This window comes from Lampetra planeri, chromosome 13, assembly GCF_965212315.1.
Source record: "Lampetra planeri chromosome 13, kcLamPlan1.2.h2, whole genome shotgun sequence".
Lineage (NCBI taxonomy): Eukaryota > Metazoa > Chordata > Hyperoartia > Petromyzontiformes > Petromyzontidae > Lampetra > Lampetra planeri.
Window position 1 is genome coordinate 7,362,340 of NC_136119.1, and position 144,179 is coordinate 7,506,518.

The 144,179-nt window shown below is 43.3% G+C and overlaps 2 protein-coding genes across 2 annotated transcripts; one reads left to right on the forward strand and one right to left on the reverse strand.

Moving 5' to 3' along the window:
- Window positions 1-1,323: 1,323 nt before the first annotated feature.
- On the reverse strand, window positions 1,324-72,870 carry NTRK2 (neurotrophic receptor tyrosine kinase 2). Its single transcript, XM_078600327.1, is given in 21 exon segments — window positions 1,324-1,525; window positions 11,239-11,397; window positions 24,469-24,709; window positions 26,555-26,727; window positions 32,836-32,966; window positions 36,421-36,612; window positions 48,616-48,715; window positions 50,534-50,589; window positions 51,117-51,149; window positions 54,376-54,669; window positions 56,774-56,909; window positions 58,645-58,784; window positions 62,746-62,903; window positions 63,698-63,766; window positions 65,387-65,458; window positions 65,748-65,822; window positions 70,228-70,497; window positions 71,504-71,666; window positions 71,669-71,741; window positions 71,743-71,812; window positions 72,866-72,870. Coding segments are annotated over 21 exon segments (2,796 nt in total). The 3' UTR covers window positions 1,324-1,339.
- Window positions 72,871-87,253: 14,383 nt separating this feature from the next.
- Window positions 87,254-111,242, forward strand: SLC28A3 (solute carrier family 28 member 3). The gene is made up of 17 exons (XM_078600076.1): window positions 87,254-87,473; window positions 88,871-88,941; window positions 89,769-89,860; window positions 92,727-92,916; window positions 95,154-95,298; window positions 96,892-97,005; window positions 97,796-97,873; window positions 98,701-98,781; window positions 100,041-100,121; window positions 100,231-100,356; window positions 102,816-102,946; window positions 103,883-104,051; window positions 105,946-106,143; window positions 107,011-107,092; window positions 107,175-107,273; window positions 107,392-107,509; window positions 110,426-111,242. The coding sequence occupies exons 1-17, from the start codon at window positions 87,330-87,332 to the stop codon at window positions 110,541-110,543; spliced, it is 2,037 nt and encodes a 678-aa protein (XP_078456202.1). The 5' UTR covers window positions 87,254-87,329; the 3' UTR covers window positions 110,544-111,242.
- The last annotated feature ends 32,937 nt before the right edge of the window (window positions 111,243-144,179 follow it).

The following is a 144,179-nucleotide window of genomic DNA, read 5'->3' on the forward strand; positions in this document are numbered from 1 at the left end:
TCGATAAATATATGCAGGGCTTGCCATCCTCCCACCACCACATCCCCCCCCTCCACCGCCGCCCATTGATCTGTATGCATCGGCGAGCGAGGTGCAGTCGATTTGGCTGGCTGGCTGGCGCGCACGCTAAACGGGGTTCTCGTGTTTGTCACGAGGGTGGCACGGGGAGCGAGGGCCTCCCCCACGCTCGACCATGACCGAGGGGGCAGCCGCTTGCTTTGTAGAACATCTCTACGAATGCTTTGCCGTTCCCGCTTGGTGAACGAGGTCACCCGGGAGAGGTTTTTTTGTATCGACTTTAGATACTCATGGATGATGACGGCGACGATGATGATGACTATGCCCAAGAGAATCGGACTGATTATGCGTGATGACACTGATATTCTCAACGCATAACTTGTCTCTTAACAAATATACACGAGAATATTTTTTGTTATCTTTTGTGCATTCATATCGATATATCCAATCTGAAAATGAAGTTTGCAATCCTACACCCACCCAAACACACCTAGTTTGATCATTTGCTCGCCTCAAATTAGTTGTTCTGATGAAAGTGGAGATATAACGATGCTCAAAGTTCGATGACAATGACCTTTTGCACCGATGTAGATAATGTGTGCAGGAAATTAAGCCTGATGGTCCAAACTCTGGCGAAGTCATTTACCATCGAGGATGGTCACTGTCGACAAACAGTGACTGCTTAAATACTGACGGCAGCAAGTTTGAGCAGAGAGGCTTGCAAAGAGAATTCACGCTGTCAAGTTCCGTGCAGTGTGGTGCCTGCAATGGAAATTTAAATTTGAAATTAAATCCGAAACACTGCGTGTAGCAAAGGTATTTTGCTCTAACGTAACATTGGAGCAAATACCAAACCTTTTAAATAAAGTCATATAAGGCTCGTGAAAATGAGCCTAAAATCTGCCCAAACTTGTCTCCTGCAAATTATGTAACCGTAATGTACTTGAACATTTTAAAGATTTTTTAAAAGGAGGGGAATTTGAAATGTGATGACAGCATTAATATCTCATGCATCGTGCCTCAACGTGTGACCATTCATAGCTTCTCCCAAGAAGCCCGTTCCCCTTTTTTGGGAAATACATTTTAGGGTTACGTGTAAGATGATCGTAATATGTACTTTCTTTTACCACATTCAATTCTAATTCTCTTACTCTCTCACCCTGGACACGACGAATGTGATTACCGATTCCGCACAACAACAGACTTTACATCCCTTCACAATCAACAGAGGGAACCCATTTAAAAAAAGAAACAAACCCCCCCCCCCCCCACCAATAAATACAAAAAAACACATTGCGAAGCGAAGGCGAGAGGGCACTGGTCACCCCAAGATATCGAGATAAACGGGGGACATCTTGGCCAGGCTCTCGAGACGAGCCAAGATGTCCTTGATGCCCAGGCGGTGCTGGGGCTCCCGGTGCCAACAGCCCAACATCAGCTCGTACACCTCCATGGGACAGCTGCGTGGCCGCTCCAGAACGCGGCCCTGGCAGATGCAGTCAATGACCTGTGTGGCGCGCGGGGAGAGATGCGCGCACAGCACAGCGCACCTCCGATTAGCACAGTTGGCTACGTACGGTGCGAAAGAAGTTCAACATACAATACATGAGACTATCCTGGTCTCTTGAGTTCTCATCTGATGAAACTAATTAAAATTGACGAAGTGGGAAAACTTTTAGGCATTATCTCTGTACGTCCGTATGTCCATGATCGTGGGGGGGCGGGGGGGGGGGAGTGGCAGGATGGGGAGCGGGAGGACCCAAATTATTGTAATTTGATAACGAGTTTCTTTAGAACTGCTTTTTGTGTTTATTTTGTTGTCCTCCTGCATCCTCGATTAGCGCGGTTGGCTACGTACGGTGTGAAAGAAGTTCACCATACATACATAATTGTGATCCAATACGAATGCATTTTTAGAAGGTTGTGTTTCTGTTAGCGATATACCCAATTGAAAACCGGCCAACTTGATGAAGGTGTTGACAAAACCTTGGATACGCAAATCAGAGTAAAAATAACTGCTGTATTTGCAAATACAAAAACACGATTTTTTTCCGTGCCAGCTAGCCATCAGATTCCATGCCGTAGATTAAATACTTCCAAGCACAAACGCGTTTGCGTGATTTATCCAAACTCGTTTTGACTCGACCAGTGACCACTGCTCTGACCAGCAGGGGCAGAGGCTTTGATGTGTTTTGTTATGTTAACCACAAAGCCACCTTCAGGTCACTTCATTACAAACGTATCCCACCGCACACGACAAATTACAATAATTGCAATGCAATACTCGAACAAGTTCGACCAAGACATTTGAACAGCGTGGAAGAGTAGGCCAAAAAAACCTCGTAGAGGAGCTCTCCACCCTCTAGCGGAGGCCCTTCTTCCAACGGAGGCGTGGGCCAAAAATTACAGAGCTGCGCCTTTTCCATTTTTGCCCTTTGACGATGACAGTAGCTCAGTGCGTACGTTCTCTTGACTAGCCCCTTCATTTTCCAGTTGGCGATGAGACGGCTGTCTGCGAAGCTGCCCTCTGCCTTCGGGTGTCACCTGGAACGCTGATCAAACGCTGAATCAGCCCCATTGATCCGAGCATCGGAAAGGCTGGATTAGACAGGCCTGATGCGAGCGGGTCAGAGGCCCAGGGTGGGCTTGACGGGGATGGCTCGCTCAGCAATACGGACACGCTGCAATCGTTGCTCCAAGCTTTCAGTCTTAATCAAAAGACTTGTGCCATTTTTGCCTACAATTTCGGAGATTTTATGGATTCTCTCCGTCATTGCACAAGATGTAATGGCAACGACAGCAGATATTGAAAAAAGGCTTCTTTTCCAGGTATTGGCAGCATTAAAAGTGAATTTTCATGAAGTGTTGTTGGTACGAATCGGCGTGTGTAAGAGTCTTTGGGCTGTGCACAATTGTGTTTGATTACAGCTAAAATGGAGCTATTGTAGCAACTTGAATTGAAGATCATGAAGTAACAGGCCTTGCTGGACCAATATGGACTAATGAGCATAGCAAATGTATCATGCAGTTACTCTAATAACTGGGTATATTGCTATTTAATGCAAACGTAATTGCCAAATAAGGCACAGTTTTTTCACACGCATATTTAACATATCAAGAAGCTGTATGTAAACTCATGGGCAATGCAGCGGTGCAGTGGTTAGCACACTATGGTGGCTAACATACGTAGCGAGTGAGATCTGAGCCCGTCCTGGTCTCACCCCTTAACCTACACGCATTGACTAGCATGGTGAAGTATGGTCAAACATACCTATGACCGAAAAGCATTGGGAAGCTGTTATCCAGTAGTGGATTGAAAAAGCGCTGTAAATTACGACCATTATTCCGTCTAGAAAAATCTCCCTGCCAATGAACGCATTCTGTACCGATCAAAACATTTAGTTTCCCTTTTGCATCTCAGGTTATTGTGTTTACATGACGTCATGACATCTCCATGATAATTAATAAGGTAGCGTAAAGAATACCCAGCGCCGGGCATCTTGACAAAAGCTCTGATGCTCTAAAAGCATGTGGAGCCAATTCAGTGTAAAGTGTCAAACAGAGATGAGGCAGCTTCATTATTTATGACATTTGGCTACCGTTTTTCCTCCGCGTCGCCTTGGCATGAATTCCCCTGCACCATGTGGTGTTTTTAGACTCCTGCAAATGCATCAAGAGGACCCAGGGTCTGGTTACCATCACTCTATCGGTCGTTTTAAGAGAAGCCGGCACTTTTGCTGATGGATTAAGGAAGCCCAAATTCTAGATTTTGTGGTCGAACTACTGGACCAGTAACAGCTGATTTTCCAAGGCTTAAATAGCTCAGGACAAATAAGACGAAGACTGCCATGTAGCCTCAACATACTTTTGGGACAAGTGCTGTTTGCGAGCACCTATGAAGGCCGGCACGGTACACGAGGGGGTGGGTGACCAACACAACACCCGGCCACATTTGTCTCCCGAGTGGCAATATTTACACACTGCACCAGGTACTCATTTGAGGCTGAGTCGACCTAGGGGATGCCCATGACCCGTTCAGAAAATCGCCACTGATGTCGGCCATAAGCGGGAATCGAACCCGGGTCACTGGATTCGTAGTGCAGCGCGCTAACCAACACACTTCCACTCCCTACACACACACACACACCAATAGGCTATGACTAAATCACCTGTAATCTGCCTGATTCCATCCTGAATTTGACAGCTCAGCAAACTTGAGCCTGGATAGTTCTCGGATGGGCAACCACTATGCGTGAAACAGGTGCTGTTGGCTGCTGCAGGGCTACGTTGTCAGCAGATGGCAGTGCAGCAAACTCCACTGTTGTACTCTACTGTGCTCTGATGTCTACGCTCCCCACCTTCACCAACCGGCACCGATGAAGTGTGGTGAAGCACGGTGAAAACCCCCCAACGACCCAGGCGGCCGTGGGGCGGCCCTCATCCAGCAGCGGACTGGCAGAGAGGCTGCGCGAGGCGCAGTCCGTGCAGAGCGTGCGGGCAGTGAGCGGTGCATAAGCAGGTGGTGGCGAATGATGCACGCGCCACCAAGGGCGAACGAAATCCCGAGGTGGAATCCCGTCAGCGAGGTGTCAGCCAATGGGCGCATGGCATTGGAAATTTGGTCAAGGAATGACTTTTGCATGTGCTTTGTTATCTTCTTAATTTATTGCTGACTCAAATGCTATTCATATGCAGTTCAAATTAGGTTGCAAAAAAAACTAGATATCACGTGCACTGAATTTGAAGGCATTTGCAGGGCTACACGTTTTCATAAATAGGTGGTGCAATGTAAACCTTAGCAATAACATTGGATTGTATGTAACTTTAAAATGATTACATAAGCCTCATGCACACAACAACCCAACAAAACCAATGTCGGCTCCATTGCATAACGATAACATTGATGAATAGCTGGGCGTGATTGTGTTTCCGTAGTGCTGCTTTATGATCCCAAACCAATGTATTCCATGTCATATTTACTGTAGAGCTGCATATCATATCGGCCGCACGTGTTGGCTAATGAACTCTCCAACGTGCACAGTTAGCACGGTCCTGCGTTGTGTCCGTGCGTGTGACTCGGCAGGCGTGGTGGTGTAGCGCTTAGCGTGTTGCGCAACAACCCGAATTCGATTCCTGCTCATGGCCAACACCAGTGACGATTATCTGAACCGGTTATAGGCATCCTCTAGCTTGACTCAGCCTCAAATGAGTACAAGGTGCAGTGTGTAAACATCGCCACTGGAGAGACAAAGGCGGCTGGGGGTGATGTTGGCCACCCGCCCCCTCGTGTGCCGTACCGTCCTTCATAGGTGCGCTCACTAACAGCATTCGCCCCAACAATCTGTTAAGATTATACAGGGGATCTTTGTCTGACTCGGGGTGACCTGGCTGTGGACATCAAGGTGACTCGCCCTGCCATGTCTACCGAGAGCCCAGCTCCACTCCCCCGGGGTACGGTGCTCCCACGCGGGTTACGGTAATTATTACCGACTGCTACAAGAATTCCATCCATTACACCAGGAGCCCTTTCTTTCCTGTGACCTCGACAGGAAATAATACCGCTTCTTACATTGCTACACCAGATACGAGTCCGAAAAGCCTGGTTATTGGGGGGAAAATAAATGACGTTCAAATTTATTTTAACACAGGAAAATATTTTCCCTCCTGCAATGCCCATAGCTAGACTTGAGTAGATTTAACAAAATACACACAGGTACTGTATATGTGTGACCGTTATCGGATAACGCAATGGAAAAAAAAAACTAAATTCATAGAAATATATATTTAAAATCTCTTTCTGAGCCTCACAAATTAACATTGCTGCATGGATGTGGGTAGTAGGTACGGGGGTTTTCTCGGGCTGCTCGTGTGGTTATTGGAGCCCTCCCCAGTGTGTTATACGATTTGACAGCATTAGTGGATAGTGATGTTTGACAGGGGTTTATGGAGGGATTGGCCAGAATTTCTGGACATTCATTCCCTTGCAATTAATGACGACAGCACATCTGTGGGAATCACTCTCCCCTCCCCCCTGTAAGTGAGTGTTGGAGGCAAGGGGTCTCGTCCCTGATTGATGTTCTAGAATTTTAATGATCAAGTTATTAGTCATACAAGTCAGACCACAATTACCCTTGCCAATATGAGATAACGGCAATCCCCGTCCCCCTTCTTTATTGCAAGTCTTTGCGTATGCATTTCCCCGGAGGTGCTCTATAATCCTGATCAGAGAGAGTTTAAAAATATACCTGCAGTGCAGGTAACAGACTGCATAATAATCGGGGTTTTAATATTAATCACGTCTGCTTTTGTCAAGTTGCCTCTCTGCAGTAGCGAGGGAGCGCTTTGCTAATGGGTGGCAAATGGTCAAAGGTATCCAGGGTGTTCGTCGAATGATGCAGATGGAAAATCCCACGACTGCCAAGCGAGTCCCTCCAGCTCTACTGCCATAGCCATCAACCTTAATCTACCACACATTTAGAATGCAGCATTTTAAAATATCCTCATTGCCGTATCAACCAATATGGCACTCTGTTTGGTGACATATGGCTACATATTAAAAAGGTAATTATACTGCCCTGCAAATTGCTTGCTTATGTCACTGCTGGCAGATGGGCCTACACTAGAGAAACCTTTCTATTTGATCCACTTTTTTCCACGTTGACCGGACTTATTGGAAGAGGTGGGCATACCCACACTTCACCCCACCACACGCAATCTACTGATCGACTAATTTTAGTGTACGCGTACATCGCGATGGACAGAGGTGGGGGGAATTTGAGAAACCCCGGCCCATTGTTTTTTTTTCAACTGTCATGCCAGGAGATGAGATCGAACTGCCGAGCTCTGGATTGCAAGTGCAGTGTGCTGGATTTGAAGATTTCGTGACTACAAGGATTCATACTCTTAGGTTTTTTTCGGTAAAGTCACGTAGGTAAAATTTTGTAAAAAAAAAATTACTGAAAGTAATAATAGAAATAAAATAAAATAATAAATCACGACGTTTCGGAGGCAACACAAGTCTCCGTCATCAGGTGGGACCGTCACAGCTAGATTAGCTGTATCAATGATACATTTTTTTACCTACGTGACTTTACCGAAAAAACCTAGGAGTATGCAGTGTGCTGCTATCCATTACGCCATGGCAGCTCACTTTCTACATATTGTTGCACGCTTAATTGTGCCATTTTGAAAGCTTTAAGTGAAACTTTGGCTAAGGGCGGGTACACCCATCAGAGCATGACTAATACGGCCAAGGCGACGTTACGTTTTCCACGTGTGTGCTGGCTGCACTCTACATTGGCCGTGGCCTGCATTGTTGTGTTGTCTGTTTGTGTTGGAAAATGACGTGTTCTCAGCTTCAAATTGTAACTTTAATTTTGTTCGCACCGTACGTAGCCAACCATGCTAATCGGAGGTGCGGGGGAAAGACAACAAGCAACAGCAACAACAAAAACTTCTTCCCCACTGTACATATTTTCAAATTGTAGTTTATAGCTCTCGGCTTCTGGTTATATAAATGTGTCCCATGACATTACGGAGTGGAGCCGCGGGCGCGGTGGCTTGCGCGCTGTGGGATGAACTCGGCGACCTGAGCTCTAATTCCGGCCACAGCTGACACCAGTAGCGGGCTGGAGGGTGCCAGGTGCCCTCGCGGTAAATCGCTGTCACATATTGCTGGCTGCTGAAGCTGCTTGAAGGGGGGGGGGGGGGGATCTGCCAGGAACATCTCGGATGGATTAGCACAATTAAAGTCTCTGCAATTATTTTTTTGAAGAGTTGTTATTTTGTGATTTGCTTGTGGCGTACACAAGAACAATTATCACCTTTTAACGGCCGTGTCTCCCATGGGACGAATCAAAGACTGTGGCCACCTGGCCTCAGTTCCATTAGGCGCTCTGGTCCAGATTGCCGATGACGATGCTGATGATTATAATCGTGGCAATGAAGGTGCTGTGCGTGTACAGCCCTTTTGACTATCCACTGCTGGGTGAGGGTTTTATCACTTTTTGTGGTCATGGGGGGTTATTTGACCATACTTCACCACGCTGGTCAGTACGGGCTGGTGAAGGCGGGCAACAGAATTGCTTTATTCTTTAGAACTGCTTTTGTGTTTAGTGTTGTGTCCTTCCCCCGCACCTCCGATTAACATGGTTGGCTATGTACGGTGCGAAAGAAGTTCAACATACATACGTATGTATATAACACTATATTATAACTGCATTATGACAGGGTAGTCGTGTGTGTGTTATGTAAACACGTCCGTATGGGTAATTACAAAACTCGTCACAATGCACAATGTTTCACATTGTATGTACTGTATACTATAATGTAGTCTGAATGCAGAACTAACTAACTATACTGCCAAAGACTCATTTAGGGATTTGGCCAAACATTGCAACACACCGCCTACTGAAAAAACATTGGTTTAAGTCGCAGTGAGTTCAACATACATACATTACATACAATGGATGTTACTGCCACTGCCCTTTGCTGCCGACAACATAACCAATGGCTAATTTAGCACTGTAATGAAGGTGTTATGACAATAATGAGGAAGGAATGATGGTTGTCGCAGCAGTCCATTCGGCCTTTCTTTCATCTGGAGTTCATACAATAGGTATGTGGGACGTTAACAGTTGTTGTCCTGTTTATAAATTCACCCCTGCCAGCGGAAGTTGAATTTCCAGCACTATTAACGTGAGATTAAACCTGACACTTGCTTGATTGTGCAACACAATACTGTGACGGTATACGTGTAAAATAACCAAGTTGCAAATACATTGCTTAGTTTAGAAAATGTAAGAATATATTTCGAAATATTGTATCGCATATATCATCGACACCACGTTGTAAAAGGAAATTATACCAGGTTGACATTTCGGATTAGAATGGTCATTAACTGAAAATTAAGTATGTTTTATATATGTATTTTGATCATATTCGAGGTGGGCTTTTTTATCTAAGAAATATATATTTTGACCAATTTTATTCCAATCGTGCGATGGTGCCACGTCATAAGATGAAGTCATTTTCATTTTGAGCAGAGCATCATCCTGTCAGGGAATGGCTTTGGAAGATGACATCAATGAACTTCTGTACTTGTATAGCCCCTTCATTAGACCTCTTTATTCACACGAGAGACACACCTTTTAATGTCTTGCAGAGTGTCACGTGTGGATTAAACAGATTTTTGTAAGCCTCAGAGCAGGGATAAGCCAAATAAAGTGAAACGCTATTTTATGCAGTTTTACTTTTTGTGAAGTCAGTGGTAACCAGGTTGATACTCCGTCCACTCACTACAATTGAGAACCCAGTTTAATTGTGGGGAGTTGCCCAGATTTGCTCCAGGCCCTTAGTGATCCTGGATTGGTATTCTGACCTTTGAGCCACCCAGCCACCTTCAGGGTGATGAAACAATACATTTTTTAAAGAATTTTATGAATTTTGTTGTTGTTCAATCAATGGTAATCAATGGTGAGCACAATGCACTACAAATCTAGCCACCTGAGTTCAATTCCTGACCGCAGCTAATAATAATGGCGAGAAATATCTGAACTAACCCGCACTGACAAACGTGGTCGCATATGGTCATGAAACTGCCGCGACCTGCATGGTGAGGTGAGGCCTTCACCCAGCAGTAGATTAAAAAAGGCCTATAAATTACAGTCAAACTCCGTTTATCCAGGATAAACATGGGAGACAGGAGCTCCGATTCCCAATATGCCGAATATCTCTGTTCATCCGTGGCCCCGGACCCTGGATATTTGGAAGAGCCCTGTCTACGCGTGACACGTGACAAAAACGTCACTGAATGGGGCATGGACCAGCAGGCAAAGGCGTGGGGACACCTCGAGGGCTTTCTGTGACGAAGATTTACTATCACGGGAGGAGGTCGCCATCATCATAAGGCGCTTGCCCCTCAGGCACCAGACCTACGGGGTATAGCCTACCATGAGATGGGTAGGTATAGGAAGGGGGCTTGCTTGCTTTTGTGTTTGGAGAGACGCCCCAGGGCTAACACTTCAACAATGCAGTGCAGAAAGCGCCGTATCGACATTTGCACCCTAACTTGATTTGGTGTTCACCCACTTTTCTCTGGATAACGACGGATATTTGGAATTATTTGCCAAATAACCTCCTTTAGCCGTGGTCTGGACCTCGGATATATGTATGGCCACATCCCCCAAATATTTGGAAGAGAGAACCGGGTTTTGCTGGTCCCGGATAAAGTAATTCACGCATAATCAGTTTAACTATACTCTAGTGTTGTGTGTTTGTTATAGTTGTATTCCCACGTGTCCAATATGTGAAACTTTTGTATTTTAAACGAGTCATGTTTATTTGAAATGTAAATGATCACCTCGGAAAGTAACTGGAAATTAAACTGAGGGAAGTTGCGACAAATTACCTTCAGTTAGAGGAAACTTTTTGCAATATTTCAACCCAATATTTAAAGAGCCATTACGTACAAATAAATACACGTGATTATTTTTATTATTTTTCTATCTACGTGGCTTGACCGAAAGACCCATAGAATATAATACACATACAGTATGTTCCAACAACATGTTTGTTTAATAATTATTTTAATAATAGTAACGATGATCAGATCACCTGTAATTCGTCCGATCTCAGAGGCTAAGCCAGCTTGAGCACGTATAGTGTTTGGATGGGCGACCACCATGCATACAAAAATTATGTGTTAGGCTGCCGCAGGACTAAAATGCATTAAAATCCATCGTTGTACTGTACTTCTATGCTCCCACGTCTATGCTCCATGCTTTCGACATCCAGTAACGACCAGCATTGGTGAAGTAGGATCAAAGAACCGCTACGGCCTGCATGACGCGGTGGGAGGGGGTGAGAGTACTCCACAGAGACCAGGACAGTCCCATTTGCAAGAGTGACTGCAGAGACGAATTTGCTGCGAGAGTGGTGACGGTTGTGGGAAGTCTTCTTGGTTCTTTCGGTGAAGTCACGTAGAAGGGAAATAATAAAATAAAACATAATAAAATAATTCTCACGACGTTTTGGCTGCTTGCATTGTGGCCGAAACGTCGTGAGAATTATTTTATTATGTTTAATTTTTATTATTTTATTATTTCCCTTCTACGTGACTTCACCGAAAGAACCAAGAAGATGAATCCCTGCAGTCACGAAAGGTTGTGGGAAGGTTACAGTGGCGCAGATACGCGCAGGCCAGTCGGCCGGCGAGCTCACCTCCGTGTTGGAGAGCTGGTACCAGGGCTGCTTGCCGTAGGTGAAGATCTCCCACAGCACGACGCCCAGGCTCCACACGTCGCTGTCCGCCGTGAACTTGCGGTACATGATGCTCTCCGGGGGCATCCAGCGGATGGGCAGCATCGTGTGGCCGCCCACCTGCGCATCCCACGGACGGCGCAAGGTGTTCGGATTCACGTTGACAAACGATCGCCCGAATAAGTTTGCCACCTGTCCTGGTTTTCCCCACGATCATCTTCTCTTTGGAGGTAGCTTTCCTGGGAAATCGGTAAGTCTTCGCTGGACATTAAACATGAAGTCAGTGTTTGTCGGTCGCATGGAGGTAGTTATCCCCTCTTCTGGGATTGTGAAATATCCGATAACATGTCCTGCTTTTGGACCTGAGAGGTGGCAACTCTAACCCAGAATTTGACCCAGGTGTGTTTTGGCATCATAGAAAAGGCTGGCGCGGTGAGGACTGCATGTGGCGCGAAGCAGAGGCGGGGAATGCGAGTGGGCAATGGCAGAGCAGCGAACATCAGACAAGTAATGAAATGCTGAGATGCAGCCAAGAGCGCCACCAGATACACCACTGATTCATATTCACAAGTTAACATGCAGAAAAGACAAAGTTGCCCTGTATCACTGTATAGACCACAGAGGCAAGTGCTGTTAGCAAGCACATATTAGGTGCGGGCATGGCACACAAGGGGATTGTGGTGCGGTGAACACCGCGCCCGGCAATCTTTGTCACCCCCAGTGCTGATGTTTGCACGCTGCACAGGTGAAGTCGGCCTAGGGGAGGCCGAGGACAAAGATTTTTGCCACGCTCGAAAACTGAACTGTACAACCGCTTCCCACACGAATACGCACAGAGACAAATGCATGGCACAAACACGGGCTTCGCTGGAATGTGCGTGGCCTCGGTCCTGTGAATCAGGTGTTCTACAACACAAACGTTTACAATGAGACTCGATAACTTTTTGACAACACGTGCGTGGGTTGTAAGGCGCGAGCAGTGGAGAGTGCAGAGACTGTGACTCATGTGATGAGTCACCAGAGTGAAGGGGAAGGCATCACGAGGTCAAGTGCGAGGAATTGCCGATGATCATTGGCATGAGACGTGACTTAATAGTGCGCTCATTGCTCCGTAATGCGGTGTGCTCCAGTGCTCCCTGCGGTGTTACGGCAGATGTATGAAGCGGTTTAGCAGCGATGGGTCCTGCGGTGTGCGATGCGTGTTGGGATAGTGGCACCACTGGGTTCTTTTGTGCGTGATTTATGAAGTGTTTTAACGCCTATGGGTTCTGTGGTGGCTGACGCGTAATAAAGTGATTGAGCGTCGTGTGGTTCGAGTGGTGTGAGGTGGCCGAGTGCCAAAACCAACGGTCGCATTTTTTTTTTCACAGCGGCCACTGTGGCCATCAACTCCGAGATGAAGCAGCTTGTCTTGACTGCACGCAGACATTTGGGGCTTGTAAAGAACAACATCAGAAACATTCCAGATGCACTCCATGCAAGACTGTAACTATTACCGTCAACGTGATTTGTGCAAAAGTGTACAGCTTGGCTGAGTGGTGCCATGGGACAGTATTTTACGTACATTTCGAAAGTTGGTAATTCAAATCCTGGTTTAGCTCAACTCAGTCGAATATTCCTCTGGGGTTATAATTTTTTTGTTAAATCTTATTATAAGATTAACTTTTTTCGTTTACCTAATCCATACTGGTATTATTATTATTATTGGCACTAATCATTATCATAATCATCATCATAAGCTTGCGGGTTTAATTTTTGGAGAAGATCTTCTGCCGCGAAGATGGAGCAAGTAAATCAGCTCGCGCGCAGAATCCCGACGGATTTCTGCATCACCCAGCAGTGGAGAGACGCATCGAGGCTGTTGATGGGTGATGATCACGGAGAACATTTAAACCGTAAACAATGCACTTCCTACGAAAGTCATATATATTATTTTATTATGTTATATTTTTATTATTTTATTATTTCCATTCTACGTGACTTTACCGAAAGAACCAAGAAGATGAATCCCTGCAGTCACGAAAGCTTTAAATGGAAATTTAAAGTCACTCCACTTGTTGCTGACGATGCAGGAGGAATAGATGAAGGATGAATAACAGTCGCGAGCAATGCGGGGTGAGCGAGCCCACGTGGCCGCCAGCGAGCCGCACGCCACTGGCGCCGAGCAGGGGCGACGGCGCGGCCTCGTGCTCGCTGCTGCTGCTGCGTCAGAGGTCGCAAACGGGTTTTAATTCCTTACCCGTACCCGGCCGCACCAGGGTCGCAAATGGGTACCCGTACCCGTACCTGGCCGGGTACGGGTAGCCGGGTATCGGGTAGGGTACCCGTTCCCTACCCGTACCCTACCCGAAATGAGTGACAAACGGTTACTCACCAGTGACTCACGGCCTACCCGTACCCGGCCTCACCAGGGTCGCAAACGGGTACCCGTACCTGGCCGGGTACGGGTAGCCGGGTATCGGGTAGGGTACGGGTATCGGGTACCCGGTTGCGACCTCTGTGCTGCGTTGGCTGCCACCACGTGCGAGCGTGGGGGACAGCCAGCACCGCACGCAGAGCGCCGTGGGAACAGCAGCAGTAGCTGGGGGGGGGGGGGGCAATGCTGCGGAGTGGCGTGGAAGGTTGACGCGCCGCGCCACGAAATCCGGCCACCAGGGTTCCATTCCTGCTCATGGCCACCAACCAGTGGCGATTATATTCTTAGGTTTTTTTGGTAAAGTCACGTAAAAAAAAAATTAATAAAAGTAAAATAAAAATAAAATAAAAGTCTTCACAGCACGATAGCTGTATCACTTGATACAGCTATCGTGCTGTGACGGTTCCACCTGAAGACGGAAGCTTGTGTTGCCTCCGAAACGTCGTGATTTTTATTTTATTTTTTATTTTACTTTTATTAATTTAATTTTTTTTTACCTACGTGACTTTACCGAAAAAACCTAAGAATATGAATCCTTGCAGTCACGAAAGCTTCAAATCTAGAATCAGTGGCGATTATTTTCACCGGTCCTGGGACTCCCCTAGATTGACTCGACCTCAAATGAGTACTTGGCGCGGTGTGTAAACATCGCCACTGGGGAGACAAAGGCGGCCGGGCGTGGTTGTTGGCCACCCACCCCTTCGTGTGCCGTTGCCGCCCTTCAAAGGTGCTACTCGCTAACAGCACTTGCCCCAACAGTATGTTAAGGCTATACGGGGGATCTTTGTCTTTGTTGTTGGAATGGTGGCGATGGGCGAGGAATTTGCAAATAACGGGGCAACAACATCCGTCCGCAAACCCCAACGAGGCCTCTCTCGTTTGAACAATTCACCGCGTTCTTCATGAACGTTCTCTCATCAAAACGAATGCATGTTCGGTTGAAAGTTGGGGCAAAGGTCCTTTATTCATAGAAGGACTGACTCTCGCTGGATATTTCACTTAAAACTGTGGTGCTCCATCAAAACATGGCACGTTTTAAAAACGTTTACGAATAAACAGTTATTTTCTTGTTGTCATGAGCAGGTTTCTCTTAGGAGATGCTGCTAATTAATCAAATTAACCTTTAGAAAAGTAAAATTACATGTGCAGACTGCATATACATTAAAATGATCGAGCGTGAATGTAGAACTGCATTGTGGTAAAGCAAGTTCCTGGGGCCGGGCCCGTCAAGATGTTAAATCAGCTGCTTCCGCGCAAAGTTCGACGTCACTGCACATCATCGGCTGCGAAACGAACCAGTCGGTCTTCATAATTCCGTGAGATTTACCAGTTTATGACGTTTATAAAGGCTGAACAATTTTTCTTTCCATGTAGCTGAGCGTTTGCTCCACATTTTTATTTCTTTCCGCGAAACAAAATGTACTTCAGCGAGGAAAAACAAAAACCTATCTCGAGTGTCTGTTGGGAAACTCACCAACTTTGTGCGGAGCACCGCGGGTCATCCGATGAAACCGCCTGACATTGCAGGTGGTTGTTTGAGATTGAGTGCTCTGAAGAAGACCCACTGGCCAGCAATTAGCAGCAAAGACTGATATGGATATTCATAACGGCTGAATTTGTTACAATCTGATGGGCGGCGCAATACGAGTGCAGGTTGCATGGAGCGATGCATTATACAAATGTCACACACCCATGGAGCAGGTCAAGAACGTCATATTTCAATCGTTATCAGTGGACGTTTCGTGTCTTTTATGTTATGCACATTGAAAATCGCATCACTTCAATGCATCTCCATGCCTTCTCCGTAAACATACTAATTTTGTGTTGTTTGTTCAGATATAGGTTAGAAAAAAAAATCTAATTTTTTCGTGAAATGAGTTAATGTGGAAGAAGGCTTTGGCTAATTAAAAATTTACCAGTTTACTCAGACTCACACAGCTGCCTATGAGACTCACTTCTCTCCATTTCTTGGCCGTCAAATATTAATGAAGCCCATCTCTGAGACGGCCTTGAGAGCGCACCGTGGAAAATGGTTTCCTGCTGCTTCATTATTAATGAGGGCGACCGAGCGCTGCGCCTTACATGACTGTCTGACCCTTAAAAACGCACAGGACCAGGATGATCCATATTGTGCATGTTGCATGAAAAAAAAATCTACTCTGTATCACATTACACCACAAAAGGGGTGGTCAGGTTGAAAGACGGCTCTGAAATGATTCTCTAATTCATGGCAAAACTTCACTAGAACTGAACTTTAGTTAGTTTTTTTTTGATCATGGTATTATTAAACCTATACAAAGGCCTTATTTTAGCTTGTATGAAACATGACTTTTATTAAAAAGGTAGTTTTTTTAAACATATGGTTTAGGTCTGTTTGTGTTTCAAAAAAAATTGATTTATGCTTGAAAGAGTCACTGAAATGCAACTACCTCTTTTAATGGGGACATCCAGCTAACATTTACAGAGGGGGAATTGATTTTGTTTGAATACAGCAGGTATGGGGGTGGGGGGATGTTGCCACGACAGGAACTGTAAGTGGATAATATTGCACATTTTGTAATGCGAGATTTGTTGTTTTTGGCCTTCTGGATATTCCATTGTTAATTCGCGTAGCAGTTGGCACATATATAACCCACTTCTCTGGTTTGCCCAAAAAAATTAAAATAAACATCCAATACACGGCGACAATTGTACCAGATCATGACGAGCAACCCCTTAACTATGACAAATAAACATTTAGGAGAGACTAGAGTTGCCACGAGTTGGTGATACTCCAATAAATCAAAGGGTATAAGATCCACGATAATCCCATCGTCCATTTTGAACAATTCCACCATATTGTAAAATGTAACATAGTATCATATCTTATCATGAAAAATGATGCTACAACCCGGTTAGGATACCACATGGAATGCACCACAATTTGAAATGTCTTTGTCTGCGTTCAGCATACGAATTCACCTTCAAACACACGTACCATCATATGTTTCACCCATACATCGGAATGTATAGTTCATTGTAATTTGATGGAACTCACTTTCAGGTAGATCTTGTCATCTGTCTAGCAAATGATCCAAGGTGATGTATCCACCTTAGATGGATGCTGCGTTTCTCTCTCATTATTTGTCATAACAACATCGCGCAATGGATGCTAGACTTTTCAAAACATGCCTCATGTTTTCGATACTGCTATTAGCACTGAATCAGCTCGTATTTATGTGTCAGGCAGAATATTACATTGCAGCATCATTAGAGATGGCAGTGGCTTGCCGATGTTTTCATCAGCAGTGGATTAATCACGGCTGATGATGATAAATATCCCTAATCCCAGCTCTTTGTAAAAATCTCAACACATTCGTCGGAATGTTCGCTAATATGATAAGGCTAATTCAAGGATGCGAAATGCTCGGTCGTCGGTAGAAATGTATTCTCTCCTTTTTTACTTGAATCTGTCGGCTGTGCTATGTAGCCCTGTGCTTTGTGGTTTGTTACCTGTACTGGGAAACCATTAAATATGATAAAATAAGCAAAAAAGCACATAAATCATCACGCCCTGGCATACAAATGCATCGCAGTTTAACACGTAGGCTTTCGCGAGCAACATAATCCATAATAGAGTTATTTGTGGGTTAGATCGCGTAAATATATAAATGTGTCGTTAAAACCCACCACCACCCGACACAGCCAACTAGTAAGGGTTGTCACGTGAACAGAACATGACAATTCGTCACGAGTACAGCACGCCGGTTGTGTGTTGGAGAGCCAAGCCACAACAGCCAAATTTGACTGTCGCCTGATGAAGCTGGTTGTAATTACTGGCGAAACGTCGTACTCAGATTGCAAATGTATCACGCAATAATTATTTGTACCTACGTCGTGCTTGCTATAATGAATTTGCAAATCTTTCGAGCCGTCCTTCTGCAGGTTAGTTGTGAGTCCTCAAATAGTCTGGCGTTGCGATGTCCCCAGGCAAATCTGAAATTGTCAACCCAATGGTGAAATAAAGTTCACGAAAGTAATTTTGCAACTGTAATTCTATGCCATGGAGCAAAGGAGGTGGCTGCAGTGACCCAGAACTATGGTCCTCATGACCATTTCTCAATCGAGCATATGAAAATGTAAATAACTATGCAATAAAAGAAAATCTAAATGTACAAATATTGTCGAGTACGGGTACTACTGGGTGTTAGAGTGGATTAAACATTCTTTGATGTGTAAATGTTGTATTTAGACTGTATTCATGCACACTGACTCAGAGTGGAATGGTGGTGCGGGAGGATAGAAAACTGCACGACGGACCGAGTAAGCCGAGTTTAATTCCAGGCAATGACTCTCCCCAGTGATGATTGATGTATTTAACTCGTTATGGGCTTCCTTTTCGATTTAAAGCTTTCGTGACTGCAAGGATTCATCTTCTTGGTTCTTTCGGTAAAGTCACGTAGAAGGGAAATAATAAAATAATACAAATAAAACATAATAAAATAATTCTCACGACGTTTCGGCCACAACGACGTTTCGGCCACAACGCAAAACGTCGTGAGAATTATTTTATTATGTTTTATTTTTATTATTTTATTATTTCCCTTCTACGTGACTTTACCGAAAGAACCAAGAAGATCGTTATGGGCTTCCGCTACTTTCACCTACCCACTTCGACCAGCATGGTGTAGTATGGGCAAATAACCTCTGTGATTGAAATGCACGGGACGGCCTTTAGCCAGCAGTGGATTGACAATAGGGCTCTGTATTATAATTGTTTAACTAAACTTAACGGAAGTTAACAGAGCTGAATTGTATAAAATATACGTATTCTGATATGTAATGGTAAATATAGTAACGAATGAAAAATCATGTAATTAATAGATTCATATTGCTACGGTGAATACCTCTTTTAGTGTTGCATTTTCTCTTTAACATAAACCCAATTAACACCTGCCTGGTGTTCCCAGCCACCCTAGGGTTATCATTCTACATATATCAGAAAAAAGAAAATACATTTCCCACATTGATCATTAATGTGTAGTTGTCTTTAGGTAAAAAAAAAATATCTTCAAAATTGATAACTGTAAAAATTTACTTTCAAATAATAATTTTGTCGCTAGGGTTTTAGATGTATCCTTTTACTATTTTCTCATTTCCTTTTTGTTTTGTATTATTATATTTTTAATTGCCTTTGTAAGATGACTGATCCAGTCACCCAGAGTGTGCATACACGTGTGTTTCTATATATGTCCTTGTGCCTTTTTGGGGGATATTTTTTCTCCTATGCCTGCTTGTAAATGATTTCTTTTGATGCAGTAAACATTGATAATAATAGTGTGCTGGCACTGGGTGGAATGTTGCATCACGGAATCAGGAGAGGTGGTGTCAGCTTGAGGAGGTGTTTATCCAGCAGCGGATTGATCATGGCTTAATGGTGAATGATAACACTGATCAACACACTTTTTCTGGCATAAGGTATTCTAACGGGTTTAATGTAATTTTGGGGTGCTGATTCCAAATCTGGCATCAGTTTTTGTCTATCACATCAGGTATTTGAGATATCAAATATTGCATTTTCAATAAGAACTGCAGAAGAAAAATATTAAATATATGTGGATATCTACATACAATGATATTATAAACACACTATCCTAAAAATACAGCACCATATTTTAACACTAAAGCAGTCACTGACTCGCAACAACTTGCAATCATAAGTGACGGAGTTAATTTCGGGTAAAATCAATGAAAATGGGGTATGCCGATAGCATAAAAATGAGATGTGATAGAGCAAATCTGAGGTCAGATTTGGAATTAGCACCCTGAAATTAGTCTAAAACAGCTGCAAAAGTCCAGGCCAGAAACAAATGTATTCTTTGTTGTTGACCAGTGTAATTTGTCAAGAAACAGCCTCATTAAGTTGCAAAAACTCCACTTCAGCCGGGAGGGGGGGGTGCTGCATTTGGATATGTCACACATAACTATGCTCAATGTGTTGTGTCCATATTGTTGCTCTCGAAATGTTATTCAGCGTCAGATTTCTAGTTTATTGATTTGTTTTAAGGAGTCGACGCATTGCACGGCTACCACTCCCCCATTGAAATGGATTTAAAATCTACCTTATACATCATCGCCATTGAGATTTTAACAGCACTAAGGTGGCAAAGATCGCCAGGTATGATGCCATAACGGATGAAACGTGCCCGAATTATCCCGTTGTTTTCTCCGATTAACATGGTTGGCTACGTACGTTGCAAAATAAGTTCAACATACATAGACATATACGTTTAAAGATTGAGAGGACATCATGACCAATGCCATCGCTTCCTTCAGTTAGATCCCGTAGTTGTAACACGCCTGTTTAAAAAAGGAGGATGTTATTTGGATGTGTTATCAATATTATCAAAATCGATGCCGTGCAAGAAGCATCGTCATTATTATCGTCGGTATGTGACGTATCCACTGCTGGATGAATGCCTCGCCAAAATTCTTGCCATCCTTCACCGTCTTGTGATGCAACACTCCATCGAGCTCGTGCGCATGAGCCACTCTCATCGCTCATCTACGCAGTCGCTGTCTCCTCGAAGGTGAAGAACCCTCCCGAGGCTGCAACTTCATCTTCACCAGCCATTGTGCCTCCTAGCGACGTGTCCTGCCCAAGCCGTCTTACTTATCTGACCAGTCAACACGATGTCTCTAATTTGCGTTTGCTCTCATCATCATCCCACGTGCTCCTCTCCCCCGTCTCCCGGTGCAATCCCGAGCGTGCGCCGGCCCCATGCTGCTTTGGGCAATTTTCAGGTTGTCTCCCCGTTGTCAGCGTCCAACATTTCAGGTCCAGGTGTCGTTGCCTCTGATGTGCGCCGATTGACTAACATCTGCAAATTATCACGGTTCCTGTTGCAGACGCGTGCGGCGGTGCTACGTTCACGCGTCTGTCTGTCTGCCCGCGTTAGGAGCTGCCAGCCGAAAAGTATAAATAACGTAGGTGTCAGCAATCCACCCCACACAGCGGAATGACAGGGGTCAACGATCGTCCGCCGAGGTGCCCGTGCTCTGGAACGTAATTGTCCTTCTTTCGGAAGCAATTATACAAATCAAAGCGCTGGCCACCGCAAGATTTGAACCGATCTAAATGCTGTCAAGTGGAGGCGGTGGTGCATGCGTGTGAGTGACTGAGCGGGGTTAATGTCACGTCGGCAAACTGAGCTGTCAGTCTGGACGTCTGGGGTGAAAACCTTGCGGCAGTGATAAACACGGCACTCTCTGCCTTGAATGCTTTGTGTGTGCGGTGAATCTGATGGTGTCAGCGAAGTTTTCTGTTGGATGTGTGAGACAATAACTACTTTTAAACCTGACGCTGGCTTTTGATTTGGCGGAAATAGCTTTTGAGCATCGTGAAATGTCCACAGCGCAGACCTCTGCCGAGCCCAGTGAAAGCTTCAGTCTGGCTGCACGGATCAGGAGTATTACCAGTGCAATCTATTGGTGTTGCCCTATTCTCAAGATTGTATGATGCACTTTTTTAAAATGACCTCAAAGTTTGGGGGTGCATTGTATGGTCTAGAACATCTTGTAATCTGGAGAATATGGTACATGCGTGTGAAATGTATGTATGCGTATGCATATATGTATGTTAAATTTCTTTCGCACCCTACGTAGCCAACCATGTTAATTGGATGTGCGGGGGAAGGACAACAAACTAAACATAAAAAGCAGTTTGCAGAAATAATTTTTCTATCGAGATTTGAAAGTGGCTTACTAGGAAGAGGGATCCAGACCGCCCTTGTGAGGATGACCGGAGTTTGCGTGATGGTTTATGGTCCTTGACGAAATCAGCAAGGTGTTGTGTCATGAGAATTGTATCCTTGCCGTGATATTTTTAAAAAATAAAATGAATAAGCAAACTTTTTTTTACATCCGTCCATGTAAATATGAAATTATGTTTTAGTCAATTCGGAATTCAGTCTTCCAGACTACGGTGAACCAGCAGCATTTGGTTCAGCGAGTAAACTCTGGACTGGTTTCAACCTCCCGGTCTTATCTTGCTAATTGCTACTGTGTTGTAAGCTGTAATATATTTTGTTAACAATCAATAAACAGACCTTCATTCAACAGCGGATTTACAAAGGAGCTGTAAATTACCATAATGCTCTGCAACAGGGCATAATGCGTTTTTCATACAACATCCTTATTTGACATTATTTGTTTGGAACAGGTTTCTCTTGCGATGTTATATTCACGAGTCCTGCGTTTTTTTTTAGACCGGGGGTACTATTCATCAACATTAATTAATGCAACGATGATGCAAAAATCACGCAGAGATCTTTAGCGTCCAGCAGTCATGGGGATGAGACAGTTGGCGAGGCATTGGTAACTTTTATACCTAAAGGAGAAGAGTTTTTTTTTAAATCAAAGCATTAGGGCGTGCATCATAAATTCGACATGCTAATCTGCAGCCCTACATGCGCATGACTGCACAGTCGAGTCACAGACTCAAATATGACGCTCAATATATATGGTAATTGATAAACGCAGGGAAATGTTAGCGCAGTGTTGAAAACGCTGCACAATAATCGAGTGACTTAAGTTCGATTCCCAGCCAAGGCAAACATCAGTGGCGAGTGGCATTTCCATCCAGCAAACGGCCTGGTAACATCCTCCACTGTCCAAACCCGTACTGCCCAGGATGGTGAAGTATGGTCCGCAATCCTCATAACTGCCATGGCATGTGGAGGCCTTCATTTGGCAGTGTATTCATGAAGGGCCTGTACATGACGATTGTCATCAATGTCTATACATGCATGCGTGGTTGTCAAGCTCACTAAAGTGCCAACACTGACGTCAAGTTTGATTTAATGCTCCATCTTTCAATGATAAAAAAGATATAATATAACAACCACATTCACGTTGTATATTATTCTACTGAAATGTAAAGTATTAAATAAGAGACCACGTGTACAGTACTTTAATATCCGTTCTGGGAAAAAAAAGAGATAATTCTATATATATTAAAATAACTATCCTCGTGCATTTCTTGAGAAATGACAGCTGGGAATTATATGTAGTCCCAGGATTAAGGTTGGATCAGGGGTCAAAACGGACGGATTCAAGCTGTTGGAGAGCATTACACCAGAGCTTGCTGTGTGTGGACTTGGTGTGTTATTGAGATCGCCTGCCCCAAATGAGTCCATTCACCCACAACCAGTTTCCCCTGCACCTGCTTTGTACATCCGCTCGCTGTTCTGCATTTGGCTTTTTTGAAAACCCCCGTCAGGATATGGCGTTCCGATAAAATCAAAATAATAAACCCAACATGACCGCCAGCATTATGAGTGGGAAAACAAAATGTATTCGTTTTTTATGATGGATTCGCTTTTGAATGTGCTCTGTTTTGTAAGCGAAAGATAACGCTTCTTTTGTGCGAGTGTATCCACTGCAGGTTTGACATTTGTGCAAAGGTAGTTAGTTTATCTCGTTTAACCAGGCGAGAACGCAGAAGATCGGGATAGCGTCATTTGACCCGGGTCACCGAAAAGACAAAGAGAGAATAAAACAAAATACAGCAAAGGAAATGAAACAAATCAGAGAAGAACAACCGTATTAAAAATGAGAAAGAAAAATACTGCGCATATATATCAATATCAAATGAAATAACATTGCCTAGAATATAAGTTGACTGTAAAATTATTTCCAAAGCATTCATAGTAATGCAATTCTGCAAAGCTACCTGGGCATATATGATATGTTAGCTCATGACCAATCAATACTCTATTGCAATATAAAGCCCATATAGTGCAATTGCGTTTCCTTTTTATTTCAAATGTTTCGTCTGATGTACCCGTTTCACTAAAGTAACCAGAACCAAACTGCTACTAAGATATTATGTTTAATATTTACTGTATTTGTGAAACAATCCTTTTCATAACTTAAAGGCTGTTCTAAATATCAGAGTAAATCAAAACAAAGCAGACTTCAAACACATAACCAGACAGCCGCCGTCTGTTTATCCACATACAAATGCAGGTGTTTACAGACACATCTGTTTCATCAGACAACACTAAGGCGCACTTGTAAAGGGAAGAGCAAATAAGATAGAGATGTTTTTTTTCCACGCGGTGTGGTGTAAGTGGGTCTTCAGTGTGCATCGCGTAAGGGTTCCAGCACGTCACAATCAGAATCTTAATCCAGAATCAGAATCCTGATTTATCCTGGAGGATTCCGATAAACGACGAAGCTCTTTTTTCACCGATGTCCAGTGCGTAATTGTGCGGCGCGTGATTGAGCGCTCTGCAAGCATAGAGCGCACGCACCTGCGGCGTGCAGGGGCGCAGCACGTAAGGCTGCTGTGTCACTGGGTAAGCGCGCCTCGTGTGTCGGAGCACGTAACTGTGCAGCACCCAAGTGTGCAGCACACACAACCGCAGCGCGTACTGTGTAAGTATACGCATGTCGCACCCTGCGTGCAGTACTTAGTGTGCAGCACACACAACCGCAGCACGTACTGTGTTAGACACACACGTGCAGCACTTAGTGTGCAGCACACATCAACTGCAGCGTGTACTGTGTTAGACACACACGTGCAGCACTTAGTGTGCAGCACACATCAACTGCAGCGTGTACTGTGTTAGACACACACGTGCAGCACTTAGTGTGCAGCACACATCAACTGCGGCGCGTACTGTGTTAGACACCCTGCGTGCAGCACTTAGTCTGCGCCACACATCAACCGCGGCGCGCACTGAGTAAGCACACCAGAGTAAGCGTGCGTCTCTTCTCCCCCGCTCGCTCACCCTGTAGTAGTCGGTGCTGTAGACGTCGCGGGACATGCCGAAGTCCCCGATCTTGACCACAAGCCCCGCGCCCACGAGGCAATTGCGCGTCGCGAGGTCTCGGTGCACGAAGTGCTGCGACGCCAGGTACGCCATGCCCGCTGCGATCTGGCTGCCCATGTTCAGCATCTGGGCCTGGCCGAGCAGCCGCGGCTCGGCCTGCGGGGCGTCCCCCATGAACACCGCGTCCGGGCCACGCAGCCTGGGATGGAAAAAAATCAACCCGTAAAAACAAAGTTTTTCACTATAAATCCTTTATATGCGTGGCATCGGTTTTATTTTATTATTCATTTCTGTTTTTCTTGAGTAAGAGTTTCATTTTTATCACATTGGTATTTGAAATTAAATATGAAAATTTTTTTTCCCTAAAAAGTGGAAAATTTTGTAAAAAAATTTTCACGAAAATAAATTGTCACGCACAACGAGTCTGTGTGCAAAATGTCAGCTCGATTGGATCACGGGAAGTGGGTTAAAAAACGACCGAAAGATTTGCACGGTCGTAAGCGCGCAAGCAAGCAAGCAAGTGAACTTAATATAAAGGATTTAAAAACCCCAGGGTTAGGGGCATTCGCCGTTCGTTGCAGAGGTTCCGCCGTTCAAATTGCCACGGTGGCGAGATGTTAACTACCTCGCCCGGTATACAAGAGGTCTTGGCTTTGATCCCGAGGCTGACGCATGCTGTATATTTGGAGTTTGCGTGTCTCTCTCTCTCCGCGTGGTTGCGTGGATTTTTCTGCAGGTACTCAGGGTTTTTCCCTCCACATTTAGAATCAACGTCATGCGTTTAGAGTATTTGGCTGCTATACATCTACACACGCCTTGGAGTATACATTAGGTGCAAATGCAATATGTACTGTGCTATTGCCTCAATTTAAACGAGCATCTTGCCAAGACTGTTTGTGTTGTTATCCCACCATTGCTATGTTTAGTAACTTGCGCAACTGTTTTTGGTGACAAGAAGGTAACAAAGGCATGGCGTGGTTTGGCTCCTGTAATAATACTCTTTTTTTGCCCATGTTGTATGGGGAGTGGCGGTATAGTGGTAAAGACACCGTGTTATGAACCTGGTGATGGGAATTGAATTCCCAGCCATGCAAAACATCGGCAGTGAATGGTATGAACACCAATTCTGGACGCCTTCACCAACCCACAATGACCAGTGTGGTGAAGTATGGTCAAACGATCCTCATGAGCGACATGCCACGTGGAAGCCTCCATCTATCAGTGGATTGACAAAGGGCTGTGAAAGCTGGCCCATGAAAACCTCACAAAGCTCAATTCCGGGAAGATTCTGCTTGGATCTGAATCCAATTTCCCGATTGAGAATGTTTCCCTTTTGTGTGCATTAATGGAATTATTAAATCCATCGTTCACCTACTATATATACAATCGGAGTCAAATACGCTTCTGAACATAAGACGAATGTGTTTTTTTAAATCTTGTAGCATGATTGTTCTGCTCTGACTTTTGTCTATTTCCCTGCCGGATTTCGTTTTTACTCATTTTTTTCTCTCATATTGGTGACCCAGGTCACTCTTGCAAACGAGACTCACGTCCTGGTCTCTTGAGTTGTCACCTGGCTAGAAAAAAGAGTTAACTGCTGTCCACTGAAACGAAAAGCCACGCAGGTTTAGGCCTTATACGGCCAAATGGAAGTTTCAAAAGCTGCCCGCATTGTCGGGGCGTTGGGGGGGGTGTTGTTGGAACGTGCATTTGGATCGTTCAGATGATTTGGCTGCTATAAATGTCCACGTGATGATGAGTCACGACGCTGAGCTATGATTTGTCACCAGGTCGCTGCTGAAAAAGAGACTAATAGCTCAGTGGGCTTTACCTGCTAAAAAAAAGATATATACTGCATAGCGATGTGCATACCTTTCCTATACTTCGCACACCTATCGTGTTTTCCCATCGTTGTAACTTTCTGACCCGCCCCCCCCCCAGACTGGGCATCTGTGAAAAAAGAGCTTTATCGCTCATCGGATTCCTCCGGTAATCAATGAACATTCCGATTCTGTCGCGTCACGTTCGTCGAGAAGGTTCGCACCTGAGGAACTTGTTGAGGTCGCCGTTCTTCATGTACTCGAACACCATGATCAGGGGTTCCCCCTCCACGCAGACGCCGTAGAATCGCACGATGTGCTCGTGCTGCAGGTTCGTGAGAAGCTCCGCCTCGCGGTAAAAGTCCTTCCGGGCCCCCTCGCTCAGGTCTTTCAGAGTCTGCCCAGCGGCAAGAGTTTTGTTTTTCTTTAGTCGCGACAAAAACAACACATTGAACGACGGCGAAGACAACAACAGACCTCCGATTTCCCCGCATGCACGTACGTATGTTGAACTTCTTTCGCACCGCACGCAGCCGACCGCGCTAACCGGAGGCGCTAATCGGAGGTGCGCACCTTTTGACTGGCACAGTTGGATACGTACGGTACGAAAGAAGTTCAACGTGCATACATATTGAACGCGGCAATAAACAACAGCAAGCGAACAACATTATGAATGACAAAAACATCAACAGGAACAAACTACCACAGTGGACATAGCGTCAAAACGTCTTAGGATGCTTTATGAAAGTACAACAGTGAAGTACGTGAAGGGTAGAAGAAGAGTTGGGGAGTCGGGGCAGGAGAACCAACTCTAAATTATATTTCATGACTTTCATTGAACTGACCAAGATTCCAATGGAATTAGGATTTTTTTATCACACAGTGAGATGTCGACAGATGCGTGTAGATCGTAAATACAGTTTTTTTTCGCCTTTAAATTATTTTCCAACATTTTCATCAATTGGGATTTAAGCTGTGGCACACTAACACAACACTAGCTTCGAAAAAGATAGAATTGCCAGTGTCTCTTTTCTATTTATACGGGACAGATTAGCAATCCAAGGGGGTTTTCGGGTTGTTCGGCGTCGGATGTTTCACTCCACGTTCTGGGGGGCCTTTTTCGCGAACTGAATATTTCATTCGTGCCGAACCACACGCAGTCTACAACCAGTAAACACATCGGCGATCTCATCCAGCACAACCACCGACACACCGCGCAATGGACTCGACGATTCCAAGTTTAAATCACTGCTCACTTCCAGGAACCGAATTGTTTGACGCCGTCCGAAATTGGAGGCTGAACGTTCCACACGTCGCAACGGCGGCAAGTCTCGTGATTCCGGGCACGTGTTTGTAATTACCCGCGAAGAACGATGCGTTTTAATGGGAAGACTGTCATTACATCTGCCATTGGGGTTTGACTTTATCCAAAGCCTGGCCATTGTTCAGTCCTGGCTGATGCAAGTGAGTATTGTTACTGCCAGCAAGCTCCTGGCTGCTGCTTTTAGCACTCGTTTCTTTGGTCGCCTGCCGTGGAAACAAGACGTTGTCTCGGCGCGCCTTGCAAATGCCAATTGTGGAATGCAACATTGTCGAATCTAACATCGTCGAATCTAAAAACCGGAATTTCTGATGCCTCCTATGGGATTTTCTTTAACTACAGTGTTAATATAGTCAGCGTTTTCATTGTATTTTAGTCATAGTCTAAATCTAGTTAATAACAAGCTGTGGATGTTTATTTGAGTCTTTGTCTGTGGATATCATTCAGTCGTTCTCTTAATCCAGTCAACATTTAGCCAAACACTCTTAGTAAAAAAATGTTGGTGTGAGGGGAATGTAATTTGCCCCCTCCAATATAATCAGGAGACAGCTGTCATTTCCATGCTCTTGTCACGATTGTGTAATCAAAGCACCCAAACTAATCTCGGTTTAAAGTAATAAAATGTCAAGGTAATGCATTGTGAGTTTTTATTTTAATATCATCTAGAATTTAAAGAATATTTTGGCGAAATAATTACATTAACAGGAACATAAATCAAAAAGTTATAGCAACCGTGTTCGCGTACTGTTCGATGTTGCAAATTATTACACGTCTTCCGGACGTCTTCCACCGTTTAAAGTAAATCCAATGTTTATTTGTTACACGGACAATCCCGTGTAGTCAGTTACCCAACTAGTTGTTTCGGTGGCAACGGCCCCGCAGCCACTAACAACAGAGTTATTGTTGAGGAGCCCAGCCAGCAGCCAGCCAGGAAACTCGAGGCATAGAATATATAATTTTTTTTATCATAGTGTGAGAGATATATCTATCCTATTACCAGTGTTGGTCTTTCTTAGGGCAGTGCAGCATCCAATAACGTTACTAATGTATCTTCATTCCTACCACTGTAGTAACTTCTCGTCGTGCTCAGCCACGCTTAGTTCTTAGGTGGCGGTCGCAGTCCTTATCACGACCCCGCAACTTCCCTTCGCTTGCAGTCGTCGTTGGCTAAAAGAAAATAACAAAAAAGGCTAGATTTGAAGCTTTCGTGACTGCAAGGATTCATATTCTTAGTCACAAACCGTACCTCTCCATAACAAAGGCACAGCCTCTTAAGCCTCACCTTACCATATTAATAATAAAAAGTGTGCCGTACTTGGCCCTTCCCCCTCTTTACTTGATACAGCTGTCGTGGCTGTGACGGTTCCACCTGAAGGCGGAAGCTTGTGTTGCCTCCGAAACGTCGTGATTTTTATTTTATTTTACTTTTATTAATTTTAATGTTTTACCTACGTGACTTTACCGAAAAAACCTAAGAATATAAAAAATGGCCTTCACTGAAGATTATTTTCGTCACTATTTCTGTTCGCAAGATTAACACTGCCGCGATGCGATTGTGCACGGAGTGCGTTGAGACGATTGAGCGATTCTCTGTGAACACGTGGCTTGTGGTCTGTTGGTGGTCTGCGATGTTGTGGAAAAGTAGTCATTGGCGCTGTTCCATGTAAAATACTTTTGTTCCAATGTTTTCGCTCGTACATGTTAATTTTACTATTGTAGTGGGCCTGCTAATGTGTGCATCCGCTCATCGGGTTTCAGTTTCATACATGGACCCTTGTATATATGTACCATCCTTATCAAAGCTACACATGATATTGTTAATCCACGAATACGCTTTTAGATAATAAACTATATATGTGATTGTCAGGAAATGTAGTTCTTAGCAAACATATTGTAATTGGCTGCATATATCGCGCATTTGTGTTAATCCACGGGTCGATGGAGTTCTCCCCCGCGCCGTACGACTTTACCACGCTGGTCAATACGGTGAAGGAGCAGTAGAATCACAGCACAACAACATTGCACCACCCTTCTACTTGCCCGAAATGTAGCCCAGCCTCGAAACTACCTATGGCAACCTGGCACGCACGCTGGTTGTCCATCCAAGCATTATCCAAGCTCAAACCTGCTTAGCTTCGGAGATATGACCGAGATTGGGCGCATGCCCTGTGATTTGGTCAACCTTGTTGGTCATATTTCAGAAATGACGTTTGTTAAAAGCACAAGGTGCTCGTGTTTTATAGTACAGTGCTGTAAAGGAGACTTGATTAGAACGAGGTTGGAGCGACGCTGCCGGGTATGACTGCTGCTGTGGTTATAACTCTTCCCTGCCCTGGGATCGTAGCACGGGGTACCAGAGGTGTGGACTCGAGTCATGTGACTTGGACTCGAGTCAGACTCGAGTCATGAATTTGATGACTTGCGACTCGACTTGGACTTGCATAACAATGACTTTGTCCCACCTATGAGATGTGGACTCGAGTCATGTGACTTGGACTCGAGTCAGACTCGAGTCATGAATTTGATGACTTGCGACTCGACTTGGACTTGCATAACAATGACTTTGTCCCACCTCTGCGGGGTACTCCGTGCCACTACTGTTTGTTCGCTGTTCGCGAGCAGCTGCAGACGGGAGGAGCCGACGGTGTCTCTACTCTGCCAATTAGGGGGGGGGGGGGGTTGCAGGCTTGGCTGGAGCAGTGAAAGCATCTCGCTGGTTGATGGACGCGTTGCGATGTTGTGGGCCGTGGTTACGGGATTGCACCTGTGGCAGCGCTGCAAACGGGCAACACAAGTTCCAAAATCCTTTGACACGATCTTTCGATTCACCATCGTTACTCAAATAAACAGAGCCAAAACGTGCGTGTGTTTTCACTCCAATCGGAAAAGGAGACGTAATCCAAAAATAAGAGACCGCCATTACGTAAATGAAACATTCTACTAAATATGCCGAATGTTGTTCAGAATTCTCGCCAGCGTCCGAACGGGGCACGCGGTAGATCTTGCTTACTGCCCCGGGTTCGAGAGCGTGCGTACATCATGCTGGCTATTTTACATTCAGTCCTCTTTATTGTTTTCATTAAAAGGGTTCATGTGGTGGCTTTCAGATGCCTCAAATGGTCTTTTAAGTAGGGGTAATCAGATTTGTATTGGCTTTTTTTGTATCAATGCCACAGTAAGTGTATTGGGTATATCATATCGCTATAATTAAAATGTTTGTTTTGTCAGACTTCTGTTGACAGATGTTGTTTGTCTGCGGTGCTCTATTTTTTTGACAAAGTTCACAGAGTGAATTGCATTGTTATAGTTTGATTCCCAGACACGGATAACATTCGTACTATCCAGCGCAGTGAGGTATGGTCAAACAATCCCCACGAACAAAACAGCACGGGTAGGCCTTTATTCAGCAGTGTATTGACAAAAGGCTGTAAAATGTTACATTTGTCATCATAATCAAGCCAAGTGTATTTGCTTAACCAGAGTAAACTGGGTAAGGTATGGCAAAGTGGTATGCCGATTTGTCCCATCTTTAGTATTTCCCACTAATCGTGTTTATTTGAAATGTCAGTGGAAATGATCACCTGGCAATGTGACCGGGAATTAAACTGTTGCGGAAAAATGTCAAATGCCTTCAGTTGGAGCAAATATTTTCGTTAACGGGAACAGTCACATGCAGTGTCTCAACCAAATAAACCCATCATTTGTAAAAATACACACAGTATGTCCAAGAACATGCTGTTTGTTTAACAGTGACTTTGTTGTGTTGTCATCAGTTTTGTTAGGGGGAGAACGTTCAGGATGACGAAGCGGCCGGTCGGTTAAATATTGGATCGCAAGAATGCTAACGCTTATCATGCCTTGCTTTTGTTTGCGAAGCAGTGCTCTGAAGTCTGACATATATCCAAAATGGATGTTGACTTGCTAGTCACATCGTCTGGAATAACAACAAAGGAGAGGGTGGTGGGAAAGATACTCCCACAGAAAACCAAATAAATAAATGGATTCCATTTAGTTTAGAAAAAAATAAGATCAGACGGAGAAAATGCAAATGTGAAAAAATGTATCATATATCTCTCCAACATTAATATGCAGGCCTGTGAGTACACATCCATGTTTATCTGTTGTATGTGTATTATTGTATCCTGTGTTTTTATTTGTGCTCCGCAAAAAGTGGTAAAATGTATTACCCACCATGACATTCTAAATATTTAGAACAGCACACTTATCAATTTGAGCACATGGTGTCGATGTATTTACATTAATTCTCAGCTCGTATGATCATATGAACCCTCTGTTAGAATAATACACCACTTCTCAGGGATCCAAGAGCAGAGGTCAGAGGTTGTGCATGGAATTGGACCTGTTCATAAAAGTTTTTCTTGATGGATCATGTGCTGGGCTCCTGCGCCAAGTGTGCTTCGTCTCAGAGTATTCGAGATACCTTTAGAGAATTGTGCCAATGATGAGTACTTAGTGTATTGCATCCGAATAGGAAGTTCTGAGTGTGTGTTTGTCCTCGTATGTAGTTTATGACGAATTGTCACATTGTTTGGATTCCTCAAGCAATGAAAACCCCAGAGCAGCATGAGAATAAATTATGATTTAGAATTGTTTTATGATTATACTTGTTCACCCAGTTATCCAGGAAAGCCTCACTAAGTCTCAATACTATTTTTCAGGAGGGCCCTGCAAAAATTTCAGGAGGACCCTCCTGCTATGTGCCATCACAATTGAGTAATTTATCGGTAATTCTTCAGCATTGGGATGTTTAGCCAATACCAATTACATTGTATGTTTCAGCTTATGGGAGGAAACTGGAAAATCTGGAGGAAAATCGCGCAGAACCGGGGGAAAACGTACAAAACTCCACGCAGAAAGGCGCTTGAGTTGTCCATCAAACCCAAGCCCTTCTTGCTGTGAGGCACAAATGTTACCACTGCGCCACCCTACCGATGAACGATCGATTAGTCAGTAGTAACAAGTTGTGTGTGAAGCAGACTCCCTCCATTCAAAGTGTTCGTGCCAAGCGCCATTCTGGGCACGCATGTCGGCACGTGTGCTTGCGTTAACCGCGGTGACGGTAGCCCATTGTAGCGAAGGCAGGAGGAGCGCGCGGTGCCTCCACGCGGCTCGTTGTGGTGGGAGAAAACTGGCAACGTAGCACCCCTCCGGCGGTGGGCTCACCTTTGCGGCGACGAGCATCGGCTCCTGGCCGACGTCCAGGCTGGAGCACTCGGCCAAGTACACCTTGCCGAAGGCACCCTCCCCCAGCTCGCACATCAACGCGATGTCCTGCCGCTTGATGTGCGGCACAACTGTGGCGGGCAGGGAGGAGAATGGAGGCGAATGAACAGACATACGTAGACAATAGTGAACACAAGCTCATACGGTCGTGTGTGTGTGCGTGTGTATATATATTGTATGTGAAAATAAGGACGATTAATAGCTCTGCAATATTCATGACATGCGATTCTGCTCTGGACTAATTGTCACCCTGCCAAGTTTATTGAAATGCTAAATGCAGCTTCGCTTGAACATCGATAATTGGCACCACAACACACGGAGCTTGGCTTGCAAGGCGTGCATCCACAGTAGTTACAATGGCCGTAGTCAACGTGTGCACAAGATGGACTGCTTTTTGCATGACGTATTGCCTTTTGTGGTAAACCAGGCTAAACCATTAGCTCTCGTTAAGTAACCTCACAATAGTGCTGTAATTCCCACCAGCGTAAAAAAAGAATCGAGTGGAGGTCGAGTTACGTCGTAAAGTTTGCGTGCTGTCTGTGCGTTGCTTGTGGGTTGACAGGTTGTGTGGGGAATACAAAAAAAAGAATGGCTTGATCTCACGGACCTCACGAGTGGGATTGCTGTGGCCACGGTGTAATTGTGCGAGTTAAGGGAAAGGCCCCCCTGTAGGTCTCACCCAGGCTGAACCCATGCAGCTTCAGCAGTCTGGCCCCAATGCCCTTTCCCCCAAGCCCAAAGCCCCCAAAGCCTCAACCCTTAATCAATGGCTGTGGGCCCGTTAAACCACATCCCTGGGCTCTCCAGTCTGTACCTGCCACAGTTGCTCAAGGTTGTGGGGCATATACGCGTTATGTGTCACCACTTGATTCTCAGCAAAAAGGAGCTGCGGCATGAATTGCAGTTTTGGGGAAAAAGCGCACTTTAAAAAAAAAGTTGGATTTGTAAATCCAAATCTGGACGATCGCCTCCCCATACTATGTTGTCCTGGAAGATTGACCATACTTCAACAAACTGATCAGTAGTAAAAATATTGATTTGCGTTAGATTGCGTAAGCATGAACGTGTCGTTAAACCCGCCACCAATTAGCCAGGTTTGTCACGTAAACAAAACGACACATTTATATTCACGCGATCTAACCCAACACCCCTCCCCCCACCCCCTTTTATTATTTACATATATTGGTCACGAAAGCTTACGACGCGTTGAACGGACGGCTCGATTGCAGGTTGCTGGCGTTGGTGGCCAGTGGCTAGGACCACTCGCCGCTGATGTTCATTGCAACCAGGAAATGAAAGTCGTCGTGTCGTTTGCTTTTAGAGTGCATCCAAAAAAAGACGCCGTGGACTTTCTTGTTAATATGTTTGATTGTTAATAATCCTGTAAATTGTGAGTCAGTGTGGACTTTCACATCTCAAACTCATTTTGACCTTCCGGCATACGTGTGCAGTGTATTAAAAAAGCAATTGTAGCGCCTCCGTCTGAAGCCTAATTAAAAATAAAAGCTTTTGCCTTGCAAAAAAATACTCAAAACTCAACAGTCATTAGTCTCAACGCTGGCTCATAATGTGTTAATTAGAGATGCGGAGCTTGTTACCACAGATACCGCAAGCACGGTGCCATGCAGTCTGACGCGTGCGCTATTGTGAGGTTGGTGTTAAGTGCCAGGCTGTCGGAGATGTTTAATCACGACTGTATCAGCTTCCAGCGCGAGAGAGGCGCGCGTGCGCCGATATAAAATAAATGACGTCTCAAACCTGTTGGTTTCTTTTGCCTTGCGATATAACCCGGGTTGACAATAAAGCCATCGCCTTCATTGTTGTGAACGCAAAAAGCACACTCGAGGGTTTGCTGACCAGTTATTTTGAATCACCGTTGTTGATTGATAGTTGTTATTACTGAAAACCTATTTTTTTTGGGATAGATTTTCTCGATAAAGCGTTCAATATCCACTTAAAAAGAGTTCACTTTAAAAGCACCGCCACCTTTTAAGCACTCACGTTCAACCAAACTCCAAAAACTTACAACCACTTTTTAAAAAAATGCGATGTCCTACTTGATCCATGCCACAATCACACCGACATGTAGATATTGTTTGGATTAATTTCACATTCTGTTGCACATTCCTAAGGATCATTAAGTAAACCCGTGGGTTATTAATAACGATTCCTCTCCACCCGCATCCATTATCACAAGAAATATCAGAATCTTTATCAGAATCCTCGACTGCAGGAGGAATCCGATGAGCTATGAAGCTTTTTTTTTTCACAGATGCCCAGTATGGGCGCGTCAGCAAGTTACACAAATGGAGAAAAGGGCAAGCAAGTCACTAAATGTAAAAAAAAAAGATTAAATTATATAAGTCCGATTTATCAAGCTTGGGGAAGGCAGCAAAACAACAGAACAGTCCCTGGCCACACCAAGATAACACGAAACATTTATGCACGTGGAATACGAGATACCTCTTGAACGTTCAGCAAAGTCGATGCAATCGTGCGTGTTCGGGCGCGCTTGTGCCTGCGCGTCCCTGTGAAGCTGGGCGTGCGTCGGCTTTTTCACTTGTGCAACGTGAACGTCACTTAAATGTAATTTGTAAAAATACATTCACTCCGCAGCAGAAAATCTTGATGCAAAAGGGTCCCATGGCGTGTGACAATTAAAAAAAAAATTATTTATGAATTAAAAAAAACTTGAGAGCCCTTGGGTCTGCTCCCTCTGCCCTCTGATTGACTTGGCAGTCTGCTAAACACATCATATGCATTTGTAAATTAAAATTATGGCACTAAGTTTGAGCGTTGCCTGTGTATCTGCCCGATGCAAAGCCCTTGACGCAATTCTGTCTTTTACGTTACGTTAATTTCTATCAGGAATTTCGGCATGAATCTCTCCTTCGGGTGCACGTCACCTCCTTATTACTCTTCTCACGCTACTACCGCGGTTACCGTTCCCGTGAACTTCACTCAGCGGTCGCACTGTTTAGCCACCACAGTTGCGGCTCAGCACCGCACTCACTCTTCGCACAGCAGCCCACAACACACACCTTTCCGCTTCTTCCCATGCATTGCACGAATTCGCCCTCCCATAATCTCCTATCACCGAGTTTGTACAACATTACTAAAATTCAGCAAACGTATCAATTATACTCTTTGGTTCTTTCGGTAAAGTCACGTAGGTAGAAAAATAATAGATCACGACGTTTCGATCGCAACACAAGCAATCGTCATCAGGTGATCTATTATTTTTCTACCTACGTGACTTTACCGAAAGAACCAAAGCGTATGGATTCATGCAGTCACGAAAGCTTCAAATCAAGATTGAAACGTATCAACTGTTTCACCTAAAGACGGCTGCTTGCGTTGTGGCCGAAACGTCGTGAGAATTATTTTATTATGTTTTATTATTATTTTATTATTTTCCTTCTACGTGACTTTACCGAAAGGACCAAGAAGATGAACTGTTTCAATCTTACACCTTCGACGGCTCCCGCTTGTTGCGCGCGTGCACGCGTTCGACAAACAACTCACACATGTGCGCGTCCTTGCCGGGGCCCAGCGAGTCGCTGAAGTACTGCGGGTTCTCGATGACGGGGATGCGCGTCATGCCGATGAGCACCGTGTCAGAGCCGCCGTCTCCGGACGACACGGAGCCGCCGCTGCCGTGAGCCACGTGGTGCAGGGGACTCGCGGAGTCCTCCTCGCCCACCACCATGCTGGAGCCTGGGCGGGCGAGCCGGGGTTTGGGACGGCGGGGAAGGGGACAAACGCGCACCCGGGGGGAACAGGGTTGGAGGGGTAGGACCGGGGAAGCGAGGGGTGATGGAAGGGGAGCGGTTTGGGGCAGGGGCAAGCCACTGGGTGTGTCGCCAGGTGGATGTGAAGGTGCAACCGTGGCGGCAGAAGATGCGGGAGCCTTTATCGGTCATCTCCTCCCAGGGTGACGTGATTCCACTTTACAGGCGGGTTTCACGCGCAGTTGCTGCATCGGCAGTTGATTATAGTCAAAATGTGCCTTCATGACGTGATTGGGAACAGTTTAGAGATGGTAGGGAATGCAGTGATTCAGTTCTGATAGGCTAGGCATGGACTAAAACATGAGAATGCTCTCGAAGCACAGCATTAATGTATTCCTTAAATCACTGGACATCTGTGAAAGCATTGGACATCTGTGAAAAAGAGCTTCATAGCTCATCGAATTTCTCCAGGATAATTAAAGATTCTGTTTCTGGTACTTCTAGAGGACTTTGCATTCATGCTAATTTCAAAGCCGCAATTAGATGAAAGGGAGGCAACGTCAATTGCTAATGACCGAGGCCATGGCTATTCAGCACTAATGTTGGCCTCCTGTTACTCTTACTCTCTCTATGGTTATTAGTACTTATTATCATTAGCCATGGCTAGGTGGTCCAGAGGTTTAACCTGATCAAATACAAATTCCCTTGGCAAAACCTCTGAGCATCATACTATATTAGAATAAAGTTTTATGGCTGGCTTCCTGCCTGGATTCCTGGCTGCGTTGCGTGCATGCTGACATCACACTCTCCCCCCCCACACACCCTCCCTCACAGCCGTAGCACTCGCGCAAATGCGACAGAGATAGAGGAGAGAGGTGAGGGATGGAGATGCATAATGGAGTTGAGGGAGTGAAATACAGGAGGAAGAAAGAGAGGGAGAGCAGAGGGGTAAGGAGAGTGAAAGGCCACGAAAGGAGAGGAAAGATAGAGGGAGATGTAGAGGAGGGGACAGATCAATCGATAAACAAATAGATAAACAAATCGATAAACAAATATATAAACAAATAGATAAACAAATGTAAATAGACATAGCCAGAAAGTTAGATAAATTGGGATATACAGTACAGAGAAGGTAAGAAAGAGGTGGAGAGAGATAGGCCTTTATATAATATTCAAAGTTTTGCTGGCTGGCTCGGAGGGACGGTCACGTCCAAAGGACATGGAGGTTGCTAGTCTGGCAAAATATTTCACCCTCCGCTTGCTGGGCAATGTTAAATACTATACGTTCTGAATACATCGTGGGATATTTCATCCCAACATTATGAACATACTTTTCTCCTTAGAGGAACAGGACCTAATAACTCAACGCAACGGGGGAATTTATATGAGAGATATAAAATCCCACCAAGTTTAATTTACCCACCACCTAAAAAGTTAATAAATTAGTTGTATTTGTGACATGGCTTGTTGTTGTTGTTCTGGTGTTGCTTTGTGCCGGATGACAGAAACAATTGTCTCTTTGTGCCGGCATCGTCTCCTTGCGATCGAAGAGAACATCTCATCAGGAGTTTGGCATTAGCGCTAAGCTCTTGGGGGACGATGCTGTCTGTGCAGCAAGGGGACGGATTCCTCCCAGGAAGGCCGTGGGAACCGTTGACGAGCGGGGGGGGAAGGGGGGGCCCCGTGGCTCAAGTGGATCGGCGGGCTGTGGCGGCGAGGGTTAGTGGGAGGTGATGTCTACGGGTGACGGGGGTCAACCCCTGTTTCCCGTCACCGTCCCATTCAGCAACAGAATGGTGTTGGCAGTTGCACAAGGATGTGTGTGTGTGGGAGGGCTCACCAAACGACGGAGCACAGAGTCTCCTTGTCTTTGTCGGAACTACGGAAGCTTTCAAAGAAGAGCTGCGCCCCAAATACTAATCAACCTTTCCACAAGGCTGCGACAAAACCTCGCTTTTATACCGTGTTGAGAAATTGACCTTTGGATCCCTAATTCTGTTTTCTTCCAAAATACTTGTTTTTATTATTATTATTTGTTTTAGCAATTTCATTCAACAGCGTGTTAGAGCCTCTGAATTCTAATGCAAGTTCTGGGGGGAAATGTTTTATTCTGTCCGTTTTCACCGCGAGTCTCGTTTAATGATATACAGCGATGTGAAAGAGGAGGGCACTTCAATAGGTACAGACACTTAATAGTGTTGTAACCTGTCAGTGTGATTTCAGTAAAAATTGCATCGTGAATGGGGCTTGACCCTCGTGCTGAACTGCAATATTATTCTTTGAAATGTCCAGGATATGTGATAGAAGATGATGACGACACCCAAACGCAACTTGCACGAGGTGTTATTTTTCGCATCTCCTGACGGTGGAAGTGCGAGTCAAAGCGATCACGGAATGAAGCTGCAATCTGGTGACACCTAGGCAACGTTTATAAATGGGTGTTTTTGTTGCTGTTGCATGTGAGAATGTTTGTGAAGATGACAGAGTGGGGAGCGGTGGCGGAGTGGGCTGTGAACCTGACGACTCTCGAGCCGATTCCCGCTCAAGACCAATAACAGTGGCAAATATTTGAACCAGTACCTGGGCATCCTCTAGGTCGACTCGGCCTCAAACGAGTATATCGTGCGGTGTGTAATCACCAGCACTGGGGAGACAAAGGCCGCCGGGCATGGTGTTGGCCACCCACCCCCTCGTGTGCCGCGCCGGCCTTCGTAGGTGTTCGCTCAACAGTCTCTTAAAGGGTATACGAGGGATCTTTGTCTTTGAGGATGACAAAAGTGGCAGGCAAAGCTGATGCTTTAAACATCGCATTCGGGTAGAGTCATTTGTATTCTTGGCCCGCGCTCAGCGACGTTGGGAAACGTTTGAGAATTATTTTGAAAAGGGCAGCGACCGTGTGGATCGGCTGGGCAGCTGGGTTTGAAGCTCTCCTGTTTGGGAGAGCAAGGTGGCACGGCCCTTAACATCTGACACGAGCAGAGGCTGCCGAAAGCCGTTTCACTCTGGCGGCTCCAGGAGGATTTATTCATGCGTTACGTTCGACGGCCAACGCGTCTTTCACCCACGCGGGCACTGCATTCCCGTGACACAAAGCCATCGCTTCAATGTAACGCAGATAATTTGCTACAAATCCGCAGCTGGGAAGGGTTTTATAAATAAACAATGAAGGCAAAAAAGGGAAAAGGGATGGCTTCAATTAAGCGGTCCCGCTGACCTCCGAATGAAGTTACAATGAAAAGCTTTTGGTGCAAAAGTACTGAGCTGGAAACGTGATGCAGTTTCTTCCCTCGGACAATATTATGTTAGTGGCCATGGAATAGTTGTTCGCTGCGTCAGTGCTTTCATAGTGCATATCAATAAATATGTAAAACAATGTTGTTGCGATGTACAGGGTTGCTGATCAAGGCAAATTATCGAAGGCTGCCTGGCAATTTATATTTGTTCCCTGCCAAAACAGTCACGATTTGCTGTCAGCCTGGCTAAATGTAATGGAGTCATTTTCCTTTGTGCAGCTCCGATATTATATAAGCGTGTTCGTTGCTAATGCATTGTTGTGTTGTTCATTAATGCAATGTTTTCTGGATTGTAGTATTTTTATTTTATTTTATAATAGGTATGTTGCCAAATGGTACCCATGTAATGGACGATCATTTTTCTGGGATTTCTCTGCACAAGAACAACGCAATCAGTGTTCGACTGCCAGCATTGGTTGCAATGCAAAACGTGAAAACGTTTGTACTGTTATTAGTGCGCACACCACAACTGGCTTTTCTGTTACGCTTTCGAAGTGATTGTTGAATGGCTTCATTTCACCTATGCATACCAATATGCACGGGTAGTACACATTGAAGCCTGGGGAGGGAAAGTATCCAGTTTCTTCCACGCATAATGAAGCCATATTTATGGTAACTCAACATTTTGAATGGATTCGTTATTTTGATTGTGTTCAACTAATAATTAATTATGATGACCTTTTACAAGGACATCAATGCCTTTAAATGTGCCATGATTATACACTCGATCCTGTTTACAGATTGTACAGATTTTTACTGCATAATTTTACCAGCACGTTCCTCCAAATCAGCAAAGGTCATTGGTGCTGCAACCACATTGAAAACGTGGGGACCGACTAAGTGTCTAGGTGGATTTTCTTACCGTCTCGTAGTTTGCAATTCGCAAAAGCCAGGAACGTTGAACTTAGTTCATAGCAATTTTTGTTTAAATACATTAGGATACTCTATAGCCCTTTGCCAATTCACTGCGGGACGAGGGTCTCTCCGTCCTATGTGGGTTATTTGACCATACTTCACCGTGTTGGTCAGTGCTGGTTGGTAAAGGGGGTGTGCTCATGAGCGTTTCAGATATCACTCGACACCGACATAAGCCATGACCACGAATGGCACTCAGGTGCCCAGGATTAAAGTGCTATTGCACTAACCACTGTGCCAAGGCAATGTAATATTGAGCAGGAAAACAATATCTACCAATATGACGTTCATAGCAGTCTACCATAAATCTCCGCACGATAACAGCGTGTCACGTCAGTGACTAACTAAATCTTACACAAGCTGAATGTTAATATAAATATCATGATTCACTTTGCATTTGTGTTCTTTGCACAGTCATCTTGCCATACCATTAGCTACAGTTAAACCTTTGCGCGCAGTGTCAAGCATGTATCGTCTCATCCTACTGTAACCATTAACCATTCCTGGTGCATATTTAAGTCATTACCGCGTATTGATTGACACCCTCCTCCGATTTGAGCGTAAATATTTTTTCCGCAGATTGTCACTCTCATTAACTCCTGTTTATGTTCGAGGGAAATTAACCTCTTGGCCCACAATCACGAAGCGATTGCAGAGAAACGATCTCCACGGCCACTCCACCCTCCCCCTCCCCCTTCCGATGCTGCCCCTCCGTTTAACCTTGATGGGGCTGCCGAGTGGCTGTCGTTGCTGACTCTCAGAAATTCAAGCCCCCGGCAGTGGTTGAGCCTCTGCCTTACGGCCGACATGTCCGATAATTCTTGTTTGCATCATCCACTCTCATCGCTCTCCGCCCCCGGAATTTTGCCGTGCGGGCATATTTTCTGTGTCACTTTTACAAAGAGGCCGGGCACTCGGCTGCCGACAATGTCAAAAGGACTCCAATGTCGCCACTGCCTTTTTGCATATCCCATCCGTATCGATCGTGGTGGCGGAGGTGAATACTTTTTTCAAAGTGGATGGAATGGAATGGGTAAAGTCTGGACGGCACCGATGTCTGACATCAGTGCGGCATCGTAGCGCAAGTCCGGAACGATTTTTTTTATGAGAATTAATTCTGTGCACTGATCTGTGCCGTTAATATTTTTTCACAATTTATTTTCAAGTACCCAATTTTATATGTTCACACTAAATTGATGTATATCTGTAAATTTTGGGGAAATAGACCCAGCAATTAACTGTTTATTTTGGACAGTGAATGGCTGTGCAATATTGCATTTTCTGCTAGTTGCAGAGGTTCGTGGATCGAGATCAGCGGCTGCCCTAGTTAATACTGCGGGTGTATTAACCAAACATTTGAGACATCTGCTTCAGAGTAGATGTTAGAGATTGCGTGACATTAAAAAAAAGTAGTCGCCCATCTGTGCCAACGTCATGATCCACATAATAAAAAAATATCATTATTACATTGGGTAACACCATATAGCAACATTGCCTCTTATTGGCATAACTTACTCATCTCTCAAACATAGTGCCGTTGTGATAGCCTGTGTGCAATAAGAATGGTGCAAATGATCCTTATGGTGGTACCCTGGGGTACCAAATAATACAAAATGTCCGAGGTAATTAAATATTTTATTTCTGGGACACTTTTTTCCAGGGGTGTACTTAACTCCGCGACTGGGGTACCAATCAATCCGAAATCAGTGCCACTCCGCGATGTCGAAACGCAGCGATGAAACCCTGAACGCTCGCGGTACGCACCATAGTGGTGCATCGTGTACAGCTCGTCGAGATGAGTCGATTGCCAAATCGCCGACCATCAACAGACTAAAAATTACTGCATCACGGACATTATGTGAGAGCCGGGGTACTATGGTACCCCGGGGTACCGCCATAAGGTTCAAATACCAAATGTACAATGTTTCTTTTATATTTTTTTGTTCGGAAAAATTGTTTTAGAATTTTAAATCTGGCAATGTGGATAGCTGTCTTTCCACTTTTAAATTAATCGCTTGAAATGTAAAATTAATATGCAGCTTTATTGAACACAAACAAAATATTGTACATATTTCGGTGTTACAAAGACCATAAACAATAATGCACTATTTTTCAATTCCACAGTTATGGGCTGAAGAAGCCGCTCGTGTTTTAAAATGGCAGAATAAAATAGACACAATTTGGCAATCATTCAGAGACTGAGAGTGTTAAGAATATACATAGCTAATGCTCCATCAAGGTTAATAATGATTTTTCCATCGATTTTCACCTCCTACCTTCCATTTGCTCCCCGTACCTTCAGAAGGCACTGCGATCAGAGATGCCCAATAAAGTGCAAATATCAGCTGTTGTTTTAAGGAAAGTGCCCCAGCTAATGCCAAAACTCACATTTCTCCTAAATATCAGAAAACTAGCCTCGAAAAAATACCACTTCTTATTACACGTGTATTATTACATCTGATTGGAAGTGCAGTTAGTAGAACCTGTTCTTGATTTACTAGAAGTGTTTGAATGGGTACTGATTGAGTCTCTGTACTTTGTGCCCCAATTAATTAATTTGAAATTACCAAGTTTTGCATCCGTCGTTGTAAATCTGTAACTTTTTATCGTGGTAAACCTACATAAACGTGACCTTATTAAGCAAATACACGACTGATTTATGAGCATAGTTTTCGCGAACATACCAAACTGGAATATAATTCCAGTGATAACCTTGGAAATCCAATGCGTGTGCTTACTTTGAGATTTGCATGCGTGCACGCATTAATCCAGGCTCGAGAATCCGAGTTAAATTGTGAAATTAATGCATTCATGATGCTGCACATTTAATAATATCACATTTTATTATGCTAATACTATCAGAATAACAAATGTAAAAAACACATTTTGCCTACTTTTTTGAAAGGGCTCATTATTTTCTTTTCATTACAGATGGGTTTTTTTCTTATACTAGAAGAAACCACATTACATGCCTCAGTTGTTCGCCTTTGGAAGTGAATGATACAAAAATCACTGCTGATATGTGTGGCATTCTGCAGTCCTAATTAAGACTCCATCAGCTGATATGTCAAGCAAGTCCCATTGTCTCATTTTTCAGCGTCATTTTAATTTCTTGGCATTTTTGCCATTTCACGCCGAAAGCTGCTGCAACAGCCAGGGATAAAATGTGGGCGCGTGCAGTGCACTACAAAAGAAGGCACAGAAATCCCATCACAATCTCACTGTGCAGTCCATCGTGGTTCGTGCAATGAGTGAACATGCTGAGGTGGGGGGGGGGGGAACGGTGTGAAGATTAGATTTATTGCCTTCAGAATTCGTGTGATTTGTGAAAATTCCTTAAAATTGCCTTCCAAAGTGTGGAGCCCTGGTGAGACAATAGTGCTGCTTGTTTTTACCCAGCCGACTGCTCTGAGTTTATGCTTGCCTCTAATGCCACATTGGTCAGATTGAGTGATCCGGAAGGATTTGTTTAGATAGTGTAAATTCTTTTTTTTCCATCATAAAAGCTCATCGTCCGAATTTGTTGGGCAATTATAAGTTTCGTGCTTCACTTATTAACCTCCAGCCGATACATCGCACCCATGAATTAAGTATACGGCAGATTCACGTTAAACTGGTTGAAATGCTTCAAGGCATTTGGGCTGGCTTGTCCGTGCCTGTCCTGAGCGTCTCACGAGCCTCTGAGCGTTATTCATCGTTTTGTTTACGACAACTGTGACTAATGTGCGCCTACAAAGAGACGGGGGGGGGGGGGCTGGCTGGGGGGGGGGGTACACGCACCCTACAGTTGAAGCTCGCCCGTTATGAATCCTCAGGGGCTTGTAGAGGGTGTTGCCTTCATTAGCAAGAGAGATGTTTTGTGAAGATGCACCAATAACGTTGCACTCCCAGCCGTGGCTGTGAATCATTTCCCCTGTTGGCTGTTTCACCGTAACGCGCCGTTGAGTTTGGTCTCTTTAGGTAATGAAAATCTAACGCGCACGGGAACCGGCAGGTCCTTTTTGTGCATTTAATTACAGCTTCAGGCTTCATTAATTTACTTGTAGAATGAAACACCGGTGAAGAATGGCTCAGGGTAATTCGTTTTTTTTTAAAATAAATGTATCAAAATGGAAAATAATAAAACTACAGCACAAAATTTTAGTTGTCATGCAAATAATGTACATTTTAAGACTTTTTTTTTTATAGCACATTTGATTTGCATGGTTGATTTTGTTTAAATTTACTCTGTAGGTAAACTAGGGAAATGCATGCTGGTGTCAATTTAGTTGCATCGCTTTTTCAAACATCTTTCAAATTTGCCTTGTGGTCGAGGGTTCATTTTCTATAAGTTATTTTAATTAGTTGGCCATTTAATGTTTATATTGCTGCAGCGTTAGCAAACACGAACAAAAAGCAAAGCAATTTAAATATTGACTTAAAGCTTTCGTAACTGCAGGAATTCATATTCTTTGGGTCTTTCGGTAAAGTCACATAAATAGGTTCAAAGAAACAATGAATGTTTGTTATTTGTTTGTTATTGTCTTTGAACATATCTACGTGACTTTACCGAAATACCCAAAGAATACAAAGCAATTTGTTGTATTTTCTTTCACATCTTAGGTCAACCTTGCCCTCCATAAATCAAAGCTTCAATTATTGCTCCGGGTTTAATTCTGTTAAGTGAATAGCCAAAGACATATGGCTACCTGCGACACAGATAAGTTGAAAGCATTTTGGCCACGCAAATCCAATTTTGTACAGGGCCAATTTAGCTCTCCTGGCTCCTGAGCTGAAATCCGCTCGCCTCGCATCCCTCCCTCACCGAAGCCCTCCGCTCTGCATTTAAAATCCCTGGGCTAACGCCGCTGCCTGCCGCGGGCAAAAGTGGAGATGCCGGCACCAATGTAATGCCTGAATCATTTAAATCCTCCGGTTGATTGGCACCGTTGGAAGCCAATGATAGGATGTCTCCCAGTTGGGAAGGGGGAATATTTGAGGGGAAATGTTTAACGGCAGTTCTAGTAGCCTCAATGAGAAACAGACGCCACAAGTAACTAAACATATTTAACTCTATTTGGGTAATTATTATGCTTCCAAGAAGCTTGTGTTTCATTAGCTGTATAAATATCTTGGGGATTATTGATCAAATTTGCAGTAAAAACGACTTGGAATTACTGTATGTGCCTCCAACTCAGAACATCAAGTGATACTTTATTAATAATCAGCTCATGTGGTAGTGGTAAATGCAGTGTAGTGAGATCATTAAATATTCCACAGGTTTAGTCTTTATCTCAGGATAAACAATACAATACCACTTTTATTTATATAGCATTTAAATGCAACTGCATCTCAAGATGCTGTACCAAAAAACACTTATCTGTAACAGTATAGTTTGGAATGTTCGGGACAAACTATATTTTAAAATTTATACAAACCATTTCCCCCAAAATTGTAAAGTTATTTGTTACAGAACGCTTGTTGAAATTCTGTAAGATGATGGCTGTTGTTAAGAATTAATATGTTAATATTGGATATTTCCAACTGCCTCACAGCTCAGATCGTTTTCATAAATGATTATATTGGCAGTGATGGATACAAAAATTAAATTGCATGTCAATCACACTGTATAACCTGACGCGCCTAATTGACAGTTATTTGGTCTCATATGAGTTTATGCATTTGCATTGGTTTATAATAATCTACAAATTCGATCTTTTAAATTAACATTCTAAATTATAAAAAAAATATCTGGACAAATAAAATAAAAATCAAATCGTGATAAAAAAAAGTCTTTATTTTATTCAACTTATTAGATGGAAATCAAAAATAAAACAAACATCTACAATTCGTAAACATCAAATACAGTTTTTATCAAATATATATGAAACTTATTGGGCAAAATAGGTCAGACAAATTAAATATGAGACATATAAAATTAGTTCTTGTTATATATTATATAAGTATGCATAAACACCATGTGTGCGTTTAGCTATACAACCCAAAATATGTTCAATTACAAGCTGGATAATACATGGTGCATACACAGGAGGAAGATGGGCATTGCAATCATCATGGCAGCCTAATACATCTCAGCGTTTATAGATGATTTGACACATTCTCAATGTGAGTACCGTACAGCACGATATAGGTCACAGCTACGCTCCGGTGCAAATCGCCACGTTATTTTGATGAGCCTCTTAATTGCTGTTTGACAATAATAATTAAGAATTTGCGTGGTATTTTTGACGTAACATCAACTTTTTTTGTAAATTCTTGTCCTTGTTTAAAATGTTACGTGCGAATGTTTACGCAGGAAAAAAAACCACGGATAATTGGGCACACAATGATACTGAGTTAACGTATTTTGTTCAGGGTATTATACACACGTGGACAAATTAGACGTAAATATGCACCGTCTACACTGAGTGCAAACCCATAGCCTCTCATATGCATTCACCACAACATTAAATGACTGATGCGCTATGCAGTCCACACAGCCTGGTATTCGTATTAGTCTCTATACATCATTGCATTGGTCATGAATTGACAAACACACAACTTTAAAAAAAAACTTTTGTAATGAAGATGCAAACAGTAACCATATGCAAAAGGACGGTTTAAACTGTTGAGCGAAGGTAAATGCATTGTACCAGCTTGCGATATCACAAACGTCTGTTGTAATGAAAATCTTGATAACCTGCATGCTATGTTATTGGATAAGGCACTCCGACATTTAATACATATATTACTGAGATAATGTGTCTTTAAATTATAGTATATCCATTCACTTTAGGTCTGGTGTGTATTTGTGAACAATGTCTGATCAGGCGTTACCTTTATGTGTTTGTATGACTTTTGTTATATATTTACACACACACACATATGCGAAGACGAAGTTTAAATATATACAATTGTCTTAATCCTAAAGATTGGTACATTGTAACTTTTCTAATACTTAAAAATGTAGTACTGTACATTATTTTAGAAAAAATATTTATATTAATTTCAGCACCCTGGTCAGCAACACTATGTAAAAGCCACCTCCTGCTATTCAATGTAAATTAGCTAATACATTGTATTAATATCACACTATTCTTATCACACAATATAGCACGTATATTTCACAAAAATACGAATGATTAGACGTGCACTCAAGATAAGCTGATGTTTTAAGCGCCTATAGTAGAGTACATGCATTTACGTGTAAACATTAGACACGTATAGATGATTACTTTAGTTTGGGTGTTTTAAAAATATTGTAATTTGTGGGACGCAACATGTTGTAGAATATGGTAGACTGTATGAACTTTTTTTATTTTAGTATTTTTTAAAAATGTAGATCTATACTATTACAGTTTAAAAGTAATGAGACTTGTTAAAAAGACCTACAATAATACACACAAAACAATATTCCTCCAGAAAACCGACATCTATAACGCCACCTCTCATGACATAAATGACATCTCTCACACAAGCCCAGAGCTGCGTTGTCCCTTCGAGACTTTCAACACTGCAAAAAGCAACACATTTTCCTCCACATTTTCCTCAGAAAAGTTCCTTTAGCATGGGGACAAAAAGGAAAATAAAACAGCAACGAGTGTTGGTGAGTAAGCCCTCTCGTGTGCCTAAACCGCACTAGTTGAATTTTTTGTGCCATCACAGTCGGGACAACCACACGATTCGACCTGCTCTGGTTTCTACGGAGAGCAATTATGTCCCGCACTACTCTGCACAAGACGTGTCTTGGGCACCCGCGCCCTTGGCAAAACATGCGTGCATGAATGTCTGAAAATTGGTACCTTTCATGTTGAATTTGGAACGTCCGTACTTGTTGATTAGGACGATCATTCCAGCGAGTACGATGCAAGCAAATGCCGCAATGCTCACTGCCAAGTAAACCTGCGTTGACAAATGCACAGTTAAATTTCGATTGAAAGCTTTCGTGACTGCAGGGATTCATCTTCTTGGTTCTTTCGGTAAAGTCACGTAGAATGGAAATAATAAAATAATAAAAATAAAACATAATAAAATAATATGAGTCACGTAGAATGGAAATAATAAAATAAATAAAAATGCACCACAATAAATTTATTATATTATTTTATTATGGTTTATTTTTTTATTAAATAATATTACTATTTTATTATGTTGTATTTTTATTATTTTATTATTTCCATTCTACGTGACTTTACCGAAAGAACCAAGAAGTTAATAGCACAGTTCTTGATTCAATACAAGTTATGAGTACAGTACTGTACCACAGCATTAGTCATTTCAGATCAAGTTTAAGCTCAAGTGTCTCCATACACGGCAAAATAAATTAAGTGGGCACTTATAAAGTTAATCTGATGTCAGCGATGTAAATTGTTCCTTCCCATGGAAGGGACCAGTCTTCTTCACACTGAGGCTGCTTTTGACTTCCCGCAAAGCAGTACCAATGTTATTGACTCCACGGGCATGAGAGGTTGAGTCAGTCACTCATCGGTAACTAATTGACAAGCTTTCAGCTGGCGAGCTTTGGAGGGTCGATTGAGTTCAATCAGCGGCACCACCTAGCCATATCGTAGTTACAGCTGAAAACCCGTCAAAAAATTAACTGCAATATTTTGGTGTGGAAGATAATTGCAATGTATATTTTTTTAGAAATAGTTTCGCAATTTTATTCTTTGAAAAATAACTAATTTCCTTCATACCTTTTTTTTACAACAATTGCTATGATTGCTGCTATCATAATCATAATAAAAAAGCCCCAATCAATATTATTACAAATGACACCCGCTTAAAATGAGAACATTAACCAGTCTACTGAATGACAATGTTGCAATTACAAACTGTTTACATGTTACTCTTGTCTGGTTTTGGTTAAAGAGCCCAGCCAATGAATGCATATCAAGCACCCTGAGTGGATGAATGTCACGCAGTCAATTTATAGGAAGTGATCCTGTCCACACTGCATGTCAGATGTTGAGTGCCAGACTTGCAGATTAATTTGATGCTTGGGGTTTCAAAACATTGCGCATGGCAGTAAGACCACATTTGTATTTCATCATGCAAAGTGCACGCCGTACACATTCTTCAGAAGTGATATAATATGAACAAGTTATCTTCCAGTTTAGTGCAATTTTTTACAATGAAAACAGTTATTGTCCCAAACATGCAATGGAGACATCAGCGTGTATTTGCTAACATTGGTCGAACAGTATCATTTGGCAAACACTGTACATCAAACCTTATCTTTAAATGCGATAAAGTCATAATTGCTGTCGTGATCACCATCTTAATCGTTACAGTCGAAGCGTTCGTACAACGCCCTCACTTACCACTATTTAGCATTTGCATCGAGATGAAATCTGGAGAAAATGTGCATTTTAAGCACAATTACGTTTAAACAACTTTTAATTGCACCTTTCTTTTCACAGCCACCACCAAAATAGCCTGACGCCGCTGTTCATGCGCGCGCTGCTCGGTTCGTGCGCTGCGTGGTACGCGCCAGCGTTAATTAAAACTGCTCAGCTGGCCACATGGCCTCATGTTATCGGTCTCGTGCAGGCACTGCCCCGTGATCAAACCACCCCACCCCCCTGCCAGCGATTCTTTTTTTTGTTGTTGCAACCAAAAACCCCGACAGCTTTGTCGACTCTGCACGCCTTGCGGAGAAGCTGAATTATTCACAGAATCCAAAGGGGCCGTGATGCTAAGCAGTGGCAACTCACTCACCCCGTATGCCTCGCCCTCTGGCTCCTCCCGTGTCGCGTTCGGTGAGATTGGCCCGTCTGTGAAATTCGTAATAAAATAAAGAGTGCACGGTGTCACAAAGTCACAAGGCTCCAAAATAACATGTATAGTTTAGTTCTCTTTAAACAAAAAAAATCGTTACCCTCCTGTCTAAAAAGGGCTTGCGTTAAATTGTGTACAGGATTCACTTTAGGTTTGGTCACCGTGTAAGCACTTTTGTTACATCTTTTGTGAAGTATAGTTTTATTTGTGAATAAGGATCTTACAACGCTTTAATTTTGTATACGTGGGGGATGGTTTTAAGGTTATCAAGGTCCTCAGTCGGGGCCCCAAGCAACTGCACACACGAAATATTTTTAATAGTTGCTGCTTCAGTAACTCTCATAAATAAATAAAAAGCTTGTAAATTAATTGCCTATTTGGTTAATCCGTAGCTGTGCATCAATCTGGGACCCCCTTCAGCCACACGGCTCCCTGCAGCTTAAACGTTTAGTTGATGGATGAGATTGCCATTATGAATTTGTGTAAAAAAATGACTAAGTTACAAAAATATATTAAGCATTACCGCTTTTGATGACGACTTCCTCCGAAAGGAAACCTATAAATTGAAAATGCAAATAATTAGACTCAGTTTTCTACATGTCGCTGATGCTGTAAATTAATACGTTTATGTGCATGTGCATGCCTGTGTTAGCATATGGTTATCTTGTCCTGTTCCTAAGACATATACAATTATAGGTAAGCATTTAGAAATATATATCTGCAATACCCTAAAATGTTGTGTAGATCAAAGGAAATAAATTACCTTAACCGACATTAAAATATGCAGGATTGGTGCTTGCCATAACTCTGGTTTTATTTTGCTATATTTTTCTGAAAACTATTGACAAGCTATCATATATATGAGACGCAATGTTTAAATAACCCTTGAATTTGGTAGAACTGAGATGGTGTCTAAGCAAGAGATGTTTCGCAGGTGTGCCTATTGATATTCTTCAACGTGTTTCTAATGCAAAAGGCGGTATGGTGGCCAAAAATGCATGAAAACCAGTGTTGATTTCCCAGTGGTTGATTGCTCAATTGATGGAATCCCAACATTAATACCATGGGAACAGGCTGAGGTTTAATTGAATGTGTGGCACTGCACAATATACATTTGTTGGAATAGGAATACAAAAAATCACGTATATATATAGAATGCTATCTTTGACAATTATATTCCAAGTGTGTTGTTTGCACGTTTTAAATTAAAAAGCTCCATTTGGAACTCGCACAGAGAGATTTGGGCACCATACTGTGCTACACAATGGCTCACAACGACTTTTGAAGTGAGCTGTATAGGTCTCATTATCCACAACAGGAATAATTATTTTATATGTCCTGAAAACACTGTTGATCGTACGTTTAATGATCAGAGCTGGAACCATCCAAATTTAGTAAAAAATAAAAATGTCTGATAGTGGCTATTTGTGGCTTCATACAGGTGACTGGGCTGCGACCATTAATGTGTAACAAGAAAAACCCAGTTTAATGACAGGGACCTGAGATTTTGCATTAGCCTCTGGAGTCACCCACCCACCTCAGGATATGCACACTTCGCATGCAAATACACTTTTGTAAACTAAAGCCCTGTCGTATCTCACACTATGCATTGCGTTGATAGAGTGGACATTTTCCCAAGGTTTTTCATAAAAAAAAAATCTGATAAAGTGGCATGAAAGTGATAACATTTACACTGACTCTCAGCACAAGGAAGTAATGTCCACAATTAACACTGAAATTCAATTAAAAATATAATATTATTTGCAGTGTGATTTAGGTGATTTTTTAAAAATTATTGCTCGAATTCCCAACGAGGCATTTTTAGCACAGTGTAATTTTAGATGCGGCTCACGTGTTACAAATGAACAACTACACTGGGGTTGATAATTTGCACGGTTTTAAAATATATATATGCATGGCAAATATTTATAAGATATGAAAAGTTGGGAACTTTCTCACTTATTTATGAATATATATGAAAAGAAAAAAAAGTCACGTAAGGGAGAGTTAATTATGAGAAGCTCGTGCTATAATGGCATTCATGCGGGACGTTTGCAGCCAATTGCCTATGCGCGTGCCACACCATGCAGTGTGGCACGATTAACACATTTATCTCACCAACATTAACTGTCAATACATTTCGATTTAAAGCTTTCGTGACTGCAGGGGTTCATCTTCTTGGTTCTTTCGGTAAAGTCACGTAGAATGGAAATAATAAAATAATAAAAATAAAATACAATAATTCTCACGACGTTTCGGCCACAACGCAAGCAGCCGTCCTCAGGTGGAGAACAGGTCTGTCGGGAAGACAGAGTCTGAATGCTGCCCTCAAACACCTCTGTCTTCTCGACAGACCTGTTCTCCACCTGAGGACGGCTGCTTGCGTTGTGGCCGAAACGTCGTGAGAATTATTTTATCAAGTTTTTATTTTTTTATTATTTCCATTCTACGTGACTTTACCGAAAGAACCAAGAAGATGTCAATAGGTTATTTCTATACGGATGTCTGCTCACCTCGCCAGTGGGGCACGGCAGCAGCTGCCTGTTCGCAAATAGACGGAGATGGGACTTTTTTTGCATGGTCTCTGAGCTCGCTTTTTGGGGGGGGGGCGGGGCGGGGGGACCGTCGTGATGAATGTCGTGACCATGACAACATAGTCCAAGTGTGGCTCTGTGGAGCGCACGGGCAGAATAGTAAATCGGCTGCTTGGAATATGGGTGGCAGGAGCTCCGGCGAGATGTTTGAGGGCAGCGTGCACAGCGCAGGCCTCCCTCCAGAGCGATTCATGTAGCATAAGTGACTAGGTGTGCGCGTGTCAACGTGTGTTTTACCCCCTTGAGTTTTGCCCATCAACAAATATGCTAACCGCTCACAAATGCATTGTTGGTGTGCAGTAAATTACTATCAAAACAGTAATTGTGCCTAACATAAAGCTTGGCAATACGCTGCCAAGGAACACTTAAGATAATTTACAATTTATTGGCACTACACTAAATAAGGCCCCGTAGATACATAAACAGCCTCAGGGTGATATTAAATAGGATCTGACACTTATTATCACCTTGTGAATATAAATATAACTCGAGCATAAGATTTAGTGAACACAGCGAGAGATTCAATTATACCCAACATCTGACACCCATATTTTTCGCATGACATTGAGTGCAGTTTCTGGTTTCTACCAATGCGTTGTGTAACAGTGCTGCCATCAGATCTGTTACTCAAACAAACCTAGACACTAAACAATTAATGAAATTTCTATTCTTTATTTGAAATATGCAAATAGTGGTACCTTGAAAATCTAAATATGCCTCCTCACTGAAATTATTTTCTATAGAGTTACAGATAATTTTCCCCATTTCAGATTTGAGGATTGACACCGTGCACACAATTGTCCACTCTTGAACAATATCCTTTTGAAAAATGATACCACAGACTACTATTAAACAGCCAACGGTCAGTTTTGTCTAATCTTCTGCAGAAATTACTTAACTGCTTGAAATGAACTCCGACTTTCATGCACACTGCCTTGGGTGACGAAGTCGCTGACGACCAGCTTGCGTTTGCATCGAGCTGAATACAATCAATGCGTTTGATCGCAAGTGTGAATTATCATCATCGCCATTCGATCGCCATTGGCGCTGGCTGTCAATGCGCATCGCATCTCACCCAGCTTTCCCTTTTCGACCAAACGCTCCTCGGGTTCGCCGCTATCCGACGTGCGCCTCGAATGCTCCCCACGATTTGCCCGTTCATCCTCCGCTCATTTCGCGTGGCCTCACCGGAGCTGTTCATGAAGTGGCAGTAGACGGTGCGCGACACAGTGCCCAAGCTGTTGCTCGCAACCAGGGTGTAGTTTCCGTTATTGTGATGGGTGGCCAAGTCCATGTCCAAGCAGCCCTCCATGCCGTCCTGCCCCAGCGGGTGCACGATCAGCGAGACGAAGCGGCTCTCGTTGAGGTCCACGCCCTTGTACAGCCAGCTGAGCGTGGGCAGCGGGTTCCCGCGCACCATAAACGGGATGCACCACACGTGGTACTTCTCTGCCTTGTTCAGGTAGATGATCTTCGGAATGTCTGTGGCAGTTGCGGGGTGAGAATGCGAGACGGCGCGGTTGCCCAATGAGAACGCACACCGTGCAGCGGCGCGTTTCTTTAACAGTCACGTGACAAACGGGCAGGTTGGCACATGGTCACGTGTCAATCTGGAGATAACGCTACCGGGGTGTTGGGATGCTCGGCCTTTATGGATTTACCAAAACTCAATGTCTGTAATTAGGAAATCACTGAACAATATATTGTCCGGTATAGCATGCATTTGTTTAGCCCCTTGAGATTGATTGCTAGCCTTGGCTAACATCAGTAGCGAGTTATATCTGAATTGCTCCTGAGCATCTCTCCTTTAACTTGAACACCCTCAAAATTGTGAAGTATGGTCAAACAACCGCTATGACCATTGCAGTATGGGGGAGGCCTTCGTCCAGTAGGGGATTTGCCAAAGTGCTGTCAACTTATTTTTTTCCAATCAAGTGCAATCTGACAATTGCACATTGCCTTCGACCATACAGCTTGAGATCATCTGCTGCTGCAGCAGCAGTAATGGAGCTGTTCGTGTGTAATTGGAAGAGTGTTCAGGAATGCCAAACTTAGTTTCACAAAAAATATTTTTTTTACTCAAATTTGGCAGTGGTGTGAAGGAAATGGCCAGAGGCTAAAAATTGGTTGGCAGAATAAAAAGAAAACTGTCATAAGACACTTTATTGTCCTGAGAGTGAGTGACGTTTGGTTAAAGGGAGGCATTGCTTCTCAAAATGGCACCGCTCTCTGCTCATTGTCCAAGTAGGTTTGGGCACAGACGTGATTTTATTGTGTGTCTTTCGTGATAAAGACCATCATTCATTTCTAACTTTGCTTCCTCAGCATATGTACAAATTTCGCCGGTCAAATATAATAATATATTCTACATATGCAGTAACAATGACAAGTGCATTGATATGTTCATATAACTTGGATTCAAATTAGAATGTTAATATCATTAATTTAACTAAAAAAAACAGAATTCATTATTGTGTATATTCTATGACGACTCATTACCCTTAAAAACTAAATAATTAAGCAACGTTGAGGTTTGTTGGTCCATAATATAGTTGGAGAAATGGTGAGGGTAATGGTTTAGTCAAAAAATGTGAATTTGTGGTTAATTTAAATAAGCAAAGTTGTCTTTAATAACATTCACGGCAAAGTAGGCATAGATGCTCTCTTGGAGGGTAAGGCACCATTTTTTGATAAATCGCACATAAATTGGGAAATAGTATAAAAAAGTTGCTGACATCAATAATGCATAGGGCTTGCACTACATAGCAGTACGTGTGCGTATGTATGTTTAACTTCTTTTGCGCCATATGTAGCCAACTGTGATAATCGGAGGTGATTGTCATTTTATTTTTCGTTCGCCACGTTTTCAAATTTTATTTCAAAGCTATTTTCAAATGTGCAGTAAATATATCAAAAGGACATTAAAAAGAGCCTTTCGAGTTTATTGATGCCTTATTTACAGCCCGTAATGGAGTGTGTTCCATACAAATTATTGGCTTATAATAAATGCCCTTTAATGACATAAGGCCAGGGCCACGCCACTCCCGTTGCTCTAAAATGACAGTGGAATTGCAATATGTGAATTGCAGCTGCGTGCTGTACTGCGCCATTAGGCTTTGAGACATTATGAATGCAAGCCGTGTGGAGAAACATTGCATGCCCTCATAATTCATTGCAACATCCTATTTTCATGTAGACACATTACGACGCACTAGCAGCAACAATGCAGAATATGCGAAGGGAATGCTGTACGAGTGGAAAAACTCAGCAGCAGGGTAGAAAAAAACCCTCCCAAAGAAAATATTCTTAAAAGTGACGAAATTGCTTCATCTAAAACGAGAGAGCACGATTGCATTGCTGCTATGTACGTATGGGCCGCTGTCTGATTATTATTCATTCTGAAGAGGAACATATTAGCTGAAACTAATAAAGGGGCCTCACAAGTCATATCTAGTAAGCGGTGTTAAGATTACGGGCATAAGATTGCACGATTGCACAAGTATTAGACACCAGAGATGCCTGTTCGGAAAAAAAACCAATAATCGTGCTTCAAAGGTCTAATGGAGTCAGGGCAAGGCGCTCTTACATTGGACGGTGATTTGCACCGAGACGTTTGCCATTCCCACCGCATTTTCGGCTGCGCAGGTGATGTTTTTGTTGTTGTCCTCGTACGAGATGTTAAATATGCGCAAGGACACCGCCGAGCCCAGCTGACTCTCCTCCTGGGAATGAAACCGCCAGAGCAACGGGGTTAGCGCACAGTTTGTGAGTGCAACACATGGCCGCGTACACTGTAAATATACTCACACAAGATTAGACGGCACTTATAATCTGCAATACAATAAGTCTATAGCACATATATCATTCATCGGTATGAACGTGCACTGCTGTTTAGGATGGTGTTCAACTGGCAAAGGTGATAATTGTGTAGACTCACTAATGAATGGGCAAAACATTTGATTGTTAGATTGATTGAAACAGCCACTGCACGTTAAAAAGCAATTAACTTCAATTCCAATTGGCTTAAAGAAAGTAAAGAACACGGATGGATTTCATCTTGGGAGAACTTGCTTATTGCACTCATGTCCTCGGCATTCCCATCGGCTCCCTCCCTCTCTCTCTCCACCATGCTACGAAGCAGCACATAGTAGCACGGGCTACTTTCGGCTTCCCAGTTTAAAAGCCAAACAATGGACAATAATATTCCCGATGCATCAACGGCGAATTAGTGAGGGTATCAAAATAATGTAAATCAAAATAATGTAATTCATCCATTTGCCAACAGACGTCTCTCGCAAGCAATCACAACCGACAAGTTGTCCTATTTAAATATTGTCCATGCCCTCCAGGTCAGGTCGTGGCCTCTGATGATTGTTGTTGTATTGCTCACCCTTGTACAATTTTTGGTTTTCAAGTGAAAAGCAAAACAACAAGCATCTCTCACTAAATCAACAGGAACGTGATTATTTTGGTCAGGCGCACAGTGAACGGTGTCACTGTGAATACAGCATCATCGTAAACACGATCATTGTGAATGTATTGGATGGCGGCGGGGGGGGGGCAGGGGACAGCCTGGAGACCCCTGCGATGGAGGGGAGGTGGAAGTCGCCCCATCGCGTCCGTGGGAGCTGGAGGGCCCCTCCCCCTGTTGAAGGCTCAGCCCCCACTTTCGAAATTATTGGAGCGAAGTCATTTCATATGCAAACGGTCTGCAGTAGTTGGAAGGGGCTGTACAAAATGAAAAAAAGTACAATTCAGCAACTATGAGAGTTGAAAGCAGAATGAAGAATAGGCAAAAAAGCATATTGTATCGTTACTCATTCTGTTCAGAGTTTAACATTTGTTAAACGTTTGTTTAACAGTGACTGTGTTGATGCCCCCTGCGAGCTTTTGTATGCTCCCAATGTTTTTTTACTTTTTGCTTTTGCCAACACCGCAGGACTCAGTCGGCAAAAACGTGCGAAAAACAGCCGTGAACCCCAGCCGCGAACCCCAGCCATGAACCCCAGCCGTGTACCCCAGCCGTGTACCCCAGCCGTGTACCCCAGCCGTGTACCCCAACAGCGTACCAGACCACGAGCGAGAAGGGGGGGAGGGGCAGCGGAGGCAGGGGGGGTCCGGCTGAATTCACACAATTGGGGAAAGGATCGGATCACATGCGAATCAAGAAACGGGCTACCAGCATAGGCGGAGTTTGACTTCTATATTTAGGAATGCGTATTATTTTTATTTTCATTGAAAACTATTGAAAATAAATGAATAAAGGTGTCCAGTTTGGGTGGGGGGGGGGGACATTGACCCCTCCGTGCCCCCCCCCCCATGGGTACCGAGTCTTCCTATACCCTGCCAGTGATTTCTGCAACGGAGACCTTCCCACCCTCCCCCCCCCGCTGTTCCAAAGTGGATACTCCTCGCGTGCAAAGTCGCGGCAATCCGCGGGTCAGTAGGAGATCTCACCTGCGGCTCACACGCGGAGCTCAGGTTTGCGAACTCCCACCGCAGCAGCGGAATGATGCCCGTGGCGCTGCACGTCACCATGTCGTCCTCCCCCTCGAACAGCGAGATGTTGCTTTTGCTCACGCGCACCTCCGGAGCGTCTGCAGCACCGCCGCCGCCGTCGGAGAAAGGCAAGAGGACGTGGACTCATGACGCGGCGGGGCCAGCGCTGCACTCACACACTGAACTTTGAAGCTCTCGTACATTTGGTGGCTGTTTCCGAATATATTAATCGATCAATCGACCGATGATAATTGGTTTTTTACCGTTCTATCTGGCAACAAAACTGACACCTTTTTACAAGGAGTCATGTTTGCATAGACCGCAATACCTGCAGTCATAATGCAAACAAAAGACATAACTCTGATAATGTGCACTGTCCTTGAAGTTGATTGGTCCACACCCGAGACAGCTTTCCTTGTAAAAAAAGGTGTCAGTTTTGTTGCCAGATAGAAGGGTAAAAAAACAATGATCATATTTTTACTGGCAAATGATGTTCCAATCGACCGATGTTTATTTGTTACACGGAAAGTCCCGTTTAGCCGGCTACCCAGACAGTTTGCAAGGGAGAGCCATGGTGCAGCATCAGGAAAGAACAACAACGTAAAGTTGATGCGTGCCGAGGATTAGGCAGCAACGGAACAAAACGCGTAGCAGGTGCAGGCAAAAGTAGTGCTGAACACAATTTTTTTTACAATGTGAACAATATAAAACGGGTATATTGCATGCAGTCGAAGTAAATTCACTGGGAGGCAACACCAATAATAATACATTTTAAAGAGGTTCCATATTTCTCCGTCAGTGATAATACATTGATGGATGGGCTCCGCCCCTGTGACCAAAACCCGCGAAGACCGTATCGCGAATGTCATTTTATTCCTCTGTTACACGGCACACTTCTGATGAGAGGTGAAAAAAAGGGTGAGCCTTGCCTGTGGTGGTGGGAGGGGGGTTCGTGCTGGCCACAGATTTTTTTAATGTCTCTCTTTAACAATGTTTTGCATTTATATGACTCCCTCGTTCATCTCGAATGGCCTTCCCGCCAATAGCGGAGCACATTTAATTAGTGCCACTCCTGAACTTCTCAAACCAATTCATGTTACATTTCCTTTGAAACATTCAATATATTCTTGAAAGGATACTGATATTCATTGCTGCCCTCCCCACAACCTCATCTTCAGAGATGCTCTATATTTTCACTTTGTGCAGAGGACAGTTTGCTTCTAATGTCAATCAAACACTTTCTTTTGTCACCCCAATTCCCGTCTTCACTCCAGCTCCATGGCCAAACATTTAATCAACACATGCCACTGCCTAACTTGTATAAAGCAGCATCCCCATCTATAATCTCATCACACACGGCCTTTTATTGCCCATTTTTATATTTTCCTTATCCCTTGCATCATGAATTTATCAAATAGCACCATCCCCTTCCCACTCCAAATTTGTATATACAGCTCATGATCTCATCCCTTCGCAGTTGTTTACAGAGCACGCATTTATATCCATTTCTGAACGTGGCCACGTCTTGATAGGACGCAAAGACAAATATCCTCCCCATTGCCTTAACAGTATGGCAAGTGCTGTTAGCGATCACCTATGAAGGCTGGCACAGCACAGGAGGGGGTGGGTGACCAGCACCATGCCCGGTCGCCTTTGTCTCCCAAATGGCGATATTTACACACCGCATTAGATACTCATTTGGGGCTGAGTCGAACCAGAGGAGGCCCAGGACCGGTTCAAATAATCGTCCCTGGTGTTGGCCTGGAGCGGAAATCGAATTGGGGTCGCCGGGTTCGTCGCGCAGCGCGCTAACCACTACACTACCGCTCCCCGCGGTTTATATCAATTTCTGATGGTGGCCATGTCTTGCTACAGCACACACACACGCGCAGTTATTTTTGTGCTGTAAACACTGCATGTTGACCCTGCGAAAAATGTGTATCTGTAGCTTGGAAATGTCTCTTATACAGCACTGCACAATCTCGCAGAGAAAAAAAACAACGGTAGCTTATGCACATCACTCTCGTGATCCGCGAAGCTTTATTGTGCTGTTGTTGTTGCATTGTATACGGCATGGAAGCTTTCACGATTTCTTAGTTAATTTAGTGGTGCGTTTTAAAGCCAAACCACAAAGCAACCATTGGGCTCCAATGTATTTCGTTGCACGTAGTTTGGAGTGGTATACTCTCGACTGCCTCTAAACAACAATTTTTTGACCACCACCCCTGCATTCTAATTATCTTCTAATTCTTATATATATACAGTTTACATTTTCATGAATTTCTTACTTTGTGCAGTGGGATCACCACAAGTGTCAACATACAATAATCCAACAATATGGATGCAATATGAAACTTTGGTTTAACATGAATTATTTTATTCTGGTTTGGTAAAGTCCTTTTCAATCAACAAACAAATATAATTTAATTTATAAATTACAGCCATCTGTCTATCTTCTGCTGAATGGAGGCCTCTCCATGTTGTGTCAGTTATGGAGGTTGTTTGAGCGTAACAAAACACGCTGGTCAGTTTGGTTTGGTAGGGGGGGAGGCAGAGACCCAGGACAAGTTACTTCATATATCACCGTTGTCAGCCCTTGGCTGGGAATCAAACTTAGGTCACTGGGTTCATAGCTGAGTGTGCGAACCACTGCGACACTGTTACACGAAAATAATTTGAGCAGGAACAAAAGAGCACAAGCATCGTCAGTTTACTAAAAATGTTCGCATGCCGTATGAAGGGTACAATAAGCGTCACCTTAGAGAGTCACTGCCTCAATTCAGCTCTCTGTTGATTTCCGATTTTACTCCCTAATATTTTAACTCAAATAATCGATTGCAAGTTTTCCACTGTAGATAGTTTACATTGCATAAAAATGTTAAATCAGTATTATTCAAGCGCATGTACATATATAAGTATAAGGCAAAAAAAATTCTGTCAGCGAACTTTTTAAAGTTAATTAAATATAATAACAGGTTTTTGTTAACCATCAGTTTAAATGATGAAGGCCAGTGCGCCAAAACATCAAGATCTTCCTTGCCTGTCAGTGACAGTTTAATTAATACGTTGTTTCACATGCTTCCTCAACACACACATCAACACACAAAGCACATCTCTGTTCGTACAATTTTAAATTAATGGCAGATGGAGGCTAAACAAAGGGAAATACAGTATTAAAAACAGGTATGGCAGTGTTGTAGATCCATAGATATACATCATTATAATTTCACATTATTTTTAACTCCCTGTAAACGAATACTATGCTCCTGCTATAAATCTGCCTCCAATGCAAGTAACACATAAACTGCTGTGCGCGTGTGAGGCGTAGGCTGACAACGTTTCTACGGCAAGGCATGGTTCAAAAGTCAACCAAACCTGACACTTAAGCCCAATCGTTGTACTGCTTAGGCGCGAGTACACGCATACACACAAACTAAATAGATACGAACGATTGCATCATTTACTATTGGGCGGCTGATTGCTTTCGTGGGTTTGAATTGTATTGACTCATAGGCATGAAAGAAACAATAGGAAGAGGAATGTAACTCATTGTCAACAATGCTGCATTCAAGAGAATCACACAATTGATTATGGTGATCGAGTGAGATGGATGACACTTATATAAGCGTGACTTGCCCGGGGTCACTAATAAGCCATGCGCTTCTTTGCCCAACCGCATTATTTGCATTATTTTCTGCAGTGCAGAAATAAACGTTGCGCAATATATTTTTGTTTTACAGAATTACACATTGTGCATGTAGTTTGAATTGGAGTTGAACAAGCATTCACAATGGCATGCGATTATTGAAAGTGCCCTGCACCTCCGATTCGCATGGTTGGCTCCGTACAACGCGAAAGAAGTTCAACATACATACATCTACGGGAAATGCTCTTCCAGGTTTTGCCATTTTTTTTATATTTCCTTATTTTTTGTATACGCTTGTAATGGTGCCGACTATTCCTGTCCTCCGGTTACCCATGGAGCTATTATTTATGGGCCTGTCACAATCCGGCTCCACCCACACCCCCCCCCCCGTATCACACTGGGGTAGCGCTCACCACAGCCCGGGGCAGCCCAGCTCGAGAGAGGAATGACTCTGTCGGTCTCCGCTAATCTGCAGCTGGGTTGGCCCCCAAGAGTGCCCGGGTTTCTCTTCAGCCAGAGCTGCAGCCACCAAATGCCACAAGAGCACACTAAGGGATTCCCGGACAAATTCCTGCGTGGATACAAAAAGAATAGGTCTGACATTGCAGCGATGCAGCAGTGGACGCATGCAACACACGATTAGCGCTTCAGTAGTCAGTAGCGGCCGGTTGGTATCGAGCAGCCTGTTCAATGATAATCTCACCAGGCGCACAGTTTTCAAAGTTTTATCGAAGCATCTGCTTCTAAAGTTGGAATAGATTCAACCAATTACTCTGTTGCTGCACGCCCAATTACGCATCGGCATTGCTGCCAGACTGCTGCCGCTCTGCAGCCACGGTGACTCGTAAACAAGAGTACCTGGTGCCTTCATATCATTATCTCACACAAAACAGCCTTGAATGACAGCTGCGATGGGTGAGCAGCAAATGAGCCACTTATGTGTCCTGCACGTCAGCGTCTCCCGTTCCCAGCAGAGTTGCTCTCGGGAGATGTGCACGAGGCAACGCAGCAGCAACAGCAGCAGCAGTATTTTTATTTTTGGGCCACGGCAGATCGTGAAAGATGTTCAATGCCAATGACGGAGTTTTGTGAAGAGCACGCAATTGTCGCGTAGACGATACATGGCTCTTAAACCAGCTCGTTTTATATTGACCAAGATCAAAGAATAGTCTTAGAACGTGTAGACTCCTTCATATGCCAGTACCTTGGTCACATTAACCACTCTTTTACACTATTGAAAAACATGATATTGTTAATCACAGCAAAGGCTATGAAATCAAGGCGTCGAGTGGATACATGTACCTATTATTAATGGTTTGATGAATGTGATTTATATGTATTAATTAAATTACTTTTGGAACTTACAGTTGGTTGAGCTGAAGCCCTTGGAGCACCTTCCATGAGATGCGAGTCAATTTGTTGTTAGCCAGATTTCTGCGAGGACAACAACAAAAAATAACGTCAATGTTCTCCAGTTAAACCTGTACCCCGGGTTACCGTAGTACCCCGGCTCTCGTATAATGTCCGTGATGCAGTAATGTTTAGTCTTCATAATCAACGATTTTTGGGTTTAGATCGCGTTATTTATAAATGTGTCGTAAATAACGCGATCTAAACCCAAAAATCGTTGATTATGAATAACATTGGTCGCGAAAGCCTACGTGTTAAAATGTTTAGTCTGTTGATGGTCGGCGATGCGGCAGTCGACTCATCTCGACGAGCTGTGCACGATGCAGCACCACTACGGTGCGTACGAGCGTTCAGGGTTTCGGCACAATCGTCCTCGCTGCGTTTCGACGTCGCGGAGTAGCACTGATTTCGGATTGATTGGTACCCCAGTCGCGGAGTTAAGTACACCCCTGGAGAAAAAAATATTGTCCCAGAAATAAAATATTTAATTGCCTCGGCCATTTTGTATTATTTGGCAACCTCAGGGTACCACCATAAGGATCAGTTGATGAAAGTTCTCTCCGTGTTGCAACGCATTCTAGAGCATTTTTTCATGGCAGCTGGGAGCTGTAGAGGTCTTTAAGAAAGTGGTCACCACGGTGCACTTCTGGCACAAAGCCTCCAAGGCGGAGAAGAAATATATAACTGCGTTGGGCTGCATCGAAATATTTGTTCCTGCTTTGTGTATGAACACACTACATTTTTATATTGAATCCAGCTGATGGTTGGATGGCACAGAATGAAAATGTATTGTCGAGATCTGTGTTTGTTCAAATATGTGATCGCATGCACCAACAAGGTCAAATGTTCGACCCATCATAATTGCAGATAGACTGTCTAAATATAAAATAGAGCATCTCTGTAAAGAAATTTTCTGTAGCTCACCAAAAAAAGCTTATAAACGCAGATGAATATATGGGCTCAGCCGCAAATGGTATGCATTCAGTGTGCTAGTATGGATACATGCCATACATACAAACTATCCATGCTAACAAATTACATTGATGCATTTTTTTGTATTTATAATTCTCCATAACGATTGTGTTTAAACAATGCTGGCAATAATTTGTCGTTTATTAAAATCCAGATACATACAATTGGAATTAAAGTTGAGCAGAATCCTGTGGGATTTAAGGATAATTATTTAACCTTTTTTTTCTTACACAAATGGAAAGCTTCCCCTCTCTCTAGCTGTCACACACTTCAATGTCTGAAAAAAAGAGCCACTTTCAACATCACCCTTTTACCGACAAACACGCTATATACGGGACCTTTGAAGGCATCTCAGACAGCTATTCATTTCAAGCTGATATTTCAACATTCACAAATGACGATGCTTCAAATGGCTCCAGATCTGTGCATACCATCCACCCATACATGGCAGCCAAGGAGATTTGATGTTGTTGAAATATGCATGCGCACATATTTCACCGTGTAACTGGTAGCTCATCAATTGTAAGGATGCTCCTATAGTGGCATAATTATATGACTCCCAACTGTGAATATTTTAATGGACGTATTTAGGTGCCTCTAATTACGAAACACACACGCACAAATGCATACACACGTTTGGTGAAAAGGAATAAGGAAAGCAAGTAGACTTACATATATTTTAGACGATTGTTGTTTCGGAATGCATCTTGTGAAATACTCATGAGCCCGGTATTGGTTATGGTGCTGTAATAATAAAAATAAAAGGCAGCAATATATGCAATTACACAGGGAAAAGAAGTGACAAACACAACTGTCAGTTTGCAAGATTATCGCGACCGTGTCTGTCGTCGTTGCCAGCGTTGGTCACCGTCATTGTCGTCATCGTCTGAATAATTGCGGTTTAATGATTAGTCTCCGTCAGCAGGGATGAGTGCATGCCAAGGACTTTAGCGTAAAGCATGGGTGGTGCGGTGAGAGCGAGTGACAGTCCCATTAGGTCAGGTAATGCAATCAGTGCGAGGCCCACACTCACAGGTTTTGCAAAACGGTGTATTGCTCAAAATCACTTTGGTTGACGCTTGTTAATCTGGGTTGGTTCTTTATAATTCTGCAAAGGAGCGACAGCAAAAAAACACATCAGCACGGTCATTAATGTGTTAGATGCAGACAGGGCTTAATTTCTCGCTCGATATTTTCTGCAATGCTGCTAGGCCGGTTTGGAGTTACGGATTATCAGCGTAAGGCACTACCACGAGAGTGCAAGGTACACCTATCCATGATAATCCAATATTATTGTACCCTGTAATCTTATGGAAAGGTTTATAGAAACAAAAAATAGATGCATGGACTCATAATAGTTGTAAGTTTGGCTTTTGTTCATGAAAAAGGTGAGATAAATGTGGCGTGCCAAAATCATTCCCAGAACAGTTTTCCGGGATTTTCCACCGGATGTAGATGACATATGTGAACTGGTTCATAAATAGTAATTATAATAACAAATCCCTTTATTTACTCAGCAAAGGCCTCCTAAGTCTCAAGACAGTTTGCCAACCAAAATGACTCTTTCGATTGTGAGTTTAGAGTTTGTTCTGTTGTTGTCGTGATAAGCAGAACTCCACTATAGACGAGCTTAGCTCGAAAAGAAACTCTGCTCTTCTTGAACGCTTAACATGGATTCATTTTCCTCGTTTTTTTTCTTCTTCCCTTGGACACGTTCGCATTTAGATGCAGGAGCAAGAGGCGTCCCACGTTGCGACAGGCGCCCACGGTATTGGTGAGAAAGCGTTCCCGCTGTGTTCATGGCACACCTGCAGCACGTTTATAATTGTTTGCCTAATTTCCAGGCAGGGGAGCAACGCCTCTTAAACAGCAGCACCGCTTGCTTTGATGCCTTTCGTTCCCCACTCTGGGTTTGGGTTTCTTTTCCCGTCCTCGATTTAACAACCATTCCTCCCCCCCCCTTGCTTAGAAACACCCTGGAAGTGCTTATTCAGCCACACAACTGTCTCTCGTGAAAATGAGTGTCCTGCTTTTTTTTAAACAAAGCGGGTAATATTCGCGTGGGGAGACAAAGGTGGCCGGGCGTGCTGCTGGCTACCCACTCCCTCGTGTATCGTGTCGGCCTTCATAGGTGCTCGCTAACAGCACTTGCACCAACAGTCTGCCGAGTCTATACGGGGGGTCTTTTAATACTGCAAATGGATTAGTCAACATGTTTTGAGAATGGGATATTGAAAGTATGCACAGCACCAACATTATTACGAATATCTTAATAAACTGTATTGTGTAAATATATATTTTTTTAAATTTGTGATGGTATGTTAACAGTATGTATTAGTATGTGGCTTGTGCACGTGAAATTAGGTTGGTAGGACATTTCATGTATCATATTATCAAACATATTTGTAGTTCATCGTTTAGTATATAAAGTGAGCCCTCTGGCCATTCAATGAATATATACAAAGGCAAAGACGCAACCATTTAACTTATTCAGTACTAACAATGTAACACTCGGTACTCACAACGTAAATGAACATTAGACACCCTGCACAATTTGCACTTTGATTTCGTGGCATATGAGAATCTCCTTAAGGGTGGCCAATTATGTGCATTTGTCAGCGGTGCATTTAATTAAATGTATCTCATTTCCCCAAACGTACAGCAGAGCCCTTCAAATTGTTCCCACCCCATTGATGTCACCAGGACTGTAATTGTACATGCTCAAACGGGGATAATTTCATGCCTGCACACTCTATGGCTAATGCTTGGAAAACTAAGCCAAAATTAATTTTAGCACGGGGTAATGTGGGTATGAAAAGGTGATACTCCCATTTTGCGCAATAATGAGCATTGCACTGTTGACCCTCCTTAAACTGTCATTGGTCATATGTGCTTACCACTAACGAACGCTAATTTTGCATGGAAAATGCGTTTTTTCCTCCCATGCCATGTTATTTAAACGCACCGGGAGACAATTATTAACGAGTGTACCGAAACAATTATCACGACCATTGTTCTAAAAAAAAACATTAGAATATCAGGTCCAACGGGAAATCGGCTTTTAAGGATAATATATCCGCGCAAGTGCAACCAGCACTTTCAAGTAAGCCACTCGCATGATGCCCCGCGTTCTGATTTCACGTACGGCGGGCGGCATGAAAATAAGCGTGAGGACACTGGTCTGGCAAGGCCATCAGGATCGGGCTCACAGGATGCACAGGAGGTATGCACCGGAATGCTGTAAAAGCGGTCCATTATGCGTGGATTTACTCGCCTGATACACACGCCGGTAGCAAGCATGACGACGCGCAGGTGTGCATGCGTACACATCTGCTCAGCACATTGACGGGGAGTTGTTTTTTTTCTCTCTCTCTCTCCCTCTGCTATGTCATTATCTTGCTTACGACATGCCGCCGCATTGCCATTGTGTGCACGTATCGTATTGCAAACTTTATGATTGCTGATTAAAATTCAATTATCTCCGTGTCAGTCTGAGATATTTTCGCGATGCTAATTCAAGGCTCCTTGTTGACGACGAGGGTGATCAAATCTTAAGCCCAAACAGGGTGATCAAATCTTAAGCCCAAACATTATGCAACTTGTGTTGAGTGGTGTTTGTTCCGTGTTGTTATTTTTGCAATGTCCTCCACCGAGTCAAGCGCTGTGTTTTACGTAACGACACTGCAATCGGCTGCAAGCCACTCGCGTGTGCAAAATTTCTCAAAAGTTCCGCGCAACAACAGAAGCGATCTGGTGTTGCAACTAATGAGAGCGAATGTGATTAAAGCCGGGCGCAAGACTCGTGCGTAGAACGTGCGTAAGAAACCCCCACTGTCCGCGCGCATGCCGAACGCTTTCATTTTTTGAGTAACTGAGCATGCGTTCCCGCATATTGCGTGACCTTTAAAAGGCGAAGGGAATATGATCGGGAAAATGGCCTTGCGGGTCACGCCGAGGTTGAAGAAGCCAGATTCAGACGAGCGCAAAGGACCGCGCGCGCGCCGTCTGTCTCGTCAGTCACACGTGACGGACTTCATAATACACGCACGCCAAAACACGACGACAAAATAAAAAAAAAATTACCCGTAAAAACAAAGTTTTTCACTATAAATCCTTTATATGCGTGTTCAATGGGCCACAACCCAGCCCACATTGGTCTTTGAAACGGACGGCTAGAGTCCTCTCGTCCTCTGGCTTGAGATGGCTGCCACCTATGGGTCAGATGATTGCCTGCCACCATTAAGCAATTGGTAATTAAATATAATTTGTTTTTACCTAAAAAGTATCAAATTTAGGAAAAAAATTTTCACGAAAATAAATTGTCACGCACAACGCGTCTGTGTGCAAAATGTTAGCTCGATTTGATCACGGGAAGTGGGTTCAAAAACGACCGAAAGATTTGCACGGTCGTAAGCGCGCAAGCAAGCAAGCCGGTGAACTTAATATGAAGGATTTTAAAAATAGAAACATACCCCGTGTAGTCACAGCGGGCTGTTGGGGGCAAGTGCTGTTAGCAAACACCTCTTGTGGCCGGAATGGCTCACGAGGGGGTCGGGTGGCCAAGTACCACTTGCGGCCGCCTTTGTCTCCCCAGTGCTGTTGTTTACGCACCGCACCGGGTAACTAATGAAGACCGAGTCGTCGGGTTCGTAGCCGACTGCGCTGATCTCATCATTGTCGCTCCCCGCCACGGGTGACGGACTTAAATAAGTAAAGTAATGCACGGACATTACACACTTGCGCGCGCACGCACGCGTGAACGAATTCACTCGCAAACGTGCCACTTTGAATCTACTGTGTACAGCATTGCGAATTGCAAATTGCCCAGCCTAGCGACGTTTAATTCAGTACTGCGTTATATAAGGTTTCCGTATAAAAAAATCTTTGCGGGTGTTAATTACATAACGAGCATTGGCAACCCGTGCGTCCGTCATCAGCGAAGCGGCTCACGCACGCGCGCGTGTGTGTTGTGTGTGTGTTGTGTGTGTTGTGTGTGTGTTGTGTGCCCTGTGCGGCTGGGAAGCGCAGCAATCAATTAGCGCGCCTTTGAGAGGCAACAGAGCAGGTGCCGTGTGTTGTCATCGGGCATTTAGATGCGTTTATATCCAGTCAGATGCGCGCGCCAGGGTGGAATTGCCTGCGCTGGAATGTGCTTAGGCAGCTGCCAATTCATTAACATTTGCATATATATATCAGCTGCGCAGGCGCATATTTATAAAAAGAGACAACAACAAAAAACAGCCAATGCAATCGTGCCTCCGATTGAAATTGAAGGTGACAGCAGATTATAAGCAAGCGTTACATCTAATTTAAGGACGCTTTGAAGCTCCGTTTCGCGCGCGCGCACGAGGTGTGTGCCTGCGCGCGCGTACGTGCGTGTGATTGCCGTGGTGTGAATTCCACCCAGTCACAGACAGTCTGTACTAAACACTGTCCGTGGCAAAGCCGCGGCCGCATACAGCTGATGGAGCTCGCATGCGTGTGCCCGGCGCTGGCGAGCAGCGTGCACTCACATCTCGAGCAGGTTGGCCCGATGGCTCACGGCGGTGGCGCTCGGGAATGCCGAGAAGCGATCCTTGCGGCTGCAGGCGAGGCGGCTGAGCGTGCAGGCGCACGCCTCGGGGCACGACCCAGGCGCTGCCCGGGGTGCTGCCACCAGTGCGCCGGCCGCGCTGCCCAGCGCCAGGGCGAGGATGAGCAGCGGCTGGGGCCGGCGGCGCCGTCTCTTGGCCAGAGTCCCCGGCATCCCGCGTGCGGCGCGACTCGGAACGCTCCCGCACGCCCTGCAGCAGCAGCAGCGGCCGGCAAGAGAGGGGGAGAGCGAGCGAGAGAGAGAGAGAGAAGGATAGAGGCGAGAGGGCAGATTGGGATTGAGCGAGGTAGAGCTATAGAGATAGCTGCAGGCACAAGGGGCTGAGAAATCTCGTCGCTGCCGCTGTGTCTCGCGCTTCCACCACCTACTCCTCCTCCTCCTCGTGATTCTGTTCCTCCTCCTCCTCCACCCTCCTCTACCCCCAACCTTCCCCACCTCCAATCTCCACTTCACTCCCCCGTGCCGACAGCGGTGTAGATTTGCAGTAACGGAACGAGCAAAAATTGGAATGCGCGAGCGATTCTGAAAGCGACGCGAATCGTGCACACACACTCGCCTGGACCTCGCAGGAGCCGCTGCTCTTCTCGAGCCTCTTGCGCGAGCGAGGCGCTGAACGTGATGAGTCTTAATTCACTGCTCCCAGACCGTGACGCACATGCGCATCAGCAGTGGCGCTTCGCCTTTCTGCCGTCAGTCGCTCGAAATGAAATCACGTCACGGACGTTCTGACGGCGTTTAAGGTGTGCGCGTGCGTGCGATAACAGCACTTGCCCCAAGAGTCTGTTAAGGCTATAGATGGGATCTTTGTCTGTGCGCGTGTGGGTGTCTTGGGTGCGCGTGCGTGCGTGCGCGCGCGTGCGCGTGTATGTCGCCCACCGCCCTCGTACGGACACTCACTCACCGGGGGTGGGGGGTGGTGGTGCAATTAATTTGTGAAAACCAGGCGAGCGCTTGGAAGCCTTTGCAATACCAGCAGCAGCGAAACTCCTACGGTGGAGACTGCAGAGCTATCCCGTGCTGAAAGTTGCAGGGCTGGCTCAAACGCAGCGAATCAAGGAGACGGTGGTGGTGGGGGGGGTCGGAATTGGGGAGTACGTGGTAAAGCGAGCGGCTAAAAATCGCGTTATGCAGACAAATGGAAGCTGTGTGAAACCCCGAGAGGCGATATTGATCCCGTGCGCGCTCTCTCGCGGCACCTCTCTGCGAGGCCATCCGAGCTCTTGGGAAGGAAAAGACGCCGCCAATGATTTAATCGTTTGCCATTAATTGTCACCAGAGCCCCGATGCTGCTGCATCCCGTCCAGCGCAGCTCCAAGGCTCCGTAGCAGTCGGCGCACGCGCGCGCGTGATTTTCTTGCACTCTTCGCTAGTGGGTTGGCGTGGCCGGGCCCGCTTTAATTGGAGTGGGAAACCAACAAAACCCAGTGAACGGCCCCCAACATTGGGCCAACGTCGGCACGTGGTCGGAACCGTTGGACCAGCGTTGGGCCCACGTCACATATTTGCTGGGAAGTAACCGTTTTCGTGTGATAAAACTCGCCTCTCGCGGATCTTTAACAATTCTTTAAAAACTCAGACATTTTCGACTCGGTGGATGCAATGAAATATGTATTAACTTCAACAATCATGAAGTTCCTCCGGGAAGACATATCTTGGTAATGCATTATCGCTAACGTAATAAATACAGACGATCGTTACTGAGTGACTGATGTAAATTGTAACGATGTTCTAGAAGGGCGAGAAAACCGACATTTTCCATGAATATAGATGGTAAGATGCTTACCAACTAGAAACATCCTCATAACTAGAAAATCAACATTTCCGATTTGAATCCACAAAAATTATGCGAATATTTATTGGTTTCACTCATAGGGCAGGGGAAGCCTACATTTTAGTTCTACATTGCTCTACTTCTTGTGATAAACACCTACATATATGCGTGCCCATTCATTGTGTTTATTACGATTGTTTAAGCAGGAAAGCCTCGCAGTAGGGGGCGATGTTGCTGCTGCGTGTAATCCCAATTGAGTAATTTGCAGGTACATTTTGAGCATAGGAATTTGGCCAGGACCAGTTACATTGTGTGTGTTTTTTTTAGCTATGGGGGGGGGGAAGCTGGGATTCGGAGGGAAGCCATGCAAAACAGGGGGAGAACATAAAACCCACACGTAAAGGCGCCTGAGTCAAGGATCAAACCCAGACGCTTCTTGCTGTGAAACACAACTGTTACTGTTACCGTCGCCTTGCTGCCAATAATCGGTCATCCTCATAATTTGCCTTCTGTGGAGTGTGGCGTTTAAGCCCCGAGTAGAGTATACTGCCATCATTTTCCAGCTGGTGTAGAAATGCAGTTATGAAGCGGTGGCACATGGTAAAGTGTGGTCAAACTACCCATATTCATAATTGGATTTACAAAGTGGATTGACGGAGTAGACATGTCAAACAAGAAACCTACAAAATCGCCCTACAAAGATATGCCTGTTCCAAAAAAAGCCATGATTTGGAAACCCTGCATAAACACGAATACTGGATGAGGATTCGCTCGTGATGACCATTACCACATTGTACGCATTATAAGACGCACTCTTCCCCCGTTGTATCTTAAAGCAAACGGCGGAGGTGCGTCTTAGAATCCGGTGTGTGTGTGTGACCAGATCATTTTTTTAATTTTTCTGACAATGTTTGGAGCCTCGCTCTCGGGAGTGTCTTCTAATCGGGGGAATACGGTAACGGTGGGGCGAACGACTCTCAGTGACTTTTTCCTGCGCCAGAACATCACCTTCATACGCTGCCCCTCCACCTTTCACAATCCGCTATTGTGCAACTGCATACATAGCATAAATGAGTGAAAAATACATTAGTTACCGCACTTACTTACTTTGCTCTCGGCTGTTTTGTCAACACTGCAGGGCTGAGTGATTTGATTGCTATGAATGTTTGATCGTGTTTGCTACAGTAATGGCTCTATTTTTAATTGTATTTGCTTATGGTGCTGCTTTTCCATGTATCCACAGACGTGGATTCATGTTTGGGTGTAATGCCGGTGTAAACATTGAGGATTCAGTTTCGCGTCGTTTATTACAATCATTTTTACATTTTAAATGATCGAGTCTGGTGTTGACTAACACGACCATCGTCACAATATATCAAACAGCAAGCAGCTTCAACGGTTGAAGGGGTAGCAGATTAAGAAACAATGTAATTAACTGCTTTAACAAATATTTCGTAGTACTGTAATAAAGTCACACTGAGGGCCCATCTATAACCATAATAAGTGACGCCTCATGATCATCGTTGTAATTGTATATTTTGTAATTAAGCATCCTCATCATCATTATCACCATTGTCCGTGACTCATCCACTGCGAGATGAAGGCATCCACAACCCATCGCATCCCTCTCGGTGTCAATACAACAATCCCTCGATAGTGCCTGCACGCAACCTGATTTCGTTGCTCCATCTCCACGCTAGGCCTGTGTCCTTCTTTGGCTGCCAGTCAGTCATTAGTCTTGACCGTGGGCAATGTGTGGCGTGCCCAAGCACCCTTAACATAACTGAGGACATATCAAAAAGCAGGACCGGATTTCGGGGACTAGAATACCATGCCGACTCACTAAATGTTTACACAAAGGAATTACCTCGGTCGTGGAGTGACGACTCAATGACGTGTATATCTAAGAACGGTGAAAAACTGACTTGAAGAAGTATACACACACATGCACGAGCCCCTCATCAGATGCACACACATTGTTCGTGAAGATCACTGGGAACAGGACAAACACATCCAGCTGTTCATCAACCACGTGAGCAAAGTGGATTTAGGAAGGAGTTCTCTGCCATGCACACTTTCAATCTGATTCTGAAGGAGACCAATGAAATATCATACGATTATGATTTGCTTTGTAAAGGACAAAACGGCATTTTATTAAGTGGTAAGTGATGCAGTCATCCAGGCTTTAACAAAAACAAAGCCACAACTGAAAAATTATTTAGAAATTCGAAACATTGTTGAAAAGAGTTTAAAAGCTACACTGAGATTGATATTAATGAATATTGTATTTTATTCATCATCATCATCACAATATGTTGTCTGTAATGATCTTGTCATCATAATTATCATTGTAATGATATGTTTTGGATTAATCACAACCTAATAATGAAAGACAATAATGGTACATTTTTTATAATAATTGTCTTGTAATTCACCAACACCATCATCATTTCACCTCCAATTATTACGGTTGGCTATGTACGGTGCAAAATAAATTAAACATACATACACCATTGCCAATCTTTTAATTCTAGTCATCACTCGGCTTCAGTATTAAGTGGCCCTTCAGGTAGTATCCATGCGGATAATTGTATGACTTCATGCTTCACTTATCCAGTGCTCATCAGCTGAGCCGTATGCTTGTTCCCACTCCGAACATATTCAGTAAGCATGTGTTTTTTTTATTTGTATGCAGTTTCCTCTTATTCTTTACTTTAAAGTGTCTTAATCACTGCCATAGCAATACCTATGTACAGGATAGCATGCTATTGTAATATACTCGACAGCTATGAATCAATATATTCGAATGATACATTTTTAATTTTGGGATCCCTATGATTGGCTGCAAACATTTTTTTGATAACATAGATTTTAATAATATTCTATAAGGTCCGTAGAGCAAATCATTGGTATGAACATAATGTAACTAAAAATATCCGAAAGCCACCATTTCGTAATTTTCCTTCCACCATAAAAAAAAAACTATTTTTGAGAGCAAACATTTAAGAAAAATATTTAACACAGATTTTCACAGCCAATGTTAGAAACATAATTGATTTTTGGGTTTGGCCAGTAACGATCTGGCCACACGTATGTCATTAAGAACTCCACCATCCGACACAGCCAAACACACTAAATTGTCACGTGGTGTACAAGCGTTTAACGTACCAATTATTGTTTCAGCTCACAGTTGAACTACAATCCCCACAGGCCAATGTAGCAATTAGATACACATTTAGCTTTGTATTGTTTGACCTAGGCCTATGAATGGGGGGGGGGGAGGGGGTGTAAAAAAATATATTTTATGTTTTGGAATCAAAGTTGAGCAAAACTATCACTGGTTACGTCATCACCTTTTTCTACAAGGGTGCCAAATACAAATATGAAATTTCGGATTTTAAGTACAAAATCCAAATGGTCTATTTTGGTTCCCCTCTTTTCTCATATATGACTACATTCTTATTTAACCTCTGAAAGTTTTCGTCTGGAGGATTTTAATTTATGCTGACACCAAATATGTCATGTTATATTTCCATAACTAAAATGTTGGGTACTTTTTGTAACAATCTCAGAATAAAGCTGACCACGGACAAATCCTGCCGCCAGTTCCGAGTTTTAAACTAAAATCTATCGCAGCCGAAGGCATTATTTGTAATGCCGTCGAGGGGTCAAAAATAATACATCATATAAATGGTCGAAACTCCAATAGTTGAGGCGCGGAGATTGGAAAAATTTAATAATTTGATCATTCATATTAAAGTGACACTGGAACACACCTGTGGCCATGACGCGTGGCGCGAATACATCCAACAACGGGCGGAAAGGTGACCCCATATTTCACCCGTTATGAATCAATGAGATCGAAGGCTGGGATTTCAATCCGTGAAATTTATCACAATTTTAAAATCGCTCTACCGAATGCATTGAACAAGCCCACGATTGCGGTGGAAGGTGGAAATCAGGCGGTCATTCTCGCAAACGTTACCCAGCTTCGATTCCTGTGACTGTCGAGGAATCGGATGACAATGTCACTTAGCCTCAGTGTGCCTCAAGGCAATTGTTTTACCCGGAGGCTCCTGCATTGGGATGTTTGGTAAATGCCATCGATGAACTTTTGGCATTCGGGAGGAATCACGCATAAAATTAAAGTGGGGTGGGGGGTGGGTGGGTGGGTGGACAACAGCGATGCTTGTATTAGCACACACGCTATGAACCTGACAACCTGAGTTCGATTTTCAGTGACTGTTAACATCAGTGGAAAGTGCTGTTTGAACGGGTGCTCTTCCCCGCCCCCCTTGTCCATATATACTGATGGGCAAGGTGAAGTATGATAGAAAATAAAACCTCCATGACTAAAACAGCATGGGGGGCACTTTATCCAGCAGTGGATTGAGAAGGAATATAATATTGTATTATTACAAAGAGGTAAATAGATTACTCATCCGCCTATAGACGTAAGCGTAAAGGGCATGGGTGTAGTATGCCTTCTATTATCATCCAGGAATGTCTGTCCTTAACACTCGTGACGTCACTCCACATCGACCAGCCCCCCTCATTAATATTCATGAGCAGGTGACGTCCTCCAAATGGACACCCCCCTCACCACTCCTCATTAATAATCATGATCGAGTGACGTCACTCACTATGGAGTACTCCCCCCCCTCACTAATAATCATGCGCAAGTGACGTCACTCCACATCGAACAGCCCCCTCATTGATAATCATGAGCAGGTGACGTCCTTCAAATGGACACCCCCCCCCCCCGCCCCATTATCATTACCTACTATAATGAGCCAAGAATGTCTCTGTGCAACGCTCGTGACGTCACTCCACGTCGATCAGCCCCCCTCATTAATAATCATTATAAGGTGACGTCCTCCAAATGGACACCCCCCCCCCCCCATTCATAATAATTAGCGGCTGCCGTCACTCCACATGGGGGACCGAGGCGCCTCCTCCCCCCTCCTCGGCGTCAACTTACAACCCTCACGACAAAGGCAGAACCCTCACGTCACGCGATCTCCGTAACACTGTTGAGACATCAAAGTAAAAAGGACGTCATGATGAACACGGGATTATAACCTTAAAATGAAATAGATCTGTGTCACCGCGCCCTTACAAATTGGCACAGGCATTAATGCAATGAATATCACGTCGCGGTCTGCTTTTCGCTCGCAAGTTTCAAATTTACCGCAATACACCCGTCCTTGGACGGGAAAAAGGCGAGTGCATTAAGATTCAGATTATTTTGCTGCTATAAATGTCCACGTGATAGGCCACTTTGCTGAGCTGCCATTTGTGGCCAGGTCGCTTCTGAAAAAGAAGCTAAAATCTCAGTGGGCTTTACCGGGTAAAATACAATAATAATCTTGATTTGAAGCTTTCGTGACTGCAGGAATACATATTCTTTGGGTCTTTCGGTAAAGTCACGTGGGTAGAAAAATAATAGATCACGACGTTTCGGGCGCAACACAAGCGTCCGTCACCATTTTTCGCCTGATGACGGATGCTTGTGTTGCGTCCGAAATGTCGTGATCTATTACTTTTCTACCTACGTGACTTTCTCGAAAGACCCAAAGAGTATAAAAAACACAATGTTTAATTGTATTTTGTGCATATTTTAAGTGATTTGTTTACCTTTCCGGTCGTGTTTTACTTTTTGCACTATGTATTATTGCAACGTTTTGACCCGTCCCCTACTGGACATGTGTGAAAAAAGCTTAATAGCTCATCGAATTCATCCAGTATAATTCTATATTCTGATTCAGATTGAACTGAGCCGTTGTGTGGTGCCCCACTGTGACTGCTCCTCCTCCCACGCGCGCAGAATGATCGCAGGCAGCCAATGTCCTATCACTCGGCATCCTGGGGCCGGCAGCGGTAACGATCAGCAAACGAAACCTCCTCCTCCTCCTGCTCACAACTTAACGGTTGCCAAGACGCCACTCCACGTCACGACTTGATGAATAGCAAACAAAAAATGTACGCGCACAGAAACAAAATACTTACAATATCACAAAATACTCACGAGATGCAATGCAATTGATAAGCACGTTTCTTGTCTGGAAGTATTAATACACGATCACCTCCCAGAGGTATGGAGACATCTCATCATGGACATGGAAAACGCTGGAGGTGCTTCCTCTCACACGCAGTCACCCTGAATGACTTTTCTTTACATTCTTGCTTGGTTATGGACACACTTTTCACGACGCGTCCACGCTCAATGTGTGTCGTATCCATGAGCAGTGTGGTCTGCAACGAAGGTGACATTGCAGTTATTGCATTTAATGGCATCAATCAGTCCCCCTCCTTCACCTCCTTTCGTTCCTCTCCCAAAGCCTCACCTCTTCTCTCTTGCCCACTGCCCTCCTCTTCCTTCCCCTCGCCCCTCCACTACTTCCCGTCCCTCCCCTATAGCCCGTTTATGACCCCGTGTGACCTATGTAACAGTCACTCATTGCTCGGCCCTTGCACGCCCTTGCCATCGAAATCACTAGATTCTTGTTACCACCTTTAAACTATGTAACGCGCCTTGAGCTAAGGCACTCTATAAATATAAAGTTACAAATAAGAAAGAGACCACCAAAGAGAGCCGTGTTGCTCGAGTGCAGCATATGACCGAATCTCCCGGCATGTGTCCGATCTCGTCACATCTGGGAAGATACACAGGATCGAGCCTGGGCAGTGCTTGAATGGATGACCACCAAACATCACAGGTTGTTACAGGATGTGGGGCTTAATGCTGTAGTGTGGAGGCAGAGGACAATGTAGAAATATCCATTGTTATACTGTACTACTATGCACCCACATCTGTACTCCCCCCCCCCCCCGCGTTCAGCAACTCGCACCGACCAGCGTGGCGAGATTCGCACGGCGTAGCGAGGCCCTCATCCAGCAGTGGATTGACAGAGCTTGGAAGTGTCTTCTTGGTTCTTTCGGTAAAGTCACGTAGAAGGGAAGTAATAAAATAATAAAAAGAAAGCATAATAAAACAATAGAAATATTTAATTATTATTTTATTATGCTTTATTTTTATTATTTTATTATTTCCCTTCTACGTGACTTTACCGAAAGAACCAAGAAGATGAATCCCTGCAGTCACGAAAGCTTTAAATCGAAAAGCTTGGAAGTGGTGAACGTGTTCTACTCGCAGTTTGCAAATCACGAGCGTCGATATGACATTCGGAGCTAAAAGTTTCCCCACCAAATCGTTTACACCGTACATTCCATCCACCGTTACAGAACACGAGGCGGTAATGTTTGTGAACGGTTTTAATTTTTAAAGCAGACGAAGAACACCATAGCCGTGACCTTGGCCTCTAACCCCACGGATGTTGTCAAGCGAGCCGCTGCACCTCTGATGTACACACACACACAGACACGAGTGGTAGTGGGAGAGCAGCAGGTCTGTTTCAAGCTCACCCAGGGGGGTTATGGTGAGAAGTGTTCCATGAGGGTGCATTTGTAATTTATAATAAACTCGCCCAGGGACCATTCTGTGTTAGGAGGGGATTTATGCTGCAATGCCGGCTCATTTTTTTTTATTTTGACAAGTGTTACGGTGTTACGATGTCTGGCCATTCAGGTTGCTCGTGCGTGCTCCGTCAATCGGCTGTATCTGCGAGTGCGTCTTGGCGTGGGTAAATGCAGGAACCGCACGGCATGCACTCGTCGGATGTCTGGTGAATAAAGCACTTTGTGGCCTGTTGCCTCGTTTGTAAAGGTATTGGAGCTGCTGGGGTCTGGTTCTGACCTGGGGCCCTAACGTATCTCAACGTGCGTTCCCATGGGGTTGAGGTTGGTGATGTGAGCAGGCTGCAGAGGGGGTGGAAATTGTCAAATTTCCTGCTTGACGATGCTAATTTTCGTGTAAAAGAGAAGCAACTTCATACATTAACAGGGGTTTACAGTATACTGTAAATACTATTTATAATAACACCATGCGGATTCGAAAAGGTTTCAAGATGCTGTACAAATAGGAGGGGCATGTCACAGAGAGAGAGGGGGGAAGTTTTATTCGAAATAATTTTCAGTACAAAATACCTGCAATGTTAAAGCGTCTCGATATCTCAAAACTCAGTTTCATCAATGGAGGGTCCTGATTTGAGATGTTTAGTGAACTGCCCTTAAACGAGTGTGTAATACCGTTGTAAATATTAATACAAAAACAATAATACATTACGGTACTTTGTCCACCTACAGCTGGATGATGCCCTCTCCACACTGCGTTGGTTGTGGAGGTTGTTTGACCATACTTCCCCCATGCTGGTCGTTGTGGGTTGGTAAAGAGTAAGGGGAAGGTGGACGACAGGGCTAGTTCGGATACCCATCGCCACTGATGTCAACCGTGGTGGGGAATTGAACTCAAGTGGTCGAGTTGAAAGCGCAGTGTCCAAACCGCTGTACTGCTCCTCCTCCGCCATAGAACATTTTACGTTTGCATAAGCGGCGTTTCTGTATACTGTATATGTATGTCGAACTTCTTTCGCACCGTACGTAGCCAACCGTGCACGACTCCCCGGTTAATGTACGTAGTTGCGGGGTGCTATGCATATTCATGATACTTTGGAAACGTATTTATTCATAGTACGTTGATGCATTGTCCAATACAGCAGTGGGGTGGAGATGAAGGCGTGTGCTTTGCAAGGTTCACCTGAAATCCCATCTTGTTTAATGGGACACTGCAGAAGGGAAAGCGATGAAGGGGCTTTGATATTTCATGAGTACGTTATTCAGTGCATGAATGCTTCTGTAATCGAATATCTCATTTGCTTTTTTTTGGGAATTATACATTTATTTTTTACAAATTGTCAGCAACTGTGTATTTGTGTGTGTATGTATGTATTGTGGGGATCGGGAGTGTAGCGTTTAGGCGCTGCGCTACGAAACCCGGCGACGCGAATTCAATTCCCGCACACGACCAATACCAGTGACGATTATCTGAACCGGCCTTTGGCCTGCCCTAGGTCGACTCAGCCTCAAATGAGTATCGAGCGCGGCGTGTAAACTGGCCGCCGATGCTCTCGTGTGCGGTGTCAGACTTCATAGGTGCTCACTAACAACACTTGCCCCAACAGTCTGTTACAGTCTATACGGGGGATCTTTGTCTTTGGTATCGCAATACTTTATTGTAAGTATTATAATGACATTGATAGCAAAACAAACATTAAATACACATTAAAGATATATGGTGTATATTGTAGTATGAAATCATGTAGGGTAGTATATAGAGTTACCTGTGCATGAGATGGCTGTTTATTTTAACGAGTGTTTTGGGCTGATGGTTTTGTAACCTCTTTATTGGAGAATAAATACATTAAGGCAGGGCTTAATTTTGCAGATGATAAATCATCGTGGCAGTTTCTCACATCTTTCGCCATGAGTAAGTGTGAGCCGGGGGGTTTAAAATATAAGTTGTGATCAGGACCGACCCTCAAATTGATACAAGTGCTTTAATAAGGTACATTTTGTTCTGCTGAGAAATGGTGAAAAACAGCAGCTGTGCTCAATGTGTGCTGCTGCCTACATTTATTCAAGCTGAGTACACTTGACATGGCCGATGTGACACGTGCAGATCAACCGAGCACAACCAGCCTGTAAATGATGCTTGCCTAATGATGTTATTGAGATCATTTTGGGTCGGTGCCCATTATATTCGCGTCAACCATCTTCAATAGAAGTCCACAGCCCTAATGGCACGAACTTAGCAAGTGCGTTGTGGAGTGGCCCATGTGGACATTTCCCATTTGGGATGAAAATACGAAAATACAGGGTGCTTCAAAAACATGTTAACACTTCCGAGAATGTGTAACAATAGCACAATAAATGTGCCTCCGGGCTCTGGAGACCACCTGGAGAAGATTCCAGGCACGTGTTGACAATGATGGCGAACAACTGGAGATTCTGACTTGTTGAAGCTATACATTTGTTATCATGTTACAGTGTATTATCCGTTCTTTGTCAACGAAAGTCACATATAAGTGTTAACATTTTTTTGAAACGATAGTCACATATAAGTGTTAACATTTTTTTGAAGCATCCCGTACTAACAAATGCTGTGCCACGTTGGCAAGCACATGGCCACAGCAACGAGACAACATGGATTAGACTATCACCGGGAGTGCTCTCGTGAAAGTCTGTAAAATACTAATTACAGAGTTTCTTTTGAAGCCACAGGGTGCGGTTATATGAGTTTTAATAGGAAATCAAATTATATAAATGGTTGAGGTTCACGGTCCGGGTTAGATCTACTGATTGACCACATCAATGCCAAACTCCCGCTAATAAGATGAACCGAACATCCAATTGCAGGACCATAAGAATCAGCGCAAAGTCTTTCCTAGACATAGAGTGCAATTTAGCTCTCCGATGTGTTGTGCGTTGTACCACACGTTGCTCCGCATGGTATCCAAATTCAGTTCCTGAAGAAGCTCCCGAAATATGGAGCTTAACGCCAGACATCACGCCAAACAACACGCAGTAGAACCCGAATATATATGTCGGAGAGCTTCACAGCACAGCCGTGAATACCTACGCAACAAGGGCATTTTCATCACAAATTTTCACATTCATCTTGCACCCATCACAGAGGATGGAACTCGACCCGTTACTGTCACGTGAGGTCATCTGTTGAAGGATGCCAGTAAGACATCGGCTCAAAGATAGATTCATATGCACGAGGACACCATTTATTTTCTCGGTGCTTTAAGGTTCTTTATTTAGTAGCTTTTAAGTGTATTCTTTGATAGCAGTTTACTCGCAGGATATGTATCGCACAATTAGAGTGCACAGTGACCACTGATGCCTCCACAACCTGCACTCGCCTCTCTACTGTGAGATGGCCAGGAGATGGCAGTACAGCGATGGATTGAAACCGTCTGTGCAGAGCGTCGAGTGTTATTTCTTGATATGTGTACGATTCCTGCCTGGATTCCTGTCTGCCTGGTTGGTGCACAAGTGAGCGTGTGCAGTAGGGACGTCACCGGGCTCGTCTGCGCGATGACGCCACTCACAACCCACCGCATTGAGCCGGGTTCGTGCGTGCTGACAACCCCCTCCGTCCTGCACCCCAGCTGTGTATCCCACGCATATGCAACAGAGGAGAGAGATAGAAGAAGGAGATAGAGACCGGAGGACGAGAACGGAGAACAACGGAGAGGAAAGGACGGGGAGAAGGTAGAAGGTGAAAGGGCGTGGAATGGAGAGGAACGGGAGCGCAAAGCGGAAGGAGTGAGGGCAGCAATACGCAGTGAGAGAGAGGATTAGGGAGAGGCAGAGCTCGAGACGAAACAAATGGAGAGGTGGGAATAAGGTGTGCGAGGGTGAGAGACGAGAGAGTGAAACGGGGAAAGAGATGGGGGGGGGGGGTGAGACGTAGTGGAGGACCTGGGAGGAATGTACAGAGAGGTGGAAGAGCGGGATAGAGAAACAGATAAAAACAGAGCGAGACATCGATATAAATTGGGATATAGAGTACAGATAAGACAAGAGAAAGGTGGAGAGAGACAGGGCACTGTGTAAGGTTAAAGGTTTTGCCGATTGATTGGTTGGCTGGGCGGGCGGTCACGTCCAAAGCACGCCTAGGTTGCTAGTTACCATTAAATACAATCCATCACGAAAGCACATAAAGGGTTTTGTACAATGTGGTCGTACTTCGTTCAACGGACCTCACCGTGGTTTCAGAGAGCTCTTGTCTGCAACATTTGGAAACCCACCCAGCATCATTATTGTTTTTACCGGTCACGCTGCAGATGAAACTCATGAAAGTAGATTTCAGCCAAGGGTTCTCCCCTCTAAAACAAATGTTGCTGAAAATGTAAAACAAAAATCTAGAAGTCACATAGCCTGACGTTCATATAAAATGACCGCTTATAATTTGTACACGGTGAAACAATCTTATTTATCATTGCATTATCTTACTGCCCACACTCCACCACTTACAAAGCGTAATGCATTTTTTTTCGCTCTCGATAATTAAACATAGCGATTTACCAAACGTATACTATAATGACTCAATCTGAATTCAGGGCGGCGAGCAGTTGCGAAAACCACAGCCAGTGAAAGAAGTCTGCTTCAATACGTCGTGAGAATTATTTTATTATGTTTTATTTTTATTATTTTATTACTTCCCTTCTACGTGACTTTACCGAAAGAACCAAGAAGATCAATATTCATTATCACGGACTTTGGTGGAATTCCGTGAAAGTGAGCGAATTGCGCCCTCTGCCGCACCGATTGAGGGATGATCAACAGTGGCTCCTTGAGAGAGGGAGCGCGTTTGCAACGCGTGCGCATTTCTCCCATGTCACTTTCACGCGACTCTTTCCTTTGAGTGTTGACATAGACAACGCAAACTCGTCTGTACCCCGTGCTACGAAATAACCAAGCGAAGCAATTTCCCCCCTGCTATTTCAACAGCCACAACTCGTGAGTTTGCCCTCAAAACTATCGTCGTGATTCGCCCGTCATTGCTTTGAAGTTCACGTTGCTTTGGCAATTGTGCGTTTAGAAATAATAAAGCTTCATATAATCACGAGGTACATTTCAAAGTCGTTTTGTAGTTGTTGATGTAACATCTGCGGTGGGGTCGGCGGTACATTAGAGCGGATAGGTCGGGTCAAACGGGAAGCGGTGGCGCGGTGGTTTTCGCACTTCCAGTCTGAAACGGGGCGACTTGCGGGCAGTTCCATTCGGCTAACATCGGTGGGGAGTGAAATCTGAACTGTTCTTGAGCCCCCCCCCAAACCAACTCGCATTGCACCAACCTGCCCTGACCAGCGTGAAGGATGGTCAAAGCAAGCCCCGTGGGGGCCAACACGATGTGGGAAGGCATTCGTTCAGAAGTGGATTGACAAACGGCTGTAGATTATTATAATTATGTTGTATTGTAGATTTGAAGCTTTCGTGACTGCAAGGATTCATATTCTTAGGTTTTTTCGGTAAAGTCACGTAGGTAAAACATTAAAATTAATAAAAGTAAAATAAAATAAAAATCACGACGTTTCGGAGGCAACACAAGCTTCCGTCTTCAGGTGGAACCGTCACTGCCACGACAGCTGTATCAAGTGGCTGTGACGGTTCCACCTGAAGACGGAAGCTTGTGTTGCCTCCGAAACGTCGTGATTTTTATTTTATTTTACTTTTATTAATTTTAATGTTATACCTACGTGACTTTACCGAAAAAACCTAAGAATATGTTGTATTGTAATTGGACGCTGTAAGATAAACGGAGCATCAATGTAAGCGCGTGATCATGGAATAGTTGATAATGGAATGGTTTGAGACAAAATCTAAACCGCAGGACAAACATCAACAGCTCCCACATGCACACAACGTTCCATTGTCGTGCCGTATACATTAAATACGAGCTCTCGCCTAGTTAAACATTCTAGTTGTTGTAAAGTGTAATGCATTGTAAAAAAAAACCCACTCCACGCTTGTAAGCACCGGTAGCGTGTCAGACATTTGCCATGCTGCTCATATAGTCCTGAGCCGCCCACTGGCTCACTCACCAACCAACATCGGCACGTCAATGCAAACACGTTGCTGATTAAACTCCTCGTCTTACGGACGGAGAAAGTGGTCGCGTGGAAGTTTTACGGTGGCATTTTCAGGGTGTGTGTGTGTGTTTTTGTTACGTTGTGTTTTTTTTTCATGAACATCGAGTGCCGGCGATGTCTTGTCGCTTACAATATTTTCAATTGCTCCACCTTTTGTCAAGCGAATGCGAAATCTGAGCCATAGACAGATCTAGACACTACCTACAGAGGAGGGCTTTCTGAGTATGTCAACTAAAACAAAAATGAGGGGCTTACATTAAAACAATGAAATGTGTTTTCTCTGGTATGTAAAATATAAATGAAGTATAAATTGTTGGCTTCTCATTGGGACTGACGGGGCTCAATCGACCCCCAACGCCCACCCACCACCCCGGTTGGATTCGTCACTGAACTGAGCTGCGGTGAGACCTCTGGTTACAGAAGCAAAGTAAGTAACAACTATGAGAGACAGTGCACCTGAAAATCACACACACACACAAGTCACATTGCACGAAACACTTTAATTGTGTGAGATCAAGTTAATACATTTCAACGTGAACAAAAAACGCATTTCCACAAATCAAAAAACGTGATCAGGATAGCGACCACATTAGAAGGCAATGGCAAAACGCATTTACATTCATATTACACAAGTCATGAATCCAGTTTACCCACGACAAGCGATTGAGAGGGCACAGTCAGAGTCAGTGAGCAGAAGCAATGTTCCAGTTTCACGGAATGTCGAGAGATTTTCCAACTATATCCGAGTATGAACTGTCGGCACATCACATTTGGCTACATACATTTATTCTGACTGAAGGAACGTGCAAAGCATGTTCGAGAAGTTTGTACAAGCGTGTCCTTGCAAATGTCGAGAGGGCTTAGGCAAATCTAAGAAAGAAAAATATCCCCCGTATAGCCTTAACAGACTGTAGGGGCAAGTGCTGTTAGCGAGCACCTATGAAGGCCGGAACGGTACACGAGGGGGTGGGTGGCCAGCACCACGCCCGACCGCCTTTGTCTCCCCAGTGTTTACACACAACACCGGGTACTCATTTGAGGCTGAGTCGACCTAGGGGAGGCCCAGGACCGGTTTAGATAATCGTCACTGGTGTTGGCCGTGAGCGGGAATCGAACCCGTGTCGCCAGGTTCATAGCGCAGCGCGCTAACCACTACACCAACACACACAAACACGTGCGCTCACAAAGCCCTGTATGCGCCTACCGAGATACCACGCCCGGCCGTATTTGTCTCTCCGATGCTCATCTTTGCACACACCGCAACAGGACGCACATTTTAGGAGGAACGAATCGAAGGGGATCGGTTCAGATCTCAATAGCCACTGATGTTAGCCGTGAACGGGAATCGAACCTAGGTCGCCGATTTCGGTCGCGCAACGCGCTGATCACACACTACACGCCACCGTTCCACACATCAAACCTACACGGTGCACACGCCACCTTATGCGAACAGGACTGCCCAGTGCGCAAATCGGGTTCCAGAGGTATGCGACCCACAAGCGTCGTAAACGCACCAACATGAGGTCCACGACCCCGCGGAGCGAAGGCGCGACTGATTTCAGCCAGTGGGGCGGGCGGGGGGGAGTGATGCTTTCTTGTCGGTGATGGTGACACCCACGCACATAGGCAGGCAAACCACACTCGGCACCTGCTGCCTGAGAAACGTCGCAAGTGTACCTCTCGGCGGGCATGGAGATGACATCCGACAACGCCAATGGAGAGGCGACGTCGGTCGGCGTGGACAACGAAGCCTACATGGCCGAATACGAAAATGTAGGCAGACACAGAAAGCCGGGCGAGGAGGAGGAGGGGGGTGAGGACGTGGACGAAAAGGTACAACAAGCGAGGCGCGCACTTTTGTCGTCTGAACGCACGCACGCGGTGCTTTGGACTTTGTTTGCTCTTTCCCCGCTTGCAGTAGTTTTTTTTTAATTCTCTCGTTTTCCTAAGTTTAAAAGTTGCTTTTCTTCTAGAATGCGGCGCCTCGGTCTAATGGTTTAGCAACGCTGGAATTTGCAACCTTCTGGCGAGGCAGTTGGAACGATGGACAATGTTTAAGCATCCTCTGTCCCCCCCCCCTCCAAAGGTATAAATGTGTATCAACCCACAGCGAAGTTGATCGGCAGGCCACGTGAGGTGGAGTAAAGTGTGGGCACTCCCACCTCTGTCAAGACGTTTTGGCAGTGGCGTGGAAGAGTAGGCCAAAATAACCACGACAGTGGCGTGAGAAATGAATTCCTAGGTTGCATCTTTGCCCTTTTTTTAGCTTCAATACGTTTTCATAACTGTTTTTTTTTAGTTAGGAAAACGTTTACAGGTAGGAAAAAGTTTCGATCTGGATAATGTACGGGGCTAGTTGAACTACATTTGTACACTTGGTCCCAAAATGTGTGGGTTCATATGATGTAAATGGTGTAAGCGCACTGCGCTACAAACCGGGCGACCCCAGTTCGGTCTCCGCTCATGACCAATAAGTGGCGAATATTTGAACCGGTCTTGGATCTCCCATGGGTCGACTCAGCCTTAAACGAGTACCTGGTGCGGTGTGTATACATCATTGGGGAGACAAAGGCGGCCGGGCGTGGTGTCCGCCACCCACCACATCGTGGGCAGTGCTGGCTTTCATAGGTGCTCGCAAAGAGCATTGGCCCCTAACAGTCTGTTAAAGTCATTACGGGGCATCTCTGTCTCTGTTTGGTATTATAACCAAACGAATAAACACCAGTGTTATGCTATGAATGGGACTTCACAAGACTAAACATTAACGCTGGTGTTTGGGTGTAATACCAGTGCCATTGTTGACATATCCTACAAGTGGGCGAGCCACACTTCCGGTGAGCATGGATGGCTACGTACGAAGCGAAAGAAGTTCAACATGCATATTCACAAACACTTGGTTATGATCAAATACGTGCACGTGCATGTGTGTGTGGGGGAGCGGTAGGGCAGTGGTTAGCGCGCCGCGCTACAAACCCAGTGATCCGATTCCCACTCACGGCCAACACCAGTGACAATTTTCTGAACCGGTCCTGGACCTCCCCTAGATCGACACAGCCTTAAATGAGTAACCGGTGCGATGTGTAAACATCGCCACTGGGGAGACAAAGGCGGTCTGGGCGTGGTGTTAGCCACCCCGCCCTCTCGTGTGCCGTGCCGGCCTTTCAAAGGTGCTCGCTAACAGCACTTGCCCCTTACCGTCTGTTAATTTGCGTGACGTTTGTTTTGGGTAGGGACATGTATCCGTGCACGTAAAAGACACAGACGACGACGAAGAATATGTCGCCACTGCAGCCTGGGCAAGGTGGGAGTCTTGCACACACGAATCTCCGACGCCGCAGTATGACACCACTGTGCCCACATTGCACAATAATAATGATCGTACTATAGCGGGCACGAATTAGTCAAATGCATTCCGGTTACCTACTATAATGGAATGCCAGGGTTGTAATAAGTGTGGTTTTTCCCCCCAGCATGTAACAGCGTACATAGTGTATCTCGTATTATATTTCTTATTTTTTTTAATGAACGAATTCACGATGAATGATTAATGTATTAAGATGTGTATATTAATGTATATTAAAACAAATACCATCTCAATACTCCTCTCCCATATTTATGCTGCTGGTTGGACCGAACGAATTGTCACATTCAAATGTTACCACCTGCTTTTATTTACAATGTTAAGTATATATAATGTGGCAAAACACAGTTCTTACAATGACATGCTTTTGTCAACTCATTGCTGAATGAAGGCCTGCCCACATCGTATCGGTAGTGGAGGTTGTTTGACCATACTTCGCCTTGCTAGTCAGTGTAGATTGGTGAAGGCAGGGGACCCAGTACTGGCTCAGATATCACTTACCGCTGACGTTTGCCGTAGCTGGACATTTAACTCAGGTCGATGGGTCCATAGTACAGTGCCCTAACTATGGGTCCACCACTCACCACCATAGAAAGAGTACGTAATATTTTTCATCCTTATTTTAAAAAGGTAATGTATTGATAGCCATTTATTTTTTCACCACATTTAGACAGGGTTTAAACAAAAATATTTATAAAACTGAAGTGCACTGTATACACTTTAAACAGGTGGTTTCAATGGAATGTTTGTCGTTTATGACCTTTCAGGAAACTTGACAAATCCAGAGATAAAATACACAAGCACTTCAAGAAACATGAGAAAATTTACCATTGGGTTGGTCTCGGTGTTCTTTCTGCAGGTAAGTTTGAGCTGATTTCTCAGCCTCCGTTTAAGACTTCTGTGATTCCTGTGATCACATGGGGTGGTTAAGGTTCCTGTGAACAAATTTCCAAAATAAAATTACAGTTAATTTATTCATATGCGTGATTGAGCGAATGTAAACGAACATCTTGCATCTAGTCAAAAATATAATACATAAATTCTGTATAGATGTTTTAAGCGCATTAAAATGTATTGAACTATATGAGAAAAACGTACAAAAGAGGTTATAATGAAGAAAAGAAGGTATAAAGGAGACATGTATAGTACAGGAAAGTACAAACAAGAAATTACAGAAACAGTCGACACATCGCACTCCCATCACACTCATAACACTGGTCAACAAAAAAAATATTTTTTTTCTGGCCTGCAGCTGTTTTAGACTAATTTCAGGGTGCTGATTCCAAATCTGATCTCAGATTTGCTCTATCACATCATTTTCATGCTATCGGCATACTCCATTTTCATTGATTTTACCCGAAATTAACTCTGTCACTTATGATTGCAAGTTGTTACGAGTCAGTGACTGCTTTAGTGTTAAAATATGGTGCTGTATTTTTAGGATAGTGTGTTTATAATATCATTTTATATAGATATCCACATTTATTTAATATTTTTCTTCTGCAGTTTTTATTGAAAATGCAATATTTGATATCTCAAAAACCTGATGTGATAGACAAAAACTGATGCCAGATTTGGAATCAGCACCCCAAAATTACATGCAAACCGTTGGAATACCTTATGCCAGAAAAAGTGTGTTGACCAGCGTAATCGGAAAAGGACGGCGACCGCATCGCGCACTTCCAGATGCTCTTCTGCGGCGGTCTGGAACGCTCTTCTGATATGAGGAAGCCACTGGAGCCATGCACTTTTAAATCCAGATTGAAAACTCATCTCTTTAGAACTGCTTTTTGTGTTCAGTTTGTTGTCTTTCCCCGCACCTACATATGGTGCGAAATAAGTTCTACATTTATACATAATAGCCGAGGTTATGAGAGTTGCGCATTTATAAATGGTCTTACTTCGAGGCTGCATTCTGCTCTCAATCCAGATGAGCTGGTGGGAAGGAGCTGGAAGAGAGAACAGCAGGCTGAGGTTGAATTATTGTCAATACTTTATACTCTTAGGTTCTTTCGGTAAAGTCACGTAGGTAAAAAAAATGAAAATAACTAAATTAAATCACGACGTTTCGGATGCAACACAAGCCTCCGTCATCAGGTGTAGCTGCTCCAGCAAAATTACTATAGCGTGTGAAGAAAGCTATTCAAGACACGTGTTTTTTTTTATATATGGTGCTATATAGGGTGCTATATAGGGTGCCCAGCACCCTATATAAAAAAACACGTGTCTTGAATAGCTTTCTTCACACGCTACAGTAATTTTACTGGAGCAGTTACACCTGATGACGGAGGCTTGTGTTGCTTCCGAAACGTCGTAATTTAATTTAGTTATTTTCATTTATTTTTATTATTTTTTACCAACACTTTTTCAAAGACTCGAATTGGAAAACGATTCTTTGATTTCAAAACACTGATCACCACCGCCTTATTGATGTGATGTGTTGAATAACGAAGGGGACAGATTGTTCAACAATAACCGCCATTCGCCACTAAGTGGCGGTGACGTCACCACGACGCTTGTGCCAGGCCATGTGCACCTTGAGGCCACGTGAAGTGTCGAACGCCCGCTGGTAGGAGGTCACGGGGCAGACCTAGGTGCCACGGTTCGACTGACTGAGATGACCGAGATGACTGGCTGATGCACCACCTGTGCCCCCTACTGTGCCAACTTGCTGTGCTTTAGTCACTTTGTTCGAGCACTATTACACACACACACATCAAGGACACTTTGCACAAGGCACTCACTGGGTATTAATTTAAATTTTGTGGATTGTGATCTGGAAGCCAGATTGTTGAAGTGGAATATTTGTGGAATTGGCCTCAGTGGCAGGATTAAAGTAAAATCGAAATTAATAACCAGAGGTGTTCATTAGCCCACACATTTCTTTCAGTCAGTCAGCTCTCAATGATATTGCGATATTGTTTATATACTATTGGATTTGTATCTTGAAAAATGTCCTAATAGGTATTTAAAAAATGTTTTTATGCAGATTTCTGTTCTTACTCCACACATACATATAAAACAAAATCCCCTTTGTTCAAACAAGCAAACTCTGGCCTGGTTTTTATCTTTATCGTCTCATCAGCAGTCAGGCTTGTTATATACAGTAATGATGGAACCCTGTTCCATGCAAATAACAATACCATGTTTATGCAGATGATAATATTATAGAGTATCCACCGACCTTTTACTGAAAATATGAATGTGATTGCATTAAGGCAATGGAAAGGTACAATAGATCGACTGACAGACATCCTAAACACATTCCTGCGGAGGGAGCTGGTAAAAACATTGGGTTGCTCGGTCAATGGCCAGGGTCAACGGCGTCGTGGTGTATTCCGCAAATATGGCCGACTGTGAGGGCGGGAACAAGCCGGCGTGAGTAGGTTAAACGTTGAGTTTTATAAGGGCATCACGGGGTGACCAGCCCCTCCCCTTCCACCCCCCACCCAGCCCCACCTCTCTCACCCCCCACCCAGCCCCACCCCTCCCACCCCCCACCCAGCCCCACCCTTTCCACCCAGACCCTCCCCACCCAGCCTCTCCTCACCCTCTCCACCCAGCCCCTCCCCTCCCTCCCCACCCAGCCCCTCCCCACCATCCCCTTTCCACCCAGCCCCACCCCTCCCCTTTTTGGATGCACGACGGACGGACACAATAATCCCCTGTGGGCTGGTGGAACCAGGTGGTTCCTACCAGTAACAATGATGTGTATTGTTCTCTAGGGCTCCTGGCTCTGGTGATCGCCGCTTGCATTGTCAACTTCAATGCCTCCTTGGCCCTGCTGGTGCTAACATGTCTGGGCGTTTTCTTTATCGTGTGGGACACTCTCATGGCCAAGTATGAGAGTAAAATTGTCAAGGCTCTGCAGCCAGCCATCAGATACTTCAACAAACACTGGAACATCATACAATGGTAAGGAAGTGGATATTGATCAGGGTAAGTCTCAAAAACGATGTTGGAGGGGATAGGTTCCCATTTTTGTTTAGTTCATTAAAAATAGGCACGTAACAATTTAATCCCGCAGTTATACAAAAAACTGTCATGATTTGGGGTCACTGGCATTTTTGTAAAAAAAAATATCATATCATTTGGATCGTCTATTATTATTCCATCTCGTTCACTCAGTTGTGTTTGCTCTATTAGCTGAAATGTAACATCAACATCTAATTTGCAAGCACTGTAATAGTTGAATCTTACATGCATAAATCAGTGCTTGTGTCATAAGTGCAATATTTTACTTTAATCAATGAACTGATACATTGTTACATGCCCAATTAGGATGCTTGCACGTGGCTTAAATGCAGCTGCTGTGACATTACATATGAGTGTAAACATTACCTACAATGTTTATATGTGCATACATGTATTGATGACTAGCTTTACTACCCGGCTTCGCCCGAGACTTGTATTCTTGTCTTGGATTAATACACGGCATACGCGGAGGGTGTGGGGGGGGAATGCGTGACGTCAACAGGCACACTGCGTGACGCTGCCGCATACGGGTGACATCACAGATGTGACGTCACCGCTCACTTGCCGTGCATAATATATGCATTATTGCGCCCCCCCCCACCCAAAATATAAAAGTCTATTTTTATACGTTTTGCATTGTGTACAGTCTGGAAGCTACCCACATGCCAAATTTCAAGTTTGTTGCATGTTGGGAAGTATGCTAAACATTTCGAACAGACACACATATTCACAAATTCCCTTTTATATATATAGATCTGACCGCAACTATTTGCAGGATGAATTGTTTAGACTGCTTACGAGGTATTTGCAATCCCATGTCAAATGTACGTCGAACCAAATAATAATATAAGTATTCGAAACTGATCAAGGTAATCATTGGTATTGTTACAACATTTTATAATTAAAGTAATTAAAAAAAATACTACATAGTTGCTTGAAACCTTTATAATGCTGCTCAAAGAAACCAACAATTCTATTCGGAGTTATTTATATCTACATATATCATTTCACAAAACGCCTCCTTGTGGTTGAACCTTTATGAAATGGGCTTTGAACAAGAGGTATTGAGGACACTAACAAACACCTCCAGAAGAGACCGGCACTCGTTGCATGTTCATGTTTGTCCTTCTGGCAGCATTGAAATAGAGTGGAGGGAGTACGTAATGATATGGGCACGCCAGATGGGCCGAGTGAATCAGGATCAGAATATGTAGTTATACTGGAGGAATATGATGAGAAATAAAGCTCTTTTTTCACAGATGTCCACTAGGGGCGGGTCATCAGAAAGTTACAACAACAAACAATACAAAACCACGATAGGAGTGCAAAGTATAGGAAAGGTAAGCAAACCACAAAAAAGTATAGACATAAAACTAATTTTTATTTAATTTTACCAGGTAAAGCCCACTGAGCTATAAGATTATTTTTCAGAAGTGACCTGGCCACAAATGATAGCTCAACGAAGTTGCTTATCATGCGGACATTTATAGCAGCAAATAATTTAAACGATCCAAACGCATGTTTCTAAATATGGAGGGGAAAACCGGATGACTCGGAGTAAAGAAAAAAACCACGCTTGTTCTCATCCCATAAATGGTTTTCTTCTCATATTAAGGTCATGCCAGGAGTGTGAGTTTGGGTTACATGTGCATGCCGGTCGAGTTGTTGCTCTCTAAAAAATATATTGGCGTAAATGTGCATCACCACAAAATTAAAAACTGAAACAACAGAAACACATACGTAGGTGGCCAATGTGCCACTTAAGGCTGGTAAAAAGCACCTCAGCTGGATGTGTGTATAACGGTAGTCATAAATATGTTGCAGAAGCATAAAAAAAGCAAAGTAACCCTTTCGCAATTTACATTTGGTTGTGTTCATCGGTACATTCATGAGGCCACCGTCCAAATGAATAACGTGTCGTTATCGTGTTCCCCAGTAATCTGTGGAATCCCCCTTAATGTACTGGTACACCAAGTTTAGATTCACCATTTGCTAAAGGACAAAGAGGCCTAATGTTGTTTGTGTCACGTGTACCATATTCAGTTTCTGAGCAACACAATGTACCGTGGCCGTGTTAATGACTAATCGTCCCTCGGACGAGAGTGAATGACGCACACGAACACTTGCAGCTGGTATCTTGGACGTGAAAGCAAAGCGATCTGTTTTTTTTTACCTAGGTTTGTCTACGCAGCAGTGCTGATTGCTATTGTCCTGTGGCTCGCTCTGGATACCGCCAAGCAAGGATTAAATCAGCTGATTCCTTTCGGAGGATTAATCATGCTCATTCTTATCATGTTCATCTGCTCCAAGCACCCCACCAGGGTACACAGTGCACGATCAACATCTTTCACACGTTTCAACACAGTCGTATGAATACTTTAATAACGTACAATTTCATGGTGATGATTGCAAAGATACATTTTGGTACGACCTTGTTAAACGTCTTTCTCTTAGGGTAAATGCATACAATGTAACATCCTGATGGAATACCACGCACACCTTCCCCACTGCACACTAGAGCAAAGCCCTCTTGTGCGGCAGCACTAAACCGGACAGTCTAACGTGGCACTTTTTTTTACGTGTGTGACCTAAGAAACCGACTGAGTTAAACTAAGACTGGTGATAACAATACTATTGATAGCTGATAACAGGACTATTGAAAACACCTTTGCCTTAATCAACTCAACTCATAGCAAGCTGCGCTGGGTTACAGAAGTGACATTAAACTTTTGGGAAAATGACAGAATTTGTGTATGAAATGTTAGCACAGTGTTTGACATATCTTTCTATAGGCCAGCACAGAAAGAGATGACATTTGGACTGCCACGTCTCTCTTATTATCTCGCTAGCTTCCAGCAGTTCCAGCGTTTCATATTGCAAGGCTTGCTGTGAAAGGCAAGTGATAGGCAGGTAGATGGTGGGTCATTTTCAGAGGTGAAGTTTAAAGGTGGGAAAAGCTATTTTGGAAAATGTGCAACCTTTTAAAAAAAGATAACAGCGAGGTTCGATGCCACTATGATTTTCTTGTCTACGGCTACATGCCATGCTATTAGAAACTGCGTTTCGTTATTTAATCATCACTAGATAGCAATTTTGCGTTCCGAATCATGCAATGTTTGGGTTTTCGAGTAGGAATTCAGTATGGAGTAATATTACGCAGTGGGTTGTATATTTACTGTAATATATAGCATTTCAGGTTATCTTAGAAGCCACACTTAAACATTCTGCTCATGAATATATTAATGTATAGCCCTTTGCTAGTTAAAGGCCTCCCTGTGTGCGGTTGACTGCTGTTCAGCGTGAGTTGGTGGAGGGGCCACCCATCACCGTTTGAAATGTCAGGTCCAGTTCAGATGTAATTATTGTATATTATGATTGGTTCTGACTTTACAGAGATTATTCACATCAATCATGCTGCAAATGTTCCACGGTGACCAAGTCTTAAGTCCGATTCGGTCCTAATCTCTTAAGTTCAGAGTGTTAAGTAGTTTGTCTTTGTAATGATTAACTGACAACAAAGACTAAAGGTCAATTATACACAAGCATTTTAAGTAGCTTTCGGTTTTCAAATGGTAATACCTTATTTAAAGGGAGGCAATTAAAGATTACTGAAATGTTTGTACTTCTTATACAATATGTGCAATTTGCCTTTTTGCCTGTTCAAATATGTAATGCGAACAGCTTAGAACCTTTAGCTTAGTGCCTCGGGTGCTTCACGGAATACACAACTCCATTTTCCCAAACTTTGCTTGCAAACACATTAATCAAAAAGGTCCTTCTTCACATACCGGTCTAGCCTTAGCATAGCATGGGGATGAATTCGCATGTAGGTTCAGCAGAAACTATTAGGCCTATTGACCATCCCGAGCCTCACCTCACCTCCTCTTCCCTCCTCTTGTGTGCTTTGTTTTGCAGGTTAAGTGGAGGCCTGTCCTATGGGGCGTGGGCATTCAGTGGGTCTTTGGCATTATCATTCTCCGCACTGAAGCGGGCCTGGATGCCTTCGAGTGGCTGGGTAGTCAAGTGCAGGTAATATGAAATGCAATTATATCGGACTCTCGTACATTTACGAGCATGCTCGCAGACAGTTCTAAATTATATCTCAACTAGCTACGTTTTTACATACTCCCCCCCTCTATTCTAATAATGCTATTCGTATCGTGTTATAATACACATTAATTCCCAATCAGAATTCTGGAGCTATTGGTTCTGCACAGTAGTTTACCCTGTGTCAGAGGATGGCTCTGGAAGGTGATATAACAGAGCTACTTACGAAGTAACTTTTATTGACCTATTTAGTCACACTAATGACACACGTTTTAATGCCCTGTAAATATTGTTTTTTCTAGCATATAAATCAAACGTAAAAAAAAAGTTCATAGCTGGATCAAGTCAGATTAAGTTAAAAACAGAAGTTAACATGTTTTTTTTACTGACAATCATAACCACCGGTTATTAAACCAGATTAGAAGCCATATCTCACCACTAATTGCTTGTTAATTATATCTCAGTATGTGTATTTTTAGATCTGGAGGTTTATTCATCGTTGTACGTTTAAGACTGCGAGTGCTGAAGATGAATAACTTAAGGTTTATGGAAGAGGGGCTTGAGTTGGTTACACATAATCTCATGTAAAAATAGTACCTATTTCTTATCGTGGTTAACATTAACTTACATTTTCATGGACTGTATTCGTAACTGATTAGCCAGAGTTATCTCTAACACAGGGCGAAGTGTGTAACGATTCGTAGTGATGAGACATTTGTAATTATTAATCTGTGTGTGTTTGTGCTCTCTCTCTCGTGTGGACATGTCTAAGACTTTTCTAGATTACACTGATGCTGGATCTAAATTTGTGTTTGGCGACTTATACACAGATCATTTCTTTGCGTTTAAGGTAATGCAGCAACCATGTCACCATTTCGCTATGCATTGTGGGTTAGCTTAGAGGAGGACAATCGTTCTGTCAGCTCATTTTTTTACCTTTGAAATTATTTTTGGAAGCATAATACTAAAATGCTGCATATTCTTGGTTCTTTCGGTTTTAGTTGTATTTATTTTTATTATTTTATTATGTCCCTTTTACGTGATTTACCGAAAGAACCAAGAATATGAATCTCTGCAGTCACGAAAGCTTTAAATCGAAATAAAATGCTGCAGTTAACAAACCTCTGCTGTTGGCGATACTATGCATTGTGATAGAATTAGCGCATATACGTTGTGGTGTGGCTATATTTTAATAAAAACAAAATACAGCACTAACCATACACTTGATATTAGAGGCTCAAAACTTTGTTTACTCATTTGATATTATAAATAAATACATAATAGGTTCACAAAAGAAGGCCATTGTGTGCTGATGTTATTGCCAGCATTGCTTAAGTCATCATCACCGTCATCCAGTATGACAAATACAGAGACATCGCAGCGAGGGAGGGGGGTGCATAGGACAAGTTCAAATATCACTCACCTCTGAGGTTAGCTGGAGTCGGGAATCAAACTCAGGTCGTCGAGCTCATAGTGCAGGTCACAAACCACTGCACTATACACCAAAAACATTCACAACCATATCCCGACTAGAATAATGATGCAACTGTGCCACTTCAAGCATAATATCATTGCATCTGCAGACCTACGTGAGATAACGCCAACAACAAGCAACAGTTGCGTGCCCTTGAATCCACTGGTGAAATTGCTCTGCTCCCTATCCCATGTGCGTGTCAGGTGCTGCCCATTGTCATCTTCTTCAGCATGATCATGTCCATGCTCTACTACGTTGGCTTCATGCAGTGGCTCATCCTCAAGGTGCCCATTGTTGTACCAGCCCCGTAGTGTCGGGGTGGGGGGGGGGTCTGGAGGTGGCTGAGCCCCCCCCACCTTCCTCTTTGCTGAAGGCTCAAACCCATTCTAAATCCTGATAGCCGAGTTAAAAAGTGTTGGTACAGTGATTAACACTCGTGATGACATCAGTGATGGGGGTCCCAGCATTTCCTTTCAACATGCATTTGGGGTCATATCTAGAGCAACACTGCACGGTTGGGAAAAAAAACCCAGATTCTCTCGTTAATCATTCTCTTTAAGCGTGTAACATTTGATTAAACAAACATAAAAGTTCATCCAACGTTGACGGTGCAGTTCTCCCCAAGCCTCCAGTGAGTCTTTTGCATGCCCCCCTCCCCCACCCCTTCAGCAAGGTCACGCTACGGAGCTGGGGCACCCCAGAGTGGGCATTTGGTCAGGGGGCAGCAACGCCACGTCGAACACGAAGCCAGGGTCCCGTGCCGACGGGGGGAGGGGGGGAATCTTGCAATGACCCTGGTTTCCGAAAGTACAACTGCTTACTCGTGCAGTGCATTTGTGAGCTGATAAATAAGTGGCCACCTTTGCATTACGTTTAAAGCGGGAGTGTGATTCACGGTTGCAGGTAGAGGAGCCAATAAACTCCACCTCACGTAAAAAAAACAACGATTCGTTATTTCTTAAAAGATGGGTCTAGTTAAAATGTTATTCCAAAAGACTATTGTTTCAGAGGTCTTCATTTAATAACATTCACTGCCACTCATCCGTTTCTTCCAATGCTCTGTATAGTCAGTGAGTCGCTCAGTATGCTTTACTTCGCCAAGAGATTAAATACACGTGTTGAGGTTTAGCATTGCGATGACTCTTATTGTCTCATGCCTGGTAGTATGATGTTTCTTTGTGATGTTATTTTCTATGTGTGAGTATTTTTATTTATCATATCAAGCACAGGTTGGTATCCATTACCAATATCAGCATTTTCTCAGTGACAAAACTAATTTACGTTTCCACATGGTTCTGATTCAAACTTGCGCAAATGCCTTAAATTATATTCAACTATGGTTGAAGCGAACGCAACACAATATCTAGCACGAGCTAATTATTTGTTGCAATGTTATACTGCGTTCCACCAAACGCCATTGTGCAAACACCTGGCAGTGTGGCATATTCTGCTGCAGACAAATTACATTTTCTGGTCTCGAGAGATGATAGGACCGGTGGGGTCCCTTAGCCGAGCGATTTCTGACATCCTGGATGCTCGGCAGGTGGGCTGGGTCATGCAGATCACAATGGGAACGTCTCCGACGGAATCCCTGGTGGCAGCGGGGAACATCTTCGTAGGGCAGGTACGTTACGGAGTTCCCTGAGCCTTCATGAACTGTGAATGCTACACTTTGTAATTGTGAAAGTTCCTTGGCATATTGACGCACACTCAGCATTGCTTCCTTTCCGCAGACGGAGTCTCCACTGTTGATTCGCCCGTACCTCGCTGACCTAACGTTGTCCGAGATTCATTCGGTCATGACCAGTGGTTTTGCCACGATTGCTGGGAGTGTCCTTGGTGCATACATCTCCTTTGGGGTAAGTGAAGAGATATTAACACGGCAATTTATGCCATTTTGCTCACTCAGAAAAGTCTCAAAGGGCTTCAAAAATATTTTTCACGATGGTCTTTCTTAGGCTCTGCAAACATTTCCTTACTGAGTTTTTCTGTGTGCAGTAGGATTTTCATATATAAATTCCCGGAGAAAACCCATCCACAAGAGAGACAAACATTACAAACATTGTATAGATGGGTTAGCCAGTGACTTACTTGCTGTATTGTCATTTACTGGCGATATTATAAGACCTGCAGATTGGGAATGCATGAATATGGGTTCTGATTTGTGTAGCCGATAGATATCTGCCACGGTACACTTATGGTTGCCACCTGTCCTGGTTTTCCCAGGATGTTCTCTTACGAGGCCATCGTCCAGATTTTTGTCGGTTGCATAATAATACACAACCCAAGACAATGCATTTGTAGATGTTCCCTCTTCTGGTATTGTAAGACATTCTTCTTCCTATAATAAGTGCCGGTTTTTGAACCTCGGAGGTGACAACCCTAGGCACACTTTGGAAATGTAAGGGCGTGGCAGAATGCTTTGTTGGCTGGCAGAATCCATACACCATGAGGCCACTCGCATTACACGAGTGAGCCAATCAATGACTTCATGACACAAGCACTGCTCACAGGTAGGTGTGAGATATATTGTGGGGAGTGGTGGCACAGCGGTTAGCACACTATCTTATGAACTTTGTGGCCTAATTTAAATTCCTGGTCACAGATAAACGTAGTATCAGTGATATCTGAATTGGTTCTTGGTCTTCCCTTTGTTGAATAAGCCTAAAATGAGTATCTGATGCAGTGCCTAAACATCAGCTATTGAGAGACAAAGGCGACTGGGAGTGGTGCTGGCCACACTATCCTCTCTTGCATTATTTTGGTCTTTATAGGTGATTGCTCACAGCATTTACCCCAACATATAACTAACTAGACGAAGGATGAGCCCTGCTATCCTGCACATTAATAAAAATAACAACTTTTAATTTGGCACGAATCAAAATGAAGTGAAACACTTTGCAGCTCTTTTTCGATCTCAGGAAAACAAGCGATTGAACATATTCGTGTTTTTTATTATTTGTGTTTAACTGACTTCTGTACAATGACTGAAACAGCAAAAATCTAATTCGATATACATCGTATAAATCCTGTGTGTTCAAAACCCATTCTTGTTACTTCACGGGTCACTGCAAATAACCCCAATAACTGTCAGCTATGGGGGCAGCGAGGATTTTAAAGTTGACAGATTTTTCTGTGTTATGGATGTGAGGGGGCAGCCGCATAGGGTTGAATATGACAAAACAACATTCACAAATTCGAATTTACCTTAACCCGAAGGATTTTGCTGCCATCATTATGATTCATAATAGATGTTTTGGTAAGGACACGTCGCGATCTGGCCAGATGTTTGCCACGTAACCCTCTATCACCTGACACAGCTAAACAAATTAAATTGTTACGTGTACAATCTTTGAACACGCGTATTATTACATTTTCAGCTCACCGGTAAGTAAAGAACATTTCCCACAACATAATCTAGCAATTACATATCATGTCTCGTTTTAAAAACGTGTCAGGCATCCTCAGGTAAAAAAACAAAAATTCATGTTGACAAATGTATAAATTGATATGTCTATGATTTTTAGCCTGTCGGCTCTCACATATAGTTGTGGGACACCATTCAGGATATAACCTGTCGGCTTTGATTATAATAAACGGCTTTGGTTTGGCACTCAAGAGAACAAATAGCACACTCAATCCACGCTATCATCTGAAGCACATTCTGTACACAAAATGGACTTTAATCCCATACGTATTACTGAACCCAAGGTCTAGGGTGTGAAGTACACTTACATGTGTAGTATTCTCTCACACAGATAAATATTTGTTAGCCTTTGCTAGACTTTTGTACTCTCTGGACAACCCACGTTCAATTCCTGGCCATGGCGAACAACGCCAACTTGTTATCTGAAGCGATCTGGCGTGCCGCTTATTCATCAGTCTGTACTGACCAGGATGGTGAAGTATAGTCCAACACACCCCATGACCGACACAGCGAACGAGAGGCCATAATCCATCAGTGGATTGACAAATGGCTGTGGCTGTAAAGTTTTCTTTTGTAAATTTTACTTTCTTGAAAACACGCTTTCACAATCATCAAGATCTCAACGAAACTCGCCGATTCATATTTGAATGAAAATGTGTAGTCCATTTAATGTTACATTGAAAGTTCTGAATGAAGGAGTAAAAGAAAGCCTAGACATTAATGAAATCAAATTCATTGACGCTCACGGTAATTCCATTTAGGACTATGGTGGCACTTCATTTTTTGAGGTTGTATACACTTACTATTTAATTCTCAAACCCTTTGACCACTTGTGATATTCATTATGTTGATGACACGGGGTGCGTGTGTGTGCTCAATGCCGTTCCCTAGGTGCCGGCTGCCCATCTGCTGACAGCCTCCGTAATGTCAGCACCTGCAGCCCTCGCTATATCTAAGGTCTTTTGGCCTGAAACCCAGAAATCCAAGTTTAAAGTCAAGGGTAGCTTGAAGCTTGAAAAGGGGTAATGTGTTTGAGGAAGTGTTTTACCTCCACTCTCTGTCTTCATCATTTTACCTTTAACGTCATCGCACTGTATTTAGAGATGGCCTTCACAAGTACAGTTCAGGCATTTAACATAGTTGTCATGGTTTGTTATCCTGTGTTTGCCATTTGCTTCCAACCAGATGTGATAGGGGGCATTAGCTGAAGAGTCGTGTCGCGCATATATAAAAACAGAAACATATATTTGCGGAATATCGTTCGATATCCGTGTACAAGAATGCATTTTTGAAGTCTACCAGCCTTTTGGCTCTTCAGACCTATATGATCCACCCAGCAGTATTTGTTTATGCTTATAATCTCTGGGTTGGTTTTGATATTCTGGGGCCACCTAAGTTACTGAATAGTGTTTCTCAACTCGAGTCCTCATAACCCCCCCACACAGGTCACATTTTCGTGCTCCTAAATATTTTCTATTTATGTCCAAACTAAGCCACTGCGCACGGCACGCACCTGATAGTTGGTAATTATGGGAAACTGAACACTGGTGGGTCGTGAGGACTGGAGTTGCAAAACACTGCAGCAGAGCAATATTCTGTGTTGAATAAGGAAGCAACATCGAACTGAATGCAATATACAGCAGACCTGGACAAATGCATATCACTGGCTTTTAATTCCTGTATGTTCGTATATGCATGCGTATGTGAACTTATACGTCGAAGGCAATGTAAATGCAGCAGCAATCAACTACACTAGAAATGTATGGAGGCTTAGTTTAAAATCACAACCGCATATTGTTAATCTCAAACCAGTTCCTGAATAGGTTACGTTCGCTGAGAGAATGTAAACCTCAACACTGTCTGTTTGTTGAATGACAGTGGGCACTTATGTGTTGTCTACGATTACTGTCTCTGTTATGTGCACTGATGCCCAGTTGTTTTTGTCGTACTACTGACAGCACGGAGAGCAACCTTGTGGAGGCAGCTTCTCATGGTGCATCTGCTTCCATTCCCCTGGTCGCCAACATCGCAGCAAACCTCATTGCGTTTTTGGCCCTGCTGGCCTTCATCAATGCCATCCTGTCCTGGCTTGGTGGCATGTTCAACTACCCAGATCTCAGCTTCGAGGTACCTTCTCCCAGTGGCGTAGCTAGGATATTTTGCGCACGGGGACGAACTATAAAATTGGCGCCCCCCCCGTTTAATCACATACCAAAATGTAATTACGTGACATGTAGGCTGTGTGTGGCGGGATATATACACCTTTAGGTTGAGGTGTATATTTGTGCAGTAGTTTCAGGCTGCCGCGCCCACCGCAACAAGTTATAATGTAACGTTGTAAGCCTCATTTTGGCGCCCCTTTACCTTGGCGCCCGGGGACATATGTATCCCCTTGCCCCCCCCCTAGCTACGCCTCTGCCTTCTCCACCTTCATCTATGCTATAGCCCATATAAAGCAACCATTTGATATTAAGCTGCAGGTCATTTAGCCACCCCTTTGCTTTGTTTGAGAGTTGGCCATTTGCCATGCGAAGTTACGTGGTGCGCGGTTCAGAGTTCGTAGATTTATTTTAGGCTTATTGACCTCCAGGCATAAATTGTCATGACACTTACCTTATTTAGCCCGTTGCCAGTCCTGGTTTACTGATTTGCTTCACATAGATAGTGCCGTGGGCAAAGAAAATGTGTTGGGCCCCTAGCAGTTGCCAGCAAGCCTGGCGGGGAGGGGGTGATCTATTTCTCTGTCTACGTCTCTGCCTCTCTCCGGGTCTTTCGTCTTCTGTGTTTTTCCCCCCATCGGCACTCCGCATGTTTTCGGCAACCCTTACAGCTGTGCGCCCTTAGCGGCTGCCATGATTTCCCACTCCTAAGACCAAGCCTGGATTTGAGCCTGCATTTCAGGTATAATACCAATAGTCACATGTCACCGAATCATCCAGAATGCATCCGATCTTAGTACGTTGTGGAAGTTAAGCTGGGTTGATCCTGAAGAGTGCTAATAGATGAGTGACCACCATGGACAAACGGCTTGTCGTAGTGTTTGGGAGGCTGCGATAGGCAGGAGAGGGCAGCGCAGCAAAATCCATTGTTGTACTGTACTTCTATTCTTCCACATCTTTGCTGCCTGCTTTCACCAATCTGCGCTGACCAGCATGGGGAAGTGTGGTAAAATAACCCCCATGACCCCCATAGTGTGGGGAGGGTCTTATCCAGTGTACTGAAAAAAGTCATCTACATGTTTATCAATAATCATACAATTTTCATAGCCCGTTCCAAAAACTGATATCCATGTGTGAATGGATACTTAAAACCTTGGCAATCTTTCCAAATTAAAGCTGCTATTTTCTGGTCGTAAAGTAATGTTTGCCAGGACGGATTTGATTATATGCACATCTCAATATTGTGCAGATAATTATATAACTCAGTGGATGCAACGAAGTTTTGCTTTCAAAAAATGCCGCGATAAAACAAATAGTACTTTCGTAAAAAAAACAACACCATTGCGGTGACTGTGTTTAAGTAAAGGAAGGAAAAAGACACCACAGTGTTTCGCATTGGCATTTATATTTAACATGATGTTATATTTGACTGCCTAACTAACTCCATACTCCTCTGCTATGCTCATTCCATCTGTTCATGTAATTATGTTTAGTTGGTGCCAAAATGGTCAGCACACTGGACTCTCAATCCAGAGGTCACTGGTTTGATCTTCCGGCATGGCAGTAGAAACAATGTTGAAAGTTTCTTAAATCTCTCTGACACCTATGTCCACTCAGCAATATAAATAGGTACCTGATAATATAATTAGTCAATGAACAGGTCAACGTGCGTACACCTGCCTCTTTCAAGACGCCCGCCAGCATGGAAGAGTTTGCTAAATGCCCTTTAAAGGGGCACCCTATGGTGGAGGCCATTCCAGCAACAGTGGCGTGATCAAGCAATTTGCCGAGCTAAAGATGCAACCAAAGCCTCATTTACCACCCCACGTGGCTCCCTCTTCCCTGTTTGTGTTTGTGTCCAGCTCATCTGCTCGTATGTGTTCATGCCGCTGGCGTTCATGATGGGTGTGGACTGGGCTGACGCCTTCATGGTGGCAGAACTCCTCGGAGTGAAAACGTTCTTCAACGAGTTCGTGGCCTATGAGAGGCTCTCCCTGCTCATTAAAGCGCGAACAGATGGCTCTCCCGAGTACGTGGACGGAGTGAAGCAGTACATGAGCGTAAGTTTATGATGTTGTTGGCAAAGCAGTGCTGTCCTTAGCTAAGAAATAGCATAACCCAATTGGACTGTTTACCTTCTGTTATAACCTTTTAAAATTTGTTGACGGATCACACCCGTCGATGGTTCAAGCCTCGCAATTAAGAAATCAACCTCAATATAAAACTAAGCGTGGATTGTGCAATGAGAATGCCATTTTTGTTTTCTAAAAAAAATAAAAAAATACAAAGTATAACTATTTTATAATTAATTATTTAATACCCTTTCCCCCACTTGAAAATAAACAATACAGACCTTGATCCATACAAAGTATAAACATTTGATGTAGGATATTTCGACTTGGTGTTTCCCAGCCTGTGGTCCACGGATCACTGCTCTCCACAAGGCTGTGGAAAGTTGTCCGCGGAACTGTAGCACATTCCGTGATTTTATTCACAAAACACATTGTTTTTGTTTACGGCTCATCGGAGAGCGATTTAGGTTTAATGTATGGATGATAAGCACAGCTGGATATTGACTGAATCTGCTTATTTGCTAAGATTGGTCAACAATGAGTAGTTTGAATGGAAAAATATAAATCAATGGAGCATGGCAGCCCACACAATTTTTTTTTAGGGTTGCCAATGATCCCTTTGTCCAGAAAGGTTGGGAACCCACTGTTTATGGAATTTTTCCTATCCAGTTCACAGCCACAACTTGCTCTGATATGTGTTGTTTATTGCCACGTTTAGTGATGTAATGGCACTTTGGGTGGCAGATTTGTGCCAGAAAGTGCCACATGTTAATGAAAAATGACTTGACTTCATTTTACTATTTGGCATTGATGTTAGCCCAGACTGAAACTGGATTTTTTTTTATCTCATTACAGCTACGCTCGGAGGCCATCGCAACCTATGCCCTCTGTGGGTTCGCCAACCTCGGTTCCATTGGAATTATGATTGGTGGCCTGTGTGAGTATTAGATTATATATATTTAAATCTCACTATCTAATACAGCAGATAAGAATAATGATGTAATTTTATGACTTTTCAGCTTCCATGGCCCCACAAAGAAGAGGTGATATTGCTAAATGCGCAGTCCGTGCATTAATATCTGGTACCGTGGCTTGCTTCATGACTGCCTGCATTGCAGGTGATGTACAATTGCAGTCTGAACATTTCACACTTGCAGTTATTTTATTTAGCCACGAGACATTCTTATTCACCTTTAAATTGTACTACTGTAATATTCTTGATGTTTTTATTTTCAGGCATTTTATATACACCGCAACCAACGTGCCTCGTCATTCTGGGTGACGCATTCAGTGGCGGAGAAGTTCCAACCAACTCCTCAATCATTGTCACCTGCTGCAATGACCTTTTCAATCGGTATGGCTGAGAATCATGTGTTCGTCCAGTCTCGGTCCAGTTTGTATTTGTGCTACGCTTGTGAACAGGTATCGTAAATATTCGTAAAGCTGTGCTGTGGACTTTGTGATAAGGGGTGACAGGCATACGGAGAGGCCATGGGAGCATGGGCCACACCCAGGGCCAGATTAAGATTTTGTAGGCCCCTGAGCTACAGGTACTGTGAGGCTCCCAGTAATATTTTCAAAAGGAACACAAAGTTAAACAAAAATATAATTCATTTTTACAAGGCTAGCAACAAATAAAATTCAGCATTCACAGGTGAAATAACTTTTCACTTCATCTCTGGAGGCCCTCCAGCTGGCGGAGGCCCCTGGGCTTGCAGCCCCGAAAGCCCGTGCCTTAATCCGGCCCTGGCCACACCCACATTTTCTAGTGGGGGGGGGGGCACTGCTTGTGCTACAGCGGTGGGAGGGTAAAGATGCATTAGGGAATAAGGGAGTGCAGGTCGGGCTGGGGCTCAGGCTGAATCTGCAAACATTCAGGAGCAGTGAAGTCTAGTGCATGGGGAGCTGTAGCTGAGGTGAAAGAACGGGAGGTGGCTAAACTAAAATAAAATTGAGATGTGGCTTAATTCATTTTACAAGTAAATTAACCCCTGCCTCAGATTTCGTTTTTTCCCGATCCCTCAGTTACAGTGCCTCTCCATAGAGCAATGCCTTTTTTTACATTTGATAACAATTGGATATATTCTATACACATTATTTTATCATTACACAATATGCATTCACAACAATACATATTGTTTACCTTACTGTTGGAATTATGTCAATTGGCTCCTAACCCAATACTCCCAGAGACTTTTAGTGGGGAGCTAAAATGTATTTTTCGTCCCCCCTCTACCTCCCCATCTTCCTGAGGCACTTGCCATACAATAAACGTCCTTTCATAGACTCCCTGTGTGATGCTGCCCTGGTGTAATGGTTTTCACACTGGATATGGGCCTATCGTCCCGCCGAGGTAGTTGAAATTGTGTGAGTGGCTTAAATCCTCTTCCCACCTCTGTCCATCCAGCAGTATAAATGGGCACACCTCTTTTAGCCAATCAGCAAGTGTCACTTGTGCAGTGGGATAGAGTGAGGGTGCTCTTGCCTTTTCATAAACATCTGACTGGTTGTGGAGAAATTAGCGAAAATAACCTGGAGAGGCATTTCTCCTGAGTCCCTCTACGAGAGCCCCTTCTGTTAAACTATTTTAAAACTATTATATATTTTTTATTTATTTTACAAGCTAAGACCCACTGAGCTGGCTAGCTCTTTTTTAAATTCTTTATATTAAGTTTTCTTGCTTGCTTACGACCGTGCAAATCTTTCGGTCGTTTTTTAACCCACTTCCCGTGATCCAATCGAGCTGAGATTTTCCACACAGACTCGTTGTGCGTGACAATTAATGTTCGTCTGGGTTTCTTTATTTGTATGGCTTCGTGTACAAACCTTTGATGGTAGCCAGGAGGTTTGCAGAGCACCTTGGTCTCGAAATAGACAATTTCATGAAAAAGACAATTTCATGAAATTGTCATGATTTCAACCGTGATGATGGTTACAAACTGAGTAATCATTGGAAAGATGTGATTAACCATGCAAAAAAGATTTAACTAAACTTATTTTGACCATCTTATTTGACAGACAACTATTACAAGTTACTGATAGACAGCCAGTTCTGTTTTACCAGGTTTAGCTTTCTTTTTTCACACTTTTGTCATGTAGGCCAGGCTTAGTCACAAACCGAACCTCTCCATAATAAAGGCTCAGTCTTTTGTTATGTAGTCTATTACCATCTACATGGCAGAGGCTCGGTCTCATTTGCAGCATTTGTTATGTAGGCTAGGCGTTAGTCACAAACCGCACCTCTCCATAACAAAGGCTCAGTCATTTGTTATGCAGTATATTCTTAGTCTTAAGCCTCACCTTACCATATTAATAAAAAGTGTGCCGTCCCTGGCCCTTCCCCCTTCAACCATTATATATACGGAGTGGTATCTCTTGTAATCTCTCATTTACTTGATACAGCTGTCGGGCTGTGACGGTTCCACCTGAAGACGGAAGCTTGTGTTGCCTCCGAAACGTCGTGATTTTTATTTTTATTTTACTTTTATTAATTTTAATTTTTTTACCTACGTGACTTTACCGAAACAACCTAAGAATATGAATCCTTGCAGTCACGAAAGCTTCAAATCTAGAATTAAATTCCATACTGTATATATAGGCGTCAGGGTCGGGATCGAAACCATGACCTGCTGTATACCAGGCGAGCGAGTTAACATCTCACCACCACGGAGCCTACAGTGGCGAGATGCCAGCAGTTGCAAGGACTGTACCTGTATCCCTACTCTAATAGACTACCTAATTACTGTGGCATACTCATTTGTATTGGATATTCATTTTAAAGGTGGAGTTCTCCCTTGCGTGGTGCTTACAATTCTGGAGATAGCAGCAGGCTTTGTTTTTTTTTCTTTCGGTTGCCTTCTCTGAAATGAAAAAAATACATTTAAATAAACATTTGAAATGACTCGCCTCAAGTAACATTTCCAGAGTTTCGCCTCACCTGGGAAGCTAACCTCATCACTCGACTGTGATATGTCCAATCCACTTGTATTTTTATAAAAAAAAAAAATTGAATATTTCCAGCCCCTTGTCAATCTACTGCTGGATAAATGCCTCAACGCACCACCACGACCACGGTGTGACATCATCTATGTTGCAGCAGATAAATAGACTTGTTTATAGCCCAACATGTATTGTTAGGGCACCTCTTAAACTACACAAAATTGAGCTGTTAAGCTGTGTTAATTTAAACGGATTTAAGCTGAATTGGGTCAGTATTCGGTTGGCCTTTTGATGTTTAATCCATTGACGTCTGTTTATGTTGTCTTTTCAGCACTGAAGTCATTGATCCTGAAAACATTATCATCGGTGGGAATTATACCAGGGAAGCATTGGACGGCTGCTGTAACATGATGATCTCACCTTTTTTCAATTGCTCCTGGGTTGTATGAAATGCTATGATACACTTGCTCAGCATTGCCTTGTTAATGCCCAGATCTGTAATTACATTTTATTTTCATGATTCCACTACACTATTATTAGTGCAGTATTTTGTAAATGACATGAACACAAAGCTTACAGTTTGCTTATCCACTCATTGTGCATGGGCATTTATGTTTCTTTTACGATAAATATACTCTTGTAAGATAAATATAAATGTGAAGAGTGTAAATGGTTGAATGGTAAATCTTCCTGTATTTGTAATATTACTTAGTAGCTCTTAGTTTTCAAAGCCTTAGCTATTATTTAAATGAAATGAACTGCAACATTTGTGGAAATTAAATAAATTACATGCAATTTTGGATGGCTATGCCACGTGTTTAATGATTGTACTGTACGGTAAACAATGCAATGCCTATTTTAGTATTTGCATCGGAAGTTCTCGCATTCTTTCAAATCTTTGAGAAAAAAATGCATGAAATCGCCTTTTTCACATTTATAAGTGAAATTGTAATATTTTTTTACTTAGCAAATTGTTTTTTTTTGCCTCTTCCACATGCGATTATGAATATGTAGATTTTTTAAAGCGTATTTTTAAAATAATGTTTAATATTAACATTCAAATAAAATGTAATTTACAGTCAAAACATTGTTTTATGTCATGGTTTTTACAATGTGTACCTGCATATTAAAAACAAATTATTATTTGACTTTTGTTGTGATTTCGTACTTCAATTTATCATATCTAATGATTTCTACGTGTACACATCATGAGATTATATCGATAAGATTGCAGAATGTAGTAGGGTACTGAAGCAGAGGTTTGACGCAGGTAGTCTTAAAATGACAGTGCATAGGCCATTCGCTGCCCTGATTCTGCACAACCTGTGATCAAGGCTGCTGCAATTTTGCACATGGCTCGATTAGTGCAGCTAGAAAGAATGCAACAGGGTGCAGAAGCCCGAGCCATACACTTTATATCGCAGTTGAGACTCGTGTACTGTGGGTGTGAGTGGCACACACAAAGACAAAGATCCCCCATATAGACATTAACAGACTGCCTTTAGCAAGCACTGTTAGTGCCTGTAAAGGCTGGAAAAGCACACACGGTTAAAGGTTCGCCAGCACCACACCCAACCGCCTTCGTCTCCCAAGGGGCAATGTTTACACATCGCACCAGGTACTCATTTTAGGCTGAGTCAACCTAGGGGAGGTCCAAGACAGGTTCGCAGATTGACCACTGTGATTGGTCGTGAGCAGGAATCGAACTGGGGTGGCCAGAGTCGTAGCGCAGTGCGCTAACCTCTGCGAGCGCAACAGCAGCTGTCGTTCGCCACGAAGTTGATGGTTGACATCACCAGGGCACTTTGTGCCAGGCTAGGTGGACACTGAGGCCACCATGGAGTGTCGAAGACTCGCTGACATGACGTCATGTGACTCACACACGGACACGCAAAGACACTCCGAAACAAGGATCTCCCGTGCAGCCTACGCATACTGCTGGGACTAGTGAGGTTTGCGAGCGCCTCTGAAGGCTGACAAGGCAGACGAGGAGGGTGGTGTGGACCAACACGCTCGCCCGCCTTTGTCTCCCGAGTGGTGATGTTTCACCGCATCAAGTACCCATTTAACGCCGAGTCTACGTAGAGGAGACTCAGAATCCGTTCAGATGTAATCACCATTGATGTTGTCTGTGACCGGTAATCGAACTCGGGATGCCGGCATTGCAATCACAGTGTGATTTCAATTTCCGACAGACCTGTTCTTTACCTGAGGACGGCTGCTTGCGTTGTGGCCGAAACTTCGTGAAAATTATTTTATTATGTTTTATTTGTATTATTTTATTATGTTTCATTTTTATTATTTTATTATGTTTTATTTTTATTATTGTATTATGTTTTATTTTTATTATTTTATTATTTCCCTTCTACGTGACTTTACCGAAAGAACCAAGAAGACAGTGTGATTTATTCCGTAATCAATTAATGATGGACTTCCCGAGCTGCTGCCACTTTCTACGAACCTGTGACGCAACTATCTATCCAGCAACATCACCTGAACTGATTTCATCATTCCATCTCCCCTGGTGGCCGTCCTCTCGGATGCGTTCCATACCTTGGCTGCGGTTCCGTTATTATTCTTGACCATCGTCCATCATCCATTATAGTGAGGTGTTCTGCCCAAGCCCTACTCACAGAAAAGGGTGTTTCCATACCTCTTGTCTTCACGTCTCTGTGTGTATCGCTATGTTCGTCTCCCTTTCTCTCTATATCTGTGTCTTTGTGTTGTATTGTGCAGTATGTGATAACCCGCAGATAATAGGATGAATTAACCACGCGCATCCTTTTCCCCCGCGAAAATTGGAATCTGTCCACAATCACGGGGACAATTGTGGATGACGGCGGATAATAGGAAGATTAGGGCCAGAAGTAATGTAAGTTTTGTTGGACGCTAGAGCTGCTGAGGTTAAGAGGATGTGTGGGTCATAGGGTAATCAATTAATAGTTCTGCATGTCAATGATTACTCATGACGTTTCTAACAGTTTAAGCTTCATTTAACAATGCACTCCTACTCCAGGTAATACATTAATAAGCAGTTGTAATGAATAATGCATGTTCTAATAATTGGCGCAGATAAAAGAGGTTTATTTATTTATTCATTAATTAGTATCTAGGCTGTATGTGAATTGTTGTTCATGTGATGTCATGGCACATTTAAAATGTTGGATAAGGTTAAATTGTTCGCTTGACTCCCTGGATTTAGTTGCTTGAAACTGTTTCAAGCTTCCTCAGGTCAGAAACCAGGAAGTCGGAATTTTTGTTTTTTACTTTGAGTATGCTTGACTCAGTTTCAAGTGAAACTTCACATCTAACTGCTGAATGTTGGTTGAGAGATATGTTCTTTGACTTACGAGTGAGTTGAAGCAATAACAATTGGCATGGTAAACGATTGTACATGTTACTGATGTTCGAGGTATTGCATTTAAATCTGGATTACATCTTCTTACCCATATAGTATGTTCATTGTAGACATTGGCCCATAGGTGGATGGGTGTAATTTTAACCTTTGGCAGTGGAGCAATGGGTGCAGTGGGGGAGGATGGAGTGGGGAGGATGTCCAAAGATTGAAATTTGGCAATTGTTGAGTTGATAAAGTGAAAGGCAATTTAGGCACCCGGCAGGAAGTGTTCCAACTATAAATGTTGAAATCGTCAATCTACCCTATTACCTACAACGACTTTAACGACACTCAGATGAATATCTGGTCACATGTTTTAGTAAACTTGGGATCTGCATTTCCCTTTTTTTCTGAAAGTCTAGAGCATGGGTAGGCAACCAAAATAACGAGAGGCATTATTTTCGAATTCGGTAAAAAAACTCAATATTCCCAGAGCCATAATGCACGTGATCAATACGCGATGGTGGTCCTTAATAAATAACGTAACGGAGCAGTCGTTAAAGAGCCACATTCAGCTCCGGAGCTGTAGGTTGCCGATCCCTGTTCTAAAATAACTGTGGCTTTTGCTAGAGCACGTGTTCTCAATCTGACTCCATAACTGCCTTCGGGTAGTTTACTGTAAGTTTTTGGCTTCACCCTTATTCTAGATACGCAATTTATTTTTGCGGTAAAAGTCTACCGATAAGAGTGATTGTTGTTATGGCGTAAAAGTCTACTGTTGAACATCTTGTTTTGAAATTGAGTTTATTTCGACATAAAAACTGCAAAATCAACTTTAGTTTATTACCCTTTACAATACATGTGTAGAGATGCACTCAGAGACACTAGGAGTAGGAGGCACTCTATTTATTACACAATAGGTAACTACAACTCTCAGTCAGGACAGCTTGCAGACTGCCTGACTGACGATGTCGAGAAGGTGAAGACGGCGTGCGAAGACTCCAGCAGCACGACGAGGGGATCCCACTCCAAGCAACAGCCCCGAGCCTTTGCTCGGGGACCCCTTTTATCCTCCCAGCGTGGCCTCGCTCCGCCCTGGCCACGCCCCCTTCTAGAACCTACTATTGGGTTCCCGGGCTGACCTCACGCTGCCCCCTCTATCACCTTTCCCCTACATCCCTCTCTCTGACTTATCACGTGACCTGCTGACAAGACAGGGCTGCTGCAACTGCAGATCCCTTTCTCTGCCAGCAACCCGCGCTATGCTACGTAGTGACCCATTCCATGTCACTATACATGTTACAGTATCATGTTGAAACTATTTATATATATTCTTGGTTCTTTTGGTAAAGTCACGTAGAAGGGAAATAATAAAAGAATAAAAATTCTCACGACGTTTCGATTGCAACACAAGCAATGCCACTGCATTGGTTTTCTGCACATTTCTAGCCCCGCCCACTTTCCCCCTGTCCAGTAGCATTCCACGCAACGCTACCCTTCTCCTCCTCCCCACTTGCCTTGCTCCTCCCCCCTCTCAAATATATATAACCCCTTACCACAGCATCTCTCCCACTTCAGCTAAGATCTTCTTGTTGTAGTTTTCACACCTGATGATGATTGCTTGTGTTGCAATCGGAACGTGATAATTTTTATTATATTATAATTTTATTATTTTATTATTTCCCTTCTACGTGACTTTACCGAAAGAACCAAGAATATGAATCCCTGCCGTCACGAAAGCTTTTAATCGATAATTATTCATACTGTATTTGGTACACCCAGAATAGTAATGATATTTAAAAGTATTCAGAATTATACTTGTAGCGCCTTTTGTAATTGTAATAAGACAATGTATGTATGTTAAACTTATTTCGCACCATACCTACCGAACCGTGCTAATAGGAGGTGCAGGTAAAGCTGTCCATTGTAGTGCTGGGAACCCTGTCAGGATTAATTACTGACGTTTGTACAATCAACATTGACTTTGCACTTGAAAAAAGCAGCTGCACCTCTTGAGAGTCACGCTTGCTTCTAAAAGCGGCAGCTGCTCCCACTTGGCAGCTCTTCTTGCATGGATTTTGCTAAATTGCAGAAATTCAGTTGACTCATAGTAGCTGGCTTTACATATTTTTGTTTCCCAGGTGGAATGAAGTTTTATTGATTTATTGCAAAATTGCTTAGCAAAGCTGCGTCATTATTTACGTGATGGCAGCGGACTTGAGAGCCTCAGCCTGTGAAAACCTTTAACGGTTTTGTAGCTACATGTTTAGGTTTAACATTTCGTTTTTTACTATAAAATATGTGAAATGTAATTTATGGCAAGTTGCGTATTTTCTTCTCCATTTTGTGTAATATAAAGACCAAGCTGACAGATTGTGAAAGACATAGTGTGCTTTTTAAAAATAACAGTGAACACTCCAATTCAATGTGGCTGAACATATTGAACATTTTGTACGAAAATTGATCCATATGAACAACATTAAGTGTACTTGCTTTTAATGGTACCGCTTTGAAACAGTTTACAGTTTAATGTGTATGGTCTTGGAATTAGTTTTGCGATGTTGCATTCTCGCTAACATGATTTGACTAACGGAGATGTGTGCACTTGACTTTTCATGGAGCTTCGGGGGCTCGAACTCCACTAACTGGTTATGTTCAAGTTGCGTATCCTTTGTCCCACGCATTTCCCGACCTTTGATGTCGTTTTACTTTGTCTCTCTTTTCTCTACCATTACTCTGTTCACACTGTAATCACGAGCATGTCTATACATTTTTGTAAATCACTTTGAGATGCATTTGCATTGAAGCACTTAATAAATGAAAATGCTTCATCCTTCAATTTTCAACTTTGGTGTTTGATTAAGGATCTATCCCACCCTACAGAATGATGTTTATTGTCAAACGTTTTTCTTTGGACTGTGATTTATACATATCCATCACTCTCCGTGTATTAACACAATCCAGATGCTACACGATGTCCCTGCTTGCAGGAATGCACGGTTGCATCTATAGTTCTGATTATTGGTATGGGCTTGTTCAGACGACTAATTGTACCAGGCCTGGGTCATATTGCCCTGTTACATGCAAATAATGGGGCACAGGAGTGGCACTTAGTGACAGATTAACTGGTCCATTTATATATGCACTCGGATGCTTTTTCAACAAGGCAAATGCTTTACCAACTGCAAAAGGGATTTATGCCTATTATCTGAAAGCTACGCATTGTGATAATCTACGATCATGATTAAATTAAGAAATGTGAGTGGTTTGGGGATTTTGTTTGTCAAATCTCCGTAGCAGTATCTGTACATGGGAAATGAAATAACTTGGGTTTTAACGACTGGAATTGACATGCAGTGGTTCAGTAAGTCTGAGGAATGTTATGCCTTGCCACCATATAAAGATAACGAGTATTTTGATTTATTAATCTTTTATTATTACTTACAAAGGATGGAGAATTACATAAGAGGCGAGGTTCATTAACAATTAAGATATTCTTTAAATATGTGGGTGTTTTTGATTCATAGAAGTAATAATTAGAAAATGCTTACCAAGGCTAATTTCATATAATCAACAGGTTACAAATCAACTCTTTGCCCCAAAATTTACCAGACTATAAAAGTAGGGCACGTAATTATTATTTTTCTTTCTGAAGTGACCCAGTTGCAACATGAAGGGTCATACAAATATTACCCCTTACCAGCATGTGAATTGTTTATTCCTACACATTCAGTAGCAATCTATAAACAAAAAGCACCACTGTGTTCAACATGAGTTTCAGAGCGTTCCGTTTTTACCTGATCAATACCTCCCGTGAGTGACTTCCATAAATGTGAGTCGGAGGTCACGTCTAAATGCGGCGTGGGTGTAATGTGGTGTTAAGCAGAGGGGGCACATCTCTGTGGCACACTCTCTCCATGTGTCTGCGAGTCTGCGCCAGGTCACGCAATTTTCCAAGGCAATGCTCTTTGTGATGAACTTGTCTTATCGAGCTAGCGCTCCGCCGAACGGTATGCTGTGTTATTCCTCCAGTAAAAACCACAGCAGGCCATCGTAAGGCATGCTGCTTTAATATAATTGAAATTGACTACAGCATGTGGACCTGCACACTAATCTGTGACTTGTAAAGCAGCAAAGCCTTTATACTTAACATCCCACTTGAATACGGGACCACCGGGATGACTGAATACAGTAATGAAGAAAAAACAAGCATGCAAAGCAAGAGCATCATGTTTTATATATATGTAGGGATGCTAATTTGGGAATGTATGTATATACGTTGAACTTCTTCTTGGTTCTTTCGGTAAAGTCACGTAGAATGGAAATAATAAAATAATAAAAATAACAATTTTCCCAAATAATATGGAAATAATAAAATCATAAAAATAAAACAATAAAATTATTCTCAAATAATATTATGTTTTATTTTTATTATTTTATTATTTCCATTCTACGTGATTTTACCGAAAGAACCAAGAAGATGAATCCCTGCAGTCACGAAAGCTTTAAATCGAAATTTACGTTGAACTTCTTTCGCAGCGTACGTAGCCTACCGTGGTAATCGGAGGTGCGGGGAAGTTGTACAGATGGGACCAATCGGTGAAAATATTTGCATTGAAATAAAGGTAGTTTATATTACAGGTCACTGCTAACCAGTGTGAAGCACTGTACTGTGCATTACATTGTGTAGCACTGCCTTGTGGTGTACGAACCTAGGGGGGGGTGGGTGGGGGTCAGAGATTTGTGACGACGTGTGGCGAAGGGGGGGTTGAGAAATGTGACGTCACATCAAAATGCGCAACCTTAAATAATAATAGACAATACGTTCTATTAATTAAATAGACTTTTTAATACATGTTTTCTCCTACAACATCAAAGTGCAGCGGCACATTAAATACGCACTACAATAACAATAGTTTACAGCGGTTTGAAGCATTTTTATATTTTGGGGGGGGGGGGGGGGGGCAGAGCTTTGTGACGTTATATTTGAGGGGGGTCTGACATTTTGTGATGAGGGGGGTCTAAAATCGTCTAAAATCACGAGACGTCATTTCTGGACGGCCCCTTATATGTAAACAAAATATTAAATTCCTAAAAGATGTTCCCATTAACTTTTGTTAGCGTACTATTTAAGATAAATCAAATGCGATTTTGAATTGCCACCGGGGCTATGGCTGTTTTTTTGTTGTTGTGCATTTCAAAGTTACATTTTAACTTCAAATGACAGGCGAGGGCGAAGTCTAAAGTCTATACATTCCATCAAAACTCTCAGCGATTTGGTTGTGTGAGTTTTTTTAGGTGTACGCACATTGTCGTTTAGTCAATGTCAATTGAGAACACGGAAGGATGTACACAGCGACATGAGTTCAAATTTAATTAACTCGAGTACAGATTTTTCTCATCGAAAAAAAATTCTACACTTGATTCACGTAAAACCAAAGAATGCGTGACTCAACATATTTCGTCATCTTGGTCTGGTTAATTAACGTACATGGCGTCGTTCGTCACCGTACGCTTGATTTGAAAGCCTTCAAACTCCGCAGCGATGCCTCAGTCCGGTGTTCACGCAATACCGATGAACGAACGGATGGCGACACTGTTTGCCCACGTTCCTTACAGCGCAAAGAGCCGGTGCTGGCTGTCCCGTTCCTCCAGTGTAGACTGCACACCACCGACGGACTGCGTGGGTTATTTAGCAAACATCATGGATAGCGGAGCACCGGCAGTGTCGGTAATGGAACAAGAACTATTTCATTGAAAGTCGACCGCAAACTATAGGATCGGGGTTGGGCCTCCAGGAGGTAACAGGGGAGAAGCCTCACTCCCTTGAAACCGCAATGTCTTTGAATCTCTGTGTATTATAGATTTGAGATAACGCTCAACAATTAACATTTTCTGCGTTAAAATGCATACCTGCTGTCTTGTAGAACTGAAGGGGGAGGTGAGGGAGGAGGAGGTGGGGAGGGGAGTGTTATTTCTGGCAGTTGATATTTCATTAGAAATATTTGTGCACATTTTATTCTGCACTATTTACATCCATCTTTTAATTTACCCGATAACACACCTTGCACAAGCTTGACGTGTTCCTCGTTGAGCTCCTAATCTCGTGACACTGTTAGACACCAGCCATCACGAGGCAGCAAAGGGCAGTCGCCCCCGAACTGAAAAGAAATCCACGGACTCCCTGGTGGCTGCCTTTCCATCTCCCAACTCTAAGGTCTTCAGATGCAGAAATATGACCGCTCTTGGTGAATTAGATTGTGCCCTGGTTACAATTGGACTTGCCCACGTGGCATTTCCCCTCCCCCACACCAATGAGATTATCTGAACACCTGATATATCTAAACATATCTAAGACATCACGCCGGGTGCGATTTTGTGTTAATTAAGCATGACATGCAAATTGATTAAATTGAGTTCCTCCCATCAGCCCGCCTGGGTAAGGGCCACCGTTTTTTTTGTTTCCTGCATCAACAAAGCCGTACCTTTCACTGGCTCCTACTAGGGTAGAAGCATCGAGTGCAGTATGCTCCTGGGCAGGAAAGCAATCCAAAACTGTGTTCACAAGATCTTCCGACAGGAACATGGAATGTGAGAAGACTCTACAACACGGGAGCATTCGATTATTTCAACTAGGAGATGGAGTGCTTCTGATGGCGATATACTTGGGATAACATATATGTAATGGCTTAAAACTGAACTAATTACGGAAAAAGTACTTGGACCAGCGGTATCAAGCTCGGCACTTGTTGCAGGGATTGTGGTTCGATTACGGCAGGGTCCTCTGGTTATTACTGTGGGCGCATTAACCCTAAAACGTGCTCTGTCTTCTCGACGGTGGACGTTAAACATCCCCGGTGTTATTCGAAATGAGTAGGCCATTGTGTGCTGGTATCATGGTTACAATTTTGCCAAGTTTGATGCAAGTTCCTTGTCGCGTGTAGAATTATCTCCGCTCGTCCACATGCAAAGCCATTGTGCAAGTATAATCATCGCCATTGTACAAGTATACTCATGATCTATACCTGCTAATGATCACGCAGTTAACAAAGTGGAATAGTATTTGATACCATGGTTGCTAAAACACAAAAGGATATCGTGATAAAGCAAAGATAAATATTCCAGAGGAGGAACAAATGCATACAGATACTTGGAAAAACACGACGGAGAATTATGCGAAGGGCAACATAATTCAGTTTTGTCTAAAGCTCAATGAATTTGCTAAACTAAGCAACGATGGCATAGTCAGCAACCTTTGCCCCCGCACACCAATGAAAATATTCACAAGCATCTGCTTGGCAGTGAATATTGCAAACACACTGACTGCGGACTAAGGTACAAACATTTCCAGTCTTAAATTTGGATTTAAAGCTTTCGTGACTACAGAGATTCATATTCTTGGTTCTTTTGGTAAAGTCACGTAGAAGGGAAATAATAAAATAATATTTCAGATAAGATTTGTTGCAAGTAATATTTGAATTATTTTATTGTTTCCGTTCTACGTGACTTTACCGAAAGAACCAAGAATATATTTCCAGTCTTCTAAAAAGAACAAGGCTTGATATTTCTTAGGCGCCAACGTCCACAGAGATCATTCATGAGTTACTCATGATGACCATCAAAATCAAACATCGAAGGCATCCCCAAACAAAACACGACGTGCCTGTTTGGAGGAAAGTTTCCACCACTACTTCTGCTAGCATGATTCCAGGCAACATTTCAGTGGAGCGGCGTGGAAAATGAGGTGAAACAATGATGGGTGACCGACAGGATGGACGCATGCAACCAACGTGGATAGTTGAAATCAGTGACACCACAATGCAGAAGAAAATGCTAAAAAGTATCATCAAATGCCGTGAGAACTCACGCTAGGGGAAGCAAAATAAGAATGGTATCGAGAGAATAAACTCAAATTTATCTGTCAGGAAACTACCCAAAGAACACAAAACAAGAATATCAGCAAAGGTAGACAAAATTAAAACCTATAGATATCAAGTAAAACGGTCATAGAAATATGGGTAGAGTACTAAAACACTTTATACCTTTACCATTAACACAGACAAAACTATATTTGATAAACTGACACGTAACATAAAAGAGAAAGAAAGGAAGAAATCAAAGAGCCAGTGAGGAACATGGCAGCTGGAAAGGCAGCTGTAAAACATAACATTTAAGCTGAACTTGTAAAAGCAAGATAGATAAAAATTGACAACCTCCACAACATCTGCACTACCATCTGGCAGCCTGGCAAATAGCCAACCTAATGGACAAGATGTGTAATGATACCGATACTTAAAACAAAATTAACTGAACCTCAAACAATGTAAAAATTATTGTATAATTAGTCTCATCAGCCAACCGAGTAAAGTATGTGTCCTTTAAAGGCTCAATTCACAGAGAGAACCAATTTTTACCAGAAGAAACAGACATCTTTCAGTGGTGGAAGAAGTACAAGAGAGCACATTTTCAAAATCACAAATAGTGTGTGAGAAACAAAACCCAGAGTATCCAAATTATAATAGAAACTGTGGAATTGCTAAAATAATGCACACAAAGTGCACTTTCTGGTAGACAACACTCTTAGCGAGTGGTTCCATGCAACAGTTGGTGTGTAGCAATCATCAATGCCGCTGCCAAGTTGACCTGCGGCAGTCAGAAGCTGGTCACGTGACACGTCTCCTGCACGACAAACTACTGGGTGTTTCGGATTTTTCGTGACCCCCATTTAATCCTCTAAAACGTTCTATATATGTTTTCACAGTAGGTTATATTTAAAACAGAAATGAATCTGCAAAGGGGGGAAAAATAGTGGTCGATTTAATTTAATTAATTTACATTCAAAAAGCCCACTCAAAGACATCTGGAACACCCTGCACATTGATTGCAGGTCCGCTAGCGTGTCGACTTCAAACTTGACCTACAACTGCGCCAGGACGGTGAGCCCCCCCCCCCCCTAGTGTCAAGTCGCCGCCAATGAGTGCAGGCATCGCCTGAGATCTGATGCGCAAGGTGGGCTGTGCGTTCCAAAGAAGAAAACGATGTTTGGCGACCACCCCTTTGCCATTGCCGGCCACCCCCCCAGGCCTGGAAGAATCCTTGCCACTGCGTGTCCAAGCTGCCGAGTCATTCAAAAAGCCCACTCAAATATCACCTTTCAATAGCCACAAGTGACACTTCATCTATATCTCACTGCAATAGATTCATGACTGACGTTTAATGCGTTTGTGTTTTGTTCAGTGCCCTTTTAATGGGTGCCTATGGTACGGTGTTCTAGAAATTGTGATTATTATTAGGATTGGTTTCCCTTACCGCCAGCGCTATTTAGCATGGATTTAGAATAGTTCATGCCAGGATACCCTTGACTCATTTTATTATTGTGTATCATTCGGAGAAGTAATGATCTGCAATCTTAGATGGGCATATTTTTTATTGGATTGCAGGGTCAGCAGATAAACTGACATAACTACCATGTAGACTATACAGTGGCAACATCATGTATAATGAAAATGATTGGCTAGAGAGGAAGATGGGTGATTACTAGATGAGTGATGACACAGCACATTGGAACATATATGTCAGCAGGAAAAACACTGGAAAAGTGAGCTTTAAATATTTAAGGGCACACAGAAAACTGATGATGGTAGATCAGAGAATGAGGTTAAAACTAGAATGGCCATTGCAGCAGGAATCTTAGCAAAACTTAGATGGATATGGGTAAACAAAGGTACTACTATCGGGTCCAAATTACATGTACAGTACTACAAACAATAGCAATATCGCCAGCATTATATGGCTGTAAAAATTGGCAACCAAGACGAAAATCCAGGTTGTTCAGATGCAGGGCTTTCGAAGACTGCTTTGAATTATATATACCGCCCATCGTACAAACGAGTCAATATGTGCAGAGGTGACCAAATGAATCAGAGTACACGCACCATCACTGGCAACGACAAAGAAGGGGCATGAGCTGTGAAGGTTTTTCCATGGTCACTCGAAGATGAGAGGGACTTCACAAGACTACCTTGCAGGGTCCAGTGGAAGGGACGAGAACGATACATCGGCTGGTGAGTCGCTGGATTCTATTCTCTTCTATTTTGGATTTATAATGCGCCTTTCGCCAAGGCGCTTGACAATGCTCACCGACTACGGTACAAAATGGCAAAATAAGGGAAGGATGGGTAGGGTTTCGAGCAAGAGGTGGAGAGTGGATTTCCGAAGCATCACTGGTGCACCCCGAAACCCCATGGCGAATGGACTGATGTTGGTGATGCATCAACTGAATTGGGAATAGCATGCGAACACAACACCACTGCGTCAGTGGATATGACCAATGGACTACACACTGCACCTAGTGGACGATAGGCTACGTCTGCTGCACTTGGTTTATCATTGAGTTGCAGTCATGATATCATAACCCCGATATTATATTCCCTTGTCGACTGCAAAGAAATAGGGGATGTGGTATAGACATCATTTATGTTGCAGGTAACACTCTTTTTCAGCAGCCTTTGTGTTTTCACTTACCACACACGTAACAACAGCGGTAACCACATCGTAGTACGCTGAATATTGCAGACGCACATACGAATGCCTTAAAAAAATCAGCAGGGCATGACACTGCATGCAGCCGAGTCGCACCACAAGCGATAGGGCATAGGGTGACGACCGTTTCCCTTGATTGAAACCTCATCTGCACGGTCTTCTCAGTCAGTTTTCACGTAACGAAAATTAAAATACATTAGAGTATTTTGTACCTTTTTGATATATAAATATATTCATTGCCAAGACCCAACTGAAACATGATTAAACCCCTACGTTTGCATCACCCTGTGTTAACATCCCCACTGCCACTGTAGGCTTAAGTGATGGAGGGCTGAATTATACTGCGTATGGTGAGATTTTGAGCTCTCTCTCTTTGAGCTGCATGGGAGCACCATCGGGCAATGCTCACTGACTACTATTTGCATCAGCTGCTATGAATAGAGAGAGGTATGTGTACTGTTCACGGAACATGTTCAGATAAATGTAATGCTAAAGAAAATTCTACTCGCGTCGTTTTGGGCTGTTTGGGTGAGTTTCCATATCATTAATGATTTAGAAAAATATACGTTTAAAAATAAGGATTTAAATATTTACGTGACGTGAACAAATCACTGCAAACAATTAGTGTATATATTTAAAGATATTGAGTGTAAACAAGTACCCTATTTGCATAGTATTCATATTGGGAAAATTACCGTGGATCGACTGACATGAGTGATTTGCTTCTCTTGTGTATTTTAAATAAGCAGCAGCTTGAGTTGGTGTATGTGTTCTCGAATTGTGCATGGACTTGGTAAACTGACATCATTTGTGTGTTAATTTTAATACATTAATATGCAAACTTGTCACTTTTGTGTTTAAAACAATACATACCTACTATAATCACCCAGGAATGTCCTTAACGCTCGTGATGTCACTCCACGTCAACCAGCCCCCTCATTAATATTAATTAACCGTCCTCCACATGGACCCGCCCCTCATTAATAATAGGTGACGTCACTCCACATGGGGGGCCGAGGCGACTCCTCCCCCTCCAGCGTCAACTTACAACCCTCACTACAAAGGCAGAACTCTCACGTCACGCGATCTCCGTAACGCTGTTGAGACAGATAAGTAAAAAGGACGTCATGATGAACACGGGATTATAACCTTAAAATGAAATAGGTCTGTGTCACCGCGCCCTGACAAATTGCACATGCATTAATGCAATGAATATCACGTTGCAGTCTGCCGTTCGCTTGCAAGTTTCAGATTTACTGCAATACACCCGTCTTTGGACGGGTAAAAGGCTAGTTAGAAATAAAGACCTTCCTAGAGCTTCATATTTTGAATGTAATAAAATTAATGCTGGGAATGACACATTAATTTAATTCCACTGTGCAATTTTCAGGGTGCGGGAGTGGTGTCTGCATGCACATGTGATCGTTTGTATGGCACATATTGTTTGGTTTAAAATCGGCAAATTTTGCATGCAGCAGAAATTAGGCAGAGTTGGGGAAGTTAAATTAGCGAGAGGCAAATGGTGGTTTCAGGAAGGTGCTGAGATCATGATAGTCGGTGATTTTACACTATAACGGTTTATATGTCTGAATTGCAGTCAAATCAGCAGTGCAAGGATACGTATTTGAGCCTTTAAGAAAGAGACTACTGCAGAAATTAAATATGCAATATTTCCATGCACCTGCATTCAAATGAGCGAGGTCTATTGTATGAAATTATGAGCATTCAATGATTTCTAGACGATTTAATTTAATCATTTACAGCTTTATAACACGAGCAAAATATGCCACGCAAAACATTTTACTATGCATGCGATGGAAGGACAAAACCAGGGTGTGTTTTGTTTTGATAGATTCAGAGTTGCTTTTATGGGCTGAAGAAAATGTTCAGGGTCAACAGTCGTTTTTTTTTGTTGAACAGCGATCTGTTCCGAGAAGTTGATAGACTGCAATTGTGATAATTGCTCATTTGAACTGGCCCCTTAGAGTACACTTGGTAGCAAAATGCCAGCTAATAACTCAGCCTGTCAAGCGAAAATTGGCTACGCACAATAAATAATATAAAAAATCCAACCCACCGCAGTTGTAATCTCACTGTTGACAATGATATAGCGGGGTATCAAAATAGTTATAATGCCGATGCAATATTTAATACTTTCATTTGCATTGTGAGTTTATTCTTCTTCTCTAAAGTGACTGCGTCTAACATGCACCCCATGAGTTTTAAGATAGTTTGAATTGCTCCTTTAAAACGTTGCACCCTGCAATCATTTAAAAACATGTTTATTGAAAGTTACAATTTCCTCGTCTGGTAAATTATGTTTGTTTGATGTGTGCACCTTGACCCACCATGGTTTTGCATGCGCATAGGTAAAGCACATATATTGACATACAAAACGAATGAAATACATTTGTAGGTTCATTTGTTTGTGTTTAAGATATTTGAGTTTTTATAAGATTGAATGAACACGATTTTTTTTTCACGTTACACATTGTTTTAACGTTGCGTATCAGAGAACGCCAGCTCTTATCATTCATGGCAGTCTTTTTAATGTGCGAATTGAAAATGTTTTTCGGCATTTTGGCACCACTCTTCTTCAATTCAGTGCCCTGTATTAAAGTGGTAGGCGTCTCCGAGAATCCACCAAACTGCTCTATATGAACCGCCAAATGAGTACAATCTGTGTACAATGTTCAAACCTGCTACTAAAAGCCTCCTGGTAAGTGGTCCAATAATCTTCACAACGCATTTTTTTTTATTTAGGCACGTGCGGCATATAGACTGCATTTTTAGCCACGCACAGCATGTCGACTGCAATTTTAGACAATTGCGGTGTATAGAGTGCAGCATTAATGTGCAAGTATGGGCAGCATTTAAAGTACTTATTGCGCAGATCAGAGTGTGTAGACTGTAGATGCGACAACACACAAATGTAAAGACTGTGCTTTGATTATGTGCAGTTTTAATGGACTGAAGTTTTCCTGAATCTTTCGATTTAAGAATGCACATGTAGTGTGGAAAACAAGAGGCGCACACACTGTACTTGGAGGCACACGTTTAATAAACAACCGATGTAGCCACTCTGAGTTCTATAGCTAGGTGTGGCTATACTGTTCGCTATGTGCGTGTGAGTTAACTGAACGAACGGGCAAGTCAGCACACATGCTGCCTGATCAACGATTCCCAGCCAAGACAAGGAGCGAAGAGCGAAGACTTATCGAGTTCATCCCCACAAACGAGCCCCGATCCCTTTATTTCCCTGACCGCAGCCTTGCTCCGCCCTCAGCCACGTCCCCTATGGTATCAAGTCCGGAGCTCCCGGCTTCCGGTCACATGTCCCTCAAGCCTCCAATGGAAGTTCCCGGTGCTCAGCGGCACTTCCGAATTAGTGGCTGGCGCTAATAGTAAAGTGACCCTATTTATGTCACTACACTAACCCCCCTTTTATAAAATCCAGCCGACCTGGCATTGGAAACCCCTGAAAAATCGAAGGGGGGGGGGGGAGAGAAAAAAAACCCTCAATATTCCGAACAGCCATCCCAGCTGAAACATGCCAAGCTGTGAAGAGGGAGGGGGGGCCGTAAAGCCCGGCACCTGACAAGAACCCAATGCTTATTGTGGCCTTGCCAACCAGAACGTTTCGGGTGAGAGGAGTGTCAACCAGGCACTGCGAGCACGCCAACAAACATTAGGCGCGACGACAGTGCCAATTACAACAAAATCGGCCCCTCCAGCAGCAAGAACACCCGGGACATGCAGGTCCCAGCTGGTTTGTTCCGCATTGACCTGCTGACATAGCATGGATGTTAGGGTCCTGTGTAGGTGCTCCACCATGCTGTCAGTCTACAGGTGATAGGGCGAGGTGCCCAATAGGTCACACATTTCCTTGAACAGTTTGGATAAAAATGATTTGCCCAGATCTGTGAGAAGGCATTCCAGGGCTCCCTTATCCAATATGTACCCATGGAGAAAAGCATCCGTGATCGTCGCAGCCGACTGGTCCGACACTGGCCAGGCAATTGGCCACCAAGAAAGGTACTCTACACCCAACAGCAAATACTTATTTCCCCGCGGGGTGGTGGGGAAGGGACCAAGCATGTCAAGCGCGACGAGCTCATTCACACGGGATACACAAATCGATTGGAGAGATGGGCACGCCATTTTGGGCTAAGGTTTTCGGCGGGCGCATTCAGTGCACCCTCGCAACACATTGAGAACATCAGCAGCTATGCTAGGCCAGATAAAGTTGAGGCGAAGGGTGACAGGTTCTTTCAGACACCCAAATGCATAATTCGTCCGTGCGTTGCCCAAATCAATTTGCCCCGCAGGATGGTGGGAACGACCACATTGTACTTATGCAATTCCGTGTCCCATCTCATCAGGAGGTTCCATTGCAGGATTACCATGGATAAATCTCGTCGGCTCTTGCCCTCCTCGTCACTAACACGGCGCCTAATAGTGAGTAAGGAGGCGTCCTCCACCTGGAGTCACCCCCACTTGGTGTTGGTGAAACCGAGCGTGTGGTCACGCATGTCAGCTGCATCCCTGTGTGCGACATCGGCTGCAGCGACAACAGTACGGGGCGGAGCTGAATCAGATGGCTTGCACCGTCCTGCACCCGAAATGCACATGCACTGGTCACTGGGTGGTAATTGTAATAGTGCGTCAGCATTCGTGTGGCGGACGCCCTTTCTATAAGAGACTACGAATGCATAGTACTGAAGGATTTCAAGCCAACGGGATAGCTGGCCCGACGGCTGCTCGACATGCAGCGCGTACTGCAGAGCCGCATGATCCGAGCACACCTCAAACTTGAGTCCATAGAGGTACAGGCGGTACTGCTGGACGAAGTAAACTATCGCCAGCATCTCTCGATGCGTAATGCAGTAGTGCTGGTCCGCCGGAGACAGCACCCTACTCCCATATGCAACCACATGCTCTACCCCGTCTACAACATGTGATAAAACGGTGCCAATGCCCATGTTGCTCCCATCTGTATCAAGGATGAAGGGCAAAGAAAAATAGGGGTACCAAAGGGGAGGCGTGTTGACCAGGCCATCTTGCAGCATGGCAAATGCAGCCTCCTCCTCCCCCCACCGAAATTTCTGACCCTTGGCCATGAGGACGTGGAGCGGTTTTGCGATCGTGGCAAACCCGGGGACGAAACGTCGATAATAGGAGGTGAACCCGACAAAACTACGCACTTCACCCACCGACTTGGGGGCTGGCCACATACACACGAACGCAGTTTTGTCAGGGTTCGTTGATATCCCAGATTCGCCGACGATGTGGCCGAGGTACCTGACTGATCTTTGCAACAGGTGGCACTTCTGTGGCTTAAACTTCAATTTAGCAGCCCGCATTTTGAGGAAAACTGCCCGCAACCTCTGTAGGTGCTCCTCGAACGTACGTCCGAATACAATGACATTGTCAAAGTAAATTAAGCACGCGTCCCATTGTACGCCTGCCAATAGCAGCTTCATCAGCCATTGGAATGTGGCCGGGGCTGAGTGAAGTCCCATCGGAAGCTGGTTAAACTAAAAAAGGGCTTGGGGCATGCGAAATGCAGTTTTTGGCCTATAACTGTCATCCAAAGGCAACTGCCAAAATCCGGACAGCAAATCAAGTGTGGAGAAATCTATCCAACCATGCTTCGTCACAGTCCTCACCCTGCCCTGCAGCCACTGCAACATCCATATTCCCGCCGCTTTTCCCTTCGCAAAACGCGACCGACGCATGAGCCAAGACGGTGCCCTCTTAGATCACCGATGCATCTGGACCGATGTTCAGAACCTGAATGAAAGGTTGTCGATCGCTTGCCACCGACGTTTGCGCGTAGACTAAATTTTGGGTGCGAACCGCCCTGGTGGAGGGGACCAGCAACAACCCTTGCGGAAACGTTTGGTAATAAAGATGTTTCCTCAGACACAAAGGAATCAGCATCTGTGCACCGGAGGGAATTTTTACTGGTTGGTTGGCCATCGCAGGGACCGAAACATTCGCTGTGCAGAACAGTGTCGGCGATGATGAGAATGCCATTCGGCAGCCCGACGGTAACTCAATGCAGCCCTGATCCACAAGAATCTTGAGCGGCATTTTACCTAGAAAATCAGTCCCTAAGGGGCAGGGCACGGCTAGAGATTTTGAAACGAGCACCGACCCCGTCAAACAAATGTCACCTATGCAAATTGTAGCCGAAATCTGCCCAATAATTCCTAACGAATGTCCGTTCGTGGCAAAACAAGGAATTGAAATGGGCAAAATGGTGCGTGATATTGGCGGCAAGCACTCGAAAATCAATTTGGAAATGATAGTCGCCGACGCACCGGTGTCGACAAGGACCCGCACCTCAACTTCCTCTACGGTCCCGACAACCGTGGACGAACCCGCCGCCGCCGCGACAATACGGCATGCCAGGGCCGTCAATTGCGTGGGGCTTTGCAACACGTTGAATAAACTACCTATGTAACCACTCTGAGTTCTATAGCTAGGTGTGGCTATATTGTTCGCTATTTGCGTGTGCATTAACTGAATGAACGGGCCAGTTAGCACACACGCTGCCAGACCCACGATTCCCAGCTAAGACTCGATGCGAACGAAGAGCGAAGTAGGAAGAGCTTTTCCCCACAAACGAGCCCAGATCCCTCTCGGGGCTCCCCCTTTATTTCCCTGGCCACGGCCTTGCTCCGCCTTTCGCCACGCCCCCTGTGGTATCAAGTCCGGAGTTCCTAGCTCCCATCGCTCAGCGGCACTTCAGAATTAGTGGCTGACGCGAACAGTGCAGTGACCCTATTTATGTCACTACACACAGACGGAATTATTGATTGCCAATTAACAAAATTACTGAGGTAATCAATTTGTTTTCAATCAATAGATTTTTGTATAATGTTTAATTGTGCATATTCTTAAATATTGTCCACCTTATATTTTAAAACTACACTACCCATAACAGATGTTCTGATGCAAACGATTTAATTTCTGGGGTAAAGTGTGGGTACTTTTCACTTCTTCCAAAACAATTGAGCAGTTTGGAATAGTAGGCCAAATACCCTCTACAGCTTCCTAGTGGAGGCCCATGTGCCAGCAGTGGTGTGAGGAAGACATTTCAGGGCTGCACCTTTATCTTTTACCATACAAATTTTTGAAACTTATTTATAAATAGTATAATTAATTTTATAAATATATTTTGAATAAACACCCCCCCCCCCCCCCATATCAATCCACGTTCATATTTGCAGTTACAACAATATTTATTGAAATGTTTAACTGAAATAAACAAATACAGTGTTACTAAATAACATTGCTGTGTGCACTTACGCTAATGCATTGCTTTTTCAGCAAACTCTATAATTGCCAATGACCTTCCACCTTATTTATGATAAAACATTTTTGTCAGGCAATTTTTGAGTGCATGTGTAGGTATGTGTGAGTGTGTTTTATGTTCTGTATTTTATACAGTAATTTATAATTCCTACATGCTTATATGTAATTAGTATTCGTCCCCTGTGAAGTATAATTCATAATTTCAAAATACTGCATTTGCATGTAAATGGATAATCGATGTATACAATTAAAACAATTCCTTCGTAAGTAACCATTAATGTGTTTTAACTATTAATGTCTCATGAGAAAAGCCATATGTAGCCAATGCGTGCTTGTCTGTGACTAATCGCTCGTATAATTGTGCACGGAGTAGTAGCACGTTGCGGTCCACATGGTGTAATTGTGATGCAATAGGGATCGGATGCAGTCAGGATTGGACCGAAAGCCACACGTGGTTTTTGGGCCATGCCCAGGCAGCAGCTGTCGGATTCATGTTCACGGGCTCTCTTCAGTCCTGGCTCAGTGGGAGATGGGTAATCCATGTGTTGTTATAACCTAGCTGTATAACGTTAAAACCACCACTCATTAACAGTAAACATTATCATGTTTGAGATCATAATAAACGTGATTTGATTGTTCATGAATTGGATTGTGATAATAAATATATAGTTAAATTTGGTGTTAAAGTTTCATGTTTTTTTATGAATTAGTACTGTTTATAAAATATCTATGGCAATTTGCTCTATTCCATCGACAGGGGGATTGAGCAGTTGTGGGGGTTTGTGTCGTTGGGGCTGAGGTAGTGTCTCTTAGTTGCTGTTGCAGGTACGAGATGTTTCTATTTAAGTATGTGTAGTGACACAGCGCCGACTGCTGTCCAGCAGCAGTAACTGCGGTGGACAGTTAGTGCACATGCCGTTTGTCATATACACGGGTGTGCCGGCAAGGCGGAGGAACTGGGGCAAGGGTCACGGTACACCTTATTCGGGAGGCCCCTGGAACCCTCTGGTGGGTTCAAGAAGGGAGGCGTGGCTAGAGCGAAGCTCTGGATTTGGCATTGAGTTCCAAGTGTTTTGGTGCGAGCAGAGTTATGTCTGGTGTTTTGGAAGGAATTAATTTGTTATATTCAGATAAAATAAAACTAGTAAAGTATTGGTAAAGTATTATTTGCTTCATTTAGATATGAACATAATTAGATATAAAAAATGTTCATGATTACTGCAGGAAAGTACTAATTTAGTGTACATATTGTTGCAATGGTGGTGAATAGGACATTTAGGCTGAGATATATTTTGAGGTATTTTTGTTAAAATATGTATGTTATGTTGAGTTGTGGCTCAGCAGGCAACAGGAGGACTGAGCAGTGTGGTGTTTTGTGGCTAATGTTGGTGTATTTGGGTAAACGTTGCAGAGATACGAACATTACCCAGAAGAACACTTTAGAATAAAATTTAGCTGTAACGTGACCCACTGCCCATTTCTCGGAGTTGTCCAGTCATCTTAGAATTCCTTGTGATACGGAAGGAGACAAAAATTCGTAGTCGAATTCTTTTTTTAGCCGGCCTGTTCTCTCGTGACGAACACGGAGGGAGAGAGAGACATACCGACTCATACGTTTTGAATGCAATAAGACTGGCTGTATTGAATGCGCCCAAGTAATGCCACCGACACTCAGGATTGCTGTACAGACATATTAAAATAGCTGTGAAAGGGTTCAATAAAGGGTGTTGAACAAAAAACATGATTAAACTGTGGGATGTGTGACTCAAAAGGCTGAACACACCATGTTTTGGATGCTGTGTGGGCATTCGGATAAAGTCTGAATTATTCGCTATAAAAAAATCTATTATAGTTAATTCCAAATTTTGAGGTTGGTGCTATTCTACTATATATAAACAACATTTTCTGACAGTATTATCATTACTGAAAAGTGGTGGAGAAATTAGTATTTCTCACAATAAGCTATGTTCTGGGCAAATATGTTTGAGTACGAGCCTTTGAGGAAAAAAATATTCATTCCTGAACATCCAATGAATTGTAATAAGTGATCTTCTGAAGGTAAAGTCACGTAGAAAGAGAACATAATAAATAAAATAAAGTTATATAATTAGTTTATCTATTATGAAAGAATATAATAATTATATAATTCTTTTTTTTATGTTCTCTTTCTACGTGACTTTACCGAAATAACCAAAGAGTAATTCCTGCAGTCACGAAAGCTCCAAATCAAGTTTGATCTGCAGAAGCACATAGGTTTAAAAAATATATATACACATTTTATATGGGAACTAGACGTTAACATCAATATGTGGCACATTAAGAATGGACCACTCTTTTAATAAGTCCTTATGTGCTGTGCAGTACATCAATGCACGTGTGTACACCAGCATGTGATGACTGAGTTCGGCCTGTGGGTGGCGGGCAGGGTTAATGGCGACTCGGTGAAGATTGCTGTGTGTGACACACGTGCTGTTGCATTCTACAGGTAAAGGACCCAAAGGTTGTTTTTGATCGTTATAGAAATGTTCTAGACTTGTTATAGACTTCCAACTTGGCTTTGAATTGTTAGTTTTTGATATATTCAATTGGAGTGGATTAAGCACTGTGCATTGTAAAGGATGATGTACTGTAGTTAATACTTGTAATTATTAATTCTCTAACCCTAATACTGTTTGTTCTATAACCATGCCCATGCACCCAGAGTTTGACTACTTGCAATGCTATTGAGAATAGAACACATGTATAGTAGTAAGTTGTACAATGTTGACAAATACAGTATGTATATGCTACACATACAGTACAGATAATGGGTGTAAGTTACCAATATAAATGGATGGTATAAATAGACATACAGCTTAGGATTAAAGTAATATTCGAATAGTGAAATGCAAGGGTTATTGTCAAAGACAAAGATGGTTAATCAGTAGTAGAATTGGGTTAAAGAGAAACTATTGTTGATTAACCGGACGTGTACACCAGTCACGTGGTTAATGGCGACTCGGTGAAGATTGCTGTGTGTGACGCGTGCTGTTGCATTTTACAGATTAACCACAACAAATGTGTTTTCCCTCGATTTGGAGCACCTGCTCACGTCCTTCATTTCGAGTGTGCAACAAATATGTGTATTGCGCTTGTGTCTGTGCAAAACTTTAACGCATGGATGCATATTGAACTATGTTGTACGTTGAACTTATTTCGCGCAGCACGTAGCCAACCGTGCTAATTAGAGGTGTGAGGGACGGGTAACAAACTAAACACAAAAAGATCAAAGAACCATGCAGTCATAAAAAAAAGCAGAAATTGGAAACGCATTTTACAGTGTGATGGAGGGAGTGCTGGCGCAGTGGTTAACACGTGGCACTGTGAACAGAGCAACCTGAGTTCAATTCCTGACCACAGCCAGATCCCACTCCCTTCAAATGACAATCCTCTGCTGGATGAAGGCCTCACCACGACACTGGGATGCCTTCATCTAGCGGGGGATTGACCGAGGGCTGATGTTTATTTTACAAGAAGGCATTGACAATAAATTGGTGGAAACCACTGGGAAAATTGTAACTATAAATATACAAGATGCATGAAGGGATGACCAAGGAGTAGATTTGATGGAACAGGGGTACATTGTGGGAGTGGGATAAATGGCATCTGCATAGGATCCTTGGCAGTGGTGTTAGCGTCAGGAAATAAGGACCTTGCCCAGGAGTGCATTCTGAACGGCTGATGATGTGTTAAGGATATACGCTTAATACAAAAAATAATCCAATTACATTCACACGAAGAGGATGGCAACCAATTTAAAACTTGAGTATGCGACTTGTTGATAATGGCCCTTGTATATATTGATTACACTTGCAAATGAGACTATGTTGGTTGCTTTGAGTTGTCACCTAGTTAAACAAACTAAACTTCTGCTAATAGGTGGCTGCATATTGCATTACCATGTTACATCGCAGCGACTGATTTATACTAAATTGAAAGCTGCCTGGAGCTGTTTATTGGGCATGATATATATCATCCTTGTTGGTTGCTTCCTGTCGAGAACATACTGCTCCTATTTAAGAGAACTGGAAGATATTTATTTACACACAGAATAATTTTACTGAACTAATCTAGATTTTACATATGCTGTATACATTTTATGCAGGATTTATCTTAAGAGTTATGTGAACTAACATTTTGTCTTGTTTTATTGCTATGTTATGTTGTATGTAGACCTAAAAATGGTCATGGAGAATGTAATGAGAACTTAGGCAGGACGAACATTTTTCGAACGTACTTAATTTGTTAGCCTAAATCAGCACTCTTTATCATATTTACCTTTATTCATGTAAGCACAGTGCAGTGTATTAATTTGTTTGTGGGGTGAAGCGGTGGATCGAAACAGGAGGATTTCTCCACAACTCTGGCTGTCGCCTGATGATGCTAGTTGTAATTACTGGCGAAACGTCATACTCGAATTGTAAATGTTGTGGGTTTACTCTCCAACACACCAGTGTGCTGTACTAGCAACGAATTTGCATGTTTTCTTTACGTGACAAACCTTACTAATTGGCGGTGTCAGGTGATAGCGGGTTTAACTACACATCTATATTTACGCGTGTGTCAGTATGCACTGCTGCAGTGATAGCAAGTTCCAGCACAGTCGGTTTGCACAGCTGCAGTGATAGCAGGTACCACCACAGTCGGTATGCTCTGCTGTATTGATAGCAGGTACCAGCACAGTTGGTATGCACTGCTGTAGTGATAGCAGGTACCACCACAGTCAGTATGCACTGCTGTAGTGATAGCAGGTACCACCACAGTCGGTATGCACTGCTGTGGTGATAGCAGGAACCACCACAGTCGGTATGTCATAGTAAATACTGCTGTCGAGTTGGTAGATACTGCTATATAGAGTTAGTAGATACTACAATACAGTCAGTAGATACTACTATGGTCAGTAGCTACTGATATAGTCAGAAGATACTACTATAGCATCAGTAGATACTGCTATAGAGTTAGTAGTTACTACTATAGTCAGTGGTACTACTATAGAGTCAGCAGATACTACTACAGAGTTAGTAGTTACTAATATAGAGTCAGTAGATACTACTGTAGGGCCAGTAACTAATAATACAGCCAGTAGTTGCTACAGTCAGTAAATACTACAACACAGTCAGTAGCTACTACTGGCTCAGTAGATACTACTGTACAGTCAGTAGATATAACTACAGAGTCAATAAATACTACTTTGTTGTATGTAGGGTGTGCACGTATATATACCTACGCGGGGGTAAAATATTTTTTTAAGGGGAGGGTCGACAATTTTTCGAAACCTTTCATATCAACTATTTACCCCCCACTTTCTATACATTTTTGGACTTCTGCAAGCATCTTATAATTTTGTTGGTGGCGAAATGGACAGACAAACGGGCCACCGGGCTTTCACAATAGCTTAGTATCTGTGTATGTATATGTCATGTTTTTAAGAGACGTTTTTAAATATATTTTTTTGCCCGGGCAACGCCGGGTACTTCCCGCTAGTCTTTAAACTATAAAAGACATTTTTTGTGTGTCTGTCTGTCTGTGAGAGGCCGACACTTGCGAGGGATTTGGCTCGCAAACCATGGGGTTTATGTTTAAAAAAAGTACCCAGGTAGCACGCCATAAGTCCCGTGCTGAGCCAGCACTATTCTGATTTTATTATCATATTTTGGTACTGGCAAAGGAGGTCCCATGAAAAACAGTACAGTACTAAGGGTCTATAATATAAATGGATGTTACACTGACATGATTCTGAATCGAGAAAAAAAACTATCCTGCAAGTTAGTAGCACTGATACATTATTTATAACTGCCCAAAAGTTATTTACAATATAATAAAATCAATAATACATATGTTTGCTTGCATACTGATATATCTGACTCGTTAAAGGTGTATTTGTTCTCTTAAAATAAACCTGAATAACTTCTCAGCTGCACGTAAAACTCACATTTAATGGAATCCAACCATTAGTACTGAAGCACATTTGTTGTGTGTGCACCGTTCATAATCGTTTACCGTTAAAATAAAAGCTCTCTACGAAGGGAGACGACATACGATGCCGTCAATCTCCCAACTCGCTGAGCAGTTTTCCTCCAGCCTGCTAAGTGCTGCTCGCAGCTGCACCTGCAGACTCACTCGTGCTGGGGAATTATAGAGAAGCGGGAAAATGAAGATGTGATAGATGAAGATGAGAGTATAATACATGGTGGAGGGAGAGAGGGCAAGTCCCTTGTTGCACACTGTAACATAATTCATACCGAGTAAAAGCTGTGTTTAATTTTGTCACATTCCCCACTGCTTTACTGTGCTTTTTCACATCGTTGAGAGATGTTTTTGCATTGTTGTGGTGAGCGTAGGCCCAGTAGTGTTTGCACATTACGCTGTGAACATGGAGACTTATAATCAACGAGCCTTTTGCCCTTTTGCAGACCGCGACGTGATATTCATTGCATTAATGCCAGTGCCAATTTGTAAGGGCACGGTGACACAGACCTATTTCATTTTAAGGTTATAATCCCGTGTTCATCATGACGTCCTTTTTACTTTGATGTCTCAACAGTGTTACGGAGATCGCGTGACGTGAGGGTTCTGCCTTTGTAGTGAGGGTTGTAAGTTGACGCCGAGGAGGGGGAAGGAGGCGCCTCGCCCCCATGTGGAGTGACGTCAGCCGCTAATTATTATTAATGGAGGTGGGGGGGGTGTCCATTTGGAGGACGTCACCTGCTCATGATTATCAATGAGGGGGCTGTTCGATGTGGAGTGACGTCACTTGCGCATGATTATTAGTGAGGGGGGGGGCGTCAATGTTGAGTGACGTCACCCACTCATGATTATTAATGAGAAGGGGTCGGGGGGGTGTCCATTTGGATGACGTCACCTGCTCATGAATCTTGACTTAAAGTTTTCGTGACTGCAGGTATTAATATTCTTCTCTCTTTCCTCCCGATGACGATCGCTTGTGTTGTGATCGAAACATCACTGTTTTTTGTTGTTTTCTTTAAACCATCTATGTGACTTTACCGAAAGACCCAAATAATATGCTCATGAATATTAATGAGGGGGGGGGGGGGGCTGGTCGATGTGGAGTGACGTCACGAGCGTGAAGGACAGACATTCCTGGGTGATTAAATAATCAATTCCCGATCATAGCTCACATCAGTTACTCGTAATTTCTGAACCTGTCCTGGGTCGGCATACCCACCCCACATATCACTAACTTGCAATGACTAACATGGTGAAGTATGGCCAAACAACTCCTGTGACCACTTTTGAATTCGCCAAAGGGAAAGAGCTGTAAAATATTGTGATTAAACAAAAACATACATACACGTTTAAAATCAAATACAGAAGGATGTGTTTATGTTTTCCATGCTGTGACTACGAAAGATTTGGTGCCTTGGCAGGTGTTCATGTTTTGTTCATAGGTTATTTGAATTTACATGTGGAGTATTTCTGTGTTGATAAACTATTAATTGTTTTCTGCCGTGTTGCGGTTATTGAATATGAGTGTTTAGATTGTTTTACACCAGGATCCCCTTTCAGTTTATCTTCGAAGGTCTTAGTTATGCATTCACATCTTTCAACCTTCAAAGGTGCACGTAAAAGTGCAACATTCTTAATGTTCCCAAGATTTAACTTAGCACTTATTTTATTAACTGAAAATTTTAAATTGATGCTGTTAGATACTTTGGTTCAAGGGTAAGGCACATGTTTGGCATTCCTTAGGTATTGCCGTGGGTGCAATTTTAATCCACATATGGATGTTGTCTTATGTTATTTATTTTTAACAGCGTATTATATACTTGGGTAAGAATGGCGTTAAGTATGTGCTGCTGCAATACACTCGTTTATGCACCAGTGTATGCTCCCGTCACCTTTATCAAGAGTTGTGATCTGTGCACACTGGATAAACGCCTCCTGACATTAGCACCGTCCCTCTTGCTATGTGTTCTTGTGATGCCTTAATCAATCTCGCTCATGCACCTGAGCTGATCTCTGCACGATCTCACGCAGTGGTTATCCTCTTTGGCGCACGTTCCATCCTTTTGCTGCCATTCCGTCACCAGTCTTTGGTCCATCATCCTTTCTTGGCCAGTGTCCTGCCCAATGCCCACTCAGTTTTATGTCTGATTTATGTTTGTTCTCTGAATCATGTGTTCCTCTTTCTGTCTCTCGGTGTAAGTTGTTGGATCTGCTGGTTGTTCATCACCCCCCAGCAGTGTAATAGGCACACTAGCCAGCGTGTCACTTGGCCGGTGACGGTGTGCTAGCGGTTGTGAAACGCCTGCCATTCTACCTCATTTATATAACGATTCCTATCAAAGGAGTGTATTACCCTCCAGCTGTGTATACTTTTTGTTCACAATGAAATGTACTTTCTAAGAAATATTGCTCTGAGTTAACAAAAGAACAGCTTTTACAATTATGGATGATTAATATCAAATACTTGTCAGTTTTTTTTATTCATAGCCGTATGGCTCCTGCTTATCAACCGTTGGCACCACTAAAACGCATAGGCTCAGATTAAATGTTAAGTGATTTGTTATCAAGCGTCAATTATAGCAAAGAAATGCTTGGACTGGTGTTAATGGGAATGCTGCTTAACGCATATGTACTTCATGCTTCGATGCACCATTTACAGATGTCTGGCTCGGCTAACTAAACCTTTCGCCGCACGTGACTATGCCTCTCCGCACCATTGCTAATTTGAACAGTTCTTAAATGCGGATGCATTTACCTGGGGAATACTCAAACAGTAATTTGTAATTATGGCAGTGAAGCGGATTCATCGTTCGGAGTAAAGAGGCACTTTGAATGATTTCCAACAAGCCCATGACTTGCTTCTGTTTATACCTGTTTACATATAGAAGCAGTACATATTAAAGTAGACAGCATCATCGGCCATGATTTATTCACTGCTAGATGAAGGCCTTTCCATGCGGTCACCATGCCTCATGGACCCGAGTAGACACTGTATATAATTTCATAGTTTACCTATGAAAACCTCACCAAGTCTCAACACATTTTCTGGAGGTAACTGCTTTAAACTACACAACACAAATCAATTATAAGTGTCGTGGAGAATATAATTCACGAAATAAATAAGCAGACAAGTATGTTTCCTTCACATATATGTTCCTCCACATGAAAACTAAGTTACGTATTTTCTACACATCCCATCAGCTATGCGGCCTTGCATAATTTGAGCAGCATTTGTTCAACATAAGCAAACTCTGGACCAGAATTGATATTCAGTGTCTCATCAGCAGTCAAGCTTACTTGAGCCAAGACTGGTGAACTGATGTTTATATGTAAGGACCCTTCCTGTTAGATACAGGTCTTATTTTTTATTGAAAACACGTGCAATTTTATCATAAAAATCCATGATGTGTGTCATTTTCCAGATTTAAAAAAACGCTTTTAACATGTGCAAATGAAAAAAAGCTGAAGTGGATTTGGATACAGCTGGACTGCACCGGTAAACTTTGACTGTTTCTAATTTTTGTACCGCTGCTAAAAATTATACACCTTTGCTATTAACCTTGACAGGCCAATTTGTAAGAATGCAAAGGTTTAATGATCCTCAATTATGGATAATTGGTGTTTAAATGTATTTAATTGGACAGTTTTAGATCATTTGCTCACACTGCCATATTGCAATTAACAATAACAATGTGTCAGATGAAACAGTCTTCGGTATAATATAGCTACGTATGCTTATCGAGACTCGATTTGTATTCAGAATCCTGGGCACCATTACGTAGTTTCAATATCTTAAACATGATTTTTTTAAACGATAATTGAATTCCTTTTATTTAGTTGTAAAAGAAGTAATAAAAAAAAGAATTAAAACTTTAGTTTGTTGTATTTGCTATTTAAATTACATGTTTTTCACTAAACAATTGCACATTTACATGACTTCTTTTGAAACTGTTAAAAGTTTAGTGGAAACAAATAAACTGTACAAATCAATGAAATTGCATTTAAACTACAGAAAACAGGGTAAATATTGGGAGTCATTGTATATATTTACAAATGTTTGCATAATTGCTTTGGCCATCAATGACAATAAAAAATAAAATTCTACTTTTATATCTTAAGTTAGCGAAGTGTTGGATGTAGTTAGAGCTTGCAGCTCAAAATTGAAAAGTTGCAAGTTAAAATCCGGGTTAAGGATCAACTCAGCCCTTCATCTCTTTGGTGTTCATAATATAAGTACACTCTTGTGGGAAGTTAACAGTGGCTGTCCTATGGATTGACTTTCCCCTTGCCCAGGGATTTTACACAACAAACGATAATAAACTAAAATATGTATGAGACTACTTAATTCGAGTTATTCTCTATCTGTGAATAAATTATTTAATTTAGTATTTGATTAATTGTGGGTGCATTCATAATATTTTCGAGTTAGCTCTTTCAAAAATTTGGTGCCCAAAACAACCTAGGTTACCACTATTTAAATTTCCTGATGTCCTCATGAAGATCTGCAGGACCAGTGGCCGGGTTGGTGGTAGGTAATTCCTGCTGCCCTGGCCCGGCTGTTCCGGATGTCCGATTTGCACAGTTGGCTATGTACGGTGGAAAAGTTGTTCAAATTACCTACGTACAACGGGTACCAGTGGAGGAGAGCCAGTCTGGTGTTAACCTTTGGCAAGTCATAAGTTTTGGCTCCTATAATGTCCAAACCTGGTAGACGATAAAACCAAGGGAACCTCTTCTTTACTCTTTGGTTATTTCGGTAAAGTCACGTAGGTAGAAATAAAATAAAATAAATCACGACGTTTCGATCGCAACACGGTCGCTTGTGTGAAAGAACCAAAGATTATGGATTCCTGCAGTCACGAAAGCTTCAACTCAACCTCTTCTTTGTCACTGTCTATGCTCCTACCGACGTGAGTGATCTTGAGGAGGAGGAAACCTTTCATGCTATGCTCTACTTAGTGGTGGACAGGTGTCCCCCTTGAGATGTCCTGGTTGTCCACGGAGACTTCAATGAAGAAACTGGCACCAACAAGGACTGCCTATGAGATGTATATTGGTTTTAGACTTTTCAATGTCCAGGCGACCGAGACTTGCTGGTTCATGGTTCCAATGGTCTGACTTGCAACACTGTACTTCTATCTCCATTGCCGGCAGTGCAGAGAAATAGATTATGTTACTGTGGGCATCCACTGGAAGCTCCTGCAGAACTGTAGGGGCATCAGGTGTGTGGTTTTCCTCAATACTGGTCAGAGGCTACTGACGTTGCTGTACGTGTCTGGAAAAGTACTAGATCACATTCTCCTGACAAGAATCCGTGGCCACCTTCTGATGCACCAGAGGCCAGGACACACCAGATTCACACCAAAGAGGTCAACGATAGATCAGGTCCTGGCTATTGTGGTCTTTTTGGAGTATTGCAGGGAGTGCATGGGGGTGCTGCTTGTGGCCTTTATTTACCTGAAGAGGGCCTTCGATTTAGTGCACCAGGAGGCCCTGTGGGTTGTCCCACATATCAGTGGAATACCCGAAGACATTATTGCTCTGATCTTCGCGCTGTCCTCACAGTCTCTGAGCGCTGTTCAATGGGGTGGGGTCACCTCTGACAGTGTCCCGGTGAATGTCGGCGTGAGGCAGAGGTGTATCCTGGCTCCCAACCTATTTGATTCCTGCTGCGTGGACTGGGTGTTGGGGCAGGGATCAGATCGGGGCTATTACAGCACATTTTTTGGATGGTTCAGGTTCATGGACCTGAACTGTGCTGATTATGCGGTGGTTTTCGCAGAGTCGATAGACACCCTACAAGAGACCCTTGAAATTAAGGCCAAGCCTTTGGGGTTGCAGGCTTTCTGGATAAAGATCAAGATCCAGGTAGTCGTCGACTCTTTTGATGTTGCAGTTTGGTCTGTTTGTGTGTGTGGAAAAGAGGTTAAAATTGTTAGGAAGTTCACTTACCTCAGGACTCATCCAGAGCAACGGGGGCCCTACCATAAACGTTCAGAGATGACAGGGTCTGGCCCACGGTTTAAGGGAGACACTCAACCTCAGTGTGTAGCACTCCCATTACCTGAGCAGGAGGACGACCACGCGGTTGTTCAGTGCCCTGATGTTACCTGTCCTGAGTGGAGACATGGGCACTAAAGGCACTGAGTGGCCGGCTGAACACCTTTATTACGAGGGCCCCTGCAAATGATCCTGGGGTGTAGGTGGGATGATTTTGCTTCAAACCATCATTTACTTTGGGAGACTGAGCTGAGACTCCCCTCGAGTTTGTAGTCCTTACCCCGCACTTCCGATTTGCACGGCTGGCTACATACTGTGCACAAGAAATTCAACATACATATATCCGAGCCTGGTGTGGCTGTTTGGTGGACATGTGGCTGGCTTCCCCAGCAGAGCAGCGGCTCCGAGTCGGAGTTCCTGCCGGCTGGAGGATGCCGAGGGGGAGGCCGATGTCCTCATGGCTGTTACAGGTTGGTCGTCACCTCCAGGCGATGGGACTGGGAAGGGAGCTTGCCTTGCTGCTCAAAATGAGGGAACACAAGGGCTGGAGCCGGAGGGTGAACGTGGCCACACGCCGTGCAGGCGTATGCCCCATATGTGGTCTGATCTCTTTGAAGAATCGGCACATAGCGTAAACAAATTCTGTCTACACTGTGTTGTCGGTCATCAAAATAAAAATAGGAACTATACAAAAAAAAAGTTGTGCAGATATTGCACGGTGTAATACATGTAAATAGAAACACATTGGAAGAAGTTTACGTGTTTTTTATATGCAGCTGTATGAAGCATCAGGAGATGTGAAGCACAATATAAAGGTACGTAGCGAAACATAGAGACACATTTCGATGTATTTTGTATTTTTACATGAATACAAAAA

Bases quoted from the DNA above. Each gene is read 5' to 3' on its own strand.
- SLC28A3 (XM_078600076.1), top strand. From the start codon at position 87,330: ATGGAGATGACATCCGACAACGCCAATGGAGAGGCGACGTCGGTCGGC. The intron at 95,299-96,891 runs GTACACAGTGCA...TTTGTTTTGCAG, and splicing joins GCTCCAAGCACCCCACCAGG to GTTAAGTGGAGGCCTGTCCT. The intron at 98,782-100,040 runs GTGCCCATTGTT...GATGCTCGGCAG, and splicing joins TGCAGTGGCTCATCCTCAAG to GTGGGCTGGGTCATGCAGAT.